General features: G+C 30.2%; 1 protein-coding gene across 3 annotated transcripts; it reads left to right on the top strand.

Annotated features, from left to right (window-relative positions):
* Positions 1-22,169: 22,169 nt before the first annotated feature.
* LOC129968653 (activated Cdc42 kinase-like) lies at positions 22,170-121,651 on the top strand. Of its 3 annotated transcripts, none has more exons than XM_056082762.1 (17): positions 22,170-22,381; positions 82,407-82,638; positions 83,707-83,901; positions 87,456-87,605; positions 91,485-91,676; positions 93,821-93,918; positions 98,503-98,629; positions 102,267-102,416; positions 103,948-104,066; positions 107,908-108,072; positions 108,189-108,328; positions 108,503-108,628; positions 108,770-108,954; positions 109,053-110,374; positions 112,792-112,944; positions 113,503-113,575; positions 120,144-121,651. In XM_056082762.1, the coding sequence occupies exons 2-17, from the start codon at positions 82,408-82,410 to the stop codon at positions 120,360-120,362; spliced, it is 3,645 nt and encodes a 1,214-aa protein (XP_055938737.1). In that variant the 5' UTR covers positions 22,170-22,381; position 82,407; the 3' UTR covers positions 120,363-121,651. The 3 variants fall into 3 exon arrangements, with proteins under 3 accessions (XP_055938737.1, XP_055938739.1, XP_055938738.1); XM_056082764.1 differs by having other exon boundaries at positions 112,792-112,880; positions 120,144-120,283; XM_056082763.1 differs by lacking the exon at positions 22,170-22,381 and adding an exon at positions 39,547-39,570.
* The last annotated feature ends 3,399 nt before the right edge of the window (positions 121,652-125,050 follow it).

Below are 125,050 nucleotides of genomic sequence, written 5' to 3' on the forward strand. Positions count from 1 at the left end.
AAAAAAAAGAAAGAATGATATATAAAAATATCTGTCAGCTTCGAGCCTCGAACTGAAGACCTGCAAAATCAAGCGCTACACTCTATCGATCCAGCCACCAAGCCTCGTAACCTGAGTGCTTCTGAAGTGTCTAAGAATCTCATTACGACTGTCCAGTAAAATTTTAAATACGGTGTCAATCTGATCTAAAAGCACAATGCTAAGAATACGAATGATATCTGGGCATGTGCGTGAACATGACTAGTAAAATTTCGAATAAATATAGAAATATTTTGATATTAAATTCTATTTTTGACGTAGATTGTTTGGAATAATTCAATTAATCTCTAGGAATAATGGAGAAAACTGGCTAAAATAAATTTAAAAAGTATATATATATATAAATATTTGTCAGATTCGAGTCTAGAACTGAAGACATGCAAAACTAAGCCCTACACTCTACCGATCCAGCCACCAAGCCTCATGAACTGAGAGGTTCTGAAGTGCCTAAGAATCTCCTTACGACTGTCCAGTAAAATTTTCAATACGGTGTCAATCTGGTCTAAAAGCACAATGCTAAGAATACGAAAGAATTCTGCGCATGTGCGTGAACTAGACTCGTAAAATTTCGAATAAATGTAGAAATATTTTGATATTAAATTCTATTTTTGACGTAGATGATTTTGAATATTTCAATTAATCTATAGGAATAATGGAGAAAACTGTCTAAAATAAATTAAAAAAAAAAAGAAAAGAAAAATATATAAAAATATCTGTCAGATTCGAACCTCGAACTGAAGACCTGCAAAATCAAGCGCTACACTCTATCGATCCAGCCACCAAGCCTCGTAACCTGAGAGCTTCTGAAGTGTCTAAGAATCTCATTACGACTGTCCAGTAAAAGTTTAAATACGGAGTCAATCTGATCTAAAAGCACAATGCTAAGAATACGAATGATATCTGGGCATGTGCGTGAACATGACTAGTAAAATTTCGAATAAATATAGAAATATTTTTATATTAAATTCTATTTTTGACGTAGATTGTTTGGAATAATTCAATTAATCTCTAGGAATAATGGAAGAAACTGGCGAAAATAAATTAAAATATATATATATAGAAAAATAATTGTCGGCTTCGAGCCTCGAACTGAAGACCTGCAAAACTAATCTTTACACTCTACCGATCCAGCCAGCAAGCCTCGTAACATCAGAGCTTCTGAAGTGTCTAAGAATCTCATTCCGACTGCCCAGTAAAATTTTAAATACGGTCTCAATCTCGTCTAAAAGCACAATGCTAAGAATACGAATGAATTCTGCGCATGTGCGTGAACTAGACTCGTAAATTTCGAATAAATATAGAAATATTTTGATATTAAATTCTATTTTTGACGTAGATGATTTGGAATAATTCAATTAATCTCTATGAATAATGGAGAAAACTGGCTAAAATAAATTTAAAATATATATATATAAAAATATCTGTCAGATTCGAGTCTAGAACTGAAGACCTGCAAAACTAATCCCTACACTCTATCGATCCAGCCACCAAGCCTCACGAACTGAGAGGTTCTGAAGTGCCTAAGAATCTCATTACCACTGTCCAGTAAAATTTTCAATACGGTGTCAATCTGGTCTAAAAGCACAATGCTAAGAATACGAATGAATTCTGCGCATGTGCGTGAACTAGACTCGTAAAAGTTCGAATAAATATAGAAATAATTTGATATTAAATTCTATTTTTGACGTAGATGATTTGGAATAATTCAATTAATCTCTAGGAATAATGGAGAAAACTGGCTAAAATAAATTAAAAAATATATATATATGTGAAATTTTATGTCGGCTTCGAGCATCGAACGGAAGACCTGCAAACTAAGCTCTACATTTTCCGATCCAGCCACCCAGCCTCGTAACCTCAGAGCTTCTGAAGTGTCTAAGAATCTCATTACGACTGTCCAGTAAAATTTTAAATACGGCGTCAATCTCGTCTAAAAGCACAATGCTAAGAATACGAATGAATTCTGCGCATGTGCGTGAACTAGACTCGTTAAATTTCAAATAAATATAGAAATATTTTGATATTAAATTCTATTTCTGACGTAGATGATTTGAAATAATTCAATTAATCTCTAGGAATGATGGAGAAAACTAGCTTAAATAAATATAAAAAAATATATAAAAATATTTTTCGGCTAAGAGCTACACTATATTGATCCAGCCACCAGGCCTCGTAAACCTGAGAGCTTCCTAAGTGTCTAAGAATCTCATTACGACTATCCAGTAAAATTTTATATACGGTGTCAATCTGGTATAAAAGCACAATGCTAAGAATACGAATTAATTCCGCGCATGTGCGTGAACTAGACTCGTAAAATTTCGCATAAATATAGAAATATTTTGATATTAAATTCTATTTTAGACGTAGATGATTTGGAATAATTCAATTAATCTCTATGAATAATGGAGAAAACTGGCTAAAATAAATTAAAAAAAATATATAAAAATATTTGTTATCTAAGAGCCTCGAACTGAAGACCTGCAAAATTAAGCGCTACACACTATCGATCCAGCCAACAAGCCTCGTAACCTGAGAGCTTCTGAAGTGTCTAAGAATCTCATTACGACTGTCCAGTAAAAGTTTAAATACGGCGTCAATCTCGTCTAAAAGCACAATGCTAAGAATACGAATGAATTCTGCGCATGTGTGCCAACTTGACTCGTAAAATTTAGAATAAATATAGAAATATTTTGATATTAAATTCTATTTTAGACGTAGATGATTTGGAATTATTCAATTTATCTCTAGAAATGATGGAGAAAACTGGCTTAAATATATTTAAAAAAAAAGAAAGAATGATATATAAAAATATCTGTCAGCTTCGAGCCTCGAACTGAAGACCTGCAAAATCAAGCGCTACACTCTATCGATCCAGCCACCAAGCCTCGTAACCTGAGTGCTTCTGAAGTGTCTAAGAATCTCATTACGACTGTCCAGTAAAATTTTAAATACGGTGTCAATCTGATCTAAAAGCACAATGCTAAGAATACGAATGATATCTGGGCATGTGCGTGAACATGACTAGTAAAATTTCGAATAAATATAGAAATATTTTGATATTAAATTCTATTTTTGACGTAGATTGTTTGGAATAATTCAATTAATCTCTAGGAATAATGGAGAAAACTGGCTAAAATAAATTTAAAAAGTATATATATATATAAATATTTGTCAGATTCGAGTCTAGAACTGAAGACATGCAAAACTAAGCCCTACACTCTACCGATCCAGCCACCAAGCCTCATGAACTGAGAGGTTCTGAAGTGCCTAAGAATCTCCTTACGACTGTCCAGTAAAATTTTCAATACGGTGTCAATCTGGTCTAAAAGCACAATGCTAAGAATACGAAAGAATTCTGCGCATGTGCGTGAACTAGACTCGTAAAATTTCGAATGAATGTAGAAATATTTTGATATTAAATTCTATTTTTGACGTAGATGATTTTGAATATTTCAATTAATCTATAGGAATAATGGAGAAAACTGTCTAAAATAAATTTAAAAAAAAAGAAAAGAAAAATATATAAAAATATCTGTCAGATTCGAAACTCGAACTGAAGACCTGCAAAATCAAGCGCTACACTCTACCGATCCAGCCAGCAAGCCTCGTAACATCAGAGCTTCTGAAGTGTCTAAGAATCTCATTCCGACTGCCCAGTAAAATTTTAAATACGGTCTCAATCTCGTCTAAAAGCACAATGCTAAGAATACGAATGAATTCTGCGCATGTGCGTGAACTAGACTCGTAAATTTCGAATAAATATAGAAATATTTTGATATTAAATTCTATTTTTGACGTAGATGATTTGGAATAATTCAATTAATCTCTATGAATAATGGAGAAAACTGGCTAAAATAAATTTAAAATATATATATATAAAAATATCTGTCAGATTCGAGTCTAGAACTGAAGACCTGCAAAACTAAGCCCTACACTCTATCGATCCAGCCACCAAGCCTCACGAACTGAGAGGTTCTGAAGTGCCTAAGAATCTCATTACCACTGTCCAGTAAAATTTTCAATACGGTGTCAATCTGGTCTAAAAGCACAATGCTAAGAATACGAACGAATTCTGCGCATGTGCGTGAACTAGACTCGTAAAATTTCGAATAAATGTAGAAATATTTTGATATTAAATTCTATTTTTGACGTAGATGATTTTGAATATTTCAATTAATCTATAGGAATAATGGAGAAAACTGTCTAAAATAAATTTTAAAAAAAAGAAAAGAAAAATATATAAAAATATCTGTCAGATTCGAACCTCGAACTGAAGACCTGCAAAATCAAGCGCTACACTCTATCGATCCAGCCACCAAGCCTCGTAACCTGAGAGCTTCTGAAGTGTCTAAGAATCTCATTACGACTGTCCAGTAAAATTTTAAATACGGTGTCAATCTGATCTAAAAGCACAATGCTAAGAATACGAATGATATCTGGGCATGTGCGTGAACATGACTAGTAAAATTTCGAATAAATATAGAAATATTTTTATATTAAATTCTATTTTTGACGTAGATTGTTTGGAATAATTCAATTAATCTCTAGGAATAATGGAAGAAACTGGCGAAAATAAATTAAAATATATATATATAGAAAAATAATTGTCGGCTTCGAGCCTCGAACTGAAGACCTGCAAAACTAATCTCTACACTCTACCGATCCAGCCAGCAAGCCTCGTAACATCAAAGCTTCTGAAGTGTCTAAGAATCTCATTCCGACTGCCCAGTAAAATTTTAAATACGGTCTCAATCTCGTCTAAAAGCACAATGCTAGGAATACGAATGAATTCTGCGCATGTGCGTGAACTAGACTCGTAAATTTCGAATAAATATAGAAATATTTTGATATTAAATTCTATTTTTGACGTAGATGATTTGGAATAATTCAATTAATCTCTATGAATAATGGAGAAAACTGGCTAAAATAAATTTAAAATATATATATATATAAATATCTGTCAGATTCGAGTCTAGAACTGAAGACCTGCAAAACTAAGCCCTACACTCTATCGATCCAGCCACCAAGCCTCACGAACTGAGAGGTTCTGAAGTGTCTAAAAATCTCATTACGACTGTCCAGTAAAATTTTAAATACGGTGTCAATCTGGTCTAAAAGAACAATGCTAAGAATACGTATGAATTCTGCGCTTGTGCGTCAACTTGACTCGTCAAATTTCGAATAAATATAGAAATATTTTGATATAAAATTCTATTTTTGTCTTAGATGATTTCGAATTATTCAATTTATCTCTAGGAATGATGCGTAAAACTGACTAAAATAAAGTAAAAGAAATATATATATATAAATATTTGTCGGCTAAGAGCCGCGAACTGAAGACATGCAAAACTAAAAGGTACACTCTACCGATCCAGCCACCAATTCTCGAAAACTGAGAGCTTCTGAAGGGTCTAAGAATCTCAATACGACTGTCCAGTAAAATTTTAAATACGGTGTCAATCTGGTCTAAACGCACAATGCTAAGAATACGAATGAATTCTGCCCAGGTGCCTGAACTTGACCCGTAAAATTTCGAATAAATATAGAAATATTTTGATATTTAATTCTATTTTTGACGTAGATGATTTGGAATTATTCAATTAATCTCTAGGAATAATTTAGAAACTATCTAAAATAAATTTAAAAAAACATATATATATAAATGTTTGTCGTCTTCCAGTTTCGAACTGAAGACCTGCAAAACTAAGCCTTACACTCTACCGATCCAGCCACGAAGCCTCGTAACCTGAGAATTTCTGCAGTGTCTAAGAATCTCATTACGACTGTCCAGTAAAATTTTAAATACGGTGTCAATCTGGTCTAAAAGAACAATGCTAAGAATACGAAAGAATTCTGCGCATGTGCGTGAACTAGACTCGTAAAATTTCGAATAAATATAGAAATATCTTGATATTAAATTCTATTTTTGACGTAGATGATTTGGAATTATTCAATTTATCTCTAGGACTAATGGAGAAAACTGGCTAAAAAAAATTTTAAAAAATATATATATGTGAAATTATATGTCGGCTTCGGGCCTCTAATTGCAGATCTGCAAAACTTAGCGCTACACTCTACCTATCCGGCCACCAAGATGCGTAACCTCAGAGCTTCTGAAGTGTCTAAGAATCTCATTAGGACTGTCCAGTAAAATTTTCAATACGGTGTCAATCTGGTCTAAAAGCACAATGCTAAAAATACGTATTAATTCTGCGCATGTGCGTCAATTTGACTCGTAAAATTTCGAATAAATATAGAAATATTTTGATATTAAATTCTATTTTTGACGTAGATGATTTGGAATAATTCAATTAATCTCTAGGAATAATGGAGAAAACAGGCTAAAATAAATTTAAAAATATATATATATGTGAAATTATATGTCGCCTTCGAGCATCGAACTGAAGACCTGCAAATCTAAGCTCTGCACTCTTCCGATCCAGCCACCAAGGCTCGTAACCTCAGAGCTTCTGAAGTGTCTAAGAATCTCATTAGGACTGTCCAGTTAAATTTTCAATACGGTGTCAATCTGGTCTAAAAGCACAATGCTAAGAATACGAATGAATTCTGCGCATGTGCGTGAACTAGACTCGTAAAATTTCGAATAAATATAGAAATATTTTGATATTAAATTCTATTTTTGACGTAGATGATTTGGAATTATTCAATTTATCTCTAGGAATAATGGAGAAAACTGGCTAAAATAAATTTAAAAAAAATATATATATATGTGAAATTATATGTCGGCTTCGAGCATCGAACTGAAGACCTGCAAAACTAACTCTACACTCTTCCGATCCTGCCACCCAGCCTCGTAACCGCAGAGCGTCTGAAGTGTCTAAGAATCTCATTAGGACTGTCCAGTAAAATTTTCAATACGGTGTCAATCTGGTCTAAAAGCACAATGCTAAGAATACGAATGAATTCTCCGCATGTGCGTGAACTAGAATCGTAAAATTTCGAATAAATATAGAAATAATTTGATATTAAATTCTATTTTTGACGTAGATGATTTGGAATAATTCAATTAATCTCTAGGAATAATGGAGAAAACTGGCTAAAATAAATAAAAAATATATATATATGTGAAATTATATGTCGGCTTCGAGCATCGAACGGAAGACCTGCAAAACTAAGCTCTACACTCCTCCGATCCAGCCACCCAGCCTCGTAACCTCAGAGCTTCTGAAGTGTCTAAGAATCTCATTAGGACTGTCCAGTAAAATTTTCAATACGGCGTCAATCTGGTCTAAAAGCACAATGCTAAGAATACGAATGAATTCTGCGCATGTGCGTGATCTAGACTCGTAAAATTTCGAATAAATATAGAAATATTTTGATATTAAATTCTATTTTAGACGTAGATGATTTAAATAATTCAATTAATCTCTATGAATAATGGAGAAAACTGGCTAAAATAAATTAAAAAAAATATATATAAAAATATTTGTCATCTAAGAGCCTCGAACTGAAGACCTGCAAAATTAAGCGCTACACACTATCGATCCAGCCAACAAGCCTCGTAACCTGAGAGCTTCTGAAGTGTCTAAGAATCTCATTACGACTGTCCAGTAAATTTTAAATACGGCGTCAATCTCGTCTAAAAGCACAATGCTAAGAATACGAATGAATTCTGCGCATGTGTGCCAACTTGACTCGTAAAATTTAGAATAAATATAGAAATATTTTGATATTAAATTCTATTTTAGACGTAGATGATTTGGAATTATTCAATTTATCTCTAGAAATGATGGAGAAAACTGGCTTAAATAAATTTAAAAAAAATACATATATATAAATAATTGTTGGCTTCGAGCCTCGAACTGAAAACATGCAAAACTAAGTTCTACACTCTACCGATCCATTCACCAAGCCTCATAACTTGAAAGCTTCTGAAGTGTCTAAGAATCTCATTACGACTGTCCAGTAAAATTTTCAATACGGTGTCAATCTGGTCTAAAAGCACAATGCTAAGAATACGAACGAATTCTGCTCATGTGCGTGAACTAGACTCGTAAAATTTCGAATAAATGTAGAAATATTTTGATATTAAATTCTATTTTTGACGTAGATGATTTTGAATAATTCAATTAGTCTCTAGGAATAATGGATAAAACTGTCTAAAATATATTTAAAAAAAAAAGAAAGAATGATATATAAAAATATCTGTCAGCTTCGAGCCTCGAACTGAAGACCTGCAAAATCAAGCGCTACACACTACCGAACCATCCATCAAGCCTCGTAACCTGAGAGCTTGTGAAGTGTCTAAGAATCTAATTACAACTGTCCAGTAAAATTTTCAATACGTTGTCAATCTGTTCTAAAAGCACAATGCTAAGAATACGAATGAATTCTCCGCATGTGCGTGAACTTGACTCGTAAAATCTCGAATAAATATAGAAATATTTTGATATTAAATTCTATTTTTAACGTAGATGATTTTGAATAATTCAATTAATCTCTAGAAATAATGGAGAAAACTGTCTAAAATATATTTTTTTTAAAAAAAGAAAGAATGATATATAAAAAATATCTGTCAGCTTCGAGCCTCGAACTGAAGACCTGCAAAATTAAGCGCTACACTCTATCGATCCAGCCACCAAGCCTCGTAACCTGAGTGCTTCTGAAGTGTCTAAGAATCTCATTACGACTGTCCAGTAAAATTTTAAATACGGTGTCAATCTGATCTAAAAGCACAATGCTAAGAATACGAATGATATCTGGGCATGTGCGTGAACATGACTAGTAAAATTTCGAATAAATATAGAAATATTTTTATATTAAATTCTATTTTTGACGTAGATTGTTTGGAATAATTCAATTAATCTCTAGGAATAATGGAAGAAACTGGCGAAAATAAATTAAAATATATATATATAGAAAAATAATTGTCGGCTTCGAGCCTCGAACTGAAGACCTGCAAAACTAATCTCTACACTATACCGAAAAGCCAGCAAGCCTCGTAACATCAGAGCTTCTGAAGTGTCTAAGAATCTCATTCCGACTGCCCAGTAAAATTTTAAATACGGTCTCAATCTCGTCTAAAAGCACAATGCTAAGAATACGAATGAATTCTGCGCATGTGCGTGAACTAGACTCGTAAATTTCGAATAAATATAGAAATATTTTGATATTAAATTCTATTTTTGACGTAGATGATTTGGAATAATTCAATTAATCTCTATGAATAATGGAGAAAACTGGCTAAAATAAATTTAAAATATATATATATATATATATAAATATCTGTCAGATTCGAGTCTAGAACTGAAGACCTGCAAAACTAAGCCTTACACTCTATCGATCCAGCCACCAAGCCTCACGAACTAAGAGGTTCTGAAGTGCCTAAGAATCTCATTACCACTGTCCAGTAAAATTTTCAATACGGTGTCAATCTGGTCTAAAAGCACAATGCTAAGAATACGAATGAATTCTGCGCATGTGCGTGAACTAGACTCGTAAAGTTCGAATAAATATAGAAATATTTTGATATTAAATTCTATTTTTGACGTAGAAGATTTGGTATAATTCAATTAATCTCTATGAATAATGGAGAAAACTGGCTAAAATAAATTAAAAAAAATATATATATAAATAATTTGTCAGATTCGAGCCTCGAACTGAAGACCTGCAAATCTAATCTCTACACTCTACCGATCCAGCCAGCAAGCCTCGTAACATCAGAGCTTCTGAAGTGTCTAAGAATCTCATTCCGACTGTCCAGTAAAATTTTAAATACGGTCTCAATCTCGTCTAAAAGCACAATGCTAAGAATACGATTGAATTCTGCGCATGTGCGTGAACTTCACTCGTAAAATTTCGAATAAATATAGAAATATTTTGATATTTAATTCTATTTTTGACGTAGATGATTTGGAATTATTGAATTAATCTCTAGGAATAATTTAGAAACTATCTAAAATAAATTTTAAAATATATATATATATATAAATGTTTGTCGTCTTCCAGTTTCGAACTGAAGACCTGCAAAACTAAGCCTTACACTCTACCGATCCAGCCACGAAGCCTCGTAACCTGAGAACTTCTGCAGTGTCTAAGAATCTCATTACGACTGTCCAGTAAAATTTTAAATACGGTGTCAATCTGGTCTAAAAGAACAATGCTAAGAATACGTATGAATTCTGCGCATTTGCGTTAACTTGACTCGTAAAATTTTGAGTAAATATAGAAATATTTTGATATAAAATTCTATTTTTGACTTAGATGATTTCGAATTATTCAATTTATCTCTAGGAATGATGCGTAAACTGGCTAAATAAAACTGGCTAAAATAAATTTAAAAAGTATATATATATATAAATATTTGTCAGATTCGAGTCTAGAACTGAAGACATGCAAAACTAAGCCCTACACTCTACCGATCCAGCCACCAAGCCTCATGAACTGAGAGGTTCTGAAGTGCCTAAGAATCTCCTTACGACTGTCCAGTAAAATTTTCAATACGGTGTCAATCTGGTCTAAAAGCACAATGCTAAGAATACGAACGAATTCTGCGCATGTGCGTGAACTAGACACGTAAAATTTCGAATAAATGTAGAAATATTTTGATATTAAATTCTATTTTTGACGTAGATGATTTTGAATATTTCAATTAATCTATAGGAATAATGGAGAAAACTGTCTAAAATAAATTTTTAAAAAAAAAGAAAAGAAAAATATATAAAAATATCTGTCAGATTCAAACCTCGAACTGAAGACCTGCAAAATCAAGCGCTACACTCTATCGATCCAGCCACCAAGCCTCGTAACCTGAGAGCTTCTGAAGTGTCTAAGAATCTCATTACGACTGTCCAGTAAAATTTTAAATACGGTGTCAATCTGATCTAAAAGCACAATGCTAAGAATACGAATGATATCTGGGCATGTGCGTGAACATGACTAGTAAAATTTCGAATAAATATAGAAATATTTTTATATTAAATTCTATTTTTGACGTAGATTGTTTGGAATAATTCAATTAATCTCTAGGAATAATGGAAGAAACTGGCGAAAATAAATTAAAATATATATATATAGAAAAATAATTGTCGGCTTCGTGCCTCGAACTGAAGACCTGCAAAACTAATCTCTACACTCTACCGATCCAGCCAGCAAGCCTCGTAACATCAGAGCTTCTGAAGTGTCTAAGAATCTCATTCCGACTGCCCAGTAAAATTTTAAATACGGTGTCAATCTGGTCTAAAAGAACAATGCTAAGAATACGTATGAATTCTGCGCATGTGCGTTAACTTGACTCGTAAAATTTTGAGTAAATATAGAAATATTTTGATATAAAATTCTATTTTTGACGTAGATGATTTAAATAATTCAATTAATCTCTATGAATAATGGAGAAAACTGGCTAAAATAAATTAAAAAAAATATATATAAAAATATTTGTCATCTAAGAGCCTCGAACTGAAGACCTGCAAAATTAAGCGCTACACACTATCGATCCAGCCAACAAGCCTCGTAACCTGAGAGCTTCTGAAGTGTCTAAGAATCTCATTACGACTGTTCAGTAAAATTTTAAATACGGCGTCAATCTCGTCTAAAAGCACAATGCTAAGAATACGAATGAATTCTGCGCATGTGTGCCAACTTGACTCGTAAAATTTAGAATAAATATAGAAATATTTTGATATTAAATTCTTATTTAGACGTAGATGATTTGGAATTATTCAATTTATCTCTAGAAATGATGGAGAAAACTGGCTTAAATAAATTTAAAAAAAATACATATATATAAATAATTGTTGGCTTCGAGCCTCGAACTGAAAACATGCAAAACTAAGTTCTACACTCTACCGATCCATTCACCAAGCCTCATAACTTGAAAGCTTCTGAAGTGTCTAAGAATCTCATTACGACTGTCCAGTAAAATTTTCAATACGGTGTCAATCTGGTCTAAAAGCACAATGCTAAGAATACGAACGAATTCTGCGCATGTGCGTGAACTAGACTCGTAAAATTTCGAATAAATGTAGAAATATTTTGATATTAAATTCTATTTTTGACGTAGATGATTTTGAATAATTCAATTAGTCTCTAGGAATAATGGATAAAACTGTCTAAAATATATTTAAAAAAAAAAGAAAGAATGATATATAAAAATATCTGTCAGCTTCGAGCCTCGAACTGAAGACCTGCAAAATCAAGCGCTACACACTACCGAACCATCCATCAAGCCTCGTAACCTGAGAGCTTGTGAAGTGTCTAAGAATCTAATTACAACTGTCCAGTAAAATTTTCAATACGTTGTCAATCTGTTCTAAAAGCACAATGCTAAGAATACGAATGAATTCTCCGCATGTGCGTGAACTTGACTCGTAAAATCTCGAATAAATATAGAAATATTTTGATATTAAATTCTATTTTTAACGTAGATGATTTTGAATAATTCAATTAATCTCTAGAAATAATGGAGAAAACTGTCTAAAATATATTTTTTTAAAAAAAAGAAAGAATGATATATAAAAAATATCTGTCAGCTTCGAGCCTCGAACTGAAGACCTGCAAAATTAAGCGCTACACTCTATCGATCCAGCCACCAAGCCTCGTAACCTGAGTGCTTCTGAAGTGTCTAAGAATCTCATTACGACTGTCCAGTAAAATTTTAAATACGGTGTCAATCTGATCTAAAAGCACAATGCTAAGAATACGAATGATATCTGGGCATGTGCGTGAACATGACTAGTAAAATTTCGAATAAATATAGAAATATTTTTATATTAAATTCTATTTTTGACGTAGATTGTTTGGAATAATTCAATTAATCTCTAGGAATAATGGAAGAAACTGGCGAAAATAAATTAAAATATATATATATAGAAAAATAATTGTCGGCTTCGAGCCTCGAACTGAAGACCTGCAAAACTAATCTCTACACTATACCGATAAAGCCAGCAAGCCTCGTAACATCAGAGCTTCTGAAGTGTCTAAGAATCTCATTCCGACTGCCCAGTAAAATTTTAAATACGGTCTCAATCTCGTCTAAAAGCACAATGCTAAGAATACGAATGAATTCTGCGCATGTGCGTGAACTAGACTCGTAAATTTCGAATAAATATAGAAATATTTTGATATTAAATTCTATTTTTGACGTAGATGATTTGGAATAATTCAATTAATCTCTATGAATAATGGAGAAAACTGGCTAAAATAAATTTAAAATATATATATATATATATATAAATATCTGTCAGATTCGAGTCTAGAACTGAAGACCTGCAAAACTAAGCCTTACACTCTATCGATCCAGCCACCAAGCCTCACGAACTAAGAGGTTCTGAAGTGCCTAAGAATCTCATTACCACTGTCCAGTAAAATTTTCAATACGGTGTCAATCTGGTCTAAAAGCACAATGCTAAGAATACGAATGAATTCTGCGCATGTGCGTGAACTAGACTCGTAAAGTTCGAATAAATATAGAAATATTTTGATATTAAATTCTATTTTTGACGTAGAAGATTTGGTATAATTCAATTAATCTCTATGAATAATGGAGAAAACTGGCTAAAATAAATTAAAAAAAATATATATATAAATAATTTGTCAGATTCGAGCCTCGAACTGAAGACCTGCAAATCTAATCTCTACACTCTACCGATCCAGCCAGCAAGCCTCGTAACATCAGAGCTTCTAAAGTGTCTAAGAATCTCATTCCGACTGTCCAGTAAAATTTTAAATACGGTCTCAATCTCGTCTAAAAGCACAATGCTAAGAATACGATTGAATTCTGCGCATGTGCGTGAACTTCACTCGTAAAATTTCGAATAAATATAGAAATATTTTGATATTTAATTCTATTTTTGACGTAGATGATTTGGAATTATTGAATTAATCTCTAGGAATAATTTAGAAACTATCTAAAATAAATTTTAAAATATATATATATATAAATGTTTGTCGTCTTCCAGTTTCGAACTGAAGACCTGCAAAACTAAGCCTTACACTCTACCGATCCAGCCACGAAGCCTCGTAACCTGAGAACTTCTGCAGTGTCTAAGAATCTCATTACGACTGTCCAGTAAAATTTTAAATACGGTGTCAATCTGGTCTAAAAGAACAATGCTAAGAATACGTATGAATTCTGCGCATGTGCGTTAACTTGACTCGTAAAATTTTGAGTAAATATAGAAATATTTTGATATAAAATTCTATTTTTGACTTAGATGATTTCGAATTATTCAATTTATCTCTAGGAATGATGCGTAAACTGGCTAAATAAAACTGGCTAAAATAAATTTAAAAAGTATATATATATATAAATATTTGTCAGATTCGAGTCTAGAACTGAAGACATGCAAAACTAAGCCCTACAATCTACCGATCCAGCCACCAAGCCTCATGAACTGAGAGGTTCTGAAGTGCCTAAGAATCTCCTTACGACTGTCCAGTAAAATTTTCAATACGGTGTCAATCTGGTCTAAAAGCACAATGCTAAGAATACGAACGAATTCTGCGCATGTGCGTGAACTAGACTCGTAAAATTTCGAATAAATGTAGAAATATTTTGATATTAAATTCTATTTTTGACGTAGATGATTTTGAATATTTCAATTAATCTATAGGAATAATGGAGAAAACTGTCTAAAATAAATTTAAAAAAAAAGAAAAGAAAAATATATAAAAATATCTGTCAGATTCAAACCTCGAACTGAAGACCTGCAAAATCAAGCGCTACACTCTATCGATCCAGCCACCAAGCCTCGCAACCTGAGAGCTTCTGAAGTGTCTAAGAATCTCATTACGACTGTCCAGTAAAATTTTAAATACGGTGTCAATCTGATCTAAAAGCACAATGCTAAGAATACGAATGATATCTGGGCATGTGCGTGAACATGACTAGTAAAATTTCGAATAAATATAGAAATATTTTTATATTAAATTCTATTTTTGACGTAGATTGTTTGGAATAATTCAATTAATCTCTAGGAATAATGGAAGAAACTGGCGAAAATAAATTAAAATATATATATATAGAAAAATAATTGTCGGCTTCGTGCCTCGAACTGAAGACCTGCAAAACTAAGCCTTACACTCTACCGATCCAGCCACGAAGCCTCGTAACCTGAGAACTTCTGCAGTGTCTAAGAATCTCATTACGACTGTCCAGTAAAATTTTAAATACGGTGTCAATCTGGTCTAAAAGAACAATGCTAAGAATACGTATGAATTCTGCGCATGTGCGTTAACTTGACTCGTAAAATTTTGAGTAAATATAGAAATATTTTGATATAAAATTCTATTTTTGACTTAGATGATTTCGAATTATTCAATTTATCTCTAGGAATGATGCGTAAACTGGCTAAATAAAACTGGCTAAAATAAATTTAAAAAGTATATATATATATAAATATTTGTCAGATTCGAGTCTAGAACTGAAGACATGCAAAACTAAGCCCTACACTCTACCGATCCAGCCACCAAGCCTCATGAACTGAGAGGTTCTGAAGTGCCTAAGAATCTCCTTACGACTGTCCAGTAAAATTTTCAATACGGTGTCAATCTGGTCTAAAAGCACAATGCTAAGAATACGAACGAATTCTGCGCATGTGCGTGAACTAGACTCGTAAAATTTCGAATAAATGTAGAAATATTTTGATATTAAATTCTATTTTTGACGTAGATGATTTTGAATATTTCAATTAATCTATAGGAATAATGGAGAAAACTGTCTAAAATAAATTTTAAAAAAAAAGAAAAGAAAAATATATAAAAATATCTGTCAGATTCAAACCTCGAACTGAAGACCTGCAAAATCAAGCGCTACACTCTATCGATCCAGCCACCAAGCCTCGTAACCTGAGAGCTTCTGAAGTGTCTAAGAATCTCATTACGACTGTCCAGTAAAATTTTAAATACGGTGTCAATCTGATCTAAAAGCACAATGCTAAGAATACGAATGATATCTGGGCATGTGCGTGAACATGACTAGTAAAATTTCGAATAAATATAGAAATATTTTTATATTAAATTCTATTTTTGACGTAGATTGTTTGGAATAATTCAATTAATCTCTAGGAATAATGGAAGAAACTGGCGAAAATAAATTAAAATATATATATATAGAAAAATAATTGTCGGCTTCGTGCCTCGAACTGAAGACCTGCAAAACTAATCTCTACACTCTACCGATCCAGCCAGCAAGCCTCGTAACATCAGAGCTTCTGAAGTGTCTAAGAATCTCATTCCGACTGCCCAGTAAAATTTTAAATACGGTGTCAATCTGGTCTAAAAGAACAATGCTAAGAATACGTATGAATTCTGCGCATGTGCGTTAACTTGACTCGTAAAATTTTGAGTAAATATAGAAATATTTTGATATAAAATTCTATTTTTGACTTAGATGATTTCGAATTATTCAATTTATCTCTAGGAATGATGCGTAAACTGGCTAAATAAAACTGGCTAAAATAAATTTAAAAAGTATATATATATATAAATATTTGTCAGATTCGAGTCTAGAACTGAAGACCTGCAAAACTAATCTCTACACTCTACCGATCCAGCCAGCAAGCCTCGTAACATCAGAGCTTCTGAAGTGTCTAAGAATCTCATTCCGACTGCCCAGTAAAATTTTAAATACGGTGTCAATCTGGTCTAAAAGAACAATGCTAAGAATACGTATGAATTCTGCGCATGTGCGTTAACTTGACTCGTAAAATTTTGAGTAAATATAGAAATATTTTGATATAAAATTCTATTTTTGACTTAGATGATTTCGAATTATTCAATTTATCTCTAGGAATGATGCGTAAACTGGCTAAATAAAACTGGCTAAAATAAATTTAAAAAGTATATATATATATAAATATTTGTCAGATTCGAGTCTAGAACTGAAGACCTGCAAAACTAATCTCTACACTCTAAAGATCCAGCCAGCAAGCCTCGTAACATCAGAGCTTCTGAAGTGTCTAAGAATCTCATTCCGACTGTCCAGTAAAATTTTAAATACGGTCTCAATCTCGTCTAAAAGCACAATGCTAAGAATACGAATGAATTCTGCGCATGTGCGTGAACTAGACTCGTAAATTTCGAATAAATATAGAAATATTTTGATATTAAATTCTATTTTTGACGTAGATGATTTGGAAATATCAATTAATCTCTATGAATAATGGAGAATACTGGCTAAAATAAATTTAAAATATATATATATATATATAAATATCTGTCAGATTCGAGTCTAGAACTGAAGACCTGCAAAACTAAGCCCTACACTCTATCGATCCAGCCACCAAACCTCACGAACTGAGAGGTTCTGAAGTGCCTAAGAATCTCATTACCACTGTCCAGTAAAATTTTCAATACGGTGTCAATCTGGTCTAAAAGCACAATGCTAAGAATACGAATGAATTCTGCGCATGTGCGTGAACTAGACTCGTAAATTTCGAATAAATATAGAAATATTTTGATATTAAATTCTATTTTTGACGTAGAAGATTTGGTATAATTCAATTAATCTCTATGAATAATGGAGAAAACTGGCTAAAATAAATTAAAAAAAATATATATATAAATAATTTGTCAGATTCGAGTCTAGAAGTGAAGACCTGCAAAACTAAGCCCTACACTCTACCGATCCAGCCACCAAGCCTCACGAACTGAGAGCTTCTGAAGTGTCTAAAAATCTCATTACGACTGTCCAGTAAAATTTTAAATACGGTGTCCATCTGGTCTAAAAGCACAATGCTAAAAATACGAACGAATTCTGAGCATGTGCCTGAACTTGACTCGTAAAATTTCGAATAAATATAGATATATTTTGATATTGAATTCTATTTTTGACGTAGATGATTTCGAATTATTCAATTTATCTCTAAGGATGATGCAGAAAACTGGCAAAAATAAATTAAAAAAATATATATAAAAATATTTTTCGGCTAAGAGCTACACTATACTCATCCAGCCACCATGCCTCGTAAACCTGAGAGCTTCTGAAGTGTCTAAGAATCTCATTACGACTGTCCAGTAAAATTTTAAATACGGTGTCAATCTGGTCTAAAAGAACAATGCTAAGAATACGTATGAATTCTGCGCTTGTGCGTCAACTTGACTCGTCAAATTTCGAATAAATATAGAAATATTTTGATATAAAATTCTATTTTTGTCTTAGATGATTTCGAATTATTCAATTTATCTCTAGGAATGATGCGTAAAACTGACTAAAATAAAGTAAAAGAAATATATATATATATAAATATTTGTCGGCTAAGAGCCGCGAACTGAAGACATGCAAAACTAAAAGGTACACTCTACCGATCCAGCCACCAATTCTCGAAAACTGAGAGCTTCTGAAGGGTCTAAGAATCTCAATACGACTGTCCAGTAAAATTTTAAATACGGTGTCAATCTGGTCTAAACGCACAATGCTAAGAATACGAATGAATTCTGCCAGGTGCCTGAACTTGACCCGTAAAATTTCGAATAAATATTGAAATATTTTGATATTAAATTGTATTTTTGATGAATACGATTTGGAATAATTCAATTTATCTCTAGGAATGATGAAGAAAACTGGCTAAATTCTATTTTTGACGTAGACGATTTGGAATTATTCAATTTATCTCTAGGAATGATGGAGACAACTTTCTAAAATAAATTAAAAAATATATATATATAAAAATATTTGTCGGCTTATAGACTCGAACTGAAGACCTGCAAAAGTAAGCGCTGCACTCTACCGATCCAGGCACCAAACGTCGTATCCTCAAAGCTTCTGAGGTGTCTAATAATCTCATTTCGACTGTCCAGTAAAATTTTAAATACGGTGTCAATCTGGTCTAAAAGCACAATGCTAAGAATACGAATGAATTCTGCGCATGTGCCTGAATTTGACTGGTAAAATTTCGAATAAATATAGAAATATTTTGATATTAAATTCTATTTTTGACGTAGATGATTTGGAATTATTCAATTTATCTCTAGGAATGACGGAGAAAACTTTCTAAAATAAATTTATATATATATATATATATATAAATATTTGTCGGCTTCGAGCCTCGAACAGAAGACCTCCAAAACTAAGCGCTGCACTCTACCGATCCAGCCACCTAGCCTCGCAACCTCAGAGTTTCTGAAGTGTCTAAGAATCTCATTACGACTGTCCATTAAAATTTTCAATACGGTGTCAATCTGGTCTAAAAGCACAATGCTAAGAATACGAATGAATGCTGCGCATGTGCGTGAAATTGACTCGTAAAATTTCGAATAAGTATAGAAATATTTTGATATTAAATACTATTTTTGACGTATATGATTGGGAATTATTCAATTTATCTGTAGTAATGATGAAAAAATCTGGCTAAAATAAATTTTTTTAAAAAATTAAATTTTTATTTAAATTTTTATTATGCTTTAAAAATTAATAATTTATGAAAATATTACCTTTTGCATTTTTTAAAAGCTATTTGTGAATATTATTTTTGCTTTGATAAGGAATGGTTACTGATGCTAAGAAAATTTTAACATCATGAGACCCCGATGAGTTATGTGTGACTAATACCACCAATAACTCCCTGCTTTACCACCCCAACATGATTCTCCGACCCAGTCTTTGCTAATTAATTCTATGACGTAAAAAATTCTCGCTTTTCTCTATTTTTCTTATATATATAAAATAACTTATACATATATTATTTCTGATTTAGCACAACCTTCTTAATATGTTATGTCATTGTTAAGTCAATTTTCTTCCATCCAATTTTTGTGACCGTAGGATAAGATCCTTTAAATGAAGAACTCTACCCTTCCTCCACAAACTGGCAAAATTATTACAGATTCATTAATATCTACAATTTGTTTTATTTTAATTAATATGCCAAAATTTGTAGCAAGTATTTTTATTGTTGCAATAAAATAAAGACCTTATTTTTCACTTACGGGTTTTAAACGTTGCTGAAGTTATGATTACTTACTCCTGATTGTTTTTCTTTTATTTTATTGTGCATCCATCTTTTGAAATTCACATGCAGTGAAATACCTTATAAATATTTCCAATGAAATTCGTTTGATTTGTTCAGAAATGAAGAGCATGGAAGCAACGGTCTGAAAGGGTAATTCTTAATTGCTGGACACATGCAGCTAAGTCTCGTTTTTATCTACGAGATAATTTACGAATTTTCATAAAAAAATCATAATATTGTAACTTAATAAAATGGGTACAATTGAAATTTTGATTTCATTGATGGAGTAAGATGAAGGAAAGATTCTTCGCAATATTTGTCAGCAGAGAAATGCATGGATTTATGAAAATATTTCTGCACTGACTATGAGTAATTTTTACCAAGATTTGTGACAAGATTAGGAATGATATAAGAAATTGACATTCAAAATATTCACTTATTAAATATATGAATGAAATGAAGATTTTTATCAGATATAAGCCTCGTGAGTAAATGGATACATTAATATGTTTTCTTATTTAAGTATTAAAATTAACTTTAAAAATTTATTATTTCAACTTATTTTTTTAATTATTTCAAAATAAGATAATAAGTCAAAAATATTGAAGTTAATAATATTTTTATCAACATATTATCAATTAAATATTCACCTACTATATATTGACAAAAGATTGTTTTATTATTTTCAGAACTTAAAAAAATGGAATGAAAAACAAAAAAAAAAAAAATAATACGAATATTTATTTATAATTTTCAATAACAGATTTATTTCCGAAATGAATGTAGTATTTTTAAATTATTAATAATAAATTTTTATAATTTATTTTAATCAGAGAACTATATATTCATCCATTATATATATAATATGCGAGTAAAAGGCTTACAACTAAAAATTAGAAAAAAACTTAATTAAAATTCACTGAATGTCAGCAAAAAGAATGTATTATATTTGTAATGCAATTTGATGAATGATAATTCCTTTTAAATAATTTATTAAACAAATTTTTCTATTACTAATAAAAATTTATAAAATCATATTGAGGAATTTTTTAAAAATTTATTTTTGAACAAATTCTATTTTCTGTAAACATTGCAGATTAAAAGACAAGTCCTTAGTTCTCAAAGCGAAAACCAACTTCTTAGTCGAAAAACCACATGGCAATTGCCCTGCGTCGACAGATTTATTACTTGATTGATCTGTCAGTACTATTCAAAATCCCAGGTGTTTAGGGGGTGGTGATGGTCGAGACGCGGGAAAGTTTACCCCCTGTTGTGAATGGTCAGGGGAAAGCAAAATCATACCAGGCCGGTTTACGAATGTTCTGCCAATTTCTTATCTAGTAAGTTGTATTCAACCTTTATTTTGACTGAGGCCGTTTTAAGAACATTCCTAAGCTAGACAGTCGGCTCTGGATGGGTTAAGATAAGGTAATATTGCAACAAAATTTTAAAATATTGTTTTTGAACCTAAAAGGCAACTTTTCCGCACTATTACCAAACTGAAATCTAAGAAAAATTTTCAAAGGCCCTTTTAAAAATTTCCATTTTTTAAAATAAATTTCAAGCTTTTTTCAATATTGCAACCAAACATTTAAATATTGTTATTGAACGTAAAAGGCAACTTTTCCGTACTAACTAAAACTAAAATCTAAAAAAAAAAAAAAAAAAGACATTTTTGTTCTACTCTATTGTATATTATTACACAGTATTTTTTTTTAGTATTGCTCATTATCACGCAAATATGTCACATAATATTACAAAATTCTTAAGTTTTAAAGTGTTTCAATATTAGGAAAAATGCTAAATAATATTACTTTTTATAAAATTTATAATATTATACGATTTTATGCATTACTTGGGCTATATAGTATAGAGAAAACTTGTGACACCTATGTCCAAGTTGCTAAAATGCGTCTTCCTTATCTTACCCAAATAGGAAGCATTCACAAAATGCTGCGAATTTCTTAGATATTATTTAAAATGAAATGAAAAATGCTTCTATAAAAAAGAGATTGGCATAAAATTCTTCCAAAGAAAAATACTAAAGTTGCTGTACTAAGACTATAGCCTCTACGACTGTTTACGGAAAGGAAACACTGACATTTCATTGGTTCATTTTAACTCTCTCCTTTGATTGGCGAAGAAAGTTTTCTTTAAGATAAATTCTCATCGATATAACCAGCTGGCGATAATCGATGTAGTTTCTGAGTATCAAGTAAACTGACATGACTGGAAGCTATTGCTAGTTGAGGAGTGTGAGTGGACGGAAAAATTTAGTTCTTTTTTTGGAATTACAAATGTTACAATGATTTACAGAGGATGTTAATGCGGATTATTCGTCATCCTTTATAAAGTTGTGTGAATAGAAAGCTGAAATTATTTTTATTAAATTGCATGCTTTATATTCATTTGGAACATATATTATTTTGAAGGTATGTTACTACGTTTTTATAACTTAATATTTAATTTGTTAAACGACTGTCTAAGTAGAAAAATTTCATTAAAAGTTATATGATAAAACTGATCCGAAAGATTTTGATAGTCATAATATGGAAGAACTTGTTATAATTGTCTATTTTCCTGTGTTATCTGTAAAATTTGCACCTTGATTATTATCAACTGCTTAAAAAATTTCTTTTTTCTTGTGATTCTGAATATTTTTTACTTTTCTGTTGCATTTATAAATCGATTCTTATAACCTTTTGTAATATCTTTTGATTTTAAATGTATTTAAATGAAAACACTGTCTAAAATGACGGAATATAAAATGATATTTTTAGATGCATTATTTTGAAAGCATTTTGTAATTCATTTTTCATGCTCATTTTTAGTGACCATTATTAATTTACTTATATTTTATTTTAGAACTTCATTTGCTGATCCTTACTAATATAAGAAATTGCAGACAAAAATTATTATTTACTTATTATTATTGTATATTAAATTTTCTCACAGAAATTTTCTTTTATAAGAATATTTCTGAGAGAAAATACTTATCGTCTTTCCTTTATATATATATATATATTTCAGCACAGAAGTACGCAAAATAATTCATAATTTTTGATAATAAGGATTATTTTAGTGATTTTGATGTCATTTAAACTCTATATTGTAACTTGTTTCTGTTTCTACATTTTTTTTTACTGTTTGAAAGATATTTGATATTATTTACAAAATATTTGGAAGTGTGTTTCATTTTTAATTCAAATTCACTTGAAATTTTTAAAGCTTATTGAAAATATGAACTAATAATTAATAAAGTATTAATTATAATTTTTCAAAGTTGTTTTTGAACTGATTTTTTTTACTAGGGTTTCTAATGTATTTTTTATTGAAATTTACATTGAGCAATTTTAATAATCATTTTTTTAGTGCTATAACTTCTTGAATTGAATAAAGTTTGGAATTAAATCTATTTTAAACAATAGATGTTTTAGTGCAAGATTATTCTTAATCCATTTGTGTTTGTAAACATATATTTAAGCTTTATGCGAAATAATAAGCTTGTAAATTGGATGATTTAATTTTCTTTTGGAATGAACATTCAATTAAGTTTCGTATAGTATTGCTGCTATTGAGATAATTATAAAGGCTCTGAAAACTTACAGAAATCTTAAATTCGGGATCATATTTTTTCCTCTTACACATTTCTTGTGTCTGTTGAGTTGCCGAAGAATTTTTTTCATTTTAGCAAAGAAAGATGATATTACATTAATAAAGAATTATATTTATGATATAACATGACACATTTCCCTAAAAATATGGATTTCAACTTTATTGTACCATTCTTGACATCAGTTCATTTTTTCATGTTTTAAAATATGTAATGCTTTTAATATCTTGTGAATAAACTTATACAAAAAAATTCTCAAGTATTTTTAATAAGTTTAAGTTTTATTTATAAGTTTATTCACAATTCTTTATTTTATGATTTTTTATTTATTTTTTTTCATTCCAAGCATGTGTCATGTTTGCAACTCATATGAAAAGATAAAAATTCTACTGGTATAAGATTGACATTGTATATAAAATATGTTCTGCCCAATATAAAATTTTTGTGTGTTATTTTGATAAAAAAATTTCTAATCTTTTTGGATATGATGAATTTAAGAATTAAAAATTTTTTGACCATTGTGAATTTTCTGTTTTTAAATCGTTGAATGAATTTCATTAGATGTTATTGAAAGGTACTGTTTCTCTGTGCCATTTCTGTAGTTAAACATCTATCCTTATCAATTAATACAAAGTTACAATAATGAATAAACATCCTTAGGCATGTTTCTTTATTGACTTCACCAATAGTGCACTTTGTATTAAAGGATCTTTCTACGTCAAGTCAACGCAAGTGTTAGCCTCGCTATCTGCTTGGAATTTGGTACAGATATACTATTGATATAGATTTGGGGAAAATATGAAATTATAATGAGATATGTCAAGTCATTTTTGAATTATAAATCTCTTTAAGTTCTCAGAAATGGGGCTCAAAACAGCAAGCAACAATTTTTTTGAATTGTTGTAGAAGCTTTTCTAATTGAGCTAGAGGCCTAGGCTAGGTGTTACAGCATCTTTCATGTTTTTTGCTATGATATGAAACACTATATAAGAAAAAAAAATTCGTAAGATCTAATTTAAAATTTTAATCGAATTTTTTCAAAAAGCACATATTTTAAAATTTATTCCATGAATAATTTGTATTGTTATAAATCACACAAAATATGGACGATAATGGCTTTATTGTTTGAAAAACAAAAACTAAAGCTTTTTTTTTTATTATTTCAACTTGGAATCAATTTTAACACAGTAATACTAATATTGACATTTTTATGAAAATAAACATGAACAATGATATAAAGATTCCACTAATATATCAAACTTACTATTAAATAATCAAATCTATTTATCATTTTAATCTTAAAAAAGCTTCATTTGTTTGGTTTACATCACTTCAAGAAGAACATAAGTTCTTCCAATAGGAGTCACTAGATTTATTTTGGGCAGAATATCAATGCCTGAGATCCACAGAATATCAATGTTGAGGTCTCATTTCATCATATTTAGAGAAGCCTATTTTTATGTTGATAAACTTGTCCTTAAATTGTTTATATGCTTTTTTAAAGATTACCCAGTACAAGTCTTTTCAACATTTTTTACTTCCATTTGGCTTCAGCAACTGAAACGCAATTTTTATTATCTGGCATTGCCCTGCTAATTTCACCATGCTTATAAAATGAAAGTACAATTCCAACTGTCTATTGGAAACCTTTCCATAGTTTTATTTTTTGACCTTCCCAAAGACTTTTTCTTTAATAATTCTTTTTGATTGCCTAACTGTGTAGTTTGATTTAATTTATATATCATCTTTCTAATGTTCCAATTTTTAGGTAAAAATGTTAGGTTTATTAATTTTTTCTCTCCTACTTGTATAACTGGAAAACCTAATTTTAACAATTTCTGATTTCTCAGTGTCATCACTTTCTCATGAATAACTTTCAGCAGCAGCAACAAAAAGTTTGTTTCGTAGTTAAGGAAGTTTTTTTTACTTTCAATGTACCATAATTCTTGCATTTTAATCTACTATTTTCCTCTATTTTATTTAAATTATTTATTAGAAATTATACATCTTAATTAGAATAGTTATTATTATTAGTTTAATTTATTTAAATCTCATTAAAAGAATTAATTTATGAAAAGGCAATCCAACTTTCATTTTTTTAACAATGAAGCCATTATCATCCCAAATTTATATTTCATTCTGTGATTTATCATGGAATTTATTTGAAAATTTTTAAATGTGTACTTTAAAAAAATGAAATTAAATTTTTAAGTTTACTTTTGAGAATTTTTTTGATTATCTTAATCTGTTTAGTGTTGCACATCATAGGAAAGATCGAGCAAAGTGTTGTAAAATGGTATTACCTCAAGCTTCTAACCTAATTCAGAAAGTTTTTACAGCTATTTAAAAAAATGCTATCTCTTGTTCTGGCACTATTTATGAGGATTTTGAGTTTTAAAATTTATAATTTAGTAGCATTTTTATATTTTTCTAATTTTGTACACCTGTGAAAAGTTTCAAGGAAATCTGAGTTGATGAGGATAGAAATTCTTTCTCTGTGGGACATGGAATGACCCTTAAACACATTAATATATATATATATATATATAATATAATATAATATAATTTTAAGCAAAAATTAAAATTAATGCCAACAATATCAATGGTTTTATAAATGCAACCATACTATTTGTTAAAAAGGAAGAACAAACTATATCAAAAATTGTCATTTACATTATCACATTATGCCAAATATTGTTGAAAGAGATTTTAACTTTTTATAGTTCTGTACTATTGACATTTATACTATTATTTCTACTGTCTAGAACTCTTAAATAGTTTAAACCTACCAAGTTTGCTAATATATAAATTTATTGTGATGAATACATTTGTTATTTTGATAAAAAAATTTAAATTCGTAGCAAGGTTAAATCAATCAGATTGAAATGATCATCAAGCACTAGCAATGTAGTGAAAGTATGTAATGCCCGAGACATTGCTTGATTTTTAGAAAATTGTTTTTATATTAACAGTGGTTAGAAAAACAAATGTCACATGGAGTATGAAATTTTCATTCGGTTGCTGCATAATGATATAAAAATATTCTTTCTCTTTATGCTCCCTCTTAAGATAGATGCTCCATACACATATACTTTTCGCTGCTGTTATACAATTGTCATTCATGCACGTGTATAAGTGTGCTATCACTGTGGCATTGATTAAGGAAAAACTAATATTATTCTTCAAATTAATCATGTTCCATTTGAACTGAACATGCCTTTCTAAATAGCCATATGACAATTTCCTGTGGAAAAAATTGCTTTTATAATTATTGTGAATAAGCCACTGGGATGGATGCTTCAAATAGTCAGTTTTTACATGTAAAATATTTTAATTATTGATCATAAGCTTTCAGTATGCAACCTTTTAAAAAATAATTAATTCTAACAATTTTGTATTAATTATCAAAATGTCAAAAAAGGTACTTGGAGATATTTAATGCCTTCAGTTTACTTGGTGATTTTCAAATTACACCAAGATCATACAGGGCAATATATTGATTGTACTATCTCTTTAATGACATTCTTTGTTTGCTTGGTGAAAACTTTTGAGGCCATAAAATTTGGGTATTATAAACTGTAAATATATTCATATCAATAAACTATTTTTGTTATATAATATACTTTGTTGAATACATAATTTCAACTATTTAACAAAAGGCAAAATGATTTTTTGATGAAGTTGAATCTGTGAAAATTTTACATGGGAGGGGATGGGCAGTGTTTTTGTAAATATTAAAGCTTTCAGAATCAGCTGAGTAGGTGATAGATTCCGATCTAATAATTTTTGTTAATATTTCATTAATATTGACATTTTCCACAGCAAAGAGTTATTTATTGAATGGCTATGTTTTAAAAGAGGAACTAGTTATATAAATTTAAATGCATTATTTCTTCAATAAACTGTTGTTGATGTTCTAAATGTACTTAAATATTTTTGTGGATTATTTGCAAAAAGAACAATAGATGAGATAAATTTCGGTAAAGTTAATAAGTTTCAAAATTACATTCTGTTAATATTTGATATAAAAATTTATGTATTTCATTTAAGAGTTAATATATATGGAACAATTTGTGGGGTTTTTTTTTAAAGATAATTTGTTAGATAATCTAAAAGATTAAGCCACGATTTTTTGCATAGATTTTTTTTTTTTTTTTAAATAAGGATTTTTATATTCTCTCCTACATACATATTTCTCAGGTTTTCATTCTTTATGGACCACTCTCAGCTTCAAAGTCAATGGATTGCAAATATGATTTCTTGAAATATTTGTCAAGTATGATGTACTCTCAATTTGTCCGAGATCAAATATCATTCCTTTAGTACGATGTAGATGTGTAGAAAAGAGCATGGAGTTCAATATCATCCATATCATTTATTTATGTTTCCAAAACAGCCCACCAGTAATTTCCAAGTGGGATGTTAAATACTAAAATATTTTTATTTAAAATTCAAACCATTTTATAATTTCAGTACCTATTTTACCTTCTTGGGTATTTTTCTTCAATTTCATTTATATGCTGAATTTCTGGGATAATAATATAAAGTTGAAATTTTGTTTTCAAATGGAAGATAATTGGTATGTGTAATTGACAATCATGTTCCTGATTAGTTTCTTTTTGTCAAGTCTTCTGTTAATTCAGCATATAGTTCAGTCATACTACAACTAATCCTTTTCAGTGTTAGAAACATTTGATAGCATTCTCAAAACTTTTCTCTTGGAGTGGTTCTTTGGAATAAGCTATAATAGGTGTAATTTGTAAGTTGTAATGGTGGATTTAATACACGAAATGTATTAAATTTAAATCCACTGTGAGAAATGTATGATATATCCCTATTAAATGATAGTGTAATGTGGATTTTTCTTTTCTTGCTGACATGCTTTGTATAAAAATTAAATCTCCAAATTTTGTTTGAACATAGCTGAAACTGTAGACAAAAATTGGAAGGTACTTGGTTATTCATGTATGTTATTAAATTCTTTATAACAACATTTTAGCAAATTTTGCTTTATAATATTCTAATTGCAAGATTAAAAAAAAATATCAATTGCACAGATAAACTTTATATTTGCATTTTTATAAAACATTGTCTTTGATACACAGAATACTGCAGAATTATGTCCAGTTGGTGCATTTTCAGTTATTCTCGATTAAATTTCCGTGTTATTTTAAAATTTGATTAGTACTATATTTTTGTTTTATTTAAGTCAGAAAATTGGATATTGGGGTTTGGTGCTAACAGAATAGTACCAGCATTCAAGCTTGATGACAATTGGGACCCCTGTTAACAGAAAAGCCTAACTTATTTATATGGTGAAGATGGAAAATTTCAATTAATTCATGCCATATAAACATTAACAGGAGAAAATATTTTAGGGTGTTTTATTTTTTTCATTACATGCAGTATGCACAGTTTTATTGTTGTTTGTATATTTTACTATAAAAACTAAATCTGAACAATCTCTTGAAATGGATTTAAAAGTAAAATTGAATCTAAGCAATCTCTTAAAATGGACTAAAAAGTATAGCTAGATAACCTCCTAATATTTTATTTGAATAGTAAATTTATGCAATATTTTTGCAAATTCAACTCTTTCTACTACCTAAAAGATTTAATATTTTGTTGAAATTAAATAATCAGTGAAGTATATATGCTAAATAGTAAAAACAATTTTGATGTGAATGTATGTCTAATTACTCTTTGTATATACTTCATATCAGCCTACAGTTGTCTTGAATTTATTATTTTCAGTAATTCATATAACATTTTATTAAATTTGATGAATTTAAGAAAGTTGCTTAAAGTTATTCACGAGTGAGCATCATCCCTTCTCTTTGAAATATTTCTGTATCTCATCCATTTGAAAAATTTGAAAATTGTTTTAGCTTTTACAACTTATTTTTTATTTACTAAAAATGAAATCAACTTTTTTATTGCTCAAAAATTACTCACAAAACAATTTTGTAATTAGAAATTATTCAAATCAAAATATTTCGATATTTTTATTTGTTTAATGACAATATAAATACATATTTGTATCTGAACTCAGCCAGAATTCAAATAATAATTGAGTATAGGAAAAACTTCCAATCGTATAGGTGAAGAGGAACGCAAATAAATCTGTTATGGCTTCTTTCTTCGTCTTCTGGTAATTTGAAGGGGTTTATATAGTTTTAACTCTCAATGTATATTTCCTGGGAGAGTTACCATTTAATGGATGTTTAACGGAAGCGTGAAAATGGGACTGAAGGACATTGGGAGTGAAGAATTTTTAACTCCTGAAATGGCCAAACTGAATGCAAAAGAACAGGGATCTTATTCATTGAATTGATCCTTTACTACTGCTAACGACTACAGATATTCGATGAAAAGAAAAACTAAGAATTCAGTATTTAAAAGACAGTTTCGGTAGAAAATGTATATAATTTGCTCGCATTTTGAAAATGTTCTAAATCTTAAAAACAAAAATTTCAAACTTCACTTTAACTTCGCAAGTTGCGCAGGCTCTTATTTTCTCAAGCTGATTTCCCCTGAACTGAAATTCTGTTTCCCTGAACTTCTGTTTGGAACTGCGTTTGCCATTGGTCGTAGTTCATACAAAAACATTATTATGTCTGTTCTAATTTCTGGGGGGGAAAAAAACAATTTTCCATATATATATATATATATATATATATATATATATATATACAGTGACTCAAAAAATTGAGAGTACACTTTACTTTTACTTCATAAATCCGACTTTCAATATAAATAACACATTACCGGGAAGTGCAAACATGATTTTATTTTTACACATAACAAATGGAATTTAGAGTAAAAATAAAGAAAAATCAACGAAAAATTTCTAAATTGAAAATTTTCAGAAGCATTTTAAATAAACATACGCAGAATTTTGCCTCAAAAAATTGAGAATACACCAATGAAATTTTTGCAATATCACGCATAGAAATAAAGTGTCACTATTAAATTGTATGTCTTTTGGCTCTTATAATGGTCCCTAAACGTCATGGCACCGATTCGACCAATTTTTGGTGGTATTTGAAGATATTTTACTCCATTCTTCTTGCACCACTTGTTTTAAATGGCTTTTGTTTCTAATTTTGTGTTTTTGACCCCCTTTTTCAGGTATGGCCCACGAATATTCAATGGCATTGATGTCGGGGTACTGTGGTGGTGTGTGTAACTGCTATTTACAATGAAAAAGACACCATATTTTGAAGTTACGTGTATTCTGTTTGGGGTTGTTGTCTTACTGGAAAATGAAATTTCCATCTAAACCCAAATTTTTAGCACTTTCCTTTAGATTGCTGCGAAGTATATCCAAGTAAACCATATCATTTATAATGCCATCTATAAAAATTAAATTTCCTACCCCGGATGAAGCCATGTAACCTCAAATCATCACGGAGTCACCATCATGTTTAACTGTAGGACGTAAATTTTTTGGATACAAAGCAGTATTAGGCTTCTCCATACAGTAAGATGGTTGTCACTGCCAAAAATGTTAAGGTTTCTTTCATTACTAAATATAGATTTCTTCCAAAGGTTATTGGTCTTCAATTGATGAGTTTTTGCAAACTTCAAATGCTTTTTCTGAATTTGCAAGCTGGTGAACGGTTTCTCTCTAACAATGCTACTTTTATATCCAGCTTGTTTAATGGCATTTAGCACAGTTTCAGCACTTACACTTCTGCCTATGATTTGAAAAGTTTCTGCAACAAGTTGGATGAACCATATGGTAGCAGCAATCTAAAGGAAAGTGTTAAAAATTTGGGTTTAGATGGAAATTCCATTACTCAGCAGGACAACGACCCCAAACAGAATGCACGTAAGGTATAAATATGATGTCTTTTTCATTGTAAACAACAGTTACACACACCACCACAGTACCCTCACACCAATGCCATTGAATATTCGTGGGGGATACTCGAAAAAGTGGTTCAAAAATACAAAATTAGAAACAAAACCCATTTAAAACAAGTGGTGCAAGAAGAATGGGGTAAAATATCTTCAGATACCACCAAAAATTGGTCGAACCGGTGCCATGGCGTTTAGGGACCATTATAAGAGCCAAAAGACATACAATTTAATAGTGATACTTTGTTTCTATGCACGATATTGCAAAAATTTCATTGGTGTATTCTCAATTTTTTGAGGCAAAATTCTGCGTATGTTTATTTAAAATGCTTTTGAAAATTTTCAATTTAGAAATTTTTCGTTGATTTTTCTTTATTTTTACTCTAAATTAAACCATTTGTTATGTGTAAAAATAAAAACAAGTTTGCACTTACCGTTAATGTGTTATTTATATTGAAAGTCGCATTGATCAAGTAAACGTAAGGTGTACTCTCAATTTTTTGAGCCACTGTATATATATATGGAAAATTGTATATAAATATAAATATATATAAATTGAAAAATTGTATGTATATATATATATATATATATATATATATATATATATATATATATATATATATATATAATATAATATGCAGTAGACAGCTTACTTTCGGTTGTCGCGTCTTGCCTGTTATCCGTTTCTTATAGAGTTTTTCTTTTCTGCTGTTATTGAAAACGTTGGATTTTTCTTTTCAACCTTCAGCAGAATACGGCTTTCGTGCTTATATTCCACTTTCTTTGGTATTGCCTTTCCAATTTCTTTATTTTCATCCTCCTACCCCGCCCCCTGCTGACTGCAAATACATTTTCAGTCCAGATGTGAAGGAAAAAAAAAAAAAAAAAAAAAAGAATTTCTGGGCTACTCCATTTCAGTTTCCATTTTCAGCTTAAATTTTTATTTTTCATAAATTTCATGTTACAAATAGCCTTTCTCTTAATCATACTGCAGATAATTCTAGGAATTATTCTAAAAAAAAAAAAAAAAAAAAAGTCTTCTGCAATTTTCTTTACAATGCTTTTTTTTATATGAAGTTTTGAAAGCAAAACCTTTTTTTTATATTAAAATGTTCCTGTGAATGTTTTTCACCACGCCCCTTTGTCATTCTTTATTTAATGTTCTCTTCGATGACGGCTGTACGTTTAACACATGCATTGAGAATTTTGCGTTCTGACTATGACACTTTATTTAAGATTTTTATAGCGGTGATGGTAAGTGCTTAAGAAAAATGACAAGAGGAGAAAATGACAATGCACTAACGAGCTGAAGATCCAATTTCAACTTGCTTTATTGTTGTATTTGATAATTTGCCAATTTAGAGGAAAATCCTAAATTAAAGGTGGGTTTGTATTCGGCCAGTTATAAGAAGCCAGTAGGCAGTGCATGTGTAGAACGTCTGAAAATACTATTCGTTCCATAGTAAGTACATGCTCCGGTGGGACAACATGCTACTGTATTGTATTTTTTTCTTACTGTGTATGCATTTGTACAATTAGGCGTTTTCTTTGGCGTGAAAAAATTAATCACTTATTATATATTAATTCCGATTATTTATTATAGATTAATTGCTTTTTGTTCTTTCTGATGTGAAATTTTTAAAAAAATTTATTTCCCATTTTTTTTATAATTTTCAAATATAGATATGTTGACTTTTTAAAATTTTTTTACCTTGTTCATTTGTGTTAATATCCATCATTTTTATACGATCCATTTTTATTTTTATACATTTATATCCATCATTGTAATACATTTTCCTTCATTCAATGTAAAAGAAAAATTCAGGGATATCAAAACGGCAATTTATAGCCAAGCATGGAATGTTTGAATCTATCTTATGAAATTGTGGCAAACATAAACCAGTCCCTTTCTGCGCATGCGTTGTCTTACTGGTCATCTTGTAACGGACCGAGTGTAAATCCATCTTAACGATCGTTATTTTTTTTTCTTTTATGGAAGTTATAGAAGGCAACTTAATATTTAAAGTATATTAAATAATTTAAAGAGTATACAAGAAATATACGTTGTCTTAAATAATGAAAAATTCGTAAGCAGTAAACCAGTAAATTGTTATAAAAGTGTTCATGATGGAAATTTTAAATTATTTTTCCATTAATCGGTTAAATAAATCGGTTGTCAAATAATTGTTAAAAAGCTATAAAAAAACCTTATGACTTTTCAGACATTTTTTTCTCCGCATATTAGAGGTACGTCGCCAGTGTTTTCAGTGTCGATTTCTGTCAATTTTATAATTAACAGAAAATTGAATGGAGCCAGAAAATCACTGTATGGTAATCTTTAGACAATATTTTATCGTTATATTGATAAATATCGTCTGTTATCAGAATCTGTTTTGGTTAATTCAAAATCGGAGTTAAATTGTTTAAATTATTTTTTATTGTTTCGTCTGTTAATTTAAATACATTCAATCTATATGTTGGCAATAGTGATAGTGAATAATTTTTTGAGACCTTTAATTCATTCCAGAATATTTCCATTGCTTCTCAACTTATGTCACTCTATTTTACTCAAAGTGGTAAAAAAATTGACTTAAAGAAACTTTGTACATATTATTTCGAAGTTATTGAATACATTTGCTATATTTAAAATACTTACACTATTAATTCAAATTACATGCTTATTAAAATTACTTTTATTAAATTTTTTTATTGTTATTAATGTTATTTTATTATTATAAAGCTGCCAATTATACAAAACGAATACTTACTGCCAATTTTGGGTTTAAATTTTCGTTTTTTCTCTCCCCCCCCCCTTTTATTCATCCATTTGCAGGCCCAGTTTTTAACTTTGATAATCTGAACCACTTGTTTTCGTTTTTTGGATCGTTAATCTAATATTGTTCCATAATGAGGCCCGGTCTCTTCACCGGCATATTCCTATCTTTTCATCTGCGGTGACCTTTTCTCGACCCTCAGAAGTGTTGAACGTGATATCGCGGTGCTCATGCTACCAGCACAAAGCGTTATCGTAAATTGCTGACATATATATCTTAAATATAGAGACGACTTTTTGAAATACTTTTATTTAATTGGACGTTTCTTAGTTGTGAAAATAGGATTGCATAATTGATTTGTAAGCAATTCCTGAGGTACTACAGTTTCGAAATTTTGCATATTTGTATTTCTGGTTGCATAATACTATACATTTTTACAATTTAATTATCCATTCATTTAAAATATTTTTGATTTAGAACGAGTGGATCTAATTAATTAATGGTGAAGTTAAAAAAAAATAATTTCAAATTTCCTTATTTTTTTTAATAATAATATACCGTAAATTATAATAAAAAGCAGATAGGAGTTTAAATTTTTTTTTACACTAATAAGTGCTTTTAACGGGTTTTAGTACATGAATGCTTTCAGTTGTTCAGTTTTATGTAAAAAAGGTGTTTATTTTTGTAAATGAAATAATAATACTATACGCTGCAGCGAATGCGTTAAATTCGGCTGTATTAAATTCAATATACCAGTAAACTTTCTTTCAAACTGAAAGAAGTTTCCTTCTCTTTATATTCATGGTTTTTAAATCTTAGCTTTGTTGAATTTCATTTCATACCACAGGAAATACTTCAGTTTTATAATGTGTCTCCATACATTTTCTTGGATTTCCATCATTTCAGAGTCAATGAGTGAATTTAGTGTTCAACAACTTTGAGAATGAAATCTTGGAGAAGCATCTATATCTGTGTTTATATTTAGCTGTATTAAATTAAGTAATACCAGTAAGTCCTCCTCATCCTTTTTCTTTTAAAATATTTCATTACGTTCGGGATGAATTTTATGAAAGACATTCGGAAATAGTTATATTTTTGAATATTTGCATAAAAAAAAATATCTATGAAACCAAAATATATCTGTTAAGAAGCAAAAATTTTTTTAAAGGATATTTTTGAGGGGTTAAAAGCAGGTATAAAGCAAAAATTTTCTATTTAGAATCTTATCAAATGATTTGCTTAAAATTTTACCTGTAGCGCAGGAAATATGATCGGGTTCCTGAACTAAAAAATAAGCTGTATTTTTATCCATTCTTTAAATAGTGGGGGTTCGACTGATAATTTCTAATTTTTTCACATTGTGAAGCATTAACACAGTTATAAAATATTTCTAAATGAATACTTATTTATTCTCCAGTTCAGAAACTACAGAACATACTAAGAAATTATTATACTAAATTTGAACAAAAATTATGCATTACATTTCATTTTATGAGGTTTTTGTAAGAAAATTCTATCAAAGATTAGAATTTTAGAAGTTTGAGTCTAGAGATATAAAATAGCACTCAAACGTATGTAAATGCAAATATAAAAGTCATTGTAACTTCCCTCCAAAATAGACCCAGGAGCATAATTCTAACGGTTTTATAAAGAAACCTGTTCAGACATTAAAAATATTCAATTTTTAAAAAAAATCATAATTTCTCAAAAAAAAAAAAAAAAAAAAAATCGACTTTTCAACATAGTCGCCTATCTTTAAGCAATTAGACCATGTCGAGATCCCGTGCATCTTCCCACCATCTGCCTATCATTGCGATGTGACCCTTTCCTGCAGAAGTTTATTGTACATTTTTGTTTGATGTAGAAGTATTCTCTTTGAGTGAAGCAATTTATCCCTGCATTTATATACAAGGTTCTGCAATTTTGAAGTGTGCAGAAACAACCTTTTCCCCAGCGAGATATGAAATCACAAACTAATAACATAGTGAGGATAAATGTCTCCCGCGGATAACATATTTTTGCCGTTTGTTTTTATTAGTTGTATAGCATGTGTGTATGATATTAATTTTACTTGGGTATGATCAGAAGCGGCTCTAGCAGAGGGCAATTGCCCCTTCGTCGGCGAGAGTGAGTTTCATCGGCAAACATCTTCACCACTTCAGGATAGTTGTGGAGAGCTGCACATTATCCAAGATGGTATGTTAAAAGCCACCTTAAAGTTAATGTATTGTAAACAGTTGACATCGTAAAGGTTAAAGTTTCTAAAATTTGGCAAAATAATTGATAGAGTGGCAGGTCAACAAGATGCGCATTTTTGCGGACAATTTTTGATCGACCGACTATGAACACAATATGATGGATATCGAAGACGTTAAGTCCGCAGATTTTCAGACATCTGATTTAAATGTTGTTATAACGTGTACTACTTTTCGCAGTATATCTGACAAGAGTTACAGGTGAATAACATACCGCATTTTGCCAAAAAAATTTTGATCGGACGACTAAGAACACAATGCGATGGATGTCGATGACGTTGAGTTCGCAAATTTTCAGATATCTGATTTAAATACCATAAATTCAGCTTATAATTTCCACTAGATTTAGCAGAATAATCAATAAGCAGGCAAATGAATAAGACGTCGTATTTTTGTCAACTGTTTTTTTGTCTTTTGGTTAAGTTGTTATCATAGATTATTAAAAAAAAATGCTTTCATCAAGTATTTCGATTACATGTCAGTGGAATTAGTAAAGAAATATTCTTTTATATTTTGCATGAAGAGGCCGATAGAGTTTTCCCTAATTAATAATTCAATGAATAATAGTTCTAAAATTAATCGCCGTTTTATTCATCTAATGTTGTATGTTCTTATTGTGTTGGGAAATTGTATTTTGTTAAACCTAGAGTTCACACTTTTATTTCGTGTGTCTTTTTCTTAATTACTGGTAAAGAAATTCTACAGCTGCCCGCTTTACGTTTGCAATCCCTTGTTCTATTGCATTTTTTTTTTCTGATATATTCTCGACTTTTAAATCGCGTTTGATATAAATATTAGCTATTATTACAACCTTAATTGTCTTTCATTTCCATCTTTGAATTCTAAAAAAAATTTTCTTACAAAGCTGCTCTACGAATCTAAAGTGCGCAAAATAGGAAATGGAAACTCAAAAAATTGCCAAATCATGTGATCATGACGCCTAGATGTCTTATTAGCGGAATCGTGGGCTCATGTTTGAAGTAAAAAACAGAAATAAAATTAAATTACTTCTCGTGTAATCTAATTAAAACCTCCAAATATAAACAAGTTTAAATTTACATTTTGAATTTTAAATCGAAATGATATTGAAAAAAAAAGTATTAGGGCATTTATTTTTTCTTTCACAATTAATGCAAAATTTGCATATTTGAAAACAGAAAATGACAATCCCGGTTATAAAGATTGATTTGCGATACAAATTTCGCACTCGTCGAATTTCTTTGTAATTTTTTTTTTTTTTTTAATGATGCCAAAGGAACATTTTTCTGACTATGAAAAAGGGAAAATTGTTGCTTTTCGAGAATGTAGATTAAGTGGGCGGGTAATATCGAAAAGAATCAACAGATCTGAAACGGCAGTTTACAATTTTCAAAAAATTCCTAGACTGTATGGCATGAAAAAACGAGTTGGAAGACCAAATTTTCACTCGTCAACAGAAAAGAATGATTGTAACGAGAGCTTGCCAGTATAAAGAAACTGCAAATGAAGTTGCACAAAATTTGAATTTACCATGCTCATCATGTTAACAATGATCATTAACAATGTTTTGAACAAAATAAATAAGTAAATTTTACAAAAATCATGATTTTTTTTTTTTTTTTTTTTTTTATGGAAACGTAATATCACAACCGCTTTTTTTAAATCAACATAAGAGAAGAGTTGACTTTGCCAAACAATATATTTCTCTAGGTCAAAAATGAATTGATGTAAAAATGGTTGATGGAAAAAAAAAAAAAAAAATTCAAATCTTGATGGGCCTGATGGTTTTCGTTATTTTTGGTATGATTTGCGATAGACCAAAGAAGTTTTTTTTTCCAAATGTCAATATGTTGGTGTTTAGTAATGATTTGGGTCGCTGCGACGAATAGAACTTCTCTATTAGTCTTTATCAACAGTAAAATTAATTCTGACAAATAGGTTGGTATGTTAAGTTACCTGAAGTGCCAATGATTACTTCAGGTGCCTACGTTTTACAACTGGAAAGTGCTTAAATACACGTTTGTAAGAGCGTAAACATTCTGGCTTGAAGCTAATTCTGTAAATTTGAATGTTAGCCGAGGATTTCCGATCTGAATCCGATTGAAATTTATAAAAATGGTACACCGTATCAATGCAAACATGATCTTGTGTTTGGTATCAAAGACGCTTAGAAAAAAAAATCCGTGAACATTTTAAGAGAACTTTTAAGATCCATGATCTCTATGCTTATTCAAATAATAAAAAAAAAAGGGGGGGGGGGAGCGTAGTTTTCTTGATTATTGAAAAACATTTTAAGCATGTCCTTTGTTATAAAATCAGTTTTATTCGAGCTTGTATTTAAGTGGTAAGGCAAAATTCTATAACAGAAGTCAAACATATGGAATTTCATTTAGATGAAATGAAAATTTATACTTTTTGCGTTCACTATATTATGATTTTCAAGATGAGGTTGTATTTTCTACCCCACCTCAACTATGTTTATATTCATTATTATTCATTCCCATCATTCACGCCCTCCGCAACTCCATGGAATTATGTAAGGTGGTTAAGCTGAGATTTTTCTTATCTACATTGACAATTTTTAACTTTCCCCTGCATTTAAAAATATTTTTCTTAATAGCTGAAAACTGCATTGAATTTATATTCCCCCTCCTTTTTCTCTCGGTATAACGTTTTTTTTTTCCCTTGAAAATATGAAATATCAAAATAAAAACATGTATTCTGTATATATTCAAAATCAAGGGGAAAAAAAAAAGAATTTTATTAAGATCCCTTTGGGAATTTTCTGCTCGATCAGGAAAAACAATGTATTTGACTGAAATTTAGAACAGCGAACTTAGAATGGGCAGCCATCCGCGCCAAATGATCTACTTTCTCTAGGTTAATACTATTTTGATTTCTTCTTTATACCATGAATGTGTTTCTCACAGTTTCCTTAATGAACTGTCATTTCCCACGCCCCGCCCTTTCTGGGGATGGTAACTCATCGGAATTCAGACATGTTGGAGAGGAAAATTAAATTGACACTCCCAAATTAGGATGTTGGTCTATGACGGGATGTTGTTCGGAATGGTGGGTGGCCGTGCTCATTAATCGGTCCCGAGGAAGACAGCGTGATGCCGGATGATCCATCATTGGTAAATTCGTTAGGCTGATTTTTTTTTCTAAAAGCTTCTTTGAAATGTCAAGATAATTTGGTTGGATTTTGTTGTTGTAGTGCTTTTGTTTTCTTTTTGCTACGTTTGAATTTTATATCTCCATGGATTTCTTATAAATATTGTTCCAAACGTACAAACGTTCCTGTTAAAAGATTAAAGTGTCAGTAAAACACAGATTTATATATTTCAATTAATTAAGCCTTTCAAATGTCGTTAAAAGTATGCTTACTACCAAAATAATTTTTTTAATGTTGTGCTTATCTATTTTATTATTTTTTATTACAAGTGTTTATATTTTAGAAGTTTAGAAAAACTAATAAAATATTAATGAGCACTTTGAAATATTAATAAAATGCACAAAATGTAATTTTAATAATCAAATTATCTACTATTATTATTTTGAGATGCCAACGGGCTACCACATAATGTTAACAAGAGGGATGATTTTAACAAATCTGCCACATTTTTGGATGAAACAAAAACATGCGTGTTTCTGTTTATTCAAACCTTAATGAAATAAATGTTTGTATTCTTTAAATATTAATTAAACTAATTTTATCTATTGAGCTAAATGAATTCCTTTTTCGGCAATCAATCTCGATTCCTTAAGTATTTTAAGTAAGATTTATAAACCCTTTATAGAGGAAGGAAGGCATTTTAAAGGGCCATAGAAATGCATCATCAATGCAGCCATAGAAACCATCATATACTGGTTTTGTAAGTTCATGTCAATTAGCAGGATTCACTAACATCATTTTATTTTGTCTTGGAAGTTAAATTTTTATTTGCAATCTTTTTATAAAATTGAGTTTTTCTGATATTGCTAACTTGAGTTTTTAGGTCTCTGGTTCAAATTAAAAATTCGAGAACGTGAAAAACTCTTTTTGTGCGCATTTAAACGCAGCAGAGAAAGAGAGAAAGAAGTTATCTAAAATGTTAGTTGCGTTTGCAAATTTAGATAAATGGAATAGGAGCAGCTGAGTAACGCTCATCAAAAATGCAGCTGGTTCTTTGGAATAATTAAACAGGGACGAATTTCCCGTGTTGATCTCGTTGCGAAAATTGTATGCCATTCTGTGTGGAAGGAGTTGCATTACATCAAAATTGTAGCTGTGGCTGTTTTACGAACCATATTTTTATAATAATTATTTGATATTTCTGCCCACTTGCATTCCATTTTTATTTTCCTGTATACATAAATAAGAGTGCAAGTTTGCAGAGAGAAAGTAAAAACATAATATAAAAGTATGCATCGTCGATCAGGAATTTTGTCTTATTCTCTCATCGTACATCATCATAAATTTCGTCGACGTAAAAAAATATTCAAAATGATAATAATAAAAAGATCGGCCTCTTTACTTTTAATGAATCTATGCATTTTGCAAAGTCCGAAAAATCGTATCTGGAATTGTGTCACTTTATCTGTGAGTTATCTGTTATTAAATGAGTTAAATGAAATTGATATTTGTCTGATTAAACTTGGCAAAGGGATTATCCATTTGCTTGTAAGTGAATGCGACTTAAATAAATAAAATTCGATACTTTGTCTTGGTGGCCAAAAATCTAAATCTGTATCGAAACTGTATTAATTAATTCATGCACTCCTCCCCGCGCCAATCACTTCTGAATAAGTGGCCCTAAAATTTCCTTTTTCATGTTTCTTCTTTGCTGCTTTAGATTCAGCAAATTGTCTCATCAGTACTAAAGTGTTTTATTCTATTCTATTTTTTTTTTTTGAACTCCCATCTCCCCAAAGTTTTGTTCTCCATATCTAATATATTACAATATTGAGTTATTCTTGATCAAGAATTGCATGCGTTTTACTAATTATAAGCATTAAAAAAGAAAGCAGTGTATCCTCGCCTTGACGAAAGGGACATTTTCGTAATATTCTACTGTTAAATGCATAAGGATATTCGTTGTAAATTTCAGTAAAAGTACTTTTAGGCGAGAAAAGTCAACGTCAGTGTGGAGCTTTAAAATACTTGAAGATTCCTTGGCCTTTTTGATGACTAATGCCAGCCAGTGAAGCTTCGAAAATGAGAACAAAGCGTATAATAAATATAAATTAAGATTTATAAAACGAAAACATTTGTACAATAAAATATATTTGATGAAGTATGACAAATTTAACTTAATAGTTTAAAATTTTTTTGAAAATATTCTAAATTAATTAATTTTTTAAATAGAATTCTAATAAAAAAAACTTAAGCTAAAGCCGGTAAAAAGTACTGAAAAAAAAAAGAAAAGAAAGTTAGAACACACACACACACAACTGCAACAATTTAAAAATACCTTATTTAAAATCATGTATCAAAAGCTAATACGCAATACATGCAACTGAAACTCAACTAAAAACAATTGTGTAACAAAAGCAGAATTGACCGATGAAAATAAACACTGGCAAAAGTGCACAAGTGATAATTTAATCAAACAAATAGTAAATTGGTTTAATATTCAGCGGAGGGAAAAACATTTCCTATAATAAAATGCTTTTAATTTTTTTTAAAAAAAATTATTGAATTTAGAAAAATAACCATTTAAAAATGAAATTTTATTACTAAAAAGCTATTTAAAAAAATGTGTGCAATGATCTGTTCGAAAATAATATAAAATATAATTATAATATATTTAGCTCATTGCGTTTGAGTTGTCACGTTTATATGTTTCTGGAAGTATAGACTGACAGACGAACAACCCCACATTGGATATGATTCAAAATTTGGTGGAGGTAAGATGTGAAATCTGTGTACCAAATCTTATCTACCTAGCTCTCTTCGATTGTAGTTATCTTGTTAAATTGCATTCGAACAGCAGGACAGGCAGATTTCCTTTGAAAGGGTTTTACACAAAATTTGATTGAAATCTACAGATTTGGTGCAAAGATTTGATCTTGACATCCATCTAAAGATTTGATGTCAAGATCAAATTTCATCCTTCTTGATCAAAGCGTTTTTGAATTATCATTATTATAGATAGACGGACATTTTTCAAAAATATGTTTTTCGAACTCGGGTAGGTCTAAAACATAGAGATCCGTCAAAATCTCGTGTTCGAATCTTTTGACAGTTACTATACTTTTCTTATACTGCGTATAACGAGAAAGTACAAATGAAATGTTGCTCACATTATTACAATTTTTTTGTAAAATTTACTGTGCAACAGTTGTATTGCTTTCGATATGTATGTGCGTCATCACTTGACTTTAAAAAAAATAAGAGAGGGGAGAGACTTAAAAAATAAGTTCCTTTATTAGTTGGTTAATATTATTGCTCACTACTTATTTGTTAATTATGCATTTATTAAAACTGCTAAATATTAAATTGATCATGGCTATTTCTTTAAAATTAAAAATCGCTTTCTTTTTCTATACTCGTTTAGTAATTGTTTTTGCTCAACTTTGATTTTTCTTTTAATTGTGATTTTCCCCGCTTTGGATTATTTAAAATCCATCTTGCATACACTGTATATTGCAAGCATTATATAAGGCCATTCTGGATATATCACTGTTTCGACGTGAAAATGAGAAAACAGGATGAGATAGAGGCTTTATTTTCAACAAATTCAACCCTCTATCCGTTTGGACTACAATGTCGTGGTTTCAAGCAAATGTAGTGCACTGGCCATCAGAAATCCCCGTCCCTACGAAAAAATTTGTGGGACATAATGACTTGTCATATTTATGCAGGCAAGCATTGATACGTCATTAAATATGAGTTATTCGTGAAGAAAATATTTAAACTGTTTTTAGAAAGACTTTGGACTATGACCGCTCGGTTGGTGGATATCATATAAAGAGCCAATATCTGAATAACTGTTTTGTTAGCCAAATTTGTAACTGGAGTATTTTATTTTCCAATTTGTCCTTTTGTGTGAAATTTAAACGTGACTAAAACTTTAATAAATTAAAATAAAATATTATTTAAAATAATTTCAATTTTTGCATTTATCTTCGTATTGTTTTTAAAATTATGATACAACAAATAGTTTAAAATTTACAATTGTTTTTTCTCTGGCCCTATCTTTCTTTCCACCACTACATAATGAACGTCGTTTTTTTAATCGGAAGTTAATTTGCATAATTATATACTATAAGATATTGTAGGCAACAGTTGTTGACTGAAAATAGTAAAAATCAAATCATTATTGGTGTGGGTTTGAAACTGCCATCCGACCTTGAAAATTGTCAACTGGATAAACAGCAACAATAAAACTGAATGGGTAAGCGGCAACAATATTCATAAAAGTAGCCTCTGATTATTTGTGCGAAAGTTCGTTATTCGTATATGCGAAGCTTTGAGTGTTCGTAAACCATTTATTTTTACCATCCATCGATTGGAGATTTAGTTAAACAAAAAGGAGCCGCAGAATAAACCAAATCTTTGTTTAGGGTTAATTGCTCAAGAATAGGATCGTAATAAAATCCTTTCCAGCTATTCCTTGTTTTTTTGTTTCGCCGAGCAGCAAAAATTTCAAAATCATTGCCAGTTTTAGTCGGTAATTTTGTTCAGTGGTTCGCCGTGTCATTTACTAGATGTGCCGATTAACAATTTTTAATATTTCTTAAATTGTTTTTAAAGTAACATATTTTTTTTAAAACGCATTTCGTCATCTGTCCCTCAAATTGGGGATGCCTCCTTAGGAAAATTATTCGCAATTTGAAACGATCCAATCGGCAAGCTATTTTACATCTTCGTAGTTGTTTAACTGTAACTGAGAAACTGGGTGCAACTGAAATATTAATGAAAACAAGTGGTTGTCCGAAGAGTTGGTCTTGTAAGTCTGGAAGATGGGGCGGAGCTCCCAGCCAGTGCAGAAATGGCGTTTGCTGTAAAAGTATTTTTCCGTGCCATGTAGCCAAATTTGGATGCTTTGCAATTAATGCATGAATCAGATTAATCAGTTGTTGACGATGGCGAACAATATTCATTGTTTAATTGGATTTTGTAAGCTCACACCACAGTTCCGATCCCGCCAAATGCGAAGGTGAAGAAGAATCATTCACTTGGGTCTTAGGCAGCACAGGGAGTAATACTATTACTGAATATTTGAAAAATCTTCAATACTAACTTGTGTTACAAAAAACATTTTGAGGTGAATACACTGCAATTAACTGAGACTGTTTTAAAAGCATTAGAATCTTTTCGTTCTCCATCCAAATCCTAGATATTAATTCGCTGAATCGTGTGCAGTAACAGAACAACAGTAACTCATGGATGCCTTTTTCTAAATATTTCCACTGGAACAAAAAAAAAAAAAAACTTTTTTGTCGAATTTAAGATGAAAAAATCCGGTTTTGTTTTCTTATTCTCATTGTGTGCATATTTCAACATTTCCTACAAATTATTTTGGTTACTTTTTTTTTTCTCCCTCTGAAGGTATGCACTTATCAATAATGTCTGCTTTTTTTCCCTCTTGCTTTTTAAAATTCCACTACAAAGGTAGGCACCCAAAAAAAACTATTTGTTTTTGTTAAATTCTCTTGTAATTGCTGTGAAAATAGTTCCATTTAGAATAGGTTAAGTGATCGGACATTTACTTACTCGTATGCTAGTTAAATGAAGGATAGTATTGTAAGGGGGGGGGGGAGGAAAGAGTGAAGAATAAGAAAAATGATCTCGAGTTTTAATAAATTCCTCTGTTTAAGACCTCTCAGAGCTTTTTTTTAAAATCAGTTATTGAATTGTTAATATAATAATTGGAAAAATTTACTATGAAGTTTTGTCACCAAAATTAGTAGGTTCCTATCAAATTTTAGACGAACTTTTTCCAGAAGTCTGTCTGTCTATATGTGTAACTAAAAGGCGCGAAGAGCTGGATCGGTTAAATTTAAAATACTGTGTTAGCATCAAAATTGTAGATGTGTCTTTACTGCTGATTGTCGGTCGTGTGTATGTGAATACGGTGACTCAAAAATGCAACGATTTAAATGAATGCAGTTCGGTGTGTTTCTAGTTTAGATGAGTCGGCCAGAAGCCTTTGAATGGAATTGCTAGTCGATTTTCTTCATATTCCGAAGTTGGGTCGGTTCATTGTGTCCTCCTTGCTCTTGACTAGCTGGCAGTTTTTCCCGAGTCTGGTATTTCTTGATGCGCCGCGGAGGACGCATTGAAATGAATTAGTTGATAAGGGCGTTGGTGAAAAACAACCCCCTCCTCTTGATTGAATTTCTATCATACGCTTGTGATGTGGGCTAGAACAGGGTAGCGACAGAACCGGGAAATCAAAGATTTCGGGGAAAAGTCGGGAAATTTTATCAAACTGGAAAAAGCGAGGCAATTCTTAAAAATATCTCAAAATTGGAGAGATTGCGTGCTTTAACATTTTATGCCAAGTATGGGCACGATTGATGATTCGCCTTATCATTTGTCTACATCCTAAGCCTGATTTCCTAAAATAATCATAGCAACAACAAACCAGAACAAACTTTTTTCAACTCTTTTGAATTGCATTATGATAAGAAGAGCAATAAACTGCAATAGCAACTCTAGAAACGTTCGGAAAGACCGGTTTTAATTTTTCAAAAAACAGACCTCCAATAAATTTTGGTTCGATCTGCTTTCAGCACTAATCTTTGCAATGATGCATATCTTAATTAAAAAAGTCATTATTATTTTTTCTCTTGGCAACAAGAATGTTGAAAGAAGATTTTCTATCAATAAAGATTGTTTATGGGAGGATATGAGAGAACAAATGCTCATTGCAAAAATAATTGTTTATGACAGCAAGCAGTAGAGTAAGTAATTTTAGTAGGGATATATTAATGAGCCAAATACGAAGAGAAGAAAGAGAGAAAAAGAATTTTGTAATAATTTGGAAAAAGAAGAGGAAACAAGATATCATCTCAAAGAATTAAGGAAAAAAAAAAAAACTTGCGGCAACTTAAAAAGAGGATTTGAGTTGAGAAAAAAATTGCATGCCTCAAAATTTTGCTAAAAGAAGGTTTTAAAGCTTTTTAATTCATTTAAAGCTGAACTGGTTATTTTAAACCAAACATTTTTGTTAGAACTCTAGTCATTGTGTTGTTTCGATTTTGAATTTATTATTTTTAAATTTTTTGCATTTTACTTGTAATAGGCATATTTGGTTGTTCGTTGAGTTATTATTTTTATATTAGTATTTTATATCTGGTATTATTCATAATAAAAATGAAATGAAATACTTTTATTCAATTATGAAAACCCCCATTTTTGTTTGGAAGAAGTAATTTCTTATGATATGTTAAAGAAAAAAGATTGAAGTAATATCTGGCAGTTTTCTTTGTTAAAGTTTTTGCTAAAATATATATTAAGTGCGTATAATTAAATTAATTTTAAATTTATGCTGTAACATTCCTGTTATGTAAGCAAAAAAAAAAAAAAAAAAAAAAAAAAACATTAAATACTGAACTGTTTTAAAATTTTATGCAAAGATTTTTATAATCTTTACTGTTAAAAATTTAACTTGTATTGCAAAGTACAATTTTAGAAGCATGCAAAGTACAATTTTAGAAACAAAGTATTTTGTTAAAATGTCCAGTATTCTTTTTTTTTTTTTTTTATATAAGAAATATTATATGTTGTTTTAATACTCTTTTTTTGTTGTTCAATCCATTGTTTAAAAATTAAATTTCATGAAAATATATTTTTTCATATTAAATGACTTGTAAAACTGTTTAAAAATAATAATAAAGCAAGATTTTAGTCTTTGCACGCGAGGTTGTTCGTATCGTATTCGGGAGCTCTTCTGACGTACTGTTCGTTAATTACAAAAGTAAATTTTAAAAACACTTTTTAAAACAATAATAAAAGTCCTTTTTAATAAAAAAAAATTACTTTCATTACTTTTTAAAGTTAAGACCTCAGTTTGTGCTTCATTATTACAACTATGATTATTTCTCTCTCAAATTGATTATTAGGTGGTGCCCCTATTTAGGAATAAAAAGTTAATCGATTATATAAGTTTTGAAAATTTTAAGGTGGTTTGTTGTCAGTGAGAATAGAAAAGCATATAGATTTCCAAATCTTTAGTATGTCAAAAAGTATGTGGAAATCGATTAGAAAATTCTATTTTTAATCACAAAACATGTTAGATAAAAACTGCGTAAGAACTAGGTAAACTGAGCGAATATGAGTCAGAATTGCCATGCCACTTTATAACAGGGGACAGAAGTTTAATGGAAACAGACTTTGTAAAGTCCAGAAAACTATATTGTATTTATTGCTTTCAGGATATTAGAAATATTTTAGAGCAAGGAAAGCTTTTAAAACTTTTTCCACAATCCGATTTTCCTTTGAGTCCTTTTTTTCAAGTGAAAAAAATGTTTATTACTCTAAGATTGCAAAATAAGTTAGGAAACAGCGCATTGACTGATAGGCAGAATATTTATATTTTTCAGAGTTTATGTCCAAGTCTGAAAGTGAATTATGATGGTTTTCGACAAAGGGTCTAATTCTTAAAAAATGTTGATTTGACTTTAATCATACAATAAATTAAACTAATATTGTATATTTATCTTATGAAATATTGGCAAGAAATCCTTTTTTTAAAAAATTCGAAGACTTCTGAATCTGTTGTTGGCAGTTGTTTAGAATAAAATTAGGTTTTGTCGATAATTGCTGTTGCCTACACTCGTTTTTAAACGATTGAAAAATCTTGATTGGTCGGCTAAACGTAGTTCGAAGTTCTTGAAATTTTAATATGCGTACAAATAAAAGCAAGCTGCATGGACTGGTAAATATGCAAAAGAACGGGGCTGTCATCTCTTAAAACGAATTCTTTAGGGAGGAACCGCTATTCAATAAACGACAAGTTATTAAACAAGGGTCAAAATATAAAAAAACAAATTCGAAGTGATATTTTCCAGCAGAATTACATATAGAGCCATAAGCCGATTAAAAGCAAGTCTTCGACAGTTTGACATTGCAAAATGTCAATCGTTCCATAAAGAATCGATTGTAGCTTCAATTTCTAACGACTTAAGCCTTTTGAGGATGCGAGCTGCGGTAGTCTGGTAGTAAGGCCTCGGCTTCAGGACAGAAGGGTTCCAGATTCGAGACCCAATTCCACCATCGGGGAACCGCTTTGTATTGTGTCTATTGCAATAACGTTAAATTCATCGAGGCAAATGTTCTCCCGCTAGTATGTTATTGAAGTTTTGAGACGTAAATACTAACTCAGGAACACGAGGTCCGTTTCCTAATAGCCTAGTGTTGTTTTAAAACGGGACGTGAATGGAATTGAACTGAGCTAAACATTCTGAAGATATACCAAAAATTATCACTTCTTCAGATGACCGATGTTTGCGATTTAGTGTTTGTCACTACAGGAATATTCCATTCCATCTTATAATCACCTACAGGTAGAACAGTATCTGCTACGTCAGAACGGAAAGCTTAGGTAAGGAAGTCTGTATGCTAGGAAACCCGATTCAATATATCGTGCCTACTTTTCTCAGCAGAGTGGAACGTTTAAATTGGGCACGTAGTCATGTAAAGTGAATTGAAAACCGGTGGACTGCTGTTTAGTGAAGAATCGCACTTTGCTTTACAGGTGATTCCCGACGTGATTCAATATGGTGAGAAGCAAACACTCGACATCTTCCTTCTAACATACGGGAAAGGGACCACCAATACAGGAGGAAGTGTTTTTTATATGATGAGGAGTATCTGTAGAAGGGTGCAGAAATCTGTGTCCTTTGCCATTTGGAACTCTTCATGTTCAGAGACAACATATTTGATTTTATTGTTCATCCGTACACGGGTTTAATTGGTGCATTACTTGCTTGCAATAGCTTCATTTTGCAAGCAAATAATGCCCATTCTCACATTAATCACCTCGTGCAACAGTTTCTTGAAGAAGCTGCTGTCAGAATGCATGTTTCCTCAAACTTAATTCCATTGAGCATGTGTGGAAAACGCACTCTGAAGAGTCTTGCTAGTATCCAATGTCCTCTGCAAAGCCGCAGAATTGCTTTACGTTATCAATGAAGATTGCTATTTATCAGAAACATATGAAATATTTATGTTGCTGTTCAGGGTGATTATATTTATTGTTGAGAAATTTTTTTTAATGCCCGAAAGTTAATTTTAGCATCACAAAATTAATTACTATATATAAAATTTTTAAATTATATGTGGTAAAATAAACACTGTTCGTCGAATTTGCTGGAGTTTTAATGTTATTTCCAGTTTAACTTTTGGTATAGTTCAGCAATGGAGTGTAAAACCCTCCGCGTTTTTGCGCATGCGTTAGGATGGGTTTAATTCTTCAAAATAGGGGTGAAAGGAAAGATGAGAGGAGGAGGTTTACATTTACTGGTATGCAATAGGGAAAATCCAAGGTCAAAGGGAATACCGGAAATGCACTCGTCGTTCCGCGATGGAGTCGTCGAAATGTGGTCGTCTCAGAATCCGTTGACGAACTATAACACCTTTGGATCAACATCGCAGTACTTGCAATGCTTCCCAATGTGCGATAAATGTAGTACTAATTGTACGTTGCATAATGTTGCTTGACAATTTTTACAATAAAAATTGGAATTTATATTAATTCCAATTTTCTCTCTCTCCGGCTCCTCTCTTGACATTTTTTTCGATGTTTATTATTCGGATATATATAGATATTTATATATAATATTACGCTTTTAACATCGACCCTCTCCAGTCTCCGCCCCTACCAGCGTCGAAGATCGTCAGATGTTAGGACACTGCTAGAGAGAGCGAATGATTTCAAAAAATATAACTCGTCAATTTTCTTATTGAAAAGAAGAAATATTTCCGACAAGGCGATAAAGTTTTTACTCGCTTTCAATGCATTACATAATTGCGAAATTTATCGAAAATTAGTCGAAATTTATCATTTTTGAGATCCTATTTCAAGTCTGCCAGAAATGGTTCTTCACTATTTATTTCTATACCGAAATCAACTCTAGCTACCAATGGGGACTTCCTATCAATATTTAAAAAAAAAAAAAAAATGCAAAATTAGGAAGTTGTACCATTGGTCAAATTACAGATTTCTACAATGAAATAATAATGGGTTGACAGCTGCTGTGAACAACCTGAACAGTTGTAGCTTTCTCTACTATTGAGGATTGAGATTTCGACTTGTTGAGGATTTCTTAAACTCGTGAAGTGCATGAAAATACATGTTTCTGTTAGAGTAGATTTGATCTTCTTCAAATTAAGGTTCATTTTAAAAACGAGCAATTACCTGAATCAGTATAAACATATACAATCGTCTACCACCATCTGTAACACTGAGGGAAGTGCCTAGTTGATCTGCATCATTAACCCTTTGTGATAGTTTATCTACTCTCAGCCACCAAAGCATTTTTACCATTCCAGTCGCATGTTTGCCCTCAGCCACCACAGCGAAAAAATGTACTAAACTTATATTGTATTTGTCGTATCTTAATCTCCATTTAGGATGTATGAGTTTAGACTTTCCATGAAAGAACAGAAACGGATAAGGAACTTACTCACGAATCAATATGGTGCTTCTACCACTTCTTGACAATGAAACCTAATATTATTAGAGCAGTCTCTGACTCGCCATGGAAAACCAAAGGTGGAGTTATTGACGCCAAACGAATTATTTTGGCGACACGTCATCGAAAACCAGGACTTCACATTGGAGACTGTTTTGAAAGATACCATACTTTGACGAATTATAAACTATAATTTTTACAATAAAACATTGCATTAAAACATATTATTGTGTTTACAATATCGAAGTTTACAAAAGAATGAGAATGAGTAAATTGTATTTTCCCTTCGTAATCTTGTATACTATGTATTACTGCTTTCTCAATGGAAATTAATTCCGACCAGCACGACACCTATGTCCAAATTTAATACGACCGCTGAGGGTTAATTGATGGAAAATCCAAAATTGTGGCACATAGGCAGTCGAGAAAAACCTTTTTTTTATTGCGTTTAAATTGATTGATTTATCGGTTTGTTAATAAAGGCTGAACATGCATGAATATTAGATGTGCGAATATAAACTTCACGTTTTATTTGCATTTTTTCATGCTGAATTATAGAAAAAAAATCAACGAGCTGAAATCTGCTATTTTAATTATTTTATATATTTGCTGATTCATTATATTCTCACTTCTCGTGATAGCTGGAAATTATTTGATTTTTCTTTTTTCTATATTTGGTATTTACAATACCCACCCACCCTAGTTAAAATCACTATTTGTTTTGATTTGTTTTTATCACTATTTGTTTCACTACGATCACTATTTGTTTCGAATCGATTAGAATTCCATGCCTTTACTATTTGCTTTTTATGTTACATCTAAAATATGCTACAAATTATAATATTTAATTTTTAAAAATTTCTTAAGCTCTCTGAAAATATGCATGAATATTTCAACTATAGTTTTCATAATCAGATACTAGATATTGTCAACAAGATAACAACCTATCTAAACCGGCATATCTTTTGATAAGAAAATATTTTTTTCTGAGCATCTCGTAGGACTGACCACAAATAATTATGTAAGCATTTTTTTTTAAAACTTAATATAGAATTGGTTTTAATGATAGTAAATTACTGGCTTAAATTTTTTTAAAATAATACAAAAAGAATGTGGATTAAAAAAAAAATTATTTTCCTATAAAATTTTTAAGAGATTTCTAACGGAATGATTCATTTGTAAAAATCAGACATTCTTTCTTCATTGACTTTTGTCTTCAATTGTGGTCAGTTTTGAATTTTATTTAGGTAGCTATATTTGCATAATACTGATTCTGTATGTATGCGGAAAATAGAATAAAATGCCCTTTTAAGAATTATATTCTGTAAAGCGTTTTGGGCCGTAAATGTGTCCGTTGTGGGTAGCGATTCTGACAGTTAATTAGAAGAAATTTCTTCAAATTATTGCGAGCTTAAAATAATGATATACATCTTTGGTGTGATATAGCGTTGTATCTTCAGCTAAGGATGTAAACCATCTGTGCGGAATGGAATGAGGGCAGAGATCGGAAAAACTGGTGCCCATATTTATCTCTGGTGTAGATCTGTCGGAACATCTGGAGTGTATGTGTTGCGAGGAAGGAAGGGGGAGAGTTGCGCATCGTTCAGCAGATGAAGTTAAATTTAATTATCGTTGTGGTCAGCGCATGGCTTCGGTTTTGTCGTTTTTCCCTTTTGCCACATGAGCTGTGTTTTCAGAAGTGATGAAAGCATATTTTGGCGGTTGCAATCGTTGTATGTGTAACTAACCCGCTTTCTTACGAAAGACGTTCTAAAAAATATGCCGAGTTTGATGTGCACGTACTCTAAATATTTTTGTTTCATAAACTGCATTCATATGTTTGTATGTGGAATACTCACTCTGTCCAACTTCAATTACCTGATATGCCACTTTTTCGAGAAGGGGCTGTCTTATTTAGGAAAACTGGGTTTAGGTAGTAAGCATTTTTTTTAAACTTATAAATACACAACAGGATGGAGCAAGGGAAAAAACAAAAGGTTTTTTGGACTATTGTTGTCTGATAAAGTCTTTGCCTGCTAGTCGACGGAGAAATATTGAAAGATTACCCTCCCGCACCAAAATTCATCTTTATTCTTAAACTGTGCAATTAGCAATTTTTGAATTCTGATTGCGTATTGAGCATTTCATTTTGATTACATAATGACAGAAAAATCTGCCAAAATTTGTAGGAGATATTAGCTGAATTCAAATTTAATTTTCTTCTAGTTGCACTATTTATTAAACCATAATCCAAATCTACTGTTAAAAAAATAGAATTAAGAAAAATGATTTTTACATTAATATATGTAGTATATGTTCTTCAATAACTTTAATTTTATTGAAGATCGTTCTTATATTTACAATAAATCATTAAAAATAGTTTTGAATGAAGTTCTGGTAATACACTCTTCAACAATATACATCTACACCTTAATTGAAATGTTTACTGATTAGCTATGCGTTTTTTCCATATCTTAATCAATGTAATTATTTCTTATTTCAGAAGAATTCATGGCCGTTTTAAACCTTCCAGGGGCTCTGAGATAATGCAAATCTCAAAGCCCTTTTTCTCTCCAAATTTTTTAATTGATTTTAATTTAATTTTTATTCAGCAATTTTAAGTAGTAAATTTTGAAAACTGAAGTCGCAATATTATGTCCCTTTCTAAAAAGTCCATTTGAATATTGTACAAATAAAAAAAGTGCACAGTCAAAACGTAAAATTAATTCTAAGCAAAATATCGAAAACAAAAGACAACTTTCTATAACACTCTAAACAATATTGTAAAAGGAGGAAATATATTTTTTTAAACTGTAAAGCTCCAAATTTTTTTAGAATTATAAAACAGCATAACGAATAATTTGTAAATGGTAATTAGGAATATTACTAAAATAAAATTCCAAAATTAATTTAATAAATACTTGATTATGACTTGAATAAATTGACTGCAGGGCCGTCTGTCATAAATGAAAGTATAAAACTAAATACCTTTCTACAACTACTAAAATTATCAAGAGCTGAGGGTAGTTTTCTTTGTTGCTTTTTTTAACTAATCACTCTTTGTTAAGATTTGTCATTTAATCAGACTCGTCATATTTAAATACTTCTTCATCCAATTAGAATATTATGTTAACTTACCTGCATATGCATTTTGCGATTAATATTTATCATAAGTATTCTCTGTAAGCTTCTTATGCATTCTACTTTCAAAATTTACATCATCAATGGAAAAATAAGAGAATACAGCGTTTCAAAATTTGTAACAATCTCACAAAAGATAAAAGAAATCAGATTAAGAATATTTTAAAATAATATTCAATACATTGCGATATTATAAAAATCAAATAAATAGTAAATTCGAGAAAAGTTTAGAAAATGCTTTCTTACGTATTATTATTCCATTTTCAGTTGTAATGTTCCATTAAAATATCCCGAATTTTATTTTTAATTCATAAAATAAAATAAGGACTGATAAGGCGGAGGGGAGGGGAGGGAATGGAAAAAATTGACTTTAAGTACGGAAGCATATACTTAAAATTTCACAAGTATTTCCAAATTTTTCGTTTAAAATTATTCAAAAATTAAAGTGTGGAATATTCAGACTTTAATCTAGAAGTTTTAATTAACAAAATAAGATTTTCTTCCAAGAATAAAAGTGAATGTATATATATGCGTCTATCAATCTATTTAAAATATCGACCATTGGATGTAGAGATACTAAATTTAACACACGTATATTTGGGAGAAAGAAATATACAATTCAGTGCATTTAAAAATATTAATACAAAAAATGTTATCTCTAATGTAAATTATCTTAAAATTTTTAAAACAACATTCATTTTATTGGTTTATTAGTCCTTGCGTATTTTTATTCTGTAAAAAGAATACGGATCTTAGATAGCATGTATGTTTTATAGTCAAGATCTTCCGTTCATATTTACCGTATGAAAAGATAAAAGTTTTCATATAAACGAGAATACTAGATTTTTAAATATAAGATAAAATGTATTTTTATAACTATATCAGGCTTCTTAAGTTATTTATTTCATGTGTGTATGAATTATTTATTTGATTACCAGATTTATCAAAAGCTTTGAACAGATTTAATTTCAAATAGTAGCAAATTTATCAACTGTTAAATTCTCTTATTGACTTGTGTGTTATTAATTAGCTGAAATGCACATTTAAATAATCCACTTATCTTAAAACAATTGGAATCGCTTCTGATGGTAATAGTTAGGTTCAGGTGTTTCTGTTTCAGATTTTCTTTTAAACTTTATTGATTTTCATTTGAGAACTATATTTAGCATACTTTGACTGTGAATGTATAATGCAGAGAATTGATATGATTTGCAAGTAAAAATTATTTTTTACTGTAAATTTTTAGAAAGTTATCACGGAAAAAAGTCAATATTTCTCTTAATTTTTGATTAATTAAAATTCTAATTAAAAATTCAAAAAATTACTTTCCTACCATCTAAAGTATATATTTGCCAAATTTGATAGGCAGACGACCTGTATATACACATAGAGACAAAAGTTTTTTCGTTGTGTTTAAGTATCAAAATTTTGTTAAAATATCAATACATTTTCTCGCCAAATATTTTTGCCACCAGAAAACATAAACAAACCTAGACTGATCACTCCCTACCCCCATTTTTTCAACGCATGATTTATTGGCATTTTATGATCCGTACGCAAATGGTTGTACGCATTTGTCCCACTACCAATGAATCGAAGAATCAGGAGAGAGGAGCTCATTAGCATGATCCGCGAATCTGGTAGCCGATGTATTACTGACGTCATACCGGCAAAGGGAAAGAATTATGTAATGAAAATAATCAAGTGCAAACTAAATAGTTGGAAGATAATGATATGGACAGATATGAACTGAAAATGATAGGTTGTGATTCCACAACAACAAATATTGGATGAAAACTGTCATCGGAAAATAAAGAACATTCAGAGTTAATTTTCTTGCTTCACTTCAACGAGTTATCATTCAGGCACTCATGATGAATGCTTAAATGAAAAGACAATAGAACCATTCTTTGGGAAATTTGACGAGAAACTGTTTAGTTGTGAAAAAGAACTCGTTATAAATTTCTAAGCAATGGAGTCAAATAAAATCAGCGTAAATAAAACTGAAAGATTAACAGTGCCTTCCAGATATTGTGACAGCAATACAGACAAGACAATGTGCTCCAGATCCTAGACCTCTGAATGGCTGACATGTGTAAATTGAATCTTATGATTGTTCATTTCTAAAACAAGTCATTCTAGTGAACGCAAGAGGATTATGAATTCAATTAAATTGCAAGAGGATTATGAATCAGGTCATATATTCATGTCTGACTCGATATTAACCTGTTAACTGTTTTGACGAGAATAATCGTCACGGAAAAAAATCATGCCTGACTCGATATTAACTTGTTAATTATTTTGACGAGAATATTCGTCATGGAAAAAGTACAACATTTTGCATTATGACGAGTTTATTCATCAGGTGTAATAAGTAGTGACATCCCTAAATTTTTGCGATACAATTTAGATACGCATTTTCAGAAGATATCGAAACAGTTTACTGTTTAAGAGATATCAGTATTTGAAATAGCATTTTTGAAGATTGTCCAAGAAACGAGATATTAGCTAAAAGAGATAATAAAAGAAGATGTGATGAGTCAAACGCTTTCTTCTGTCCTGCGAAGTATACTACTGTCTATAATAGCGGATGAGAGAGCACAGACTTCATTCAGATGAATTACCTGAATGCTCTAAATACAAGAATCAAGTATTGAAAATCCATAAGAGCATTTTAAGGTTTCAAGATAGGTTTCTTGATACCACAATCTATTAATATAATAGATTAAATAAAATGTGATCTTTCGGCCTTTCGAGTGATGAGACTTGCAAAAGAGCCTGTTTTATTTGATAAAACTAAGTCTCTGGCAAAACAGACTTTTTTGTTTGATAAAACTAAGTCTCTGTTGTATTTTAAAATTTTCACTATGTCATATTCTAGCTTTTAAATGAAGTTGCATCAAACTAGTCGCACAGAGTTTGGAAGAAAAGTGTATACATTTGGAAATGGAACAGCTTTTCCCTCAAAATCTTTCACTAAATAAATACTCTAATTAGCTGAATAGTTAGTTGGATGGGATGTTGATTGATGGTTCCACGAAATCGGTTTTGAAATTTTTTTATTACCCCCCCCCCCCCATAAAATTGGCTAAAAGCTGTTACATGATTCATCCTTATCAAAATTGAATGTATAAAGCTGCTCTTAATTGTCAATAATTTAGCAAGATAGCCATTTATAAGTTGAAATACTTCATGTTTCTATTTGTAAAACGGTAAAACCTGAATTTTTTTGTCTGAATCCTAAAACTTTTGGCCTTTCACATGAGCTCAAAATGCAGCATATGGCTTTTAATTATTATTTTATCATTAGGGAACTGAAATGAAGTGCTTAAATATTATTAGAAACTAAATATTTTATCTGTACAAGTTTGGAGTAAAGACAAATTTTGGTGGGTTTTCTCCCCCCCCCCCCCTTCTAAATGTAGACCTTTTGCACAGACTGAAGATTCAAGCTATAATTTTTTTCAACTATTTTTTTTCTCTGTTGATTATCGGGCGAAGACACAGTTTTCAAACCCTATTGAAATTCGAAACTCGAAAAAACGATTTTTGTTTTCACTTGATTCTGATGTACAATAGTAATATTTAAATGAAAGGGGCAAGTTAAGATTCATATTCAGATTTGTTTTCGTGTTTTTCGAACAAATTTAATGTTCATTTTAAAGACTTTTTAAATATTAATTTTATTCTTACAGATTTTTTTTTGTTTGATTAATAAAGCTTGTTGACTCGCTAGCAGTGTGGGTGTAAATGAGGAAAATTGATAGAAATAACCTTTAACGTTTTTCCTATAGGTAGAAACAAGTAGTTATCTTCTTTCAGTAATATTTTATGTTTTGGACGAGACTCAAAGGCAGAATGTGCCAACGATGCATTTAAGTATTAAGCTTAATATATAGTATAAGACGAAGGGATTTATTATTTAATTTAATTGTACATGTGTTATGAAATGTTTTGAAATTTAGGAAGAATTCCTTGAATTTTTTTAAAATTGGTAATCATTTGGGAGCGAGGGGGGGGGGTTGCAAATTAATTAAAGGATGTAGGGAATAAAATAATTTCTTGCCTTCCATGTCCCTCATATTATACATTCCAATAACGCAATTTAAAAACCTCAGAGAAATCTATTTATTCGAGTGCCTTATTTATTATGTGCCAGAATACAAGTCACGTTTTGAAAACCTCGCACTTGCATCTATTTGATTTGAAATCGCGAAATAGGAATTATTTTCATTTTTTCTTCTATTTTAAAAGAATTCTTTTGCAACTTGTCATATATTCAACAGCAAGCATGTTTTGATTTTTTTCATCAAACGAGGAAAGAACAATGAAACTTTGATTCAAACCAGTCTAATGAAAAGCGAGAAATAAAAAGAAATTGTAGCCATGCATCGTTACCAAAGTTCTTTAGTTCGCTTTTTCCATTCCATTTCTTTTTAGGCTGGGAAGTTGTGGAGGGAGAGGGGATCTTATTTAAACAATCATGTTATTTTTCTCTCCATTTTATTATCGCACTTTGGTTCTTTGATGTGCCCAGTTTAAAGATATTCGTTAGCATTTAATCAATTTAAAGACATGTTTACCTTTAGGAAACGATCCGATTGGGAAAGAAACTCATCCAGAATGTTATCAATGGTAGTGCTATCGTTTCTTTTTCACAAATTGAAATAGTATCGTTCTTCTTAAGACAAAAAGAAAACTGATGATGGATGTCTTCTTTTCAATCGCTTCGTTCTAAAATTTGACATAGATCAATGTGCCAGATTTCTTTTATCTAAATTCTTCTATCCATTATCGCACTCATAGATACACTGTCTACTTGTTGGGTCCAAAATAGATTGACGAAAAATCTGCATGTTTAATTTCATCCATCTAGTTGTTCGCACTTTTTAATTATCGTATTCACATGGACTTACACGAACGAATAGATAAACTTCGTCCAAAATTCGAATAGGCTACATGCCAAATTTTATCACGTATGTAGTCAACAGAGAAATGTTCTTTCGGATTTAGGGATGTCTAAAAAGTTGAGATTATTTAAGTCTCGAGGTTGTATTTTTGATGATGACAATATCGTCTGTCCGCCACAGGAACTCTTCCCATTAAACGTGATTTTGTGGCTTCAAAACCCCCAAACTAAAACAGCATGTTCTTACATGATAATAAAAGCTCCATCCAGAGTCTGTGTGAAGCAAAAAGTGGAGTGATACAATTTTCAATTCTAATAATATATTAGCATTGAACTAATACTAATACTCTGAATTGATATTGGATTTGTAAGGTTTCAATTCACCATCTTTATATAATTGAAGTGGAGATAAATATTATTTAATCATTCTACCACCAGAACGCAAGAAGCCTTATGAATGTTTTTCATAATGGGGGGGGGGGTGAATGGGAGGAGCATGAACGCTGTTTCTTTTTACTGTTCAGATGTATATATTTATGTGGGTGTCTCTGTATCTGAGTATGGGAGGAGGGTTATTTTGTTAATGAAAAAATCATTGTGATATTGTGTACAAATATGTTACTCTATCGAGTAGGTTGTGATGGCTTAAACGAGAAAGACTTCAGAAAAAAATGAAAAGGAGGTTAATGAATACCTTTAAAATAATTAGAAATTTATTTTTCCCGTTGAAGAGGCTAGTTTCTCGCACTAGACGAAAAATTAAATATGCGTCATTATGAACATGAATGCATTTTGTGAATATTTTGTATTTGTCTCTGAAATTTTTAGTCTTTGCATGTTGAGTTAATTTGCGAGTTTTTACATGCAAATTTACTCGGACGTTATTGGTGATTCTAAAACATAACTATATTTATCTACTGCTTATATATTTCTTCGTATTTATTTAATAGTTAATATGCTAAGCTTTGCTCGTAATGCAAATGTGACTTTATTCTTTTTTTTTTTAAATCACATATATAATTTATTGACATTATTTAATTTATTATTACATATGAAATATGTCATATCATTCATTATATATCGAACATACGAACGTCATATACAAGATGTAAATTTTTTTAAATGTAAAAATACTTTTATATAAAATATCAAACAAGAAAAGCTCTGACTGTTCTTCGTTTGTAATTAAAATCAACTTATCAGTTGTAATAAACAGTTTTGAAATACTGTTCTAAAAATGAAATGTTCCGAATGAAAATCCAATTTTCAATCAATACGTAGCTATTTAATGGATTGTCTCGAACTCTTCATCAGAATCTTCTTTTGCCTTCATAATATTTATGGACAAAATTCGGAAAAATTCTTTTATTAGTTTGTAGGTTTATGAATTTTTATTTTGTTATTATGTTATATGTTATTATATTTTATACTCTTATATATAAAAATGATATATAAAGAGAAGAATGTGTCACGTTTAGTTTACCTTCAAAGATTGTTGGTAAAACATTGCTCCTGTGCTTTTCAGTATTGTCTAAATAAAATGTTAGGATACATTTTTGTTTCTGTGCCCAAAACGTTTTGTGGAGGCAGGAAGACGCAACTTAGTACGTGTGACTTTCGGAACTATAGCAGTGGTGTTCTCCCTTTGACTTTCTGATACACTAGTGCATATTGCATCATTTGCGGTTCATCCATGAGACTGCAGCACCTCAGAAATTATTTTCAATCTTGTTTTTCCGTTTTAAGTCTAATTTGATGACATTTTTACATTGGAATTTCGATGGGCATTAAAAATGGAGGAGGTGAAGAAGAAAAGTGGAAGTTGCTCAACCGACCAACTATGCGCTCTTTTATCTTATATTCATTTTATATATTCATTTGTTCACGGTAGGCTCGCTTTCACTAATTTCTAGTTGCCCCGACGGGCAACTTATCCTCTTAATTTAATACTCATTCGTTTTCTTTTGTTAGAAATCCTTCATCGGTGATAATATTCAAACATAAAATTGAGGTAATTGCAGTTGAAACTTTTCCCACTGTCTAGAATTAAAGCTGTTTTTTTTTTTTTTTTAAAATTATGTTTATATTCTCCTGGATAGTATTTTTTGCTCGTTTCTGAGAAAAACAACATGTTTCATAGTGTAGTGAAGAAACCCAATTTGAACGACTTTCTTTTGAGAGCTGCTGGCTCCAACATTCTACTACAAGAATGTAGTCTACATACTTAATCCGAAAATGAGTTGTATTTACAATACAGCTTATTTACGGATTTATTTAAACCACTATGATCTTCTGCGAGTACAGTCCGGCACGGTCTGCTATCACAAATCGAAAGAATTTGAAACTGTACTCAGATTTATCCTCTAATTTGATACAACTGTATAATTCTGATGATATAACCATATGCTATTTTTCAACCGTTCAGTTAGTTTCTTTATTATGTTGACAGGCATATCGATGGGAGGACCGATAGACTTTCCTTTGATGGATTTCTTGTAAAATTTGACCAAAAAAATTTACAATTTTTGTATAATGATCCTATACCAGATTTCATCAGTTTAGATCTTAGTTTTTTGAGGTTTCGCATTTACAGATCAATGTACATACGTAAGCCATAAAATGCGTCTTTCGGCGTCGGTATGATTTCAAACGTGATAATTTGTCAAAATGTTTAACCGAAACAATGACGTGTTGTCATCGCAATTCATTCTCCTTGCTTTCCACAGTGGACCTGATACATTATCTCCAGACGACTGTGAAAGAAAAGGAGAAAACGAGAACTCAAGTGGCTGCAATAAGTGCCTCCATGCCCCTATAGATGTTGTGGAAGGTTAATTGACTGAGATGCATTGTGGCACCCTTCCAGTCTTGAGACAGTTGCACTGGCAGCCGAAAAGAACCTGCCTTGTGAACCATAGAAAATCATGTTCCACGGTATTCCAGTAGCCACATTCTCCCTACTGTTCTTTTATGTGAAAACATTGGTATACATCTGCAATATCTGCGACATCTTTTTACTTTCTCACATCCAAAAATAATAATAATAATCAACAGAGTCAACGTCGAATTTTGATGAGTCTCTACGTTTGCGAACGTCTTCTAGTCTAGTAAGCGTATTTTTGGAATAATATGTCTGTCAATCTGTAAGCATGTTTGTCGTGGCTGGTTCGTGAGTGCTTTGAATAAATAGGCAAATAGAAAACTCAACAACAAATTTATTGCAGATTCGTTCGAGTTACTCTGCACAGTAACTCCTTCTCCAAGAGCAAACATTCGAATGACATCACTCTTTTAATTACACTCGCGCTAGTTGTCTAGCGCCATCTATGAACGTTTATTTCCTAACGCTTCAAAATCCAATCACTGCATTGATAATTATTAAAATATATTGCACCTCTTACAGACTGAAAATGGCATGGTGCTTTTAAACAGATGCTGTAGTTGCTGCCCTTTTTTTTTTTTTTTTAGTGTGTGTGTGGAATTGCAAGTCAGCAAAAATGTAGATCTCAGCTAATCATAAGACAATTTGCCACCAATAACATATATTATTATGTTAGTCATGTGATTGTAATGTCACACTATCGAACATTTCAATCTTGAAAAATAAAAATCCGAAGAGGTGAGAAATGCTATTACTTCCTGTATAGTGGATATTTACTTATTCAAAATAGAAAATCCACAATAGAAACCAATTTAAAAAAATGGATTTAAAAATGATTTCAGCGGAAGAAGCGACGATTTGTAAAATACAATTTAATTATTTTAAATAAAAATGGATGTAAAGATTTAATATTTATCAGTTTTAATAATAATAAACTAGTTGCCCTCGCGGATTAGATATTCACTCACCATATTAATAGTATTGATTATGTCAGTTAATTTTTTATGAACTGCAGTTTATTGGTACGAAGAAGTATTATTTTGAATTAAACTTCACAGTAAAGATGGAACATTCTGACTGATAAACTCTGCTTTCAAAGTGAGGCAGTAAATTGGCAGATCAGTGAAATGAATTCAATTTTAGGGGCTCTGTCACAGTTTTATTTTAAGCTTTCTTCCGAAAATGAAAATCATTAATGGTCGCATTGCAGGTGACTATTGACGACGTATCTAGATGCTTTTAAGCTTTCTCTAAAAATAATTCTTTGTCACCCCCCCTCCTTCTTTTCCTATAATTCGCGTTATTTAGCTAGAAGATTTGGTAACACCTACAGGCTATAACACGAATAACTACAAGCTTTCGTTTAAACACAATTTCGACTGTTTATTATTATTAACTTAACATGAATCTTAAACTTAAGCATGAATTCTAGTCGCACTCCAAAATATTATCAAAATGAGGGGGGGGGGGCGAAAGAAAGAAGGACGAATTCAACAGGAAAATGAAAAGGCGTTCAGGAAGAAGCAAGAGATCGTGCTTGCATGGTGGTGTGAACGGTCAGAGCGTTGATGCTGGAGAGAACAATGACCCAAATTTGTGTGAGCATTCATTAAACTATGATAAGCTATCTGCATGTCCTTTATATTTATTATACTGCTGTAACTTTTAATGTATATTAGTTGTTTTAGAAAATCCTAAGAAACATGAATGTATCGATTATTTAGGGAACTGTTGGTACGTTGTTCATCGAGAAATGTTCTTTACTCTTTTTTGTTACTCTTTTGTAATTTTCTGGGATAGTTTATTTGCTGTTGAATTTGTGTTCATTAACACCTTCGTTAAAAAAAAAATTGTTCTTTCTAGAGTCAAAAATTTCATTTTATGTGAAAGAATGTGCAAACATGAAAAGAAAATCAGTTTAGGGTTTTCATTCATTCATAAAATTGTATTATTAATATTATTATAATTCTGGTAGGATGTCACACAACCAATTCTTTATCGTTAAATATAAATAATTAATTCTGAAATTCTTACTTCCTGTATTGCGCACTTTCATAATTTTCTTTAAGTTTTCTTTCATCTTCCAAATGTTGATAAAAATCAAGAATAGCTCATTTTTTAAAATGAAATTTTTTTTCAATTCTGATTTGAATTAAGGTGTTATACGGAAATAAATTAAACTCGACATCATATTTCTTACAATGACTGTGATAGGATACAATAGCATTATAGCAAGAAGAGGCTGAATTTCCTAGAATAAAACAATGGCGAAATGATCCAAAAAAAAAATATATATATTGTGAAAGGTTTTGTTTATGTCGTAAATAGAGAGAGGTTGGTGTGGAGGGGGGCAAGCGACCATTCATAATATATCTAGAATTATTGGCAATTATTTAAAATTTGTAGACATATATTAACCACCTGTTCCTGTATCATATTAATCTCTTAATCAGACATTACGAAATATTTCAGTGCGAAACGATTTGAATAAAAGTTAATTAGTAGATTAATAGCATTCATTTAATAATATGAACAAACTCTGATTTGAATGGGTTCGCACACCATTGGAAAGCATTATTACAATGGCACGCTAAACATAGAATTTTCTGATTATTGGTTATGCATGCAGAAACCAATCTTGTTATTGAGGCTGGGAACTGCACCGAGGGTGTATGTTGCGAAATTTGTCAGATGATGATGAATACTCATTGAATAAGTTTTATTAAAAATGATAATCATTGTTTGCATTTTTAATAATTTTAAATATAACAATTTCAGTCCATAAGCACTTTTATTGATCAAAAGCTTATAGTTCTTAGAATACAACCATTGGGAAACGGATTTTTAAATAATTAAACGACATATTTCAGATCTTGTTAAGAAAATAACATATAAAGTCCCGTATTGATGATTTTTTTATTGGATACATTTTACAGCTGTAAAATCATCGAATGAATTAAAAGACACGAAGTTTACTCACATGTGATCAATAAGGTACGGATGCGTTCAATGAACTGAAGAAATTCAGAAAAGAAAATAACTTCTTTTTTGATTTCGAATGAATCAAAATAAGTTCAAATTATTGATGATATATTTACATTTTATTGATAGGAAACTCGGAAACCTTGGAGGGAAAATCGAACGAATCATGCTTGCAAAATGAAATATGCAAAAGTTATTTAAAAATCCCTGAAGATTGAAACAAAGACAAACTGATTACCACATATTTATATCTAGTGACATTATTCTTCCGATACGGATCATCTATCCCGTGTAGGAATTTAGACAAGCTGTGAAAGAAAGATGGGTCGGTGTTAAAAATAATATCTATTGACCCAATTGATGGCCAACAATACCGAAGTTGATTATGAGTGGTTTGTAATGACGTGTTACTTCCAGCCTTGAGTCTGCCCCTCCCGATTCATTAATCGCGGAATCGTGTTTCCGATGGCGCTTCCTTTTTTGCACGCCTCCTGGAACAGAGTCTTCTTGACCTTTCTGAATGTTGCTACTCGCAACAAAGTGCTCCCCTTGTCCTTTACTTTCTCGTATACTAAGTATAGAAAAAATATTGTCATCACAATTTTTTAATTCGAAAACGTTTTGAGCTAAATGGATGAAATTTCCTATATATTCTTCCTGTTATGGACCAATTTTTAGATTTTTCTTTAATTTTTTACAAAATTCATTCGTAGGGGGTCTATCTGGTTGTTCGAGTACAAGTGAATTTAATGACTACAAATTAATTTGTAAAGAACTAGATGGATAAAATTAAGCATTGTGTAGATTTATATCGAATTTTGATTAAATTTGCATGTAAATGCAATAACTCAAAAACCAGCGTCTTAAATAAATGAAATTTTGCATGCGATCTGGTTACTAAGAGTCAAATTTTGTTTACAATCAGTTCAAAAGAAGGCCTCCAAATTGCATATTTGAGGAGTTTTCTTCTTCTTCTTCCCCTGTTGTGCTACGAAGCGCAATCTCATATGCAGAGCCCTAAATATAAAAATCTGAACCCCTGAGATGTGCATGACTTTGCCCAGGGTTCACAATTTTATACGAGAGGTAGGGAATTAACACCCTTATTAGAATATGCGGGCAAGTTACTCCCCTTTGTTTGAAATTGTGGTTGTCTGATAACTCACAATTGCTACGATCTAAATGAATGAAACTTGGTACGTGATCTGTACACATATTCTTCATTGCTATCAGTTATGGGCGAAATTCGTCAACGGGAAATCTTTACATTTTTTTTTTTAGTACGACATTTCTGAAATATTATTGCTAGATATATAAACGTTAGACTATAAATTTATTACGAAATTTATAAATGCATTTCAAATTTTATACCAAATTTATCTGAGGATTAATTCTCGTTGTATATCTACTGTATGTGAATGCAATAGGTAGACAGAGAATAGGTATGGAGGCATATGACTGCGATACGCAGCAAATTAGAGGTGGGCTTACAATAAGGCGATTCTTAGATTCCCGTTAGATCATGCATGAACAGAAGGACAATTGTGCATGTGCTGAAAGAAGGAACAGTAGCAAATATTTGTATCGACAAGTACTTGCTGCTGTACAGTCTTTGCGCATGCTTGATCTAATTGAAACGGTTCGTGTTGGCTGAATGTATACTGTATGAATGTGAATTTTATATTAAGATTGTACAATGCTCTGAACGTATGTCGAATTTCGAACCCAACTGGGGAACAATCTCTCCCTATGCACTTTGTCATATTAGAAAGCCGAAGGGTCGCTGGTTACCAGTGCGGAAATAAGTTCTTGGAATCTGTATTTCTGCTCTTGTGACAAGCGTACCCGTTTTAAACTAATGCAAGGCCAGAGGCGTGGGCTGAATGAAAATTAAGAAGGTTCATTTACTTGGTAGGAGATCCACTGTCTGCCTCTCGTTTGTCTTCGACGAAGATGACCGTTAGAAGTATGACATCTACAGCTCAACTCCCGCTGGTTCTTGAGATTTAAGTGTCTGCCTCAAGCTTTCGCCCCCCCCCCCGCCAGTTGAATTTCGTTCGTCTCGCACTCGCGATCGCTGAGACGGGGAAGCGAACGAAAGTAATACTTTTCTGCACGAAGTGGAGCGCCAGTTATATAGTAAGGCAGTCGAGCGTTAAAAAGCAATTCATGTCTCGTGTTACGTTTCTTCTCTAGGTTGTGAGAGATTAGATTGATAGATGAGAGTTGGCTAGCAATTAGTTCTCTTAGCTGGGATACTATTATTTTTTGAAATGACCTCCAAAAATCTAATTGTTTTATCGGATTTACGGCTTTGGACTTTGCATGTTTTCGAACAATAGAACTTTGTTATTGGGTATGACCTCATGATAGTTGGTTTTTCTATTCTGTTTAGCCCTTTTATGTGTGATAAGTGGCGAAGTCATTAATGTTTCGAAGATATTATAACTAACTTCGTTGATGAATTTCTTAGTTTCAAAAACAATTGATTTAGAGAAAATAGATTTGTTATAAATTATGCAATTTTATGTATTTAATTTTTGTAGCCTTTCAAAAGAATGTAAACTTTTTTTTTTTTTTTTTTTTTTGGCACAAGAAGCAAGGAAAGCTTTTTTTTTTCCAAAGTGAACGAAATGATTCGGTAGAGCTGACTCTATCTTATGACTTCTGTCATTACTGCACGCGTTTGTGTAGTGCAAGATCGCTAACAGGTAAAATTGATTCGTGTTTTAATGCATGCTAATTACAGAATATGAAAAGGCTTTTGGGTTTGGCGTACATTAAGGGATAATAAATTAGATTTTTCTTATCCAGTATGTTACCAGATTGAATTTTTTTTTTTTTTAGATAATTTTATATATGTGTCTAGAACTTACTGCTCATATTTTGTGATGCAATCTCTAAATATTGTAGCATGCGAAATCCATTAGTCATGATTTTCACTCATCGAAGTGTTCACTTTTTTTAAGTGCACTCAGTTTTAACTTTGTTCTGTGAGAACTAAACTGGATTTAATCGAGAGTTTCTTTAGAATCCTGGATCAACAAACAGAATTCAATATTATGGATTGTTCTTTAATTTCAACAAACTAACTTGAGATTAAATCTATGTAGGAGGGGGGGGGGAGAGATGCGAAATTTTCGCACAAATTACGTTTATTGGTTAAGCACTGATGATTCCTTCCTTTTTTGGCTGTTCGAGAGCGCTTGTCTCCACTATCTTCTAAAGCTCGTCATAAACAACAGTCTAAATGGCGCAATTTATTTCTGAGCTACCCAGTTCCGAGATGGACAAAAAAAGTTCTGTTCTGCTTTCCTCACTCAACTGGAAGCCATATTTTATCTGCGGAATTCCGTGGTCGCAGATTAGGCAATCTGATCCCTGATTTCGCATGAGATAGAGGAAGGGGCTCTGGCTATTTGCCAGGAAGGGACCGGGCATTCGTCTCCGAAGGAAAATTGGTCACAGTGAAAGGTCTTCTTTGTGTCTTGCGTAACAAGATCTATCCCGATGATATTGAGTTCGGGTTACTATCATATGCCCAGTTTTTAGAGTTGGGAGTTATGAAGAGATGATGATATGAAATGTCACCTAAACTATTTCATTTCTTTGGATAGTTGCCGATCCCTGGGAAGTATATGAATAGAAAATATTAATGTAATCGTCAAAAACGTCCACCTTGATATTTGGTAGGAACTCTGCATTTCAGAATGATCATATCGAACCATTTTTGAAATTATATATGTCTATCCTTCGAGGTCTGTGCACTAAGTTAATAGCTTTCTGTCCAATTTTTGACGAAATCCATCTTCGAAAACTTATTTTGCCCCTCCGAAGCGAGTGAAAAATCAATTACGAAGTCCTTTTTTCCAAACACGAATAAGTTAAATAGAAATGTGTGAAAAAGAGAACTCCACACCTTTTGAGTGATGGATAAGACAGTTTTAAAGGCACAGATCGTGTAAGCATCTCTAACTTTGATTTTGATGCACGGGCCTTGCGTCGGGCCCCATTCAGATGAGTCACGGGTCGGTGAGGGCGGGGAAAAAAAAGATGCTGGCATTCATCTCGCATCGTGGCGCTCACTCCCTCTACGATCTATAAATACAGTAACCTTGGAAACAAATAATAAAAGGACGCCTCGCGTTCCCTGACCTCCCCCCCCCTCTCTCACACACAACAGATCACATCACTCGAGGACCAGTTTTCGGAAGATTTTTTTTTTCTTTTTAATTCCTCTCGGATTAAGATCCGTATTTTTATTAGACTTAGGATATGAAGTATTGAGGAAATCCTTTCTCAGGGGCGAAATTAAAATGTAAAAGCAGTTATTTAGGTTTAAAATATCCTGGATATTCGCACAGTGCAAATTAAATCTTGATTGATATCATTTGAGATGCTGAATTGTTTTAAATAATTGCTGATTTTGAAGGGTTTTATAGGTGGTTTTAAAGGAGGTGTATGGAAATAAATGCTATTTATTTACGTATTTTAACACAATTCCTTTGTACCTTTTTTCCTCCCCTTCTAAATTTAGAATATTTACCAATTTAAATTGCGCGTGAGCTTTCTTTATAGCAAAATACGAATGCATGTGGTCCATGCCAAATGGCTTTCATATCGCATCTACTTCCTGCTGTTAGGAAATGCTCAATCTGCAAAGCTGATAACCTTATACATTTTTGCTAATGCACGAAAAGGAAAGGGTGGGGTGGAAACAGGGCTGAAATTTTATTTCTTAGTTTCGATTTCTATAACTCACAAACTATGTTTTTTGGATTCTGTTTTGTTTTGCACATACACGCACACGCGCGCGCGCGCGCGTGGATAAAACAGAAACCAAAGACATAGTTGGTGAGTTATAATATTGTTTCGACGACAGCAGAATTAGGTCTTACTAGTACTGTGACCTAATTTTTGTCATCATGCCATGATTCTTTGTGTGTGTGTGTGTGTGTGTGTTTCTGTGCTTAACCAGGAAAATACCGCCTACTAATGATTGCCACCACCCCAGATCACCCTCTTTCGGCGAGAACGCACTAAGAAAGCTGGAATGACCTTACCCTCTTATTATGATCATTAAAAAATTTATGAACATTCAACGAAACAGGCTTATTAGAAGGATATTAAAGATTTACTCTTAAAAAAAAACGACGAAATTTGGCTTCATTTTTACTCATAAGAAGTATGAAAAAAGAAAACTGTAATCGTCAAAAAATTCGAACTCGAGATTTTAACAAAACACTATTTTCAGACCTCCCTGAGTCTAAAAATCATATTTTTCGAATGATGTCTATCTGTGAACTCGGTCATGCACGAATGCTTCAAGCTAAACAAATTTTGCTGAATTTGTACATTTTTATAAAATTTTCAACGAAATGCATTTACAGGAAATCTGCCTGTTTGGCTTTCCGAATTTAAGACTCAATAGGATAACCTCAAAATATAAAAATGAGATGAATGAAATGTGATCCGTTTCAAATTTTGAACCTGAACTGTCTATACTTTCATATGCTTGTAAACACGCTGACTCCAAAGCGCATCACCTTAGATGAGTGAAATGTTGTAGGACCATTTTAGAATCTGAAGTGCAGTATGAAATTCGGTATGTAATGAGAGCATCGTTTTGTCAGATGTTGAACCCTATTCAAATATTGCCCGTCTGTATTTCCGAATGCGTATCACTCAACCAGTGGGAGTGGTCTCCCCAAAATTTTCTCGCACGTTCTCCCATAGAATGCCTTGCGTGGCATTGGTATAAAATAGATTTGAAATATGAACCCTTGGTGTAAATTTAGAATTGACATACGACTTATCGTATGATTCTTATGGAGTTTTTCGGCTTTTAGTCCCACCCGGTGATGAATTATATCCGAAAACTGATTTTGCGTTTCCGACGCCTTTTTCCCAAAATTTGATAAGGAACTATAATTGTAGTAACAAAGCCACAAGCCAAATTTCATAGATTTATGTCATAACGTTTTAGAGCTATTGTTTACGTATTTCTGAAAGTACAGACGGTCAACCCGCTGCTAGATTTGACTCAAAATACAGTAGGCGTCCAAACAAAGATGCTAAATCTGTGGACCGAATTTTACCCCACCGACTCTCTTCGTTTTGTAGTTATCGTGAAGTTATGTTCTAACATCCGGACAGACTTCCATTGAATGGGTTTTTTATAAAATTTAATAAAATAAAATGAGGCCGTGTACCAAATTTCATACGTTTAGTTGTAAGCGTTTTTGAGTCAGTGCTGTCACAGACATGCTTCCATAAATGTGTTTACCGAACTCAAGGAAGTCTGAAACGTGGAGATTCGTCAAGTTCGATTACAATATTTTCTATGTACTTCGTGTATGAGAAAGTAATAACGCAACAACTTTATATTAACGAAATTTCGTTTACAAATTTAACATTTATAGTGTAGATTTTTTTTGTTCCCAAATTTTGAATGAGATCTGTAGCTGGATGTGTTGGCTGGATGTCGATCTCATGCTTGTAAACGCGATAACTTAAAACATATAAACATTTGGTATATGGTCTTATTGACTAACGTCGAAAAAAATTCTAAATGACATTTTCGGTTTTCGTTTAGCTGCTACAAAGTGCAAAGTTCTCATGTGCAAATTCTGAAAATAAAAATCTGAGCATTCGTGATGTTTACAATCCTCTCATATTTTCACATTTTTTTTTTTTTTTTTTTTGCGGTGGAAGTCTGTATGATACTTTTATTGCGTAGTATGCGAAAAACGTTTCGGGAAGACTCCTCGCTCTGGTTTTTGTTTGATTTAAATGTCTTGGAAAAGAATCTTAAAAATAAGACCGTTGACACAAAATAGACTTCTAAGTATCACACGGAAGTTTTATGTCGTTACTGTTCACTGTCTTGAGCTATTTACATTTTAAGATGTGTATGAGGATGTGACAATTCATAAAATTTCAATTACAAACCTTTAGAAACGAAAACTGAATGCTTCTGAAACAGAATTTCATTTTTTTGCAATAGGCAAATATTTGCGAGCTTAAAAATGACCCCTTTCCATAAAGTAAGTCTAGCAGATATATATCCTCGTGGCATATAACCGAATTCTGAAAATCATCATTTGATAATTTAAGGAGACCGACTATGTTGGGAATAAAAATGTTGAAAAATTGAAATTTTTAACAATTTTAAAAAATTATTTTTAGATCCATTTTTAATTATAAACACAAAAATGACGAAGATTTTCTATTATAATAATATTTTTGAGAAGCAGAGAATTTGTGTTTCGTTTTAAAGAAATTTTTACCATAACGATTAACACTTTATTCAGATTGCAATGCCCTAATCATGATTTTCTTTGCTCAGAAATTATCGGGCGATTATCTTATTATAAAGGGGTGCGTGTTTTCGCTCTACAGGCCAGATTGTTTAACCTAGAGTTAACAAACTTGGCACATACATACTTTGAAGAGTGAGAATGTGCTCTTCGAGGCGATTTCATTTTAAATTTTGATTAGAATTTTCATTAATTAAAAATTAATTGAAAGGTTCCACGATAACTTTCGAAAATATTACATTACAAAAATAGTTTTTCCATTATCATAAAGTTAAAAAAAATAAAAAATTATCCGTTTAATAATATCAGTGTTTCAACCTATAAATTTTGTTTCTGTTTTAAATGGATTTCAAAAAAAAAAAAAAAAAAATCATATTTTCCAACAATTTATGTCGGACAAAATGAAAATAAAATTGAACCTGCAGGGGCACGTTATAATTACCTAGCAAACATTAGCTTTTATCAGCACTCTTGCCATCACATTAACAAAATTTCAAATTAACAAAATTAACAAACTGAATGTAGGAAGATTAGGAAAAAAAAAAAAATCTTATTGTAAATTAAGACTAAGAAAGTTTAATGTCAGCACGTGTTTGTATGAAATAGAATAAATATAAAATGTAATAATTTCTAAAAAAAAAAAGAAAAAAAAAAATGAATGCGAGAAAAAGTTTTCTGTGACTTTTTTAAATCACTGTATTATTAATTCAATAATTCAGTTTTATTTAAGGCATGGGTAGTTACTTTCTCGTAAGTGTAATATAGAGGAAGTATTGTAATCGTTCAAAAACTTGAACTTGAGATTTTGATCCATTTCCACGTTTTAGACCTTCCTGAGTTCGTAAACATATTTTTGGAAAATGTACTTCGGTATGTAACAAAGATAATTCAAAAACGTTCTGAATTACACGGATTAAATTGCCTATACAGTCTTTATACTTAATTTTTAGATTTTTATCAAATCTTTAGCAAATTTCATTCTGTGGAAGTCTATCTGTCTGTCCGGTTGTTCGAATGTAAGTTAACACGATAACTACAAAACGAAAGCCGTTAGATAAATAAAATTCGGTACACAAATTTAAGGTCTATACCGTTGACTCGTATCCAAGTTTCTGCCAAATCTGAACGGGGGGGGGGATTGTCTGTGTTTTCAGAAACGTGTTAACGATATAACTCAAAAAACAGAATGACTTAAATAAATCAAATTTGGCATGGCATTTTCTGATTATAAGTGTAATTTTGTATCAAATTTTTGCTTCAATCTGTTTGGGGGGGGGGAACCGTGTCTAAAATACAGATTTGATTTTTGAATACTGTTAATCGCATGCCTGGGATGAATCGCCAAAACACTTGCCACGAATAATACGATAGATTCAGTAAAAATGTTAAACTCACCCTATTTCGTGACTATTGTACACCAAGGCATTTACCTCTATTAGAGAGAGAGTTTTACACTGGTTTAATATATAAGGATATCCGCTATAATCAGGGCACAATAACTAATTTAAATAGTTTCAGCAAAAAAGTTTTCGTATTTATTGAAATTTTATCTCTTCGAATTCAAATCTTACGGCAGCTGACAGCAGATAGAGTAAAATGAACAAAATATCGTAAAACGTCTTCAATAATATAAGTTATGTGACTATCGAAATGTGAAGCATAAAAATATTTTGCTGAAATAGCTATTAAGAGACTTAGCTGCATAAATATTTAAAATTTTAGAGAGCATTAGTTCTAGCTAGGGATTGCAATATCGGACCAAAATTTCAATACCGGTATTCGGTATTTTTTAGATCTTAATACCGGGATACCGGTTTTAATGCCGGTATTAGAAATTTTAGAAAAAGAAAGAAGACACAGGCGTTTCTTTGTTTTATTTTCCAGTTTTATTAGAGAGTGTAAATATCACAAAAAATAATTTGTAACTTATAAATTATAACAGTATATAAAGAATCACAAAAAAAAAAGAGAAAAGGAGCATTTTATTTAAATCACAAAGTGCAAATATAACTAATCAGTCTGGGGTACTATTACAAATTTTTGAAATGTGATCTTAAAAAAACATAATGCATCATTTGTACTGTCATTAAGCCTGAAACAATTTTGTGCAAAAATTGTCAGCTGACGGAAACGCTCTATCGGCATCTACGCTAGTTGGTGGTACTGTTAGCAATGCGCGATATACTTTTTCCAAGTATTTACCTCTAAATCCCTCATCTTCAAATAAATCGATTTCTCGTCGGATGGTTTTGGATATAACTGATTTCTGTATTGTATTTCGGTTTTTGGAATTTTTTTTTTATTTATCACAAATTCTAATTTTTGTTCAAGAGACAATTCCTTTTCACTATCGATATTAGTGTTAGCATAATCTTCGATAACTATACCGAATTCGTCTGAATGTGGATAGGATTGTGGGTAAAAAAATTTAAGAAAATTTACTACAAACTTTATCAGATTTGAATTGGTTCGTCTCCTTTCTTCTTTTTCATTTTCATTTTTAAGATCATTATAATTATGTAAATACCATAAAACATTTTCTATTTCAGTATGCCTTTCTTCTGTGCGATTTTTCAATGTAATATATATTTCTTCAGATAGTGATGTGTGCTGTTCTTTCAATGACTGCAACATGAAATTTATTGTTGCATTAGCTGTTAATAAATTAGAAAATTTCTCTGACGTGTCCTCCTTTCATCTTTCCTTTACTCCTTTCATCTCAAACATCTCCTTTCATCTTTCCTCTCACCCCTATTTTGTCGAATTAAACCCATCCTAACGCATGCGCAAAAGCGCGGAAGGTTTTACAATTCGTTGTGAAACAGTATTTTATCACTTCTCTCGATTGTACGATGCGACTTTGTATTCACAGTCTAATTAATTTCGACCGGTTAGGGAGACATAAAAACAAAAACGTATACTATTTTGCTATGTTGGCTATCCCTGAACATATAGTTGAGACAATTTTAAAAATTTCTTGTAAACACCGAAAAAACGGTATTTAAACTTGTGAATACCGGTATTACAAAATTGAACAAATGGCTCAAAATACCGGTATTGCAATCCCTAGTTTTGGCGAATCAGTTGATCACTAAAGGCGGATGGTAATGAACTAAAATCTAAAAAAATTTGAAATTCAAGTAAATTAGGGATGGAAATGTATGCATATTTGCATTTTTTTTCTAATTATTTATATTTGAATTTTAATATAAAGGCTTATAAATGTCAAACTGCGTCATTCCATTGTTTATTTGAAGCCTATACTGTAACTGTCGGGAAATTATCACAATTAGGTTTTGAATTATCGTGTTTAATGGTGCGGAATTTTTATATAAAAGTCTTAAGACTATTATAATTAAGGATTTCTTTTAAAGCAAAAACATGACTCTGATGGTCATAAAAGCTCAAAATTTCCCACGATGATATATCTAACCATCCTATTTCTTATTATGTTAGCTTTTCTTATTTTGTTGAGCAAAACGCCTCCCCCCCCCCAAGAATTTCTGTTTTTGAGGGAGAATGTCTTTTGGAATCATTAATTAGCTATTTTCGTTTAATGTTAGTCCACTTAACGTGTAACTTCAAGTTCTCAACTTTAAACTGTTTCAAACTGCTGATACATCCTTATGGCATAAATAAGCCTATCTGCATTGATTTTAATCACTAAACGCTGTTTCGGGACTTCATAATGTTTTTAAAATATTCATTTGTGTTTTACTTTTTTCTGTGCAAACACTTAAACAGTAATTGTTGGTAGAACAGATTCTTGAGAATAAGCCTTAATATGTCTATGTGTTGTTCGGGTCCAGCCATTTTATCTTTCAACGATTTGTCGAAAGCCTTTGTGGAGAATTGTTACTGACACCATCAACACTTTTCGGATATTGACAATGCAACAGTGAATAAACATTGCAATAATCTATTTTGCTTTCCTTTAAGTTGACTTTGTTATTATGAATTGTAATTCCATAGTAGTTTTACAGATTACCGAGTAACGATAAGTGAGTTTTCCTTTTTTACTAAAGTCCATCTATACGATAGTTTTTGAAGGAGAGCTCCAACTCTTTGCTATATATGCTCAATACATTCTTATTTTTTCACGAGATCCTCATCATAACTGTCTTTGACAGCATATTGTCGGCTATCCTAATCTTTACCGAAGGAGAGGCATCTAAAATCATTAGGAATTTTGAAAAATTAATTCCATTAAGGTAAGAAATTAAATGCATTTCCAAAAAGGCATACATTAAATAAGGTGATTACTTGCAGGAAAGGTTGCACCTGAAGAATTATCTTCACCAAAGTTAATGGTTTTAAAATTCCTCTGCATCGTGAAATAACCACTTTCATTGCTTTGATGTATTTATTAGATATTTTTCCAATTGTAATTTCAGTTGATGAAAATTTTTTCAACTGAGAATTCGGAAATTGTCGAACGGCAGTTCATTTCTCTTACAATAAACTTAAAATATTCAAATTATTTATTTTCTGCCTGTAGTTTTAGACTTTAGAGAAGACGGAAAAAAACGAAATATTTAGTATTGGTAAAACTGATTACATTTGTTTTAAAAATGTATTCAGGTCTATGGAAAATATTTTGACGAATTGTGAGCATAATAGATAACCAAAACTCTTTTACAGAGTTAAAATACTATATACAAAAATGTAGATGAAGTTTTTTGAGTTTTAAGATCTTGTAGTTTAAGATTTGGAAAACTTTTTGTACATCTGTATAGCTTCTATGAATCTTTATTTTTAGTACCCTTTGTGTTCTTGATTGCAACTCCTTTCCAGTGCTTGTTAAATGAACACTTCAGATTCTTATCGACTATGGGGATGGCCGTCTTGCTGAGCTTTCATTTCAAAGAAAAATATAAACATAGCGATTCCGAGAAGTTATATCCTCCACTCCGTTCACACGATAACGTAGCATTTTTCACGCAACATTTTTTAAATAATTACCTAGTGATATTGTGAAATAATGTGGCGGACAAATCTTTCAAAATTGTATTTTTCCTTTGCTGAATGCAATTGTTTTAAAATATGAATGTGCAACGCAGTATTATTAAAAATTACGCTCATTGGTAAAACGGCAATTTTTCCCATAAGTTCTTTCTCTTCCAAATTCTCCTTTTTAATGAAATTGTTTTAAAATATTCATATATGAATGCGCATTCGAAGTGATTACCCCACGCTTTCTGAAATGAAATCGTAATCATTCCTGTAAAGCGTAGTTATTTATGAATCAGATCGAGTGAGATGAAATCTTCGTTAGGCGGGACAAATATTGTGTCACGTTGACTTTTTTCAGGGGCAATGGAATCTTTGAAAGATAGATTTCCAGCTATGTTGCGGAAGAAAACCTTTAAATGCTCTCTCATTGTATGCTGGAATCTGTTCTTACTCCTATTTTCTGGCTTCTTGATACAAGCAAGTATATAGGTATTTTATAAATATTTGTTATGCACTCTTCATGTTTAATATTTAGTACAGAAAAAAAAAAGAAACTCCAAGAATAAAAATATTCTACTCACTTGAAGTAAAATTTTATAATGTCTAGCTTAATGACTAGAAGTATGAAATCATGCACTCTGCACTGTGTGTTTCATTGTTAAATTATTAAATTTTTGTAATTGAGAACAAATAAATGAAAATGGATAGCCATTTTTTTAAATTTTTATTTATTTTGAAATAGTTAACTGTTTATTTTATTACAGAAATTTTTTAAGCTACACTCGGATAGTTGAGTGTCTCTTCTATCTAAAATATGTTTTTGTACTTACTACATTAGCTCCATAATGCTGTGAGATTTTTAGCAGGCTGTTTTCAATTCCGAAGAGATTTTTTTTAGAGACGCTTTCACCACGTTAAACTCGTAATACTTAGACCGATGGTAGATTTAAATTGGATTATCTCCGTATTTTATGTCAGAATACTCAAGAATGAGGAAGTTGACGATGTTTCAATATATGATGCAGGAAATGATTTGGTATTGTGTGTTTAAATCTTACTATCAGAATGCCTTTTACCGTTTCAGATCTTACATTAATAGAAGACAAAATTTCCTTGATCTTCTGTCAAAGTGATCTCTTCCTTCCGAATACGTAAGCTGGAAAATGCATCCTTCCCCCTCCCTTATCAAAAGAAGTTTGAATCAATTTAACTGCCTTATAAGGGAAAAAAATTATTTCCATTATTATATATAAATGTTTTTTGCAGTTTTTAATGCTATTGATTTACTTTTTATAAATATATATATTTATTTCTATTTGATTTCTAATATTTTCTTTATTTCATTGAACATGTCTTTTAACCTGGAAACTATTTGGATGTAATAGGATGATGATAAGAACCAAGGTATGTGGTAGAATGAAGTGTGCAAAACTACTATAAAAGTAAATCGAATCTTGACAAATGTACCACTTCTTATGCAACAGTTCCCCCTCCTTCCAATATCCAAAACAGCATTGAACATATTCTCGAACTGAGCGACCTGTTTTTAATCAGCACTGTAGATCTTTCTTGTTCTTTACCAGCTTTTAAGAACTTCCAAGATACCGGACATTGAGTGGCTGGATTTCAGAGAAAAGGATTTTAACCCTCCAGCTGCGTATCCCGTGATTTCCGCGGGTTGGCAATCGGTTCATTTTCTGTTGCATCCCACGCTCTTCGCAGTTTAGAGTGTTTATTTTTACGATTACAGATTTTAATTATATTATTATCGTGTAACATATAGTATCAGTTCGCTTTGTTTGAAAAATATTTGAACTTATTTTCAAATATCGCATCTAAATAGTGAATTTAAAGAACGCAGCCAGAGGGTTAAAAGACAAAAATGATGTATATTCTTTGCTTCATCAACTGGATTTATTAGGATGGAATCGGTTGATGATGGGTGTTAGTCAATTTTTGGCTAAGTTGTCGTTAATTAAAAGGGCAAGGGGGCAATTGCCCCCCCCTCTGTTGACGAGAGTTTCGTCGATAAAAATCGAATATGATAATTATATACTGATATTAACGAATTATAATTACAGGTTAATTATTATGGATTTTATATAATTATTTCTTCACTTATTTTCACATTCGTTATATTATGACTACCGTAATGTTAGGTAATATGTCACATTTATTGGACCTGCTGAATCCAAATGATACCAAAAACGCATACAATCCTTTTTTTCCCCTCCATCCTCCGTTTGTTATGATATGCTTTCTTAGCACCCAGCAGTTCGTGCTGACAACCCTTTTGGTAGCGGTTGGTCATTCTGTTTCCCATTTCTATTAATAGTTTCCGCGTAGTGGGTCTTGAGAACTTGTAGCCGCTGTAGCGTACGTAGCATCTCTGTAATGCCGGCTTAGGAACATTCAGAGAGGCAGGGGTAGATCTTCGAACGGAGGCGGCTGTAGTAATAACTACTTGTGTGTGCTCTTGAAAAAGATTTTGAAGAGCGGGTTTCGATGACGCAAGTTATTTTTTATGAGCGTGTGGATTGAAAGAATTCGCAAAGCAAATAAATCTACGATAGTTGCAGGCGTTTTTGCCAGATGATCTGAAGCGTCTGTCATTTTCGATGCAAGAAGCATTGCATGAATTGCATTAACTTTCTGTTAGTTTTTTGAGAATTGATTTTACGGGTTTTTAAAATGACATATTTCAGAATTTAATATGACTATTACGGTTATTAAAGTTTGTTTATTGAATTTAAAAGATAAGAAATGATGTCTTAAGAATAATAGCAATGAATATTTATTGTTTGTTATTCACGCCAAATTGTTTCTTGCGATGTATCATTCTTTTGATTATTACAAATTGGATATGTAAAAATGAAAAAGAATTGTAACTCATCACTTTTTATTTGCCATTTTTATCTCGCATTATTCTGTAATATGATATCATGTCATACTAACGAAATGTATGGTATGCCCATTGATGTGTTGAATATCATTTAGAAAGGAATACTAATGTAATTTTATATCTAAAATTTAAAGAAGAAAAAAGTGATGATGCACGCGACTATTGATCGTACAAATATTGGAAGTATTTGTAAGTCTAAAAGCAATGTGGGTTGAATTGCTTTTGATGAAGAATATTGCAAAAAAAAATGTACTATGGAACTGCATTTAAAGTCAGGTTTCCTGCAGCAAAATAAAATAAAAATTTATTTGTTGTGGATTTTATTGGCACAAGAGCCATGATGTTGGCTATGCTGCGCCAAACTGTAATTTATTTGTTGACTTCGGTGATTATCTTGTTGTCCACCATCCGTATATTTCAAATTTTTGGGCAAAACCAAAGAGCTAACCCTCAAGCCGTAACCACTGTATACCGATATAGCCAATTTTTAATTCATTAGAAAGTTGATGACATGTCATCAGTGATCGGATGTTCTTAAAACGTGCTCATTTTCTAGAAAACCCCTCATATCTGCTTCACTGCATATTCCGTGTGTGTGTGTAGAAGGTGTGGGACTTGACAGTTTCATAATTGCAATCACTAAAAAAATATCTAATGCTCTCTCTTCATTAATTTTTATTCTTTATGAAATCTTACAACCCCCTGGATACGTCATCAAGGGTCAGCTGCAACTTCCGCTATCATTTTCGAGTAATACTGCAAAATAAAAATAGTCTCCAATCTCAGCAATTCGATTTATTTTGTCATTTTCGCATCCGTTTATTTCGCCATTTTGAAAGCACAGATGACCCATCAGAATACTGTATTATTATTATGCAGTCTAAATTTAAAATAGCAATTTTCTTTGTTTTGATGTATTTCGAGTCAAAGATCGACATGAGTATATTAATGTCACTAATATGATTCCAGAAGGCGGCTAATATTCATTTAGCCATATCAGTCGGTTTTAATGAACTACCTCTTATCACAGCAAAAGCAAAATATAAGTATGGTGACAGTCATTAATTAATTAACATAAGTAAAAATCTCACACTATTGATACGGCACTCTGATTGGTCGTGTCTATACTTCAAAGTGGCGAAATCGTTCTAGTTCTCGAGGCTAAGGTAAGGTTAGTGTCAATATTTCAAAAACTCACAAAATTGCGAGGAAGACCATCTTTAATGACGTGTCGCGGTATTATGAGCTTCATATAAAACATTTTCTACTGGGAACTCAATTGAAAATTTTCAGCATAGAGAATGTACAGTGAATGGTGTGTTTTCGATTTAAGTGGAGGGATACCTTTCATGATATATCCAGATGTAACGAGCTTTCACATGGAACAAAAATGGGCGAAATCAGACGAATGGTTGAGGCTGGGTGACTGATTCATTTATTCTCTTCTTATTTTAAATATATATATTAAGTTAAATCTTCATCACTTTTAGGATTTTTGGGGCCGAAACTTGAAGAAGGAAAGTCCCCCTTAGCAAATAAAATAAAAATAATAATATTGAATTTAATATTTTAAGTTTTTTTTTTTTAAATATTAGTCATTACATTTTCTTGTTGCTTTACTTATCTCCTATGTATTATTTTTAGCCTCTTATTTTATTACAGATATTTGTTTTTACTTTCGTTCATACAAAGTATAGAGAAAATATTGTAATTGCCCAAAAATTCGAACTCGACATTTTGAGCGAAACTCCACGCTTTCAACCTTCCTGAGTTCGAAAAGCGCCATTTTGGAAAAGGCTATCCATCTCTGTGTATCCGTGACAGAGGAAGAAGGATGACATTTTATATAACACCAAAATGGTAGACTTCTGTCACATTTTGAGCAAAGGCGGGAAATCTGGCTGTTCGAATAGAAGTTAGCACACTCATTACAAAATGAATGCACACCGCTTGTATAAAATTAAAATTGAAATAAATGGATTAACGAGTGGAAATAGTAAAATGATTTGAATAGCGTGCATTGCGTGTGTTCTATTCTTATAAATATGAAAGAGGTAAAGTTGTTTGTTGAAAAATGAAACAAAAATAAAAAATCGAGTCTGTCCTGATGGATGTGGTGTAATGTCCATTGTTTAACAGATTAAAAACAGCCCTCTAACAACTCTTTGTGAAAGCAATTTTTAGATTCTACCTTAGTAATATTAAGTCTTGTTTTTCGATGAGTGAAATCTGAACTTGCTTGTAACTTTTTCGTGCAGAATGGCGGTTGTAGGAAAAGGCCCAACATTGTATGACTTCCTTCTGGAAGCCGAGCTCTCTCATTACTTCAGCCCCCTGAAGAACGATCTGAAAGTGACTTCCGTTGCTCAGTTAAAATATGTGGAAGAGGATGATCTGCTGCAGATGGGCATGACGAAGCCTGAAATGCGAAGGTTGAGGAAATATTTCCAGAAGTACTGTCCGCAGACTTATTTGCGGAAAATTAAAAAGGTAGGAATGATACCTTAACATTTATTATGTTCAGTCCCAGTTTCAAAATGTAAGAAAAAGACTCAAAACTTATTAGATTCTCAGTAAATCCAGATTTTTTTTATTAAATGAACTCCAACAAATACTTATTTCAAAGCAGTCAAGAGGTTAAATAGAAACCACTGAAGCACATTTTAAATTCTTAAAAATTATTTTCAGCATTATTTATTTATATAATAAATAGTGAGGTGGATGGACCATTACATGTTTTTTCAAATTGTAAAATGAAACTCATGAATATTTTGCAAAATTACCTTTTTAGCTCTTAGAAGTGAATTTTATCATTTATCAACAAGTGAAACTCATTTGGATAATGTTTTTAAAAGCAGGAGAATTATATGATTTTACAGCTATTAAAGAAATTGTTATCTAGAAAGCAAATTTCTTGATCCAGCCGATGAGTTTTCTGCAAAATTGTCGCTAATGGAACTAAAGAGGCAAATAAAATGAATGAAATTTATATACCACACAGCAAGTGTGAGGCAGCTGTAGATTATGGTGGCATGGATCATAGAAAACATAGTACTTGTATAAACACATGCCATTGGGCCACATTTAGGCTTAACAGCATGGCATTGGCCAACGTAATCAATTGACTAACATAACATATTGATGTTTATTTATTTTTAATAAATAAATTGCTATTTGCAATAAACATGACATTTTTTTGGGTAATGAATCATTGGCAAATGGTTAAAGTAATGAATCTTAAGAGAAATCGCTAAAAGGCTTGACTTCCATAATATTTAGGGTAATGAATTATAAATTAATTATGAATCAGTTTATGCTTTTTAGACGATATGTATGTTTTCAAATCTATTTTAATTGAATATTTTTAATGTATATCAAATAGCTAAGCACATGTAATGGCGCCCAAAAAATCTGTATTTTAGTTATCTTGTTTACTATTTGCATTGATTGAAAGTGAGAGTAATGAAGGTTTTCTTTTCCTTGCTTTCAAATGGTAAATCAATAAAGTATGAGCCATATAAATATTTGCTTATTAAAAGAGATTATTTTATTTTTCAGATGATATTAAAGAATAAAGATGATCCTGACAGGTCTTCCATCTATTTCAATGATAATACTCTAGAAAAGAATAATATCAAAGTCCCTAGCAAGCACATTATACCTAAAGATAACATTGTCATAAATAAAGAATTAGGTGTGGGAGAATTTGGTGTTGTTCAGCAAGGTGTCTGGACAAATGAGGAAGGAGAAAGGGTAAGAAAAATTAAAAACAAAGTAAATAATGTATTTGTACTTTCTTGTGTATGGTTCTCATGTTAACTGCATTTGAAACCTTTTGTTGTTCTCAAATTTTCATCAACACTTCCCCAAATCCAAAGATATAAAAACATCTACGAGATTATTTCTGTCTTCAAACACGATAATTCAAAAACGACTAGATGGATGAAAATCATTGTGATTTTATCACCAAAATTATAGATTTGTCATATTTTGTATACAATTAGTTGGAAATAAGGCATCCAAATTATATGCTTAGTTTTCTCCATTATACTGCAAAGTTCAAATTTTTTTATATTGTGAAAGTATTTGGGAAGGTTAAACTCTCTTGTTGGTTAATGAAAGAATTTATAGTATTTAATGAGATGTTTGTCAGGAAATGTGTTGTACTCACTCATGAGGTGCCAAATAAAATTTGTCAAAACATTTCATAAATAGTTATGGTCAAATGTTTGAATATGAAATGTAAATTCTGGTCCTTATAAATTCTCTTACTAATTCTTATGTATGAGCAGAGTATGTGTAAGTATACCTTAAAAAAATTGTGGGATGTTGTCAGTATCAATTAATATAGCATTACCATTAAAATGCTTACTAATTTTGAATGTTATTTGTATTGCTTATTTTAAAGCAAAATCATAGTTTTTTTATTAATATAGCAGGGTTGCCACACTACTGGGAAAACTAAGGAAAGAGGCAATTGTCTAAAAAAATTAGGAGAGTGCAAGGAAATTTGAAATTTTTCATAAAAACAAGGAAAATAGATATTTTTTTCTTTTTTAAACAATGAGCTGAAAATTTCTGTTTAATATGAATTGGACAGATTAAAAAAAAAAAAAAAAATCAACCCGGAATTGGTTTGTAAAGCTCCACAATATCCATTTACTGTGTACTGCTCACTTTCTAACAAGATAATAAAACTAAGTAGTAAGGAAAAACAAGCTCGTACTAGTCATGCTGAAAGAAGAAACATACAAGATTGCGTGTTAGTTCTAAAGTATCAGCATTGATGGTCGAAAAGATGATATGTGAAATCCAAAAATGACAAATTCACTGTCCGAAAATAAACCATTTTCGAATTTTTTAGTTCAACAATAGTAATTTAAAGCTGAATTTTTGTGGGCATTAAAATTCGTTGCACCATATTCATTTTTTAACACACTCAATTATATATCGGAAATATTTTCACATATGTTCACTGAAAGTGAAATAGCCAAAAATTGTACTGTAGGCTGCACAAAAATGTCTCGCCTTATTTGTTGCAAATTACTTCCATTAGCACCATGAAACTGATGGCAGAAAAATCTGTAGAAGTTTCAGAAATTGATACCCAAATATTTGAATTGGTAAATAATAAAAGTAAATAATAAAGTAAATAGTAAAACTAATCTAAATAATAAAAGTAAATTTGAATAATAAAAGTAATTTGGCTTTGTAATGTTTTTGTTTTGCATTATTTGTATCATAACAAAAATGTTTTATTTCACCTAAATCCTTAATTTTGTATGACTTACAGTTAAAGAGTATGAGAGGTAATATATTCTCCCTAAATATAGGAATTTTATCTTGCTAAATTCTACAGATTAAATAAAAATAAAATTGTTTTTTTCCCTTGTATATAAATATAAACCTTCTTTTAATATTTTATTTTGAATAAGGTTAACTTGTTGCTTCCTTTCCTTGCTTTTTCCTCTCTTTAAAACCATATGCCATTGCAACTAGAACATGAGTGTTATTTGTGCATTTCCACATGTCTTGAATATATGTACAGGGAAAAAACAGGGATTTTTTCCCCTCCCAAATTTTAGTGGCAACCCTCTATAATGAATAGAAGAAGCTCTAAGTAAAAAGACATCAAATATTTAATAAACTTATTTTTTTCTTACCCTTTAAAAAAAGTGATACTCGTCTCATCTCTATTTAAAAGGGGGGCGGGGAGGGCAAGTGCAATAGAATGCATTTGAGAAGATATTCTCTAAAACATATGGGTTTTGGGGTTTCACCAAACAGGTTAAAAATTTTATTTAATTCTTTAATGTTAGTGATAAGACCACATGTTTTTTTTTTTTTTTTTTTTTTTTTGCTTAAGTTTTTGAGTTATGGTTGCCTTATTCAAAAGATAAATTGATAGGCAGCCATTTGTAGAGTGGTTTGATGCATATCTAAAATCTTAATAATGAAACTAAGTTCGCTGCTTTTAATTGTTGATATGTTCATGCAGATATGGAATATGTTAACTCAAATTTGTGGATAGCTGAACATTTTTTTTAATAGATGCACTTCCATATGGATGATTATAAAAATCTTGTTAATGAATTTTATCCAAAAGTTCATAGAAATCTGCAGTTGTTGAGTTATTAAAAAAAGATGGCATATTAAATTTTGTATCCATAGGTCATTGCATTTTTAATTACTCCATAACATAACAGATAAAATTACAATATATATATATATTTTAGATTCGATGATGTTCTGAATTATGATGAGTGATCAAAATCTTGCTGTTAAATTTTTTGTTGGTTACAACCTTTCTCTAAAGAGAAAATAAGGGGTCAGTTTTCTTTTTACAAGCAGCAACAAAACCTCATTGATGGCAATTAAGATATTCTTTTGAACAATACAACATAATTCTAAAATTTATATGTCCATATTTCATAATGGTATAGATTGGCAGGGAAAAAAAGAAATCATTAGTTGCGACACACAATTTTTAAGATTAAAAATTAAATGCACTTAATTTTGTATTACTGATTAAGAAAATTGAACACTATTTTTAAATTATATATACCATCATGTGGAATTATTACTCAATATGATAACACATAACTCAGAATATCTGCCTATTTACATGATTCTCAACAGTTTAAGAATTCATTTTGTGTTTGTATGGTCAATATAGTTATATTGAACCTATATCTAATTATTTTTCACATTCAGGCTAATTGTATTTTTAAATTCTTTGTTATGAATCATTTAGTGCAAACAATACCAGTAATTTAATAGATTTTACAACCTCAACATATTTAATAATACTTCATAATGTGCAGATTTAGTTTAACGTTATTTGGCAAATTCTGATCTGTTCCATTTCAAGTTATTTCCTTGGTTTTCATCATTTTTTTTTCATTCACATGATCTTTTTCCTTTTTATCACATGTTCATTTATCATCAAGAGTCAGTGTGGTAAAAATGGAATGGTATACATTCACCTATACCTGTATCATCACTTCTCTGTATCACACACACACACACAAAGTTTATTTTATAAACCTATTTTTGGATTTTAATTTATACTTCAGCATTCTTCGTTTTGAGAATATAGGTTACAAGAGATTTTACTTTTTATGGATATGGTTGTTGAAGTTGAAGCAGAAGAAAAAGTATTATTTTATCACACAGCGATTTCTTTTAGTGATAAAATATATATGAACATTTAAAAACAGTGTTGACGCTGATGAAAATTGAATTCTGTGTAATACTTGTCTCAAAATAATACTTCTCAAATTTTGACTAATATTCTTTTTCTCTAGATCCAAGTAGCTATCAAATGTCTGAGTGAAGAACGAATGCAAAAGAATCATATGGAATTTTTGAAAGAAGCTGCCATAATGCATACGATTGACCATGAGAATATAGTTCGCCTGTATGGAGTTGTGCTTGAAACTAATACTTTAATGCTTGTAAGTTTATTATTATTATTTTTTTTATATAATCTTTTTAAACTTTTTTCATCTTTGCAAGGATGAAATTTTTAAAATCAATTTTTGATTCACTTCTTGCCAAAGTTCTCAAATTTTGATTATTTATGTGTTGTCAAGAAAGATACACTATTATCTTAATTTCAGGAACTTGACTGTTACTGAAGCTATTGAAATAAATTTTGAATCTATGATTGCCAACTTCTGTAAATAAATTTTGAAAAAAAAATAATAACTTCAAAATTCATAAATATTTATAATAATGAATTGTAACTTGACAAGTAAGAAGTAGATAATTATAAGATTAAAAAATATTGCACTTTGCATATTATTATAAGTGTTTTTAAAACCCTTTTTTAATAACATTTTCAATATGTTTTCCAAATTTGCATAAGGTCATTGCTAGAACATATTCAAGAATGCTTAAAAATCATTAATGGCCATATGCATATCAAAAATAGTTTTAAAAATGACATTTTTGTGCAAATAGATGAAAGATTATAAAATAATTTTATTTACAATATAAATATTTATAAAGATTTTATTTACAATACAATATAATGTAGGCAAAATTTAAAGCATTAAAATGCAAATGAGATTTTCTGATTATTTTTTAAATTCCATATTATTATTTATCATTTACAAAAAAAAAAAAAAAAAATCTTTGCTATTATTTTAATTTATTCTTGTCAAAGATAATATTTTTGTTAATTTATGTGACCTTTATCCTCTACTCAAAACAGTTACAAAGAGTGCATAGCATCATGAAAAGTGCTTAATTTGGTTAAAGAATCCTTAAAAATGCTTAATTTTCTTGAGAAGTGCAAAGAAAACTTTTGAGGGGTGCCAATATGTTTTAAAATAATACTTGACCTTCCTGTCGGCAGCATTCAGATTGCTACACTTACCGATGGAATCAGGTTTGAATAACATGTTTCCTCTTATCAGGGTTTTGGCAAAAGGATTGCTTTCCCCTTTTGTGGTTTATTCAATTAACTTGCAAGGAAGGGGTAATCAAGGGACCACATGGTATTAATAACAGATGTTACTTATAGCAGTCATTCGATTTCTAAGTGTATTTTTCTTTCAGTGTTTAGGAGGAGAGTGACAATAACCTCGATTGAAAATGCAGGAAGATATAGAAATTTTTTTTTATTATTTCATAAGCATTATATGAACAAATTATTCTTATGTTTTACTTTGTTATGAGCCTAATTTTTATAAATTAAAAGTATGTTTATATTTTCTCATTGAAACATACAACATTGTTCATACAAACAAACAAATAAATAAAAATATTTTTTAAAGTATTTTTATTAATTTGAATTGAGAAATAATTCCTGGAAAGTAAGTGCAAGCAATTTAATTCTTGAAAAAAAAAAAAATTCTTTTGGTACATTGCCACTGTATTTTAGTATTTTAAAATGCATGTTTAAAACATTGATTGGATTAAGTAATACTACGTTATGAATTTGTTTCTTTAATATTTAGAAAGATAACTGTGCAATTAGGGAATTTCGTAAATTTTACATTTCGAGATGTCAATTTTTGGTATTTATCTCTATGATTTAAAATTTTGATTTTCTATTGAATTCTCATAGCTTAATATTCGTCACTTATAACTAATTCACTAATTAAACATCTTGTTAAATAATTCAATAATGCTAAAATAACTGGACTATGTAAATGATGCACATTATGACTACAATAAATTTAGATAATTGCCAATATATTTTTTTCTCAGTCTTATTCATAATACAAACCCATTTGGTGGAGGCAAATGACTCAACTAATGCAGGTTATTTAGATTTTTTATTAAACGTGTATTCTCGATTTTTTCTAATCTATCTAAAAGAAGGTTCCTATGAAATATTATTGACCATTTTACATTAAACTATAATTTTAAAAAAATTCAACATTAAAGTATTTTTATTAGAATCGAAGGTCTCACTATTTCGCAATTCGATAGCAACATATTGTGGGTAATCTTATTATTTAAAAAAATAAATAAATTTGAATATAAAAGCTTTACAACTGTATGGGTTTTTTTTATCTTATTTCTGCCTAGCCACTTTTGACGACCAGTATATTCTCCGGGATTACTGATCAATATAAATTTTTAACTGTGCTATAATGGTTTATTCAGTAAATTTTTTTTTAACTTTAAATATATAACATATAATTCATACTATTTTAAAAGTCTTATACCATTCCATATTAAATATTTTCTGAATTTTTTTTGTCAGTTGCTTGTTAATGTAACCTTATTTTAAAACGGAAGTAATTAAGGTTCAGTTAATGCAAAATGTTTTTTGTTAAAACAGAACATGTTAGCTTAGAAATATGCAGGTTTACATATGCATAATGTAAAAAGGTACTTAGTTTTTTTGGCTAAAGCTTAAAAAGTACTTGAGAAATTGTTCTTGCAACAATTTCTCACTATGCACCCTGTTTCAATATTTTGTAATATAATTTAGAACATTATCTTCAATAGATCTATATAAATAAAAATGAAACTCCTAATTTTTTTTCTTGTATAGAAATACAAAATATTGAATACATTTCCTTCAAATTTTGCTCACAAATGCTATGAAATTTAAGAAAGATTCAGTGGAAAATGACTCATTTTTTTTTTATTAATTAAGATCTATATTCTCTTTTTGCATGTTCACTGCAAAGTGGTGACTAAGATTTATTTAGTAAATTAAATTCAAAATATCTCAACCATATTTAAATAAGATGTATTTTACTTCACTGATACCAAAAAATGTATCTTTTACTTAAAAATTGTTTTTAACTCTTTGCTTGCTTAAAAGCAAGTGATTCAAATTTTGAATAAATTTTTTAAGTTGGTTAAGAGTAATATTCATTGCTGGAAATGTTAAGAATAATATTCACTGTTGAAAATGTTATTTTTATGTTCAAAATGACACATATGTAAGTTGTTGTCTGTAATATTCAATAATTTTTATATCTTGTTATAAAAGTTGCTTGTAAAATCTTTTGTGACACTATGCAATTTTTTGCAAAAATGCAAGATATTTAAAATTCATTGATATAACTGATTTTTCTATTTAAATGTTATATAAATTATATTTTTTAAAAAATTGTAGGAGGATTTGTGGTGTTTATTTATATATATTTTCTACATAAAAGAATATTTTATGTTAAAATTTTATAATACATTAATAAGAGTTTGTTTAGCAGCACGTTTGAGATTCTGGCAAGTGCTAATATTATATTTTTACTTTCTGCAAACCAAAATTTGCTGTGTTTAAATTTCAAAAGCTGATTTCAAGATTTCTTGAGCTTTATTATAAATATCCACCAAAATATTTCAAATTTCATTTATAAATTCTGAAGTGTGAAAGCAAGGTTTTAATAAAAGTTTTATGACGGCTATTTAAAATAGTTAATATTTCAGTAATAATAGAAATGAAAATTTCTTCTATGTATATCAGCTGGTATTCAATAAAAATATAAAATCAGACCTGGCTAAGACATTCATTACTTTATTGTGCATAGCAGTATTCTAATTTGACAATTGATTGTAAATTCAATAAAACTTCTGGCATAATATCAATAAAACTTTCTTCCGTACTGTTTTATGTTTTCAGTTCCATTACATTTTCATATATTACTTCTATATATACTCTATTTAGACTTTTTTCTTTATAGTACATTTTAGTTATTTAAATTTCTAATATTTGCATGCATTTATAGTTTGAGAGAATTTAAATTTATGTTCTGTATGGATTTGGCTTGTTTAATAATAAAAGGCTTTTATCCTATGTATGTTTTGAAGTAGAAATTGTATGAAATTTATTAGAAGATTACTAATTATGAATTCCTCTCCCCCAGGTCACAGAACTTGCTCCTTTGCGATCCCTCCTTGAATGCTTAAAGGAGCCAGCACTCAGACCAAGCTTTCCCGTGATTTCTCTGTGCGACTTCGCCCAGCAGATATGTGAAGGAATGCAATATTTGGAAAGTAAAAAGCTTATTCACAGGGACTTGGCTGCAAGAAATATTTTAGTTTTTGCCAAAAACAAAGTAAGTCCCAACATTCCATTGTATACATACCACATACTGCAGGGAATTTTTTCTTATTCTCACTTGCAATATTTTTGTCTTGTCATCTTTGGAAAAATTTATCAATTTAAAAATTTAGAACCTTAAAAATTTTCAAATTATACTTATCATAAACTACTTATCATAAAACTTATTATACTTATCATAAAATCGTTTATGGTGAATATTTTATGATAGGCAGTGCTACTTCTTGCTGTATATTATGAAAAAAAAAATCAGTATTTTTGTTAATATTTTTATTTTATCTTAATATATAACATCTTATCCTAAGTTATTGCTTAAGTTATTTTTATTTCAATTCTCACAAATATACTTATGAAAAATATCTAAAACTATTGTTTACTCATAACTATTTGATTTTGTTGTTGTTTTTGTGGTCTATTAAAATAATTCTGATTAAGTGCTTTATATGTATATTGTTTATCAATCTGCAATTTAAAGATAAAATGGGTACAGTTGCTATCAAATTCTGTTTACCACTATTATCTGCACATTTATTTAAAAAAAGATCACTGAAATTGCTCACCTCTTTGGATGTTAACAATATTTCCTGTGTAAAAGGTAATGAAAATTCACTTTAAAAAACTAAGTATAAATTACTTAAAAAACTATTCTGAAGTAGGGAAAAATATTCTTTATTGATAGAATCTAATTGTTACTGCTTTTGTATATTATATAGAGCATTTTCCTATTGTAAATGCCTGAGTTACTCTGTAATTTTTTGATAGTCTGATGTATTAAATTTATTATTTTCATATTTATTCCAATTTATTTGAAAATGAAAAGTAGAAAAATAAAAGATTTATAAATGATATGGAATCAATGTTGCCTATTTAAATTTTGGCATTCAGATAGCATATTCTGCTATTTTATATACATTAACAGGATATTGAATTAAATACTTTCTAAATTTTTTAAGCCTGAGTAATTTTTAAGCCTGAGTTAAGCCTGAGTTTTTTAAGCCTTTATATATGATGTGACTTTAGAGGCATAAGAAATCTTTTTCTTTTCTCTCCCTCCCCAGAAAATTAAGGAAATAGAAACAGTTGTTCATGTTCCAAAGTTTCCTACTGAATTAAAATAAATGTATAATGGTAGTTGAATATTGTATAATTCTGTGACTTTCTTCATTTATGCTCGTAAATATATTGTTAGTTATAAGTAATTGAATGATGGAAGCAGATTTTATCTTCTTAGAAGAAATTAAATAAATTTCATGGAAACTGAAATTATAATAGGATATGCAATAGAGTAGATTTGAGAAAAACTGATTAAAACAGAATTTTATATAAAAATTAATTTTTTTTTCTTATCCATCTGTTTAAAACCCTTCTTTTCATATTAAAATTCACTCTTATTTATATACTGTACATTTAACAAAATCAGAGGAGAGAAGTTCAAATATAAAAAATACTGCACATATTTGAAGAAAAATTTTACTTATAAACTTAATCTGACAATATTATATAATTTCATGACTACAATATCAAATAAATTTAATAAATAGAAATTCTATAATCTCTAAAATATTAGGATAACAGAGTACGCTGAAATTGAAAGTATGATGAATTATTTATTGACGATAATATATTAGAAAGTAAATTACTTATGTAACTGGGTTTGTAATTTTCCAGTTGCCAGATTTTCTACAATAATAATATTTGTTATGTGTGTTTTAAAATTTATTATGTAAGCTATATTTTTTTAATAAAAAAACCATTAAGTAATAGTTCTGGATAATATTGATTCATTTTTTCTTGATATGCATACTAAAAAAAAAATAACATTTTCACAAAGTTGCTGAAATTAAAAATTGAATAAAATAATACACCAATTTGTTGAAAATGAATTATTAAAATTGTTGCTATTCAATGCAGGTTGCCTGGAACCACAAAATGCCTAAATCCTACACTAATTTGTTATCACATGCAGATATCTCATTTTCTTCCTCTGAAAATTAGTTTAGTAGTTGAATCTATTATTAATGAATTTATCTAATAAACATTTAAATGGAATTGTCAATTTTATGTTGAAATATCGTGGGTTTTTATGCAGCATGTTTAGAACTGCACAATGACAATATGTTAAATTTTTTTTTCTTCTAGGTAAAAATCAGTGATTTTGGTCTTTCCAGAGCTTTAGGTGTAGGAAAGGATTACTACCAAACAAATTTCAATGTCAATCTGAAGCTTCCTATTGCATGGTAAGTTTGTTCAATTTTTGCTTATTTTTTTAACCTTTATAATAACACCGTAAAGCATTTATTGAAATGTTTTGGAAAATTATTGTTACATTCTTTATAGGAAGACTACTTATTGCAATAGCTCTCATGAATGACTTTTGGAGAAATTCTGTAAGGTTTCTCCAATTATGATTCTTGAAATCCAATGTACCCTTTGTTTAAATATAATTCTTTGTATGTATTATCTTATGAGCAAGATAATTAGAAATTTTTTGTTTGGATTTAGACTGAAGGATATGCTGTAGGAAAAGTGAGAATTTCTGCCCTTCATTAATGACCTATCCAACTAAAGGGCATGCAACTCTGATGATGGTTGGATGTGTGCCACCAGTAACAGGCTCATAATTAATTAAAAAAATGATTGAATTATTAAAGGCATTAAAAATTGTTGCATCACATTTGCCTTTTAGTACATTCAGTGATATACTGGAAATATTTTCATGTATATTCATTGAAAGTAAAATAGCTAAAAATTGCATATCAGGCATATGAAAATGTTGTACCATGTTTGTTACGGATTAGGTCCATTAGTTCCGTGAAACTGATGGCTGAAAAATCTACAGAATTTGATGCCCAAATAATTGGCAAAAATGAATAAATAAAAAAAAGTAATTTTGCTTTGTAATGTTTTTTTGGCACAGTAATTACAATTAAAGAGCATGAGAAGTAATATTTCCCACCACCTTAATTTATTAATTTTGTCTTGCTAAATTCTGTATAATAGATTTTTTCTTTCTGTATGTAAATATAAACTTTCTTTTAATATGCTATTATTTCGAATAATAATAAATTGTTGTTTCCTTTTCTTTCTCCGCTTCTTAAAACCATATTTTGTTATAACTAGCACATGAGTACTGTTCTTACATTTCTTCATATCTTGAGTAGACATAAAAAGAAAACACAAGGAATTTTTCCTCCCAGATTTGAGTGGCAACCCTCTATTAAAATTAGTGGTTTCATAGTACTTGAAATGTGCATACTGAGAATAGTTTCATGCACATGTTATGCAACATAATTCAATTTAATACTACTTTGACTTATGACAATTGTTTTTATACAACAAATTTTAAATTAAGTGAATTATTCAAGAAATATTAAAGGGTTTCTGTTAAGTATACACAAGCTGGACAGAAATGATGTCTGAAGTAGAGATGCCTTGAGAAAGACTGATTTTATTTAATTGATAAATTACAGAAAAAAATTATGCTTACCCTAATAATTGTAAATTATAAAATTGCAAGTTATTCCCTATAATTTCTTATTTTAAAACTATTAATATTAGAGGGTTAACTTTAAGGCTGACCTTTTTGCTTTTGTTTTGACACATTGACTTTCAAAAGCATGCTCTCTTTGAAAATTATTTTACTTTTAACTACTGTTTTTAATACCAATTCTAAAAATAAGATTTTTTTTCCATAAATATATACTTTAAATTTATATTGCAGTTTTCATTTACTTTAAATAACAGATGATTTTATGAAGAGTTAGGAAATCCTCCTATTTTATCATCTGTTATTTATTTCTGGTAAATTTTTCTTTAAAAATAAACATGCCAGGAACATTTGAACATTTTCAATGTCTATCAGTAGTCAATTATTTTGATATTCCAGCTTCTTTGATATCGATGCTTCATTTCCTTTGTTGTAATGAAGCCTTATTGCCCAACTTCTCAATAATGGCAATTTATATTGAAATAATTCTGGTGTGGACGGAGAAACTGAATTTTTAAGCTTATGCTATATCTTGAAATTTCCTAATATTTCATGTACATTTTTTTTGTGGCCAAGAAAGCCTAAAGGATACTAGTTTAAAAGATTTTGCAGATTTCTTTCTTGATTATTACATTTTGGGTATAAATGTTTCACTATTCTTTATTTTCCTAATGTCAAACTCGGTGATTATTCCTTACTTTAACTGTTACTTTTTGGTGAGTAAATAATATTAGCCTGTTTTCATATTTTCTTTGGTTTCATATTTCCATTTGTTCCATCAGATGCGTTTTCCACATTTTTTTTTCTCCCCTTATCATTTTGATCTGCGCTGGTTTAGTTTAAAAAAATTATGTATTTATTTTTAGTTTGGCTAGTTCATTTTTGCAATATATCAGCTGTTGCTGCTCTTTCAAATTCTATTGATATTCAAAATTTACTAAATTATTAAACAAAATGTAATAATCTTCTCTGTCATCTTTTGTCTCATCTCTATTTTAATAAAATTAACTCTTCCTGGCACATGGGCATTAGCGCAAATGTGTTTGTAAGTGATAACCTTCCTATTAGTGATATTATTATTCATTCTTGATTTGGATATTAGTAAAGAGTATAAATAGGGGAGATTGCACTAAAAGGAAATACATTTTTATGTATGTCATTTTATATTATATCTTTCATGTTGAAATTTGGATAATCAGTTTTGAGAAAAGTCCGTTTGGATAAGTACAGATCTTCTACTGTATTGTATATAATCTTGATTTTCACTTTTATAAAATTTGAGAAAAATATTTACAAAAATTACACTTATCTGAAATCTAACTTCTAAAAATAATTTTTTGTTTTGTTTTCTCAATATTTAATTTCTATTCTACATTTATTTTAGAAAAGAAAAATAGAACACTGTTTTTCACTTACTATTAAGAATGTACTGTGCACTACATAAGAGGAAAAAAATTATCTTAGGAACTTAGTTATTTTTGAAAAAAAACAGAGGTTATATAATGTTATGGATCACTACTACTTCCATTGGGTTCTTTTAAGATTTGATGGTTGATGCAGAAATAAACAGTCCTTTAGTGACAAACGACGACTTTCATTAACACGAAGAATATAGGAAATACATAGCAGCACACTACAACAAATAGTAATCGGCAGCAGTAGCAACCACAGCACACAAAGTTGCCAGACGGAATTCAGCAGAAGGAGGGAATTCACGTAGCTTCACTCTGTCTTTCCAAACGTCTGCAAATCTTTGTCTCCTCACTTTAGCTGTATCCAACTGTCGTCTCACTACTACATGACTGGCTACTCCACACATGACACAATGCTGCATCTACAATAAACAACATTAATCGACACACAGCTAAATTCGGTAATCGCATGAGCTCTTTGCTAGACTGTTCCACTAATCGCTCTGTCTTTACATGATTCCATTTGATTCCATGCAGCTTGGGACTGCTGGCCTTTTATACTTCCCTGGAGTTGGGCCGAGAAGTTTCGCAGACCAATCAGTCGTATCTCAGTTCCTATTGGATAGATCGATAAAATTCTCGGAAGGTTCCAATAATTTCTATTTTGTCGACAAACTCTGAGATCACTGGCTCAGCATCCGATCAGCACCCAGCAGGGCTCATCGTAACACGGTCTTTCTTACAATGAAACTGTTTGTGTTGGGAATTAACATTACAGGTTTGTAACTATATATATATATATATATATATATATAAAGGAAAATTGCTGTGAGGTATGAAATATTTCTGTAAAATTTCCATCATCTTAGATAAACATGGTATAAATTCTTTTCCTTTATACCTAAACCAATAAGAACCAATTAATTTGCCTGTATCTATCCTGAACATTCATGTGCCAATCTGTATCTCTTACTAAATCATGGAACCTGGTTTGGGATAAAAGAAGGTAGTTTCATCATACCTAGATTATATATATCATAATCACATCCATATGGGCCTGTTTTGAGTAAACAAAAAAAAAAAAAAAAAAAAAAAAAAAAAAAAAAACTGTGGAACTGCCAGGGATAGTAATAATGTTTTAAGCATATGCATGAGAGGATAAAATATTTCTTCTTTCCTTTTTGATTGTATGTGCTTAAAAAAAGACGGATTTCTAAGTATGATTTTTAGACTCTCTCAAATTCATTGGTATATGTCTTGAAACTATTGTCTTTATTCTTATACATGAATAAAACAAACTTAGCATGAGATTGCCTTGTTTCTCTTATTTTTCCACAAAATCTAAATTATTTGTTTGTTGTATTTGGCATTTAGTAGGAACAATCGTGTGAGTTAACATTCGATTGAATTGACCGTGTAGCATTGACTGAAAATAAAAGCACTTTTACTCAAATTTTGGAATTAAATATTCTGAAACTAAGAAAGTAATAGATGCTTGAGTTACAGAAATTGTAGAAAGGGAAAACACAATGATATGAGCAAGGGTGAAGGACAAACATGCCCTAATAACATCTGTACTTTGTTGGATTTTCTCTGGCTTACTCTTACTGTATTTAACAGGCAGTTTACCAATTTAGAGGAAAATGTTAATTAACTAATTATTTATTTATATAGGAAAAATCCATATAAAGCAGTTGATTAATTAAATTCTATAAATATATGTAATAATTTCATAGAAGTAATATATATTTTATTGCTCTTAAATATGCAGACATTGTGTTCATTAGACTTGTGATTTGAGATGAAATTATTCTTAATATATTTTCTCTCCTCCCTCCTGTTTTTTTAGTATCTGGAGGAAGAAAAAAAAAAAACTTTTTTTTTCCTTGTATACTTATGTAATCTAACTTTTTGTATTTCAGGTGTGCTCCTGAATGTATTAATTATCTGCGTTTCACGTCTGCCAGTGATGTGTGGGCTTATGGTGTGACCTTGTGGGAAATGTTCAGCTATGGATTCCAACCTTGGCCAGCTCTTACTGGCCAGCAGGTAGGACTGAAACAAAGATTTCTCATTAACTTCAAAATATCTAATGAAATTTTTTTTTAAAATGATGTTATTTGAATGTATATAGTTTATTAAAAGCTGGTTTACAGTTTACATTAAACATTTTTTGCTTTGCTGATTATTATTATTTATCAGAAGTTAATGAGGGGACAGGAAATGGAACAATATTAAACGAATAACATAGTTTTAGTAATGTTATTTTGTTTATGAAGTGTTTATAATAGAATTCTAATAGAATGATTTACAAATTGTTCTTTTTATGTTTCATTTGATATTGATTTCATACTACATTTTATATTTTACTCTTTTTGTTCAGACCAATTGATGGAATCTTATAATTTATAGGAGCCCATCTTATAATTTATTGGCACATTTGTTAAGTGTTTTTGTGACTTCATCCAGTTTCTATATTCCTGTGAGAAAGCTATTATCCTTAGAGAAAATATAATTCTTTCATATTTTAGATGGTTGAAATTGCAAATTCAATTTTATATCTATTGTCCATTTCTGGTAAACAACTCATCTCCACTTTATTCTAAATGTTCTGAATAGTTATCATCAATAAATTGATGAAAATTTAATTCTACTGTGTGTGTGTATTATATATATATATATTACTGATAGGTTGAAATTAGTAAAAGAACGTTCGTGCTTCTTTTAATCAGCCAACTTGAAATATGAATACCAAGTTTCTGAATATTATTACCCACATCAAAACAGCCAGACCATTCTATTACTCTTGCTACTTAGCATGGGGAATACTTATTTATATAATATTACATAGTAAAATGTATTATAGTTAGAAACAATTATAATATAATTTTTTTTTTAAATTCGCTTAAAGATTAGTCAAGTTGTAAAGTAGAGTCCAAAGTATGGTAAGATTAAAATATATAAAAATGTTTGATCTCCCGAATGTGCAAGTTCCAAATTTGCATTATGAAGATCAAATTATAATGTAAAAAGTGAATGCATAAACTTTTTAAAAGCAGATTTGCCTACTTATCTGGTCAGGCCACTGAAAATCATTCCATTGATTTTAAAACCATTGGTTATTATGCTAACATTCACAAAATGTTTGATAAAATTTCTGACTATTCTTTTCTGTTAACTATAGCTAGTTGCTGCAGCAGCAACACAAATCAACGATAATTATAAAATTGTTTAGATATAGCTGAAATGGGCTATAGTTGCCTAAAAAGTATGCTAAATATTTGTTTATATTAGATAAGTAATTTGCTATTTATCTTGTCCTCCAATGCAATATCATAGAATTCTGAATATATCTGCCAATCTAATCTAGTTATATATATAGTTCAGTATTTAATGTATGATTGGGGGAGGAGACTGGCTTTTTTGTTTCCTCGGTGCCAGCAAGTGTTACCAGGCTGGCTGATGATCTTGCTTTATGAAGTGTTTCTTTGACTGTGAGAATGTGCTCAGATCTGGGTTTTTAATTGTGTGGAGGGATGTGATAAATTGTAAATAAATTAATTTTGGCATTGTGTAATACACATTTTAATGCAAATTCTGTGATTATGAGTTCTGCCTGAAAAATAAAATTATTTATACCACTAAATTTTAAAGCAAAGATTATGTACAGTAACTTTTTAAGCTGCGGGGGGTGAATATTGAATTACTTTTCATCTATGTATACTCATCTGCATTTCAGGAAATTGCTAGTTTGAATTGCCTTTTTTAAACAAACTTTTTAAATTGGGCATAATTTTATCAATATGATGTTGATCTAATTCATTATAGTTTTTGTTGTAGTACTTGACCTAGATGTAGAGTGTAATTTGTATGTACTTGGCTACTGTATAGAATGGTAATGTATCCATGTGAACTTTTAAGACATTGTTGAATGTGATTTAAATTCCTTGGAAGATTTAAAGGATGGGGGGGGGGAACCTGTCTGAATTTTGTACAGTTTAAACTTGGATGTCTATTAAAAATTCTGCCATACAAAGCTTCATGTTGAAAGATGTTTTCAATTACTGAGTTGTACCAATATTTGATCAATTTTTTATTTACTTCCTAATTTGCCTTCAATTAATATTATGTTAACTGAGGGCCTTGAAATGCAGCGATTTTAGGTCATGTGTCCAAATGAATTTTATTATTCATTATAAAATCAAGGAATTTAAGGCTGTCCAAACCTGTTATTAAAATTAAATTTTAAAAGAAATATTTTTATGGCAGTTAAAGAAGTTCTTTTTTGAAATTTTCTTACAATAAATTGACTAAAACTCCATTGCTTGGCATTTTTGACAGAATATTCAAATCAATTAAAAATTATCAGGCAGTTTCCTTTGTTCTTAATAGTACACTAATGGTATTCTTTTCAAATTCCTTGGTCATACACACCCAATGCTTCTGCAGCATTTTGTCTTTTCAGGTTACAATTTCTTTGCATTGTTTCCTGTAAGTAAATTGTTGTTCAGAGTGAAACAAAGCAAGATACATAGCACACATTTTATATTGCCCTTTCTCTCACCTAATGCAACAACATCAATCATTTTATCACAGCACTCAATCAATCTTATGCCAAATCCAGAATCTGCATACCTTCCTATCTTTTTTGCTTTTTGAGAAAGATTCAGTAGTTTGGAATCATAATTGAAATTTTTTTATTACTATTAACCTTTATGTGACTGTTCCAGTACTATTTATAGTTTTCACTCTGCAGATTAATTTCTATTTTATATGTTTATATATAATATAAAATTGTTGCCAAAGTGTGCAATTTTCAAAATGTTGTCACTGTAACCATAGCTGTTAGAATTTAATGTTTTTAATATGATTTTTGAACGCATATCTTAAAGTATTGCAAACCAAAATTTCATCTAGTGACTATAAATTATATGATACATATATCGAAAAAGATTTTTTTTAAACCACCCTGTAGTAATTTCACTTTAATGAAACATCTTCAGTTCTTATAATCTTTTTTCATATTTAAATTTTAATGAATATTTAAATTTTTAACAATTTAAATATAAAAAATATTTATATTATATATTTTTTAATCTCAATCTTTAGCTAACATTTGTATTTTAATGGAATGATTATATTTTTAATTTACATATTTTGCAATTTGTTTTTAATCATTTTTATAAAACATATGATATAGTGTATTTGTTCTATTTTAAATCATTTGAATTTCTTGGATTATAAATACAAATGCTTGTGAACATAAGATATCCAATCTTATTATTACTGTCATGTGGAATTTAAATAATCTTCTCTGTAATTGTTGGATTGCTCCAGATGGGTAGTGTCCTCAAAACTCCCGAAAAACAATTATTTCAATATATAAACTATCAATTAATCTCATTCACTGCATTTTTTCAATATATTTCAAAAATCCTCATTGGGAAGGGTTCAAAGCCATTCATTACTCAGCATTTTTTTAGGGAAATATATTGTCAAAGTACTGAAAAAATTATAAGTATTGCCTTATTTCTGTACCAACTTTGTTTAAAAATTCTGCAAAATTTTTCTTAAACATGTTGTTTTAAACATAATAGATTTTGTTTAAAGAGTATTCTGAAAAATAAAACTTCCAATATATATTAAAATCTTTTAGTAAGAATTTTATACTTTTTGCTTGTTTTAGATTTTGGAGGCCATTGATGAACCTAATTTTCAGCGCTTGGAACAACCTGAATGTTGCCCGAAAGAATACTACACTTTGATGCTTAAATGCTGGCAACATGATGCTAATAAAAGGCCTAAATTTTCAGAAATTAATACTATGTTACCTGAGGTAATTTAAGCTTTTTTCTAAGATATGTTTTTCATTTTAGGTCTAACATAGACACCCATCATTTGGATGATATTATTGTTTATGTGCTTGATCATAATAGTTTTAGCTCTTAAATGATGAGTTCAAGTTTTAACTTGAAAAGCTGAACTTTAGTAGCATAATACTTTTAACTGTTATATATGTAGCATATTTTTGCATAAGAGGGCATGGTTTATTATAAGTGATGACCAGTGAAACACATTCTTTATATTGAGACACAAGAGTAAAAGTATGAGAAGTTTTTTTCTCAACTCTTTTACTGAGAGATTCTGACAGGAATTTCTTTGACATGTGTTGATTCAGAAAAGGAATCTTGGGTTTCTTTGGAAGGAACACTGAGGGCATTAGGAATTTTTATCCCTGTATCAGAGAATTGTATTTTTTAAAGCATATATTAGCATTAATTAAATATAAAAGTGGAATCTAGATTAGAAAATAAGAAAGTTTTATTATGAAGTTGTGTGGACTAATTTAAGATTTAAAATAAAGGGGAATTAATTAGGATTAAAATTTGATAATGAGATATCATTACATATATGTATATACTTTTATTTCCTGAATAAATCATGAGAAAAATACTTTAATTTAAATGAGGTGCAATAATTTATTTTGATTTAAATAAGGTGTATGACCATGAAGCAGTTTATTGCCAATCAACAATACTGAGTTTTAATGGGGGAGGGGATTGTGAGCTGTGATAAATATAGACTTAAATACTTTAATTTTCAAGTAGAAACTTTGTCATTTCAAAATAATATGAGGTATTCTCATTTGTGCAAATAAAACAAAAAGAACATGCAATCACAAATGAAAAATTTTTTATCTTTTTCCATCAGCCTTTGTGTTGCATTAACATATAAATAAATATAATAATGTTTTTAATGCTATTAGCAACAACAGGATTAGTTTTAATTTTATTCTTATAATATTTTAGAAGGCATGATAAAATATTTTTTTTTAAAGATTGCACCAAACATAAAGGACTAAAATCAAAATAAATAATGTCATATTTTATCTAGTATCATCTTACATGATTAATTCCTAAAAATGTTATCAACCCTCCACATGCTTATGTACAGAATTAGTGGTTATTAGTTTAATATATAATTAATCATTAAAATAATTAGTTATACCTTAGGTGATGATTATGTGAGTCTCTTATTATTATATGCTTTACTAAGTAAAAGCAATGATAGGTTTAAAATTTTTATTGCTTAATGCTTATAAAATTTGGAAAATACATTCAGCGATGTTTCAGTTTTGTAATAGTTAACTATTCAATTTTATATTATCTAATCTAGAACCATTAGTTTGCATGCAGAATAATTTTAATAAAAACATGTTATCTGCAAATTCTGAAATATATTCAGTATTATATTCTTTTGTAATAAATCTACACAAAGCCATTAAAGAATAGATTTTTTCAATTTCAACTTTAGTCTTTTTGGTTTCAAATGAAAAGCTTTAAATACTTATTATATATATATTTTAGTACAAACCAGAACAGGTTCAAGCAATACAAGATTCGATTGAAATTGTGCAAGGACCTAAAAGCAAAAAAGACTGGCTTCCTTATAAAACTGGAGATGTCATTACAGTTCTTGATAAAAGGTAGATTGTTTTTTTTTTTTTTTCTATTCAAATTTTAGATATCTGCATCTTCTTTCATTATTTCTTTCTCAGCTATTTTTTAAAGAATATGAATTAGTGTTATTATATGCTTTTCAGTTAAAAATGGAGAAAAATTAAGTTTCCTAAAATTTCATCTTTCTCATCTTGCCTTTTTTTTTATTCAGTGCATTCATATTTCAACCATTTATGTTTTTAATTGACTTGCCTTAGTATTATTCTTAGAATTTAATGTGGCTGCTTTGTTAAAGTAAAAGGAGAATCATTATTTAAAAAATTAATACATGAGGTTTTTAGATTATTATTATTATTTTTTTTTTTTGGTACTCTTTCTGGAAAAAAATTTGTAATATATTTTTCATTTAAAAATATAATTAAAAAATATTTTTCTTGCAAATTCTTATATGATGTAATATAAGAATTTCAAGGAAGTAGTTACAAACTTAGTAGTAAAATTTACAAATTTAGTAGTAGTTTCAAAATAGTAGTTACTAAATATTTTATTATTGACTTGCATATTATTTGTACCTACTATGTCGTGGGTTATCAATTGATACAAATTGGCATTTGCTTGCAATCTCAGCAAATAATTTCCATGAGGATTTCGAATTAATTTTACATGCGTGAGATGAATATGAATGCAGTTTTTCCACTTTAAGATGATTTAACGCTTTTTTTTTACCAAATTTTGGTGCAGAATAAGTCCAGGCAAGAGAAAGAAATTTTTTTACTAATTAAAATAGTTTAATTAATAGTTCAGCTTAATTGTAATTTATGTTCAGCATTATAACAATATATTTGAAATCTAAAAAATAGTTTTCATCAGTGACTTGAAATGGGTCAAAGCTCTAGGATAAATGGGGGGGGGGAGGATTAGATAGTATATTTTTAAATTTAAACCTACTAGCTCTTAGAAATTGAAACTTTAGCAGTCACTACTTGCTTTCATGTGCAAATTTGTTGTTTAGTTATTGTTTGACAACAGATTCTAAAACCCTCCACGCTTTTGTGCATGCATTAGGATGGGTTTAGTTTGTCAAAATAGGAATGAAAGGCGAGGTAAAAGGAGTTGTTAAACATTTAACAATAAAATAAAACTGGATTATTCACAGATTGAATTAAAATAATACTGTCAGAAACAACACGATACTCTCACATATACATGAAAAGAAATTGAACAAAAAAAGTATCTAATAGAGTGAAAATCAAGGTCAAAGAATGACGAAGAATTCCTCATCCTTTCGCGTCTCTTCCCTTAATCCTTTCAGGGGTGGGACATTAAAATTTTTGAAATATGAAGAAAAAAACCAATCAGTGCGATTAATTGGTTGTGTAGACATTGATTTGATATCAAATTTTTTTTTAACGTCTCCTTCCACAGGGGGTAGTGTCCTCATTTGAGGACCCCACCCATTTAGAACAATGTCAGAAAATCTTTTGAAATAATTCCACAAATTTCTTATGATAATAGCAGTATTAGAAATAGTTTAGGCTAATAAACATTTTTATTTATGTTTTATGTAATTTGAAAAATTTTAAATATTAAAAATACAATTTATGACATATTTATTATGAAATTTCTAAATTATATCTTGCATATATAAATAATAAAATTTAATAGAAAATATCAATTAGGAATAAGATCTAACTAAAATGCTAAAAATATATATACACAATTTAATTTAAATTGATAAATATCAAATAGTAAGCAAAAAAATTAAGAATAACTCATTATTTTGCATGAAATCTTTTGAAATATGTAGGAGTGTCTTTTTGTCTAACACACAGTTGTATGTTGCATGCTTTGACATTATTCATGTTTTATGCACATTTTTTTTGGAGCATTAATTTCTTTGGAATTTTAGAGGAAAAAAAATCGCAAAAATTTAAGCCGAGCATGAGCATTAAAAATACAAAACCATCTGGAACGAAAGGCAAATATGAAATGTTTTTTGTCTTCAAATATGGGTGGGTTTTCCTCTGAAGATAATAAACAAAACTCCCCCCCCCCCCCTCAACACAAAATTTGCATCGCATCCTTCTCTGAAAATATCAAGTTATAGCTTTCTCCCAGATACAAGAGGTGACAAAACAGAAGATAACAAACGAAGAAACATATGTCCTAGACGGGTGGTGTCCCCAAATGAAACCACCCAGAAATCAACCACCTTTGTTTGTTCTTAAATTAATTAGAAGATTCCAAAGAATTATGATTTAAAATCTCATGAATATTGTAAGAAAGTTTGTGGCGAATTTTGATAGCATTTCAATTCTTAAGAACTCAAAAAATTTCAGCAAAAAATTGAGTCATTTTTAACATAAAATTAATACCAAAAATATCAAATTTAATATTAATATGTTTTATTTTTGAATTCAGAGGTTCCCATTGGGGTGGTAAAATCCACTAGACTTCAGTAAGCCTTTATTTATTGACCTTTTACCAGTATTTGTAAAAAAAAAAAAAAAAAGTGAGAGGGGTTGAATGGTCATAATAATAAATTGTTTCATACAGTATATACTATACTTAATGGAAGTAGTTATGTGCAATTATTGTACTGTGGAGATTGCATTGCTGAGTGCAGAATCTGCGACGTTAGATTCTGCAGCCGGTAACATAACCACTAGACAAAATTTATCATGAAGCTACCACCACAGTACTGACCAAAACTTAATAAAGATATTGCTGGCATTTTACCTATAGATTAAACATTATCTGCAGATATTTCCAAATTAAATATTCTTTCTGTAGGATCTTTCTTAACCATTTTTATTTTGAAAAGAGTAGAAAAAAACAGGGCATTTTCTGAGGCACAGTATTTTAATGGAAATATGTAATGTTTTTATTTCTATTATCTTATTTTGAATTATATTCTTATTACTTTATAATAGTGATTAGGCTTAAATGTAAACTCATTTTGATTTGTGAAAAATTAGTTGACTTCTGATTTTCTTTCCTTTAGGAAATTAGAAATAATTCATTGTAAAGCTTTTGAAAACTTTTCCTCAGTCTTTCAAATAAAAAAATTTTAGAAGTGCAAATTATAGTTAAAAATGCTGCCTTTGTTAATACTGATAATATTTTTTTTTTGTTGTTGTTGTTTGTGTCTGTCTCAAAGTGGAAATGAAAATAATCTCAAGTCTAAAGTCTTTATTATTATTATTGCTTGATTTGTGATAATATTGCCTTTGTGCTTGAAAGGTTCCAGGTTCGAAATCCAATTTCACTAAAACTTCTCTGTATATTCAGGGCTGTTGTATATTAAATAAGATGCCTAGTATCAATGTCTTCCCACAGATCAAATCAGATTAAATAAAATATGTAATAAATTTTTATAAGGATCTTTAAATTGCTGCAATACAAATGAAGAAAAAAAGGCTTTATCCATATATGCAGTACCTGAAAACAATGCTATCAAAATTTGTAAAATTTAAAAAATGAAATTCATGACAACTCTGTCATGCATTCTTGGCCCACCAATTACATTTTATGTGTAGACAGATTAGTCTTATTCTGACTTTAAAAAAAATCATGACCAAAAAAGGCTTGCAATATTCTCAAACCTAATATAGGAAAATCAGTATTATTAAAGCTAGAGAGAATAAAATGATAAATTTCAAAAAAAAAAAGGGGATATGCAGGCAAAAAATTATGATTTTTTTGGATATAAAAAACAATAACGATGAATATATTTTTACCATAAAGCTTGAAAATATCAATAACATATATTTATTTATTTATTGAAGTGATGAATTCCCTTATCTTTATAAAATAAAATCAAATTATTCTTGTCCTTATGCTGTCTAAATTTTATTTTTCTAACAGACCTCTTCCTGATACTTTAAATGTTTGGAAAGGCATTCTTAATAATGGCAAAACTGGCCTTTTCAATCCAGCTCATACAGTCGCATATGTCAGAAATTTCCCTACTTCACGGCCAAGTTTTTCACGAGCAGACTCTCGAAGTGGCTTGTATGCAAGTAGACGAAGGTACTGTTGTTATATTCTTTTTCTTGAAAATATTCTTTAATGCAAGCAATTATTCATGGGTTGCTTGCATCAAAATAATACTAATATAACTTTTTATACATATATAAATGTCTTAGATTGAGAACTGATATGATATCCAGACCACAAGGTGATTTCAAACATACTGGTCATGTTGGTTTGGATGGTGCATTTTTTGGTGATGTTGCATTTTTGGGAGACAAATATCAACAGCTACCAAGACAAATAGTCACACCTTGTAAGTTTTGTTTTTATTTTATTTTCCTTATTAGTTTATTAATATGATTCTGAATAAAGATTGAAATCTATATTTTGTGATGTTCCATTTTTGAAAGTATAATATTTAATCTTGAGAAATATTGGTAGTTCTTCTGGATTTATCACAATTTTTTAATTTATGAATAATTTTCAGATAAACCCCAGGATGACAAAGAGAATGTGAGTCCAACACTAACCACTCTTTCTTCTGATTCATCTGACAAAATTCCATTACTGAAGAAATTCAGTACTTCTGATGGTAGAAGTGGTTCATCTTCAGGTAAAAATGCCAAGTACTGAGATAATCTTTTGTTATAAACACATTATTCTTCCATGGAATAAATGCAAAGTATGCTGAATCTGAAATGTGCATGTTTTTGACATATGCTTTTTAACACTGAATTATATTGTTTTATTATAGATAATTGGTCTGAAGTGATTAATGATCAAATTGATTCTCCAATTATACCAAATTCTGCTGTTGATGGATCATCTAAGCGGTCCAGTAAAGATGATGAAAAATTAATGAATCTTCAAGACCATGAGTATCATGAAATTAGTGATGAGGAAGACTTTGGAAATTTTATAGAAAATTCAAAATTTGAGGTATTGTAATTTTATTATTCTAGTTGAGAGTTTTTGTTAAATATCAAATGTTCAACGATGCTAATTTGTTAACAAATTAAAAATTTTTCTTCTGTTAGTCCCTTGATCTTGGACCTTCTTTGATGGATGAAGTGTTTAAGGCCCTGGGATCTCCCACACCAGAATTGATTTCTGAAGAACAAAACTGTAATGAGAATAATCTCATCATGAATGAAATAAAGGAAATCTCTAAACTTGGTCGAGACAACTCGAAGAAAAAGCATGCTATAGTGAAACCAATATCTGCTGCTGATGAGCAAACCCTGGATTCTGCTATTGCCATAGCCAAAGAGCTAGCCAGCAAGAGTCTCTTAAATCTTGAACACAAATCTGACAATGACACACCTTTGGAAAGCCCTAAAACTCCTACTTCTCCTTTCAAGAGAAAGTTTTCTTTCAAGTTTAAAACAAGTCCAAAACCTGAGAGGAGGAACTTCTCGGAGGAGGCTGAAGCCATTCCTGACATACAGGACATAATTACAGAGGAAGCAAAGGAAGCATACAACTCGCTGGTTGAAAAGGGAAGTGCATTGGAAAGGAGTGTTTCGCTTCCACCTGCTGTAGCTCCAAAGCCTATCTTGGAAGTCAGCCATCTGAGATCCAGGCACCAAGCTGCTGCTCCATCACAAGCCACAGATTCATCTGACGCTGAATCTGAAACAATAGACAGCAACCCTCTTCGAATGCTGAGAAGTGGTGTGCCAGTCAGACCCAAAGTTCGAGGCAATAAGCATGGTATACCGAACAGCACCAGAGCATCAACTCCTCACACAGCTACAGTTGCACGCTTGGCTGCTAATGCTGGTTCCAGTAGTCCACTTGTAAATGGAACAAGATCCAGCTTGGGTTCCCCGCCACCTCCACCCCAAGCGCCAAAGACTTTTCCCAGACCTAATATTGCGTCTCGCTATGCCAAAGAATTGAATCATCAAGTTGGTGTCAAATCAGATGAAAGCCCACTCGATTCAAGACTCGAGGACCAAAGTGATACTTCTAGCACCAATACTACTGTGAGTTGCAGTGAAAGTTCTTGTGATGCCTCTAATCCTTTGCCCTTGCCACCCAGAGACAGAACAAAGCCCTTGCCTGTATTGAAACACCATCAACGTAAACATCCACTTATTCTTCCAGGCTCGTCCATATCTGTACTGGACACAGCACGAAACTTAACAAAGCAGATATCTTGCCCTGATGTGCCAACAGATCTACTGACCATTCGACCAGATACACCAGAACGGAGAGCTAGTGAGGGTGCACCTCCTCAAGGCTGCATCTCCATAGCTGAATCTGCATCTTCAAATAGTTCTAGTCTTACTAATTGTACTTTATCAACCAATGCAAACAGTTCTGTACCTCCTCCTAAACCTGCCAGGACATATACGTAAGTTTTTCTTACTTTTTTGTTGTTACTTATTTGTTTTCAAATGAATAAATCATTATATGCATTATTTGCTAATTATTGCTTTGCTTCTTAATTTCAGGGCATGTTTTTGGTAATTCAAAACTAGCTTGATATTAAATTTGATTATTTGAGCTGTTTTGAACTAATGTATATTCAAGTTTCTTATAGACATTTTTGTCTGTAGGAGAAATTAGTTGAAAATTGAGAAAATTGTAATATGTCACATAACATTATTAATTGTAAAGATTAAAAAAGGGGGGGGTGGAGGAAAGAGGGCAATGGGATATAAATTTTTCTATAAAATGATGACGTGATTTTGGTGTGATCTATACAAATTCATTATTAAAGGTGTATATTTTATTATGAGCAGTTTTGTTTGGAAAAGTTGAATCTAATTCACTAAATATATAAGTGGAAATTATTTATGTTGATTTTAATTAAGTTTTTTTTTCTCATCCAAAAGTATTATAGCACAAAAAGAATTTTTAGCCCTTCTTTTTTATTTTGCCAAATTAATAGTTATACGGGGTTTTTTTATCCAATTTTTATAAGATTTAAAACTATTTTTCAATCTATATTGCAACAATACTTTTCATCATTATTATAAAACTTTAATTTTCTTATTGTTACTAGAAATATTCTCTCAGTTTTTCTTTCATTATTGAAATATGCAGTTTAAAAAAAAATCATATCCAACTTTTGAAATTAATGTCATTTACCTATTTTTGTAATATTAACTATATATTCAAAATAATTTTGAAAACAAATGAACTAATCGGTAACCACTTATCTTCTAACTTTACCAATTTTTGTTATATTCAGAAACTTAACCTTTAGGTATGTCTTTAAGAGTTGATTGCCTTCAATCACGCTCTATTTTCAGAAGAAATCGAAAGCGGTACTTAATTGTACTTTTGAAGAAATACTATCTCTGTGGAGAAAGCCCAACTACTCAAAAATCTTTGTTTCATAAGTATGCTTATTATCCTGTGCCTCATTAATGGTTTACCCATTTCTTCAGCATAGTGTGGAATACTGCAAAATAAAACTTTGATACAGCCTTTAGCCTCAGTAATTGGAACGATTTTGCCATTTTGAGGTGTAGCTAACCAATCAAAGTATTCCATTGTTATCATACAACTGTTATGACTATCTTTTGTTATACTTATGCAGTATTAATGTCTTGAAGTAGACTGATATGACTAAATTAATCTTATTAACATTAGCCATCTTTGGCAACCATATTAGTGATATTAATGTAGTCATAACAGATTTTGATGAAATGCATTTTATTAAAATGAAAGAAAATATTTTAAATTGTGCACATAATAATGTTAAAGCATTTTGAATGGTTAGCTGTGCTTGCAGAATGGGGAAATTAATTGAGAGGAAAATTGGTAAAATTGGTTCTATTTTTGAGTTTGGGATCACCCAAGTTTAATTTTGCCATATTTCTTGAAAATGAGAGGAAGATGAATTAGGGATGCCACATACTCAGGGGATATAAGCTTTCATATGAAATAAAAATTGCCAATGTCAGAATATTAGATATTTCATTTATTGATTGTGACTGGTAAGCTCTGTCAAGGTTTCTCTGCTCACAGAGAATACATATACATAGAACTGTTTTGAAGTTTCTTTTGAAAATGGATGGTGATATGACCTTCATATAGCTATTAATGGTATTAATTTGATATGAAATAAGAAATCAGTTTGTGGAATCATTATAGTGGTTGTGGCCAGGAGAATGATTTGCCAATTATTTTAAATATGTAGATGATATGTGGACAGCTGGGTCAGCAGAGGCTGCTAGTTCAATTTATAAAACTATATTGTCTTTTAAGCTTGAAATTATGCTTACTTACTGTAGTGGATTAGATTTCTGGATGAATTGGCAAACAAAATTTCACTAAAATATGTTACTTTTTGATATTATACAAAAAGCTCCAATGCTGAATGATTTCTTACATATTTTATTAAAGAGTGTTTCAATACAATAAACAAGTTATTGGATTAATTTAAATTAAACATTTCCTATTAAAGTTCAAATTTAAGTAAGATAATAGAATGGGCAAGTGCAAAGCTCAATGAAAATAACAAGTGTAAGACTTTTATATCTGTGCAAATCATCTATTAAAATATTAAATTTAAAAATATTTTGTTTTGGGAGCTATTAAGATCAAGTAATGCATGAAAGGTTTTTACATATATAATCCTTACACAAGCTGCTTGCTGAAAATGGCTAGTTGTAAATAAATTTGCCCTTCTGTTTAATTCCCCATTACACGTGAACCATGTTGTATTAATAGAATGTGATGCATTTAGTTTCTCTCTCTCTTAATGTAAAGCATTTGATCCAGGATGTGTGCTGAAAAATGTGATATTTTTATTTTCAGATTGGACGATTCCTTTGAGAATGAAATTCAAGCAGAGCTCGACAATCTGGACAACATGCCTGAAAAGACATCTCAGCTTTTGTATAAAGGTGGGGATCATGTCAGTTGTGAAGATCTTCTAGAATTTGCTCTTGATAAACCAGGCGCCAGGAGGTGCGTCCTCTTGATTTTTGTTAAAAGTTTTGTTAAGGAAACGTTGGTTCTACACGTACCAGGATCTTTTTCCTGTTTGAACCAGGTTTTTAAAACCACCCTCCAAATCCTCCACTTATGGTTAGCATGCATGCAGAAGGTTTTAAACAAGCATCAGAAGTTGCAGTATTGTTGATTTTCCAAAATATGCATTATTTTGGGATTTTAAGCAGATTTTCTTTTGCTCTTGTTCTTAATTTTAATTCCAGATTGTAAACTAACCTGTTGATGTTACACTTTGGAAAGTTAATTAATTTTGATTTTGTTTTGACTTGTTTTTTTATATATCCTTATGATTTTGTCAGTTATGTAATATCTCCTCAAAAAGTTGAAAATTGCATATGTTATATATTTTAGCAAATTGTTAATGCTTTTAATTTGGGAAAAAAAAAAAAAAAAAAAAAAGATTTGTTTATTGAATATAGAATATTTGACTGAACTTTAAATTTTACTAACTTAAATACATTATTAAATTGTGAGATAGTAGAATGGCCTTTTACTGTCATTTTCTTATTCTAGAACACAAGGCCGTTCCAGAGGCATTGATTCTGATGAAGTTCGAATAATGTTAAAAGTTTTGTCTAGGCAACAAGTAAGTTCATGAAACATCAGTTTATTTATTATTAGTTAATTTATTAATTTTAAATATTAAAAATTAATTTTATAAAAATATTTTGTATGCCAAGCCCATTAAAATTTTAAAAATTTTTAAAAGCTTGGAAAATGTATGTGGCAGGAACACAGTGTTAAAGAGCAAACAGATTTTTAATTGTTGTTAAAATGGGAACATTATTAAACAGAAGGTTGTAGTTTTATGGTGATGTATTATAGACATAATAAAATAGAATTAAAATAATATCTTTCTTGTTCTACTTAATATGGGTTTAATTATTTAATACTTTGCATGACAATAAAAGATCATACAGTTAAATCAGAGAATATGGCATTGAGTGTTCTCTTTTAATTTTCAATATTCAGTGTATTGTTACGAATTTCATAAACTGCGAGGAATAAGACTTCTTGGTGAGGTTTTTGTCAGCAAAGGTGGTGAGATATTCAGCGAGTTGGCAAATGGAATCTTCAACAAGCTCCAAGAAAATTTCAGAGTTTGCCAAAAATATAAATAGCCAGTGGTTATCATTATTAGTTAGCAATGGTTTTTCTCTCATTGAGTTAGTACAAAAACTTAGGTACAAAAATTATGTTTGTAATAGGACAAAGTGTAGTCTAAATTTCTGTTAGATATCCAGGATAATCTTTCTTTGGTTATTTTAGTCAAAAAAATTTTAATCTCTAAGTTTGTCTGCATGCAATGAAACACTTCAATATATTCTAATTTTCTTGCTTCATTCTGCAGCGACATCTAAGGACTTTTTGAATTCAATATGGTCAATTGACCAGGAATCGTAAGGGAATTAGCTCGGTAAAACTTATCATTAAGCTCAAAATCGTTTTATAAATCTGTAATTTTTATGGAACCTGATAATTTGTTGGCATTTTTTCATAAGTAGAATGAAATATCATTGACAGTTAATGAAAATCAAAAATTTAGTGATAGTCTTAAACAGAGGCCCATCCATGTTTCTGCCCAAGCACTAGGCAATGGAAAATTTATATTTACGTTTCTGAGGAATCTAAATTCCGAGTCTGTAGTATCAGTAATGCTATATTTGGCAAGTTCCTTCAATACTCAAGAACAACTCTTGTTCACCTAATTTCTAATGGATTCAGATTCAAATTGTGCTAGCTGTTTTGTGTCCATTAACAAGTTTATTATTTGCCTTACATTTATATTCTACATACTTATCTGTAAATTTATTTCTTTGCTGCATTTTTTTTATTATTATTATTTATGGAACTACAATGATAATTGAATGGTATAATTCGTTAATTCATTTTTGTGCCCGTTCCTATTGTGAATGAAATATGGTTTTGGGGTGCAATTCTCAATCAAAGGCTTACTTCCTTTCTACATATTTTATATCTGCTGTAGAAGTATGAGAAATCCTTAAACATTTTGTACATAGGTTCTCTATAAAACATCTTATGGTACCGATCGAACCTCCCTTCTCCGTATTTACGAAGCAATATGTTTGCTCATCTGTTTTGTAGCAATTGGTGCGTTCACCATTCTGCTTTGCGTATTTGCTCTAGTGCATTCTGTACTTCTCCAGTTGGAAGCCTCTATGTTATTTTCTATCAGTTACCCCTTTGATTAAAATGTGAGAAATTGACGATTTTTTTACATCTGTTCTGAAGAACAAACAAAATGTCTCTGCCAATTTGTACTTCCTGACTCTATAATGCCCAAGCCTCTCATATTCTCCCATTTTTTGAGAGAACCAAAACATTACTTTATGACTCAAACCTTAATGATATTTGCATTAAAATTATGGAATCTTGTAGCTTCCCACCTTGTTACCTTACAGTTTTCTTATTTGAACCCCTTTACTAGATTCTATAAATAATTAACTATTCTTGTTGTTTTCCAATAGCTCTATCTATGCCATTGCTATAGGTAGTATAGGTATAGTTTTGTGCCAATTTTCACAGCTCGAAATCAAATGGACATGCTGATTGGGGCATCATACTGCCATCTGGTCACTCTCACTGAGTGGTGGTAATTATCTGTGCTCTCCAGAAAATTTTACCATCTATCCAGTATGAATTCATTATTTATACTGATTGGACAAGTGGTTTGGAGATTCTATCTCATTACCAAAGTTGAATGCATCCTATTGCTATTAGATTTTTTTTCTTTTTTGTGCCTTTATGAAATGACGGCTTTAGCATCCTTTTTGGGTTTTGAGTAGTGTCGCATTTCAGGAAATGTAAAGGTAGATTCGGCTGCAAAATATATAAGGATTTTTGAACATTGAACTTCCATTTTACAATATTAAGAAGTATTTTAACAATCATATTTTTACATCTGGCAAAAGATATGGGATCTACAGATCCATAATAAATTGCATTCCATTAAAAAAAGACATTGGTTTATGGCCTGTTCTTTCTATATATAAGATAAATGTTAAATTGATTCCTCAGCGTATAGAACACACTCACTTCACTCACAAATATATCATAATTGGCGAAAGTGCACCTACATGCAACAGATGCAATATTGATTTTACAGTTATCATATTTTAACTGAGTATCTTGCTTTTAATTCTTATGATGGTCATTTTTTCACCTTGTCTTCCTTTACATTAAAAGATCTAGTGGGTGAAAAATACTACCCAAGTGTTTTTAACTTTTTAAAGCAACTGGTTTTTATTTGAATTTAGCTTTTTCTTTTCCCCTTTCTAATTTTGTTAAACGTTTTTTTTATTTAAGTTTTTCTACTTTATATTGTTCTACATTTTCTTAAATCATTGTTTTACTTTAAGATGCTAAAATCTTTCATTATTTGCATCTTCATATTGTTTGTGTTTTTAACTTTCTATCACTTATTTTTATGAGCAAATGGTAGAATTAGTATATATGATATTATTTTAAATCTATTCAGATGTTACAATATGTTTGGTGCAGTTTAGCTAGTTATGACTTTATTTCATTTATTTATATTAAATTCATAGAATACATGGAAATAAAAGGTCATTTAAAGTTTTTAAAACAATGTCTTTATAGATAAAAGTATAAAATATTAAAGTATAAACAAACAAGTCAATTTTATAATAGAATATGGAGTAGAAAATACCATGCTGTTGTCAATGAATACCATGTTGTTAAGTTAAAGAATAGAATAGATGCTATTTTTTAATGCTTTAATAGTAAATACTTTAAATAAAATGTTCAACACAGATACAATGAACATTAGGCAACCTCCCAGCTGTGGGAAAACAGTATGTGAAGCATATATTGTTTGAGGTGGCAAAGTCTTTTCTTATTTTAAATGTTTGTTATAAAGATGTGGTCAATTTGCCATTGTCAAATATATAATTTTATCAAGTAGAATCTGTTCTGTATCAGTAAATTTCATGCGCTTATCTGCCATGCTTTGTATGTTATTAGAATGCTTGTTAATGTTATTAGAAGCTTGATCCATTGTGCATAATGTCCTTGAAAACTGCTTATTTTTTATAGTCCTTATATCAGGGCCTTAAAAGTGTTTATCTTTTTATTCCAGTGCTTATGTAGTCTTTCTAATAAGGAGAAAAGGTTCATTTCAGCACTCTAGATATGCCTGATTATAGATTGCATTTTCTTTGTGGTGTCAGATCTTTCAATGCCTACCAGATTTCAATAAATCTGGAGACAGTGGAAAGGGTTTTATCTCAATTTAGGGAAATATTGAAAGGGTGAGGGGGGGGGGATATATCTTTTTCATTTACTTGAATTTTCTTTCAACTCTTTTAGCTTGTTTAAACAGGGAGAAAAAATTTTTTCTTTTTACAGATAATTTATGTTTACGAATAAAACTACTAATGTTGGTTTTTAACAGTGAATTGTTTTTTTTTTCTATGTGTGATTGCTCATTTGTAGAGCGTATGTTAATAATATTTCAACATGAATTAATAATTCGCTATTGATGAATTATTTAAATACTCTTATTTCAATTAATTTTTGCACAAAAGTTCTATGTACAAGAAAATTTGTTATATCATTCATTGTGGACTTTCAAAAGTGAGTACTGCAAATGATTCAAGGCTTCCAAAAATTAAAGTAAAGCAAGATGTTTAATGCCCTAAAATTACTTGTAACTCTTGCCAAAAATAAATTAATGGCAATAAAATTCCTTTTTTATTTTTTTGTATACAAACTATTCAAAGAGAAAGAAATGTAATCATCAAAAAATTCAAACTCTTCCTGATTCAACCCTCCAAATAAAATAATTTTGGAATTACATCTGTCTGTGAACACAAAGCTCTGAGCTGGAATTTCTTAACACCAAATTTGCAGATTACTACAAAATTTTAACAAAATCTTTCTGCATGAAGTTTTTGTGTTTGTTTATCCAAGTATAGGAGAACTTGATAAATTCGAAACACTAATCAGTAAAATTTAGCATTTAGATACTAAAACTATGGATGTATAATTTTAATATTTAAACTATACCATCATAGCAAAATTTTGAATCACATCTGTCAACGAATTGGCCATCTGTCAGTCTTCATATGCATGTAAACGCTATAACAGAAAAACAAAACAACTTGGATAAATGAAATTTGGTAAGGAATTTTGTTTTTAAAATGTTAGCTGTGTTTCAAATTTTGGATTCAATTGACCGACCAAACATTTGCAAGTATGCTCAGTTTTTTTTTTTTTTTTACTTAATTGGGGCTTTAGAAATAAAATAAAAATAAAAAAAAAATCTGTGCATTCTTGGCTTTCCCAAGTTTCCTATTTTTTATGTTGGATGGTGGGATGATATCTTTTTTTAAAGAATATGTAATAAAATAATGGGGAGACATTTTCATCTGATTTCACATGTCTTACAGAGCATATTAAGCCTTTTTTTTTTTTTTTTTTAAGATGTATCAGAGTGATGACCCACGTTTGAATTTTTATGTATCTGACGTTCATTGATCAATAAAACTATGATTTTTTTTAATTCTAAAAGAAACCCCAGTTTAAATTATTTTTTCAGTAAATTTCTCATGCTAGTTAAATTTTTGTAATAATGAACAACTGATAAGTAAGTGCAAATATAAGAGAAAACGAATTACTGCATGTTTTACATTTCACAAAAGGAATATCTGATAAAGTTGATGCTTTCCAAGTATTATTGTCAATAGTTTATTTAAAAAAAAACTGTTGGAATATTTATGCTTATCAACCTTGATTGAGTGTTCAATCCTAATCAAGCTTAATCAATGCTTATCAAATTTTCGATTTTGATCGGACTTTCATGCCATCGAGAATAAGTCTGGTCATATCTTCCAATTGGATTCAGAGGCATCTCTGAAAGTGCATATGTGTTGGTGGATTGATAATTCTTCATTATTCTGATTTAATTCAGATTCCATATGAAGGGAATTTCTGTTCTAAAAGTTTTTCCATTATTGAAAAAATAAAATATTGCAATATATTGAGAAATACAGACATAACTAAAACAAAATGCTGTTTCAAATTCTCCATTAAAATAATTCCAATATCATTATTTTTTAAATATTTTATTGGAAGGCAAATATTTTTATCATATAAATGAATATTAGTAGGATAACTGAAAATTCCTCTTTTTTGAACAAGCTTTGATCAATGTGCTAAGAGATTACTTGCAATTGTAAGAAATAAATAAAATATCAACTTATCTGTGGCTATATATTGTGATGATGAAGTGTGGTCATCACCCAGCTCTACTTATTGATGATGAAAATTTATTTTATTGCATAATTCTTTGTTATGTAATCATAAATTACCTTTGTTTATGTGAAATTTTGGAATTTTTCAATATATTTTGTGTGTGTGTGTGTGGTAACTACAAAAACTTCTTATCAACAAGATAATGAAGGTATAGGCAGGAGAAATTTAAATTGCATATTTTGCATTTAATTTTTTGTTTGATATTTTTAGTTCTTAAACTTTCTTAAATAGTTGTCAACAGAATGGTGATATTTTTATTTATTACTTATTTTGTTTATAAGGATGAAAACATTTATTCTATTAGAAATAGTTTAGGTTATTATTCTATTAGAATTCTATTCTATTCTATTATAATAGTTTGTAGGGGTTTTTTTTTTTTTTTTTTTTTTTTTTTTTTTTACTCTTTAAGAAACTTATCAACTGAACAAAGCATACTGATTATGATTGATTGGACCTTTTTCCTAGGGGTTAATACAAATTCTGTAACAACAAATTTAATATCTTTACTTAAGGACTAAATACCATCGAACAATTAGTATTGCTCTCTCTTTATGACATCAATTATTTTGGTTTCTAATCAATTTGTAAGCAGTCGTCATTGCCCATATTGCCTACATACGTGTTCAGTGAATAAATTTATTGTTATACAAAGAAGAAAAGTAAGAGATAACATTATCTAATTGTCTATGAATCTGATCATTTATAAATTCAAAAATGTGAACATTATATTCCTGTTTCTTTACTGAAAATTTCATCTTGAAAAGAAAATAAGATTTTTTTTATAGTTATAATTGAAATAATGTTTGTCCTTATAATTTTATTTGTGTATTCTCAAAACTCGCCACTTTTCCTTGTAGATGGTTACTCGTGAGGAATGCTTGTCTGCTCTGAATGAAACAGATTGGGATGTCCACACAGCTATCAAATATCTCCAATTGCAGTGCATTCTTAATTCTCATATGATTCCTACTCACAATGTCAAACAGACACTAGCCAAATGTAACTGGGACGTGAGACAGGCAGCCAACTACTTGCTGGCCACACACAATGTCAATGAAGACACTACAGAAGTTTGATGATTGCCTTCTTCTGTGTGTACTGTATGCAAATTCATTGATAAAACATGCTTTTAACTATATGCTATTGCAGTCAATAAGTCTCTTAGTTGCAAATGATTCATGAAGACTTGTTGAAACCAAATTATTCAGAAAGTATAATCAGTTTTGTATTATCAAGATATATATGAGAAATTATTTCAGCTTGTATTTAGTAATAAGAATATTAAGACACTGTCCTCTAATCTTAGCAGATGCAGCCTTCATTTTATCATGAGTAAATTTTAATTCAAAATAATCCGTTTTAAATGGAATATTATAAAACTTGCCTTCAGATTTGCATATTTTTCTATAATACAATTTATATCAATAATTTCTTTCTAATAAATAATTTTCTAATCAATGACTTTCATTGGCATAAAAAAAATTCATGGTATGTAGAATACATTTACTATAATACTATTTTTCAATGTAAAATTGTGTATAAAAAGGATTATTCAATAATGGGGAATCAAAATTGAACATTTGAAATAATTCTTGTATAAAGTGTCAGATAGATGCAATATTTCTTGCCATACTGCTGAGGAGAAATATAATAGTGATTTCCCTTTCTGAGAAGAAATTGGGAAAATATATCTAAAGGTACCATTATTTCTCATCAAGGATTTTATTTAGTAAATTAATATATTTGCAAATCATTCATAAAAATTTGTATTTCACAGAAATTATTTTATAAAGATGGATAATATAATTTATAAGAATTGTGCTTACATTTGTATTTGATGTTTGTATGATATTTATATTGACAGTATATATATTTGTGGAAGAAAGTGTTTTTGCTCGTATAAATTATTTTATTAGTATTAAAGTACACAAAAGTGCATCTGTTATTTGTCACAGTCCGGTTGCAAACTTGTGCTGTTTTATAAACTAGAACATTTAATATAATATTTTAATATGTCATTTATATGCTGTAATATATTTTGTGTGAAAAAAAAGTGTCCTCCTAGCATATTTCTATCATACTTTAAAAGCATTTAATGAGATTTTACATTTATATATATTATAAAAATAGAAAGGCATATTCTACATGTAAGACTTTATCTGATAAGCTATGCCATCATTGGTATAAGAAGAGTATTTGTTCATTCTATTCATGAATACCATGCTAAAATTACATACTGTGGCAATTTTAATAAAATATTTTCATTTTGATACTCTTCTTAAATCCAAATGGAATCTAAGATAAACAGCTTTACATCAAGTAAATTTATGCCACTAGTACAATAATATAGATCTGATTTTTTCTCTCTTATCTGTTTTTACATCTTTCTGTAAAAAGTATTTCTATAGAAAAATAAAGATTTTATCGTTTGCATTTCTTTAATACTAATAACTTGTGATGATGTTATTAATACATTCATAGAAATACATCCCAAGAAATATAGGAGAAGGGTAGTTCTATTCTAACAAATATTATTACAAAAAAAAATATGCAATAAAAAGTTGAATCCCAATGAGAAAAAAAAATTTGATTTAAAATTTATTTAAATACGAAATTTTTATTTAAACCTCATATCAAATTGTGCAGGGTGAAAAATTATTGTAAAATTAATTTGTAGTTTAAATATTTCTTTGGAAAAACTTGAATATCCCATCATTCATCAATGAAATAAATGTAATTATATATAGTTTTTATCTAACTTAAAGCATTACAGCATTTTTCTGTTGTCATACTGAAAACTGCTCAAAGATCACCAGAAAAAGATCACATTCTTAATTGAATTCCACAATATTTGTATTTTCTTTGCAGAAACCAAATTTTGTATAATGTGGACACATGCATGAGATTTGTCTTCTGTTGAAAAATCACATCTGTGTCAAATAGTTGTATGGACTTCATGTATAAAGTCCCAGCATATTTTTTACAGGGTTGCAATGCCATCGGGAAAATATAGGGAATTTAAAAACATGGAAACTAACCCTTTTTCTCTCTCCCTTTTTTTCTGTATAGATTATTCCAGTTTTGGATTTGTAAGAAAGTTATTCTCTTTCCAGAGATACCCGAATTGCAGCTAATGAGCATACAGAAGACTTTAGTAACTGTGTGAAACAATTGAATACATTTTTCCAGCAGGATTAGCAACATTCAATCTGCGGTGTTTAGTCAAACACACTTGAGTTTATTGAATGGTATCTTTAAATAAGCTCACAGTTTCTCAAAAAATAAAGTAGATTAGATAATTTTTTAAAAACAATGAGCTGCTCAAAATCCATATATAATATAAATTGAACAAATGAAACAATCCAGATTTTTCTGAATAGGTTCCAGAAGTTCTGCAAAATCTATTTGTTTGTGCATTGCATGCCTTGTAAGAAGATAATAAGCTTAAGTAAGATGGGAAGGCACATATTAGTAATGCCAAACGAGGAAAGCATGCAAGATTGCATATTTATTTAAAAGAGTCGTCATTGATATTGGACTTAGTATTGAAAAGGAATACAGGAAAAGATGACACCTCAGATCTAATTTAATGTCCGAAAATAAACCAGTTTCAATCTTTTTAGTTCAAGAACAATAATCTAAAGCTGAATTTTTATGGACATTAAAACTTGTTGCATCACATTCGTCCTTTAATGCATTCACTGATATTTTGGAAATATTTTCACATACATTCACTGAAAGTGAAATAACTAAAAAAAAAATGTTTGTTAGGCAATATAGAAATGTCATACCTTATTTGTTATAGATTAGCTCCATGAAACTGATGACTGAAAACTCTGCAGAAATTGGGGCCCAAATACTTGGAATTGACATAAATGAATAAAAAGAATTTTGCTTTGTAATGTTTTCTTGTTAAGTAATCGTTAAATAATTTGTATCATAGTAACAAAAATGTTTTGTTTTTTTATTTTACTGAAGTCCATAATTTTGTATGACTAGCAGTTAAAAAGCATGAGAGGTAATATATACCTTCTTAATATATAAATTTTGTCTTGATAAATATAATTTTTTTTCTTCTGTATATAAATATAAACCTTCTTTTAATCTGCTATTTTGAATAACTTTAAATTGTCGCTTTCTTTTCTTGCTCTTTCCCCTCCTTAAAACTATATTCCATTATATAATATATGCGTCCATATTCCATTATAGCATGTGCGCAGCACACGAGTGCAATTCGTGTATTTCCTTGCATCTTATATGTACAATTATAAAAACAGGATTTTTCTTTCTAGATTGGAATAGCAACCCTATTTTTTTACAGCACTTTAAATAAATCCTGAGCTTCTACAATCAAGTCAGGTAATTTTTTCCTCAAGGATGTGTAGAAAAATATTTGTTCTTTTGGCAAATCATTGTCAGTAAAATTAGAACTCAGCAGACTTATAGAGATTTAGTTTCTTTGGAAGAAGCAGTCCTTAAATTTATCCTTTGTTTCGCTTGTCTTTTTTCAATCTAATATTGTAGCATTTCGTTACGTCAAATATCTTCTTGAATTTGCATATTTCATATATTCATTATTTAAAAGAATTCTGGATATTATTTTCCTATATATTTTAAACCCTAAAATTGATTTAATTCAAATTCTACTCAGCATTCAAAATAAAAATTCTGCATTGGGCAATAATTTAAACCTTGCTAAAAGTTTTATAAGCAATTCCTGCCAACAGACTATAAAGTAAATTGAGGCAAGTATGGAGAAAAATATTGTGATGATATTTTGACATGTAGATCTATATTGGAAAACATTATCAGACCTAAATTTGTAAGGTTTATTTGATTTTAAAAACATTTAGTAGAGAATTTCGTTGTTCTTATTGTTAAATTTATAGTAGGTAAAGCTAGGACTATATGATGCATCAAACTTTGATCCAACATTTGGCAATTTCATGATGAAATTGCAATTTTTGCTGTCGCAGTGATGATTTAAGCTTCTATAAATGACTGTGGATGATTTTTTAAAGTATTTTCACAGTGAAAGGACTTAATTTCATTCAAAATAATCAGCATGTATTATTTAAGGTATTTAAAATCCAATGTGTTTAGGTCACAAAAATAAATATTTTGTGTACAATATCATGAATTCTAAAGTTGTTAAAAAGAGTAAAAATATGCTAAAGTATATTTCTCATGGCTCATTTAAATTTACTTTTCATAATAGAAAAAATTTTATGAAGCAATGCATGCATACATGTCTCATTTTCTCTCTTCCGTTCAATAATATATTCGCATGTTTTTTTTTTTTTTTTTTTTAAATTTATGCATGGAGAAGAACAAAATGATCAATAAGGAATTAATATTAAATAACATTGACTTTCAAAAATTAATTAGCATCAATGAAGACAAGATATTAGAAACTGAATGCCACTGTTACATAGGAGCAGTCAGCTTTCGGTGGTGACGAAACCGAAAGGGCTGCAATGAATTTGGAAAAGCCGTTATTTATTCAGTAGGTATTTCAAACGAAAAAATATTGGTTTTTCTACCTTCAGTGTTTTTCTTTTCTTCTTTCTCATATATTAAGAAGAAAAAATATCTTATAGGAAATAAAATAAATAGGCAAGATGAAAAATACATATTGTCAGCTTTCCAAATATGGCCACATGCCAGATTTTTTAAAGATTCAGTCAAATAATGAACATTTAAAATTTAGCATACTGCAATCAGATAATTTTCTTATTTTTAAGCTGTTTATGCCCTCACAAAA

This window comes from Argiope bruennichi, chromosome 5, assembly GCF_947563725.1.
Source record: "Argiope bruennichi chromosome 5, qqArgBrue1.1, whole genome shotgun sequence".
NCBI lineage: Eukaryota > Metazoa > Arthropoda > Arachnida > Araneae > Araneidae > Argiope > Argiope bruennichi.

Bases quoted from the DNA above. Each gene is read 5' to 3' on its own strand.
- LOC129968653 (XM_056082762.1), top strand. From the start codon at position 82,408: ATGGCGGTTGTAGGAAAAGGCCCAACATTGTATGACTTCCTTCTGGAA. The intron at 83,902-87,455 runs GTAAGAAAAATT...CTTTTTCTCTAG, and splicing joins CAAATGAGGAAGGAGAAAGG to ATCCAAGTAGCTATCAAATG. The intron at 112,945-113,502 runs GTGCGTCCTCTT...TTCTTATTCTAG, and splicing joins GATAAACCAGGCGCCAGGAG to AACACAAGGCCGTTCCAGAG.